Here is a 144,179-nt window from a genome sequence, read left to right as displayed (position 1 = left end):
TTCTTACAAATGGCACCTTTAATTACGTCTGAAATGATTGTTGCCAAGCCAGTACTACGCTGTAAGGCCCCAAACCCCCACCCCCCCCCCCCCCCGTCATGACACGCCTTGTGTCTTTGAGGAGGCAAATTTTGGTGGTATTCCAAGTTGAATGTTTCACCTGTCATCGCGTCACAGGTTAGATCTAGCATTTTATTATTATTGATTATATTAAGTATTTCAACAACATCAATATATCTGTGTCATATCTGTGTCATAGGTTGGTTTCAAGAAGCAACAGCTGGATATGAGTAGATGAGTAAAATGTGGGTTTGTTTGATTTATTGGCCAGAGCAGACCAATCTGTACTTGCATAATGCCTTAGGACAGGGGCGTGCACAGACATTCTGAGGGGCAGTTACTCAACCAAAAAGAAAGAGAACATTATGTTGCATGCTGAAGGTTTTTTTGGGTGTGGTTTGCTGTGCTGTCTGGCACTTTACCTCTTAATTAATCCCTCTCTCTCTGTTTCTTTTTTACTTTCCTTTGCAACACTTATGATTAAAGTACCACTGTGCTTACGGTATAGGGTTAGGTTTAGAGTTAGGGTTATGATTAGTTTAAGGTAACAGTGTCATTATGGCTAGGGTTATGGTTATGATTAGGGTAACAGTGTGATTAGGGTTATGATTAGTTTAAGGTAACTGATTAAGGTTAGGGTTAGGGTTATGCTTATGATCAGTTTAAGGTAAGAGTGTGATTACGGTTCAGGGTAGGGTTAGAGTTAAGGTTATGATTAGTTTAGGTTTAGGGTAACAGTGTGATTAGGGTTAGGGTTATGATTAGTTAAAGGTAACAGTGTGATAACGGTTCGGGTTAGCGTTAGGGTTAAGGTTATGATTAGTTTAAGGTAACAGTGTGATTACGGTTCGGGTTAGGGTTAAGGTTATGAGTAGTTTGAGGTAACAGTGTGATTAGGGTTAGGGTTATGATTAGTTTAAGGTAATAGTGTGATTAAGGTTAGAGTTAGTGTTAGGGTTATGTTTAGGGTTAAGGTCAGTGGCGTAGTTTCAGTAAAAGGCAAGGTATGGCGAGGAGGGAGGGGGGGGGGGGTGAAGGGGGGGTTTTCAATTTTCCTTAGGTACGGTTTTGAGGTGTGTGTTCAACAGAATGTAGTATCAAAAACACATTCACAAAAAGTATGGGTTACTGAATGCTGAACTGCACTGTTATAATCACTAAGCCATTGTAAGACCTTACCTGTGTCCCTGTATCACTTGTCTCTGCTGCCCTTTGATAAAAAAACGTCCCTATGTCAATTTTCCTTTTTTTTGGGGCATATTTCAGTTAGTCACAGTAAAAGTCACCTAGTAAAAGTGAGATAATTGACAATATCAAAACATGCTAGGGCTGTACCGAATAGTTTGAAGCTTCGTTCATAATGTTGACATTCAAATTCTAAATCAACATAAAAAAAAATAATAATAATAAATTTTATTTTTTTTGCCAAGGTATGGCGAGTGCCATACCTTGCCATACCAGAACGACGCCCCTGGTTAAGGTTATGGTTAGTTTAAGGTAACAGTGTGATTAAGGTTAGGGTTAGGGTCAAAAGCATGACATAAGTGGAGACAACAGACCACATACTGAGTTTCTTAAAGCAATCAATAACTTATAGGCTGAGCAATAGAGAAGACGGCATCCCACCAACAGGCGCACTTACAGGGTTTCATTAAACAATTTCATCAATAAATGGTTAAGCAATACAGAAGTCAGCTTGATACATGTTTGAAAATCTGTTACTTTCTTTCCCTCCTTTGTTATTTCCTTTCCTTCCTTTGTTACTAGTTACACTTTCCTTCTCCTTCCTTTTTTTGTTCTTTCTTTTCTTATAATTGTGCTGCAGGCATGATTCAAATGAAACCTTCAGTTTATATCCCCATGCATCAGAATGCTGAATTGACTTACTAAATTATGAATTAATTTAATTGTATAATGTATTATTATTATTATTATTATTATTATTATTATTATTATTATTATTATTATTATTATTATTATTATTATTATTATTATTATTATAATAACAACAATAATAATAATAAAAACTATTATAATTTATTGTTTGGGTAACTATAATAACACTCAGTGTAACACTCAGTGTCAGGAATGGAGGTAGGTGAATTCCAATGGGTGAAGGCAATCACAGAGACGGAGAGTGTTTACTCTTGAACAGGTTCGACTTTAATAGTAAGAACACAGAGTAAATTCTAAGAGAGACAAATGCTAAATAGCACAGGCAGGAATAAGGTAAATAGGAGCTTATTGGAGGTCCAGAGTTGAACCGTCCGCGTTATCCCCGAACGCAATTAGTGAAGACCTGACAATGAACAAGCAGAAGACAGGTAGGTTACATAGACACCAAATACCAACATTCCACACACACCCCCGTGACAGCCAATCAGGAACCACCCCTAAGTGACAGCACTAATTGACAGGGAAAGGACAGGTGACAAGCCCAGTGACATATGCCAGGAATGTGGGTGGTCACCGACCTCAGTCGGTGTCCAGAACGTAACAGTACCCTCCCCCGACGAACGGCACCAGACGTTCACCTAGGGGCCTCGGGATTCAGCCGCCGGAAATCAACGATCAGGCTGGGATCTAAAATATCCCTTTGAGGCACCCAAGAACGCTCTTCTATCCCGTACCCCTCCCAATCCACCAAGAACTGAAACCCTCTACCCCTCCGCCTACAACCCAGTATCCTCCGCACCGTGTAAATAGGTTGACCGCCAATAAACCGGGGCGGAGGAACCACAGGCAGTGGCGGGGCCAAGGGCGATGAGAGGAATGGCTTCAACAGGGACACATGAAACGTCGGATGAACCCTCATAGAGCTCGGAAGTCGTAGCTTGTAAGCCACTGGATTAACCCGATGAATCACTTTAAATGGTCCTATAAAGCGAGGAGCCAGCTTCTTGGATTCCACCCGGAGAGGGAGATCCCGGGTGGAAAGCCAAACCCGCTGCCCTGGGCGGTAAACTGGAGCCGGACGACGCTTACGGTTAGCTTGCCGTTGGGTACTAACCGAAACCTTCTGTAGCGCCTTCCGGACCTGTTTCCACGTCCTGCGACAGCGAGCCACATGTGCCTGGGCCGAGGGCACCTCCACCTCCTGCTCCTGCTCGGGAAACAGAGGAGGTTGAAAACCATACTGGCACTGAAAGGGAGACATACCGGTAGAAGAGGAGAGAAGGGTATTATGCGCGTACTCAGCCCAAGCCAACCTCCTACTCCACGTTGCCGGACTACCGGCAACGTAACATCTCAAGACCCCCTCCAAATCCTGGTTGACCCGCTCCGTCTGCCCGTTCGACTGCGGATGGAACCCAGACGACAGACTGACAGAGGCGCCGAGGCCGGCGGCAAACGCCTTCCAGAACCTGGAGGCGAACTGAGGACCCCACCTTGGGAACATACGACCGTCCCGGAGGACCCCCACCTGGATCGGGCTCCCGCGTTAGCGCCGACCTTACCACCCTCTCTATGCCCCAAGACACGGGTGCCAAAATCAAGGCCGGTGGAATAATGGGATGGGGCTGCTCCTCCCGACCAGGAGGATCAAACTGGCGCGACAAAGCGTCAGGTTTGATATTCTTGGAGCCGGGTCTATAGGAGATGGTAAATCGAAATCGTGTGAAGAACAACGTCCACCTGGCCTGGCGAGCGTTAAGGCGTTTAGCCCCTTGGATGTAAGCCAAGTTCTTATGATCAGTCCAAACAATGAAAGGATGTGTCGCCCCCTCTAACCAATGTCTCCACTCCTCCAGTGCCAATTTGATCGCCAATAACTCCCGATTACCCACGTCGTAATTACGCTCGGCTGGTGACAGACGGCGAGAAAAAAAAGCACACGGGTGCACTTTCCCATCCTTTAAGCATCTCTGAGAGAGCACCCCCCCCCACCGCGATGTCAGAGGCATCCACCTCCACAATGAACGGAACCTCTGCGTCATGGCGGATCAATACAGGAGCGGATGTAAAACGACGTTTAAGATCGCAGAAGGCCGACTCAGCCCTAGGCGACCATTCAAAAGTACCACTGTGCTTACGGTATAGGGTTAGGTTTAGAGTTAGGGTTATGATTAGTTTAAGGTAACAGTGTCATTATGGCTAGGGTTATGGTTATGATTAGGGTAACAGTGTGATTAGGGTTATGATTAGTTTAAGGTAACTGATTAAGGTTAGGGTTAGGGTTATGCTTATGATCAGTTTAAGGTAAGAGTGTGATTACGGTTCAGGGTAGGGTTAGAGTTAAGGTTATGATTAGTTTAGGTTTAGGGTAACAGTGTGATTAGGGTTAGGGTTATGATTAGTTAAAGGTAACAGTGTGATAACGGTTTGGGTTAGCGTTAGGGTTAAGGTTATGATTAGTTTAAGGTAACAGTGTGATTACGGTTCGGGTTAGGGTTAAGGTTATGAGTAGTTTGAGGTAACAGTGTGATTAGGGTTAGGGTTATGATTAGTTTAAGGTAATAGTGTGATTAAGGTTAGAGTTAGTGTTAGGGTTATGTTTAGGGTTAAGGTCAGTGGCGTAGTTTCAGTAAAAGGCAAGGTATGGCGAGGAGGGAGGGGGGGGGGTGAAGGGGGGGTTTTCAATTTTCCTTAGGTACGGTTTTGAGGTGTGTGTTCAACAGAATGTAGTATCAAAAACACATTCACAAAAAGTATGGGTTACTGAATGCTGAACTGCACTGTTATAATCACTAAGCCATTGTAAGACCTTACCTGTGTCCCTGTATCACTTGTCTCTGCTGCCCTTTGATAAAAAAACGTCCCTATGTCAATTTTCCTTTTTTTTGGGCATATTTCAGTTAGTCACAGTAAAAGTCACCTAGTAAAAGTGAGATAATTGACAATATCAAAACATGCTAGGGCTGTACCGAATAGTTCGAAGCTTCGTTCATAATGTTGACATTCGAATTCTAAATCAACAGACGGTTTTAGCACAACATGTAGTGCACGCATTTTGCAATTGCTCCGCTCCCACCAACGCTAATTTCGTTTAAAAACATTATTTGGACAGTAAAGAAAGAGAATAGACCACATCGTATGTATTGTTAAGACCCTCTACTAACCATATCAAAAGACAAAATGGTTAAAGGTAGAAAGGCGGCAGAGAAAATAACTACGGCAACTTCAACGGCGCAGGACGTAACAAAACGAGGAAGACACGTCCTAACCGTCGCTGGTTCTGAGCCGACGGCGACAAGCTCCGAGGAGGAGAAGGAAGAGGACAATTTACCGGGATCATCGATTACGGTCCCCGAAAGAGAGTTAATAGAGACCAACATAACAGAAGGTACAGAATCAAGCTCCGTGAAAGCGAGAGCAGCCAGATTTATGGATTCCAACGTCACTGCATCTATCTACCATATGCCGCCAACTGAAGAAAGCAGAAATCCACCCGATTTCAACACACTGACTAACCTGATGGTAGAACAGTCTAACCTGATGAAAGAACAGATGGTAGAACAGTCTAACCTGCAGATTACACACATCAAGGCGCTCGAGGCAAACGTCGATGCTAAATTCGATCGCATCGAGGCTAAATTCGATCGCATCGATGAGAAATTAGAAGAAGTCAAGAAAGCGATCGATGCACAGTCAAAGCGAATCACGACAGTGGAGATTTCGGTGACAGAAAACACAAAAGCAGTCAAGGCGAACGAAGGTGGCATGACAGAGATGGGAGAAGAGATGGAAAGAGTGAAAGAGGAATATCGGAGGGAAATACAAGGGCTTAAAAACGAAGCGATGGAGAGGCAACTAGAAACCCAACGTTACCACAGGCGGAATAACATCCGCATTGTGGGGCTTGATGAAGCAGTGAACTGCGAAGACACCAACTTTCCAAAAGAGTTATCAACGATTTTGGATAACACCGATCCAAACAAAGTGCCAGAAGTGGAACAAGTTTACAGAATCGGTTCCCAGGGGCAAAGTATCAACGGGCCGAGAGTCATCATTGTCACTCTGCGGAAAACTACAACAAGGGATGACATCATCAAATATGCTCGCAACCAACGTGGGAAGCTGAAGTATGGTGATAAACCAATATTTATCTACGAAGATTTGAGCAAAGAGGCCATCATCCGACGTCTACCATACAAAGATGTGATGCAAAAGCTGTACAAAGCCGGCTACAAGCCAAGGCTAGCATATCCGGCGCTGTTATCATTCTTGGGCAATAACGGCCGCAGGTCAGGTCCATATACACCTTTTGAAGCTGAGGATTTCCTGAATCAAAATGTAGCAAATAACCCAAAGCATGACGAAAATGCCGGAAACAGTTAAGCCTCTCTCTCAATATATACCAGTGTTGGAATGACTTTATTGTGTTCATCAATGAGGTCATTCCACCAGTGTTGGAATGACATTGTTGTGTTCATCAAAGTAGCAAACGATATGCAAGTCGTCTATAACAAAGTGTACTGTGTATAATACGATTCATAATACATTATAATTTCAGTCTCTGGTCTCTGAGGGGACAAATAAATATCATTGCAAAAAGATCTATCTGGAATATTCTGGGTTTATCGCTCAAATGCCCTGGGTCTCTTAGATCATTCTGGAAAGTAAAATAGTCTAGGCACTAGTATATTCTACAACCTTCTAGAATATAAGGCACCATGACAACGAAGCATACAACTCTAACAATAACATTCGGTGTGTATACACATAGCAGATAGTAAATTAAATGAAGTGCAATCAGTCCTTAATAATACTTTAAAAACTAACCACACATAAACGTATGAGCACAGCAAGGTTATTCTAACAATTTAAGTAATCACTCCATTAAAGGCACATTGAAGCGCTAAAAGGCGCTGCTTTTCTATCTTATCTAATCAGTTAAATCGGTTCTAGTGGCTTCTCCACGTTGATAATTATTTATCTCTTATTCCTTATCTATATCTTTCCATTGATTTTTATTTTATTTAATTTTTTCTTCTCATTACTCTATATTTTTTAAATATATTTTAACTTACATTGTTCTTTTCCAATGTTCTTCACATTAAGGTGTCAATATTACTCTATATTTTTTAAATATATTTTAACTTACATTATTCTTTTCCAATGTTCTTCACATTAAGGTGTCAATATTGCTCTACAATCTTTTCCCTTTTTTTCCCCACACGTTAGTGGAGGGTTCAAAGGAATATGTCGATAAAGGTTTATTCTCTTTTTTTATTTTATTTTTTATTTTTATTTTTATGTTATTTATCACAATACTTCATTACAGTAAGGGAAGGTGCAAGACCAAAAGCGACATTCTATTGCAATAGAATGGAAATGTTAGATCCTATGGCAATTAGCATAGGAAAATTAGGATTACAATGCTCAGTTTGGGCAATCCGGTGGACCATGGGAGAAAGTCAATCGCGGAGGATGTGTTCTTGGAACACAGGCATGTTCGACTTTCTGGGTGAGGGGAAAATAGGGGATTTTTATTTGTATATATATATGTTTTTAAGCTCAGCTCTCAACGGGACCTCATTAATTGGATGTGCATCTATTGTAGCTTCATACTCCAGAAACATTACCAAAAACTACACGAAAACATGCATAGACTATGGCTAGTTTGAATATAATGGTATGGAACACCGGTGGGATAAACAAACAACACAAGCGCAAAAGCGTGCTCACACTGATGAAAAAAGAACATGTGGACGTGGCTCTATTAAGCGAAACGCACATTTTAGAGGGAGACATAAATACGTTAGCGGATAACATATACCATAATATTAGTCACTCTTCTTTTGCTACGAGAACTAGAGGGGTAGCCATAGTCGTCAGACGCAAATTAAATATCGAATTGAAAGGGGTATGGTCGGATGCTGAGGGGCGCATAACTATAGCTAGGATTATACACAATAACAGGAAAATTGCATTGGCAGCGGTATATGCCCCGAATTTGTACGAAGTGGGTTTCTTCACTTCACTAACAGGAGAAATGTTAAACCATCCCGAGTACTCATATATAATAGGTGCGGATTTTAATGCCATTTGGAACCCAAGGATGGACAAAACTTACCTTTCCTTCTCCAGCGAACAAAAGAATTCATCTAAAGCATTAAAAGATTGGTCGAAATCAACAGGAGTAACTGATTTATGGCGTTCACTTAACCCCATGACCCGCAAGTACTCCTGTCGTTCGGCGAGACACAACACACTATCCAGAATTGATTACGTCTTTGCATCCCCGAGAATATTTGATAAATATGAAGTGGAAATGACACCCAATGCGCTATCAGATCACTGCTACTTAATCCTGAAAGCAACATTTGGTACACTATCTGCCCGGGCCCCAAGATGGCGTTTTAATTCGATGCTGCTTAACAACAAGGAATTCATTACACAAATTAAAGAAGCTCTCACAGTATTCCTACGGGATAATGCTAACTCGGTGCAAGATCCCAGAATATTATGGATGTCGGTAAAGAATATGATCAAGGATTTCTCGGATAGATTTACCTCCATATTGCGCAAAAATCAAAACACAAAACTGTCTGAAATGGAAACGCTTTACTCAACGCTTTTTAATTCTTTAAAATACAACAACTCTACTAGACTAGATAACCAAGTTAACATTCTAAAGACAGAGATCAAAGCAATGTACAGACAAAAATCGGAATTGCAAATACGCAGCACTAGACAACAGCAGTACTTCCAAGGTTCTAAACCTAGTCACCTATTAGCCATGCGACTAAGAATTAATGCAAAATTTGCAGATATAACTGCCATTAGGAAACAACAAGCTCTAGTAACAGAACCCAAAATAATAAACGATACATTCAAAGAATTCTACTCCGATTTATATAACTCAGAAACGACCTTTGATCAAGACAAATTAGACACATATCTTAATCAAATTACTCTCCCTAAACTTACGGAGGAAGACGCTAAACAGTTAGAAGTACCGATCACATTAGAAGAACTCAAGAAGGCCATATCCGGAATGAAAAACGGCAAAGCTCCGGGAATTGACGGTATCCCATCAGAAATGTACATTTCTTGCTGGGACATATTTGGACCCTTATTACTAAATATGATCTTATACTCAGTCAAAGAGGGAAGCTTCATTGAACACCAAAATACCGCACTCATTTCAGTTCTTCACAAAAAAGACAAAGACCCCACTGAGTGCGGTAGTTACCGTCCTTTAAGCCTCCTCGGAACCGATGTCAAACTGTACTCTAAGATATTAGCCATCAGATTGCAAAAGCATATGACGTCTTTAGTTCATCCGGACCAAACAGGCTTCATAAAAGGTTGCCTGATCAATGATAACATAAGGCGAATACTGCACGTACTAGATACAGACAAAGAGGACATCACACCTAAGGCGATACTATCCCTGGATGCTATGAAAGCATTTGACAGGTTGGAATGGTCGTTTCTATGGGCAGTATTGGAAAGGATGGGGTTAGGAAAAGGTTTCATTGATATGATTAAAGTACTATACAAGGACCCATCGGCCAGGATTACAACAGGCACATTCATCTCCGATATCTTTCCGGTATCACGCTCAGCCAGACAAGGTTGCCCTCTTAGTCCCGGACTATTCGATCTATCATTAGAACCTTTAGCACAATTTATAAGACAATCCCAACACATAGAACCAATAGTAATCAAGGGCACACATCATAAAATTAGTTTATATGCGGACGACGTAATATTGTTCATGCAAAACCCCAACAACACATTGCCGCTTATACTCAAGTTGATAGAGAACTTTGGTGATTTATCGGGATTTAAAATAAATTGGCCTAAGTCGGCTTTTCTTCCTCTTAACACCAGTGCAAAAAAAGAGACAACCCTCCCAGGTGCGATACCCATGGTCAAACATTTCAGATGCTTGGGTGTGGAAATATTTCCCACCATAAGACAAACGGTGAAGCACAATTACACAAAAATACAGAACAAAATCAAAGACGACCTGGACAGGTGGGCAAAACTTAAAAACTCAGTACAGGCAAGGGTATCAATAGTTAAGATGGATGTATTACCAAGAATCAATTTCTTCAGCTCAATGCTTCCGTTACCTCCTCCAGAGGGCTACTGGAAAAGATTACAAACCTCCACATACAAATTTATTTGGAATAACAAACCACCTCGCATAAAAAGATCCACCGCACAGAGAAATAAAGCAGACGGTGGCATGGCAGTCCCAGATTTTTTACAATATTTTAATGCCTTCACATTAAGACCATTGAAGAAGATATGGTTTGACCCCGAGGCTTTGGTATCTTGGAGAAAATTAGAAGAAAACATAGTAGCCCCACAGAGATTGAAAGACATAGCATACACTAAACTTTCAATCAAGCATTGTGAGCGAGAATTTGGCCCAATAATTACCCATGCAATCAGGACATGGCGGGAAACACAAAGGAAATTTCCTAACCCTCAAGTATGGCATAATCACACTCCCATATTCAATAACAATGCTCTCTTAATGGGAAAACGACCTATAAGATTCCCTATATGGGAAGAGAGAGGCATACACTCATTAGGGGATATTTTTAATAACAAGGGCCTCTGTAGTTATGTCGAAATATGCATAAAGTTTAACCTCACCGAGTCCACATGGCTTTTTTACATACAGTTACGACTTTGTATGAGATCTCACGGTGTTCCATTACACATACCAATTGAACACCACAGATACCACAAATTTTTCTATGAAAGAGATACATTGGGAGGTTTTGTATCAGGTTTTTATTATCAATTACTAACGTCCTCGTATGAAACCCTTCAACTAGACAATGTCTGGAGGAGGGATATACCAGACCTGGAAAATGACTTTGATTGGCAAGGAGCCTGGGCAAATGTCCGACTTACATCAAGGAACCCGGATCATCAACAAATCAATCTGAACTATATTCACAGGACATACTTGACTCCTATAAGGCTGTGCAAAATGGGGCTTATACAAGACTCCAAATGCTCCCAATGTACAAATGGGGACGAAGGAACATTTATGCACATGTATTGGGACTGCCCACCAGTTAAGGCATTCTGGAAAGATGTGTCCCAACAATTATCAATACTCGTATTTTGGAATATACCTGTACACCCCGCGGTATTGCTATTGAATGATGTTTTTGAGTTTGCAGTGAATCCACAACTAAAAAGATTGGTTTTATCGGGTATCACAGTAGCTAAAAAACTGATCGCATCACGTTGGTTTCAACCGGAAAAAATGTGCCGGAAAGTGTGGTTTCTTACATATCTCGATGTGATATATCAAGAAATATCTACAGCAAGAATTCTGGGGCTCAATGAATCCAAAATGTCAATGTGGTTAGAAGTGGTGGAGAGAATAAAAGCTAGCCTATAATGGTAGTGTCTGGTTAGGAGTGAGGGATAATGGAGGTACTATCCAAGAGGGGGTCCGGGAGGGGGGGGTTTGAGCTGGAGCATATGTGTGTAGGGTTTTAGAAAATAGGTATTAGGGGTATATTATATACTAACATTTATATAATTGTAACTTCGCTGGATATACACTGTATACGGTTAAAATGTTATTATTGACTATTTTTGTTTTATCCTGTTTCTGTACTTGCATATATTTTAACCACCTTTACTGAAAGTTTCATTATACATTGTGTGTTGAGTACTGACTTTTAATAAGTTTTGTTTTGCAATAAAAAAAAAAAAAAAAAAAAATTATAATAATACAATTAATTTTTTTTGCCAAGGTATGGCGAGTGCCATACCTTGCCATACCAGAACGACGCCCCTGGTTAAGGTTATGGTTAGTTTAAGGTAACAGTGTGATTAAGGTTAGGGTTAGGGTCAAAAGCATGACATAAGTGGAGACAACAGACCACATACTGAGTTTCTTAAAGCAATCAATAACTTATAGGCTGAGCAATAGAGAAGACGGCATCCCACCAACAGGCGCACTTACAGGGTTTCATTAAACAATTTCATCAATAAATGGTTAAGCAATACAGAAGTCAGCTTGATACATGTTTGAAAATCTGTTACTTTCTTTCCCTCCTTTGTTATTTCCTTTCCTTCCTTTGTTACTAGTTACACTTTCCTTCTCCTTCCTTTTTTTGTTCTTTCTTTTCTTATAATTGTGCTGCAGGCATGATTCAAATGAAACCTTCAGTTTATATCCCCATGCATCAGAATGCTGAATTGACTTACTAAATTATGAATTAATTTAATTGTATAATGTATTATTATTATTATTATTATTATTATTATTATTATTATTATTATTATTATTATTATTATTATTATTATAATAACAATAATAATAATAAAAACTATTATAATTTATTGTTTGGGTAACTATAATAACACTCAGTGTCAGGAATGGAGGTAGGTGAATTCCAATGGGTGAAGGCAATCACAGAGACGGAGAGTGTTTACTCTTGAACAGGTTCGACTTTAATAGTAAGAACACAGAGTAAATTCTAAGAGAGACAAATGCTAAATAGCACAGGCAGGAATAAGGTAAATAGGAGCTTATTGGAGGTCCAGAGTTGAACCGTCCGCGTTATCCCCGAACGCAATTAGTGAAGACCTGACAATGAACAAGCAGAAGACAGGTAGGTTACATAGACACCAAATACCAACATTCCACACACACCCCCGTGACAGCCAATCAGGAACCACCCCTAAGTGACAGCACTAATTGACAGGGAAAGGACAGGTGACAAGCCCAGTGACATATGCCAGGAATGTGGGTGGTCACCGACCTCAGTCGGTGTCCAGAACGTAACAGTACCCTCCCCCGACGAACGGCACCAGACGTTCACCTAGGGGCCTCGGGATTCAGCCGCCGGAAATCAACGATCAGGCTGGGATCTAAAATATCCCTTTGAGGCACCCAAGAACGCTCTTCTATCCCGTACCCCTCCCAATCCACCAAGAACTGAAACCCTCTACCCCTCCGCCTACAACCCAGTATCCTCCGCACCGTGTAAATAGGTTGACCGCCAATAAACCGGGGCGGAGGAACCACAGGCAGTGGCGGGGCCAAGGGCGATGAGAGGAATGGCTTCAACAGGGACACATGAAACGTCGGATGAACCCTCATAGAGCTCGGAAGTCGTAGCTTGTAAGCCACTGGATTAACCCGATGAATCACTTTAAATGGTCCTATAAAGCGAGGAGCCAGCTTCTTGGATTCCACCCGGAGAGGGAGATCCCGGGTGGAAAGCCAAACCCGCTGCCCTGGACGGTAAACTGGAGCCGGACGACGCTTACGGTTAGCTTGCCGTTGGGTACTAACCGAAACCTTCTGTAGCGCCTTCCGGACCTGTTTCCACGTCCTGCGACAGCGAGCCACATGTGCCTGGGCCGAGGGCACCTCCGCCTCCTGCTCCTGCTCGGGAAACAGAGGAGGTTGAAAACCATACTGGCACTGAAAGGGAGACATACCGGTAGAAGAGGAGAGAAGGGTATTATGCGCGTACTCAGCCCAAGCCAACCTCCTACTCCACGTTGCCGGACTACCGGCAACGTAACATCTCAAGACCCCCTCCAAATCCTGGTTGACCCGCTCCGTCTGCCCGTTCGACTGCGGATGGAACCCAGACGACAGACTGACAGAGGCGCCGAGGCCGGCGGCAAACGCCTTCCAGAACCTGGAGGCGAACTGAGGACCCCACCTTGGGAACATACGACCGTCCCGGAGGACCCCCACCTGGATCGGGCTCCCGCGTTAGCGCCGACCTTACCACCCTCTCTATGCCCCAAGACACGGGTGCCAAAATCAAGGCCGGTGGAATAATGGGATGGGGCTGCTCCTCCCGACCAGGAGGATCAAACTGGCGCGACAAAGCGTCAGGTTTGATATTCTTGGAGCCGGGTCTATAGGAGATGGTAAATCGAAATCGTGTGAAGAACAACGTCCACCTGGCCTGGCGAGCGTTAAGGCGTTTAGCCCCTTGGATGTAAGCCAAGTTCTTATGATCAGTCCAAACAATGAAAGGATGTGTCGCCCCCTCTAACCAATGTCTCCACTCCTCCAGTGCCAATTTGATCGCCAATAACTCCCGATTACCCACGTCGTAATTACGCTCGGCTGGTGACAGACGGCGAGAAAAAAAAGCACACGGGTGCACTTTCCCATCCTTTAAGCATCTCTGAGAGAGCACCCCCCCCACCGCGATGTCAGAGGCATCCACCTCCACAATGAACGGAACCTCTGCTTCATGGCGGATCAATACAGGAGCGGATGTAAAACGACGTTTAAGATCGCAGAAGGCCGACTCAGCCCTAGGCGACCATTCAAAGCCAGGGAGAGAGGCCTTAGTGAGAGCTGTTAATGGATTGGCTAAGGTGCTAAAGTTGCGAATAAAGCGCCTGTAAAAATTTGCAAAGCCCAAAAACCGTTGTAACCCCTTGAGCGACGAAGGCCGTGGCCAGTCCAAAACTGCACTCACCTTGGCTGGATCCATGCGCAGATCGCCCTTCGTCAACACAAAGCCCAGGAAGGACACGGTGTCCGTGTGAAACACACACTTCTCAGCCTTAACGAATAGTTGATGCTTGAGGAGACGGTCTAGCGACTCTAGCACCTCCCGAACGTGCATTTGGTGTTGCACCATATCGCGAGAAAAAATCAGGATATCATCTAAGTAGACAAACACCGACACCCCAATCAAGTCTCGCAGCACGTCGTTAACCAGGGCTTGGAAGACTGCCGGAGCATTAGCCAAACCAAAGGGCATGACCAAATACTCATATTGCCCATTGGGTGTGTTAAATGCAGTCTTCCACTCGTCTCCCTCTCTAATCCTGACCAGATTGTATGCATTACGTAAGTCAAGTTTAGAAAAGACCTGTGCCCCCTGTAAGCACTCAAAGGCCGTGTCCATGAGAGGTAAAGGATATCGGTTCTTGATGGAAACGTCATTCAATCCCCTATAATCAATGCATGGGCGCTGATCCCCATCTTTCTTATCAACAAAGAAGAAGCCAGCGCCGGCAGGGGAAGTGGACGGGCGTATGTGCCCCGCAAGCAATGCCTCCTCTATGTAGGTGTTCATGGCCAAGGTTTCGGGGCGTGAGAGAGAGAACATTCGCCCGCGAGGCGGGGAGGTACCGGGTAGAAGATTAATGGGACAGTCGTATGATCTATGAGGCGGAAGTGCTTTAGCACGCGTCTTGCTAAAAACGTCCGCCAGGTCCCAATAGATCTCAGGCACCCCTATCAAATCGGGATTAGAGGGTAGATCAGAATCTGCCACGCTCCCCACTATCCTGGAGAAAGAGGGAGAAGACAAAAGGGAAGAGGGGGGGGAAGACAAGGGTTTGGGCAAACTCCCGCTGACGATCGACTTGACGTCGGCCGCCGTTGAGAGTTCGCCCGTGCTCCAATTAATGATATGAACACATGACGACAACCAGGGATGACCCAACACCATGACAGAATAGGGGGAAAAGATGACAAAAAATTTAACCCATTCCCACTCCCCACCCGCCACCCGGATGTGTAATGGAACCGTGCGCTGGGTGACGCTCCCACTGCCCAGGGGCCGACCGTCCAGGGCGTAAACTGGTAAGGGAACCCCTAAATCCTCCACTGGGGTTCCCCACTCCTTCACCAATCCCACGTGAATAAAATTGCCCGCCGCCCCTGAGTCAATGAGAGCCTTAGTTCCCCTAATGTCACCCCCACAGTTGATCGCCACCTCAAAAAATTTACGTGAATCAGTGGGTTTGGCAGGAATGAGCCCACCTGCTGGCGCTTTCTCGAAGCCTGACGGCGCACCTTCTATTCCCGACCGGCGCCGAGCCGATACAGCCTGGACCCCTGAGAGTCCCCTGACGAACAGAACCACGCAGACGTTCTCCGCCCAAGCTGTCTCCCGAGCCAAGATCCGAAAATTGATAGCGTAAGCTGCGACCGTGCGGAGGCCCTGCCGGCAGTCGAGAAGACGACCGCCAGCCTCGAAGATCGAGAGTACCCGTGAAGTATCGAATACTCTTCTCAACTCCCGGGTAAAGGCGTCCAGACTGTCGCAGATTATCGCTCCCGCCTCTAATTCCGCCGTAGCCCAGGAGAAATACCGGCCAGATCCTCTTAGGAGCGATATCGCGCTACTGCAGTGTGCCCTGTGGGCGAACGGTTCAGTCTATTTTTTTTCTTTCAACGGAGATTTCAGTAGCACGATTCTGGATCTGCAACCTGTAGCTTGGATTACGTTTCGAATCGCAGATTTCACCATGCAATAAGGGTATTTATCATCAGCCAATGGACATATTTCACCATGCAATAAGGGGATTTATCATCAGCCAATGGACATATCGATCTACCAGATGGCGATCGATAATGGGGAAATGCTCGGGGGGATCCAACCGGCTCATGGTAAGATCTTTTTCACGTAAATTACATGCTGATCAGAGCTTGCTATGATACTCAACCAGCCGACCAGCGTATGTGGCTACTTAGACGAACACGGTTATTGGTAATCAATAATAATAAGATAAGATAAGATATTACTTTATTAATCCCCTTGGGGAAATTACAATGACACACACATACATAAACGACGTCCCCCGTCCCCCCCCCCCCCCCCTTCATGCATACATGCTTTGGGATCGTCCGGATCATTTGCAGTTTGAGTTATTTCTGTAGCATCTGTAAAACGGAAATGCCATTGGATATAACGTTAGCAGCTATTAGCTCTATAACTAGCCTTCCAGAAAATATACTAGACCAAATCCGCTATAATGCTTATATTCACGGCGCTATAAAAAGATAACCTATTGATGCATTTTTTTTCTTTAAGCCATTTTGAAGGGACGGTTTATGGACTCAATTGACAATGAGAATGAATGAATGACCTTTATTTATAGAGCACCCTTCACAGCACGAATGCACAGGGTGCTTTACACTACATCTTAATATAAAAACAAAATCAGAAATAAATGACAACAGACAAACAGCAGTTAAAAACAGTGAAACCAGATAGAAAAAGTAGAATAAAAGAATTTGGATAAAATCATGAGTCACTAATTAAAACAACACTATAGAACAGAAAAAGGCGCCTATGTGTGATTAAAAGCCTGCCTGAACAAATGTGTTTTTAGTTGTTTTTTAAACGAGTTCTCAGAGGGGGCAGTTCGCAGGTCCAGGGGGAGAGCGTTCCAGAGCCTTGGTGCTGTCACCTCGAAGGCTCGATCACCCCTTGTTTTTAGCCTGGTCCTGGGGATCACTAGGAGGTGCTGATCGGCAGATCTGAGTGAGCGGGTGTTTGTGTAGGGATGGATGAGTTCCGTGATGTAGATAGGGGCCTGACCGTGAAGTGCTCTGAATGGACAGATAGCAATACTATAAAGTATAGATTTAGCTCTACAAACACCCCCACGTTTGTTTACAAAAGCTGGCCCTCTACCATTATATTAGACGGGCCCCAGTGGCCGCGAAAGTGTTAACAATTGTGTGTATTGAGCCGTACTGTATTGTACCCATTCTGCAATCTGTTAAATAAAGTTTTCATTCATTCATTCATTCATGTTGTGTAGGCTATTATTGTTAGGCCGATTTATTGTGTTCTTATTTTGTTATATAGGATGGCCTAAAGATGTGTTTCCTGTTTATGTTCAAGTTAAGATGCATTAAGTTATGTATTTGTCAACTTGTCAATGCAATTAAACTTTCAAATTGAGTTCTGCCTTCTTGTCTTCTTTTTAAGATTTTCCCATTAAAACACATGGTGACAACCAACCCCATAGTGTGTGACAACCATCCCCATGATGGGGTTGGTTGTCACAATGTGTCAGAGTGTCTTTGATAGGTGATTAACTCTTTGTTACAATACGTTGTAAAATGAGAGGGATACACATTTCAAGCCTGTTCAAAACACTACATTAATGTGATGCCATTCCAAGAGCACTCCTCTTCCTATGACAGTCAGGGACGTGTGTGACGCCATCTGGAGCTGTCTTCTACAGGACTATATGCCTGTGCCCAAGAAAGAAGACTGGCAGAAAATAGCTCAAGATTTCAGTTCCCTCTGGGCTTTTCCAAACTGCCTAGGTGAATGAATGAATGAATGAATGAATGAATGAATGAATGAATGGATGAATGAAAACTTTATTTAACAGATTGCAGAATGGGTACAATACAGTATGGCTCAATACATACAATTGTTAAGGGGATGCAGACCAGAGAAAGACGTTTGTCTTGTTTACTGTACATCAGGGTCCCCATATTTTTTATTCATAGTGACATTTATGACATACACAACATACATGACATCATGACATTTATGGCATAGGGACATACATGGGTAGGGATTCACATCTTTTTTACGGCTGTGGGTAGGGCGTTCCACATTGTTGTGGCATACTTGTGAATGTTCTATTGTGTGTTGTTTTATAGGTGCAGTTGATGGGAAGTGTGACGGATCATATTGGTCTGCGTTGTGTTGATGTTAAATGTTAATGTCCCAAGGGGGAGTCGAACAGGGGGCTCCCGCGCCGCGGGCGACGACACAGGCCGCTGCACTAAGAAGTGAATTCACTCCTAACTACCGTACCTATGCGTCTGTTAACCCTGTTATGGGGAAGTGAGTTTAATTTACCAGCCCGCACTGCCACAGTCACTCGTCAACACACCTGTTTCCGTGACTGTGGACATACCCACGGGCTTCCCCGTTACACTCACCTCCCTAAACTCACGCCCCTCAGGACATCCGGGTCACGGCACCACTGTGACGGATCATATTGGTCTGCGTTGTGTTGATGTTAAATGTTAATGTCCCAAGGGGGAGTCGAACAGGGGGCTCCCGCGCCGCGGGCGACGACACAGGCCGCTGCACTAAGAAGTGAATTCACTCCTAACTACCGTACCTATGCGTCTGTTAACCCTGTTATGGGGAAGTGAGTTTAATTTACCAGCCCGCACTGCCACAGTCACTCGTCAACAGTGATGCCGGTAACGCGTTACTAAGTAACGCGTTATTGTAATCTGATTACTTTCCCCCGAAAATAGTAATCTAACGCGTTAATCTTTAAAAGCCAGTAATCTGATTGCAGTTACTTGTCCAAGTGGCTGTGCATTACTATTTCGTTACTATCTCATCATAAATTCATAATGCATGCGGAATGCAGTATTTTATTTCGTTTTCGACAGTCAAAAATACATTTTTGAGCTGTTTTTCTTATTTGGGAGTGACGTGGTGTGGCAGTGAAAGGGTTACACAAGAATGTGTCCTCGCGGCGTGACTGGACTCTCTGTCTGTGAGTGACTCTGCTTTGGCCCAATCACATTCCCCATCCACAGTCTGCGAATCAGAGGCAGAGTAGGGCGGGTCTTCACAGCACGTCATGTGACATATGCGCCAATCGTCTGACAGCAGTGCTCCGTTGCATTCGTCTGAGAATTCCACCCCAAAACGCTTGTCTAAACGAAGTGAAACCGCAAGAAGACTAGAGAGACATTTATAAAAACAATTTAATAGTTACAGTTGATATAATTGAATAGTTCAGCCTGCATTTGTTAGATGTGAATGGATACACTGGTTTTGTAAAACCACTGGCTGGCTGCTCTAATGCTCTCCCACAGTTCTTCAGGTGGGAGAACACGAGTGACAGAGAGAGGGGAGAGAGACACACACACACACACACACACACACACACACACACACACACACACACACAAGCACAAGCACACGCACACACGCGCACACACATACACACAGAGAGGGAGAGAAGGGATTATATTATAATAATAATAATAATAATAATAATAATAATAATAATTATTATTATTATTATTATTATTATTATTATATTAGAGATGTAGGCTGTCTGGGTGGGGTTGGAGAGAAAGAGGCATGGGGTGAGAGAGAGAGAGAGAGAGAGAGAGAGGGGTGAGAGAGAGAGAGAGAGAGAGAGAGGGGTGAGAGAGAGAGAGAGAGAGAGAGAGAGAGAGAGAGAGAGAGAGAGAGAGAAAAGCTCTTATTTGCCAGATTTACAGTTAATTTACATGTTAAAGAGAGACTGCTTGTATGTTTATAGAGAGACATTTATAAAAACAATTTAATAGTTACAGTTGATATAATTGAATAGTTCAGCCTGCATTTGTTAGATGTGAATGGATACACTGGTTTTGTAAAACCACTGGCTGGCTGCTCTAATGCTGTGAGCATCATAGACTGTTGCTTTACCATACTTGATGGTACAGAAGCTGAAGCACTAGTTTAACAATTTACGTTATGTGCAGAGAAACAAGTTAAAAACAATTTATGCACTTTCAATAAAGCGTTTAAAAAAAACTGTTGGGGGAACGACGACTTCGTAACCTAGTTACTTTCAAAGTAACTAAGTTACTCTGATAATCAAGTAATCAGTAAAGTAACTTGGATTACTTTTTAAAGGAGTAATCAGTAATCAGTAATCGGATTACTTTTACAAGTAATCTGTGGCATCACTGCTCGTCAACACACCTGTTTCCGTGACTGTGGACATACCCACGGGCTTCCCCGTTACAGAAGCACGTCGTAATTCAAGCCCCACCTTGCAGCGGTTCCCTTTATTTCAACTATAAGGGAACCTTCTCCATCGTTCTCCTCGCCATAGTGGATGCCCACTACCGCTTCCGCATGGTCGATGTGGGAGCATATGGGAGAAGCAGTGATGGGGGGACGCTGTCTGCCTCGGCATTCGGCAGGGCCCTACGCCAAGGGACATTGGACCTGCCAGAGGACACCCCTCTCCCAGGCGCAGAGGACCTGTGCCCCGTACCCCATGTCTTTGTGGCAGATGAGGCCTTCCCTCTGCGAAGGCACATGATGAGGCCCTACGCAGGGCGAACAGAGGGAGAGAAGAGGGTCTTTAACTACAGTTTAGTTTAGTTTAGTTTCTTTAATAGTTGTCATACAGAAGTACAGAATACTTTCATACAAAATGCTTCTTACTGTTACGCTCCAGAGACTGTGCTAGACAAGATAGTATCAAATAACATGGTATAGCATGTAGTTTAGAAGAAGAAAATGAGGTCACAGTGTTCGGTATAGACATATGTACAATGTTCTGAGTTACCATATAATATACAATACTATGCAGTGTACTAATGTACAGTACTATATAGTGCAAAGCAGAAATGGGATGAGGTACAATTTAGGTACAATTTACAGTAAGGTGTATGAGTTGTAGTGCAATCCTTCATCAATAAATATAAAGTGTGGGGAGTGGGTGCTACAGTGTGTTTGTTTAAAGTGGGTGTGTGCTATAAAGTGTGTGGAGTGGGTGCTACAGTGTGTTTGTTTAAAGTGAGTGTGTGCGTGTGGATGTGTGTGCTATGTGCGTTTGGTGGTTGTTGTTGTGTAGGGGAGGATCTATGGTGGTTGTTGTTGTGTAGTGTTCATTCATTGTTCGTTTAGCAGCCTGATGGCCTGGGGATAGAAGCTTCTTCTGAGTCTTTCTGTGCTCGCCTTGAGACTCCGGTATCGCTTGCCTGACCGCAGCAGTTCAAAGAGGCAGTTGTTCGGGTGACTGGAGTCTTTAATGATTCTCTTAGCCTTGCCCTTGCAACGCTTGTTGTAAATGTTCTGGAGGGTGGGGAGCCCCCCTCCAATTGTGCGTTCGGCTGAACGTGTCACTCTTTGTAGTCTGCTTCGGTCTTGTGCAGTGCTATTCCCAAACCAGGAGGTGATGTTGCCGGTCAAGATGCTCTCTATTGTACATGAGTAGAAGTTCTTAAGGATCTTCTGACTGACTTGGAACTTCCTTAGGCGCCTGAGGAAGTAGAGGCGTTGTCGTGCCTTCTTCACAACACTGTCAATGTGTGTGGTCCATGTCAAGTCCTCGGATATGTAGGCTCCGAGGTACTTAAAGCTGTTGACTCTCTCAACCGGTGCCCCGTCGATGCTGAGGGGGCTGTAGTCCTTGACCCCCGACCTCCTGAAGTCCACAATCATCTCCTTTGTTTTGCTGACGTTCAGGGAGAGGCTGTTTTCCTGGCACCATCCCGCCAGGACCTTGACCTCTTCCAGGTAGGCCCTCTCGTCGTTGGCAGAGATCAGGCCCACCACCACTGTGTCGTCAGCAAATTTGATGATTGTATTGCTACTCCGCTGAGCCACACAGTCGTGTGTGTACAGGGAGTAGAGGAGGGGACTCAGAACACAGCCCTGGGGGGCCCCTATGTTGAGGGTGATGGATGAGGAGGTGCAGTTGCCTGCTCTCACCACCTGGGGTCTGCCAGTCAGGAAGTCCAAGACCCACTGGCAGAGGTCATAGTTCAAGCCCAGGTCCCTGAGCTTGGCTATGAGTATGGAGGGGACTATGGTATTGAATGCCGAGCTGTAGTCGATGAATAGCATTCTCACATAGTACAGATACTGTAAGCCTAACTGTACAAAGATGGCGCCGCTACGACCGGCTGCCTGTCTGTGCGCTCCGTCGAGACTGTGCATACTTTTGTTAATATTTATAGTTTTAAGAGTTTTGTCTGTACCAACAGTAGGTGCATTTAATGTGTATGACCGTCAGTCACTTATAGACATTGGATTACGGGAAACTTACCGACTGGATTACTCTCTGGATCAGCTCTCTGAACCGCAACAATGGCCTGTTGAGATCTTGAGGACATCAGGACCGGATCTCGCCCCCAGGGACAAAGGACCCAGACGGCGAGGAAAGAGAGCTGGAGTCCGTAACAGGCTGAGAACCAGGCGGCACAGGACACCACTACCCAGTATATTGCTAGCCAATGTACAATCAATAAACTAGACGACATCCGAGCAAGGATTCAATTCCAGAGAGACGTTAGGGACTGTAACGTTCTCTGCTTCATCGAGACGTACTATATACCTGTATGTCATGTATGTCCCTATGCCATAAATGTCATGATGTCATGCATGTTGTGTATGTCATAAATGTCACAATGAATTAAAAATGGGGGACCCTGATGTAAACAAGACAAACGTCTTTCTCTGGTCTGCATCCCCTTAACCCTTTCACTGCCACACTACAGAAGGTTAACCCTTTACTATCACACAACCGAGGGTTAACCTTCTGTAGTGTGGCAGTGAAAAGGGTTAACAATTGTGTGTATTGAGCTGTACTGTATTGTACCCATTCTGCAATCTGTTAAATAAAGTTTTCATTCATTCATTCAGGCTTTCCCACGCCAGAAGAATGGTGGAGTGCCTTTCGGCATCATGGCGGCTCAGTGGAGGGTGCTGGGTGTGTCTCCAGAGGTTGCGGAGAAAGTTGTGAAAGCAATAGGTATGCTCCACAACTTCATGAAGTATATATAAATATCTGTATGTCATAAATGTCCTGATGAATTGAAAATGGGGGACCCTGATGTAAACAAGATGAAAGTCTTTCATCCCCTTAACAGTTGTTTGTATTGAGCCGTACTGTATTGTACCCATTCTGCAATTAATAATGTTTTCAATCAATCAATCAATCAATGAGGTGGGACGATGGATCTGTGCCGGTGCCTGCAGTGCCAGCAGAGCCACTCCTTGGTGCCCAGGCCCTCAGAAGGATGGGAAGCAACAACGCCACCAGAGAGGCCATTACTGTCAGGGAAACCTTTACTGGGTATTTCTCAGCAGCAGGACAGGTGCCATGGCAGAATGGGATCATCTGAGGAGCTCCTACTCCTACCTCCCGTATTCACCTGGGATCATCTGAGGACCTCCTACTCCTACCTCCCGTATTCACCTGGGATCATCTGAGGAGCTCCTACTCCTACCTCCCATATTCACCTGCGATCATCTGAGGAGCTTCAGAGCCACCCACTTTGTTTTGAGAGAGTTGTTCCCATGCTCAACCAAGATTATCCTTGTATCCAAAATGCTTGGATGGTGACTACAATAATATATATATATATATATTACCAACAATTTTGTATAAATGTTATTCATAACTAGCATAATGTTTTGGCTATTACGATGCAAATCTAGATTAAACTTTGACCAATGCATATATTATACAGATTACAATATGGGTACAGGTACATTTAGACATTGAACTGATTATTAAAACAGTGTGTTACATATTTATTTATTTACAGATCAGCAAAGGCACAGGTAAATTAAACTGATTAAATTAAATCATTAAAAACAAGCAAACCTAAAAACAATTGAACTGATTATAAAACAAAGTAAACCTAAAACTAATCTGAAAACTGTACCTCATGCAAAAGCTGCTGGATCTTGATTCTGACAAGCAAATTTTTTTCATCATCAAGTCTACTCAAAGCTGGCAGCAGGCTCAATAAAAACTGTTTGTTAGCGTTGACTGGGACTGGGACTTTCCCAATTACCCCCAGCAGTTCCTGCTGGTAGGTAGTCATGGGGATGGGGGCCGCGGGTGGTGGTGGAGGAGGAGCCCTGCGGTTCTGTCCCCGACGGACGATGGAGGGGCCAGGGACCTCCCTCTGTGCAGCAGGTGGAGCAGCTATCCCCATCTCCGCTGGTGGTGCAGAGCGGGGCAGTGTTGTGGCAGGACCAGGAGCACAGCGGCTCAGCTGTGTTTCCTCCTCCTCCTCACTGCTCCAGCCTTGGGTCGTCTGGGTGACAGACAACAGAATATTTCAGTTTTGGAGATAAATGACTAGAATAATTAAATTAAGTTTCCACTTTTTCCAGTTTTCCACAAAATGCCAAAGCTATTGTTATATATATATTAGATAGTTCAAGTTTCATTATTAGTTGTCATACAGAAATACAGAATACTTTTATACAAAATGCTTCTTTCTGTTACGCTCCAGAGACTGTGCTAGACAAAATAGATAAGTATAAAATAAAATAAGTATAGCAAGTAAAAAATAGAAGTCACGTATGTGGACACAAGTGTTCAGTATGTACATATGTACAATGTTCAATGCAGAGTAGAAGTAACTGAGTTACCATACAATATACTAATATGCAATATTGTAGAAATCGTCGGAAAGGAGAGACGCACAATTTCTATCTTGCAACCACACCAAGTAAGTAGTGTGTCATTTATTATCTTCTTAGCACAAGTGACAGCTGTCAGATCTATGCCGTGCTAAACTCTGACAGCTCTTCGTCACCAAAAACATTTTATGAATGACATTCCACCAGCGCGTCTTCTCTAAGCCCAACCCCCCAACCAACCTCATTAAAGTGACAGTGCCCCATCAATACATCAAAACAATCTAATGGTGAATTATGTCCATAGCACCCACTACATACGTCCCCCCAGAATTCATCATAACAAAAGAAGTCAATGAACAGGAGGGCGGAGAACCCTGCCATAACGGCTCCGCCTGACCGCTGTAGCGGCCGGCACCGCTGTAGGGAAAACCTTAAGGGCCCTACGGCCACTCGGGCACAGGATAGGTGGCGAGGGGGTCTCGTGGGCCTTACTCGGAAGACTGGGCAAGGTAGGGGGTCGTCCCCGCCGTGGGGGCTGGGCCAGTCCAACAGGTTTGCCCAAGTCCACATGAGCCGGTTTAAGGCGGTCTATGGAAATGTGTTCCAGCTTCCCGCCCATGTCCACCACAAAGTACTTGTCTCCAGCCTCCTGGACACGGAACGGACCGTCGTATGGAGGTTTCAAGGGGTCCCGGTGGGCATCGTGACGGATGAAAACATATTCCACTGACTGCAGACTTGTAGGGACGTGCGACCGGGGAAGGCCGTGCTGTGAGGTGGGGACCGGCGTGAATACCTTAGCCTTCTCCAGAAGTGCTGTCCGCTGCTGGGCTGCACACCAGGGGGCAGTAATGTTAGGGATGAAATCCCCTGGCACCCGCAGAGGCTGACCGTAAACCAGCTCAGCCGAGGAGGTCTGAAGGTCTTCCTTGGGGGCCGTCCTGAGACCAAGCATGACCCACGGGAGCCGGTCGACCCAGCCGCTGTCAGTAAGGCTGGCCCGAAGTGCTGCTTTCATTGAGTGGTGAAAGCGCTCGCATAACCCATTGGCCTGCGGGTGGTATGACGTAGTCCGGTGTAGCTTCACGCCCAGGCTCTTGGCGACCGTGTTCCAGAGCTCGGACGTGAACTGTGGGCCCCGGTCTGAAGAGAGGTCGGCTGGAGTGCCAAACCGGGCGACCCAGGTTCCAATAAAGGCTCTGGCCACCTCGGCGGACGTCGTGCCTGACAGTGGAACTGCCTCTGGCCAACGGGTAGTCCTGTCTACCATAGTAAAAAGGTAACTGAAGCCGTGTGAGGGGGGCAGGGGGCCCACTAGGTCAACGTTCACGTGGTCGAACCTCCTTTCAGGTACAGGGAAGTGCTGCAGGGGGGCCTTGGTGTGACGGTACACTTTAGCGCGCTGGCACTCCAAACAGGAGTCAGCCCAGTCTCTTACATCTTTTCTAAGCCCAGGCCAGACAAACTTGGCGGACACTAGCCTCTGCGTAGGTTTCTTTCCCGGGTGGGAGAGGCCGTGAACAGCGTCATAAACACGCCGCCTCCATCCTGTGGGAACGATGGGGCGGGCCTGTCCCATAGAGACATCACACAGGAGTGTGGTGCCAGCGCTGTCAAAAACCACATCCTCTAACCGCAGGCTTGAGGTGGCTGACCTGAAATCCTGCACTTCAGGGAAATCCTGCACTTTGAGGCCGAATGGCATGCGCAGAAACTCAAATAGTCCAAATGGAGTTATGACTGCTGTTTTGGGGACATCCAGCGGTTGGACGGGCACCTGATGATACCCACGCACAAGGTCCACCTTGGAAAACATTAATTTCCCTGAAAGGCGGGCAGAAAAGTCCTGAATGTGCGGGACTGGGTACCGGTCCGGCGTCGTAGCATCGTTGAGCCGGCGGTAATCCCCACACGGGTGCCACCCGCCTCCCGGCTTGGGGACAATGTGGAGGGGGGAGGCCCATGGGCTGTCGGAGCGACGGACAATGCCGAGGCGTTCCATGTTCTCGAACTCTGCCTTGGCAATGCTGAGCTTGACCGGGTCGAGGCGCCGAGCCCAGGCATAGACTGGAGGGCCGGTCGTGGCGATTTGATGTTCCACTCCATGCTTGGCTGTAGATGATGAGAACGTGGGCCGCGTGAGGCCCGGGAACTCGGCGAGAAGGTGTTGAAACTCATCTGCGGCGGAGAGCATGCTAGAGAGTCTGATGGAGTCTGCACCCCCAAGCGCACCAGCATAAGAGCAGAATGTAATGGCATCAATTAAGCGGCCATTTTTAACATCCACTAACAGTCCATAATCACACAAAAAATCAGCGCCTAGAAGAGGGACGGCTACATTAGCTGTGATAAAGTCCCAGCCAAACCGTTGGCCACTAAAACACATTTCGACATACCTGGTGCCGTATGTGCGGATGGGGGTGCCGTTGGCGGCCTCCATGGGGGGTCCGTGTCCGCCGGATAGGATGTCCTGGACAAACAGTAGCCTGCCAGCCTGACCGACGCTCATGGCCACTAACGAGCGCCGGCCCGGGCATTTCCCGGCCCACTGAAGCTGCACGGCGGGCGGCACTGCTTGGCTTTAGGTCCAAACCGTGCATGATAATAACACAGCCCCGCGTTCGCGTCACGCTGCTGGCGAGGGGCTGTCGCTGCGGCGGTGAAGTTCCAGTCTCCCGGCGGTGAAACAAAGGCTTGGGTTGGGAAAACTGCCGCTGCACAGTGCTGTTGACCAGCCAAAAAAAACTTATCAGCCTCCTCGGCCAGAGCGCGGCAATCGTCTATAGTGGTGTTGGCCAGATCGGCCCGAACCGGAGAAGGCAGCTGACGCAGGAAAAGTTGCATGAAAAGGAAATCAGGCTTGTGCTCTCCCAATAAATCCAGCATCCTATCCATGAGCTCCGATGGCTTGCTATCACCGAGCCCTTGCAAAGAAAACAATCGGCTGGCCCGCTCGGTATCGGAAAGTTCGAATGTCTTTAACAGATGAGACTTGATCGTGAGATATTTATCTCGAGCCGGAGGGTTCTTTAGGAGGCTCACCACTCTGCTGGCTGTCGAACTTCCCAGGGCTGATACCACATAATAATATCTTGTTGTATCCGAGGTAATCTCACGCAGCTCGAACTGTGCCTCCGTTTGCGCAAACCATGCCGAGGCTGACGACTCCCAGAACTCAGGTAATTTCAGTGAAACTGCGTTCGTAGACATGTTGCCGCGGAAGCGTCTTCAAAACGTATAACAGGGTCACCACTGTAGAAATCGTCGGAAAGGAGAGACGCACAATTTCTATCTTGCAACCACACCAAGTAAGTAGTGTGTCATTTATTATCTTCTTAGCACAAGTGACAGCTGTCAGATCTATGCCGTGCTAAACTCTGACAGCTCCTCGTCACCAAAAACATTTTATGAATGACATTCCACCAGCGCGTCTTCTCTAAGCCCAACCCCCCAACCAACCTCATTAAAGTGACAGTGCCCCATCAATACATCAAAACAATCTAATGGTGAATTATGTCCATAGCACCCACTACAATATACTATATAGTTCAAAGCAGAAATGGGATGAGGTACAATTTAGGTACAGTTTACAGTAAGGTGTAATGAGGTATGGGTTGTAGTGCAAATTCTTTACCAATAAATATAAAGTGTGTTTAGGTGTTCTAAAGTGTGTAAAGTGGGTGCTGCAGTGAGTTGTTTGTTTAAAGTGAGTGGGTGCGTGTGGATGTGTGTGCTGTGAGTGCATTTGATGGTTGTTACATATAGTGTTATTGTTCGTTGAGCATCCTGATGGCCTGGGGATAGAAGCTTCTTCTGAGGCTGCGGTTAGACTGACTGATGTTTTCGTTTTGTTTTGAAGATGAGTTTTGTTTTTCCAGGTCGCAACGTAGCAGTAGGCGAGTCAGACATTCGTTTTGCAACCTGAGCACTTTCGTTTTGTCACCTGAGCACAGTGATGTAGTACAATGCCAAAGCAGTAGGTGGCAGTAGGTGGCGAACATGAAGGCAATTTACAACCAATCAGAACGTGAATGAGGACACTCCACATCCTGTTCAAAATCTCAAAAGCCACCATCTTTAAATGCCTCTGCGAGCCATTTTAGCCAATGAAGCATTATTTTTCAGCAAGAAATAAAGTGCAATAAACAAAAACGGATACATTCACTGTGTGTTCTGCCTTATTTGTTGATGATTTGTTGATGAAACAAAACTAACATCAACACAAGTGACCACCAAGAGCGGATAGTTTAGTCTCAAAAAAGATCGCTGATGTTGTTAGCTACATGCTAACGTGAATGGAATATGCCAGTATAACAGTATAGCATTGTGGCTAGCAGCTAACGTTAGTTAGCCAGCCAGCACCAGGATGATATCGGGAGCTATCAGTAGCTAGATAACATTAGAGACAACGCCTCATGTATTAAACAAAAGTGAATAGATGACTGGGCCATTTTGTTTAATGCTTGTTATGTTGAAAGAGGGGCTCTGAGCTAACAGGGTCTGGTAGCTAACGTTAGCTCACGTTAGCCAGCTGCTCATGCAATCGTTAATGCTAGCAGAATGAATGGATGTAAACTTTATTTAACATATTGCAGAATGGGTACAATACAATACGGCTCAATACAAACAATTGTTAAGGGAATGCAGACTGTTGTAGCTTGGACTGGGGTCCTTATAATAATAACTTGACAACACATGGTAGCTGCAGCTATAGCTCTGTTGTCACCGGACGTTGGTGAGGGCACGCAGATGTGGGTATCTACTGCGCATGGGCGTTGAGCAACAACGGCTCCGCGCAGATTACACGACACGTTGTCGGCGAGTTTTTGGCGTTTTTCCAAAACGGAAACACAATTTAGCGTTTTCAGTAGGGCCAAAACGTTTCCTGCCAAAACGGCATTTCTATCTAACAGGGACAGCAAACGTATTCAAAACGTATTCAAAACAAACACAAAAACAGTCTGTGTAACAAGGGCCTGAGTCTTTCTGTGCTTGCCATGAGACTCCGGTATCGCTTGCCTGACCGCAGCAGTTCAAAGAGGCAGTTGTTTGGGTGGCTGGAGTCTTTGATAATTCTCTTAGCCTTACCCATGCACCGCTTGTTGTAAATGTTCTGGAGAGTGGGAAGCCCCCCTCCAATTGTGCGTTCGGCTGAACGGGCCACTCTCTTGTCTTGTGCAGTGCTATTCCCAAACCAGGAGGTGATATTGCCAGTCAGGATGCTCTCTATTGTGCATGAGTAGAAGTTCTTAAGGATCTTCTGACTGACTTGGAACTTCCTTAGGCGCCTGAGGAAGTAGAGGCGTTGCCGTGCCTTCTTCACAACACTGTCATTGTGTGTGGTCCATGTCAAGTCCTCGGATATGTGGACTCCGAGGTACTTGAAACTGTTCACTCTCTCAACCGGTGCCCCGTCGATGCTGAGGGGGCTGTAGTCCCTGACCCCCGACCTCCTGAAGTCCACAATCATCTCTTTTGTTTTGCTGGCGTTCAGGGAGAGGCAGTTCTCCTGACACCACTGTGACAGATTATCTACCTCTTCCAGGTAGGCCCTCTCGTCGTTGGCAGAGATCAGGCCCACCACTACTGTGTCATCAGCAAATTTGATGATTGTGTTGTTGTTCCGCTGTGCCACACAGTCATGTGTGTACAGGGAGTAGAAGAGGGGACTCAGAACACAGCCCTGGGGGGCCCCTATGTTGAGCGTGATGGATGAGGAGGTGCAGTTGCCTGCTCTTACGACCTGGGGTCTACCCGTCAGGAAGTCCAAGACCCACTGGCAGAGGTCATGGTTCAAGCCCAGGTCCCTGAGTTTGGCTATGAGTTTGGAGGGGACTATGGTATTGAATGCTGAGCTGTAGTCGATGAACAGCATTCTCACATAGTTCCCCTGCCTCTTGTTTGCCATTATGTAAACAAACCTGATTACATCATATCTCACACACATTTTGAGAATGTTTAACAATAAAAACCTTGTGATGTTATCTATGTCCATCTGTGTTAAATCTCTGTACAGCTTTTGACTAGTTAATATATGATCAACTAGTATACTAGGCAAAGACACTAGGTGGCAGTCTGACGGTGTTCTTATAAACAACAGCCAAGGTTGAGGAGATATGACATTTGGCCTCGACTCCAGTTTGTGTGTGAAGACATAAAAGCCATAGACTCATTCTTTGTTATGATTATTCTCATATTTATCATAATCATAATCAATCATATCATTATGTACGTCATATAAAATATGTATTTAATGTATGTCTGACCAAGACCTCTTTGTCACTTTCTGGTCAGACGCTGGTGTGTCTCTGATGATGAACTGATCACTTTTCTGTGGCCATGGAAACAGAAATAAACTATGTTCTATATTTTTATACAAATTGACTCGATCTGAATTCCTACAGCTTCACTGTTTGGCTCATTTGAATATTCCACAACAACCTTCATCTCCTACTCCCTGCTTGCACTGAAGTAATCAGGCCCTAAAGTCAATTATTACCTCTGGCATGTATGCTGGAGACATGGATCCAAGCAAGGAGTCCACAGTCTGCTGGCTCTCCATCTCCTCCCTGAAATTCGTGCTGGTCTCCCTATCCTGGATATGTGGCTCTAAAAAACTAAGGATGCTCAAAAATGTCCATCTCTTTCTTTCTCCACCTTCAGATCCACTCTTCTTCTCTTTCTCAGCCTTTCTATCTTTTCTATATTTATCCCTCAAGTACTTCCACTTTGATAATTGTTAGACTAGAAGTCTTTATTTGTCATGCAGTTTAACACACATACGCGAGATGGGCGACCCACAGGAACACACACACACATGCACTGAGTCGCCGATGAAATGTCTCTCTGCACTTTTCCCATCCCGTTGTCCTTCCCCCCATGGGCAGCCGGGAGCAGATAGGTGAGCCACGCCCCGGGGACCAATCCAAGTGCTCCTGTCCGTCTTCGTCAAGGACGCCACAGCGTTAGCGATCTGTTGTGCATGTTTTTCCATTGGGTTTATCTTATCGGGGGGGCAACCCTTGCGAGCACGGGGAGAACATGCAAACTCCACACAGAAAGGCCTGGGAAATACCCGACCTGAGTACCTGGCATCATGGAAACCTGGTCGCCAAGCGGGAATTGAACCCTGGACCTTCTTGCTGTGAGGCGACAGTGTTAACCACTACACCACCGTGCCACTTAGCAACGATCACCTATAATCAGATAGCAGACAATTATTATTATTAAATAATGACATATTATGTAAAAGGTATCAGATTGACATCGCTAGCTAACGGTAAATATGCTAACAATATAATGACATCAGATATCGTTTTGTACAGTGGATGATATAAACAAAAAACTCACCAGCAACATTCAGGGTCCTGCCAATCTGGTCCCACAAACAGGCTTTCCTGTCCTTGTTATGATAGTTTCTATCCGACATATCATACAGCTCCGGGTGGACGGAGACAGCCAAAATCAACTTTTCTTCCATTATTGAAGTCGGGTTTCATTGAAGGTTCCAGTGTCAGGTTACTAAATTACTTGTGTCATGAGCGCCACGCTAAATATGATTGGCTGTGATTGGTTGTCTGAAAATGCGCTCAGCGCATCGCTTTGAAAAGTTCAGAAGTTTTCAACTTGAAACGCTGGGTGCGGCCGAACAAAAAAACTGAAAGGTGCTGAAAAAAGAATCCGACTGCAGCGCATTTTCTATAGGCGGCAGCATGCGGCCGCATACGCTCCCTGCCCATTGGGAACAATTGAAAAAAGACGCTTGCGCCCATAAAAATTCTGTAAATGGACGCAGGCCCTTTTCAGACAGCCAATCACAGCCGTGGCGCTCGTGACACATTCGTAACCTGACACCAGAGTTGCCTGCCTGCCTACCCACAAGAGACGGAGCAGTATGAGGGCAAGCATCTGCTGGTTGGTGGTCATTGCGATTCGCGACAAAGCACAAATACACTAATAACTACACGAATACACTAATAAAAAGCTAATAAAAAGCAAAGGGCGAACTGTGGTGTCAGGCAATAACTATATATATAATTAATATACAATAAAGTGTATTAAAATATGCTATATGTGCAAAACCGCGGCAGTAAAATACGATAAAAAGATGGCTGTCGATAGATTTATTTCTCTCTGTCATCTTGCTACAAAAGGCACACGCTGCGGGGGGGTTTTCTCGCCGCAAGCGCTTCATCCCAGCACTACCAGCGCTCCGCCAGCGTTTTTCAGCTGAAAATGTGCGGTAGGTGGACGTTAGGAGCCACACATGAAGATTATAAACTCGGTTTGTGCTCAATGTTATTGAGGACATTGAATCCTCAATAGCGGGATTCAATACCTTGTCTGCTACCTTATCATTTCATGGAGCTGTAATTAACAAAATGATCAAAACCGCAAAGAAAATTTTCATCAATGACAAAACTGAGGAAAACAAAAACAAACCACGTGAACTTTGGAAATTACTCAATAATCAACTAGGCTGCAGTAAAAAACGTAAAACCAGATTCTCAAACATAAACATAAAGACGGACAACACGCTCATCACAGACAAGCTGGATGTAGCCATCTTTTTCACAAACATAGCCACAACACTTGTAAACAAACTACCCTCCCACTCAGGGCATTATGGGGTGGAACACATAGTAGAATACTACAAAAACCTAGGGGTCCGCAAAGACGACTTCAAACTAGTAATGGTAACAACCGATGAGGTACTCAAAAAACCGAGCGCCCTCCAACCTAACAAGGCCACTGGCCATGACAACATCCCCTCCAAATTCCTCAAAGACGCAGCAGCCGCCATCACCCCAGTCATCACACACATTATAAACCTCTCCATAAAACAGGGACACGTCCCCAAGGACTTCAAAATTGCAAGAGTGACCCCTCTGCACAAAAAGGGCAGCAAATTAGACCCAGGCAACTACCGCCCTGTTTCTATTCTTACCTCCATCTCGAAAGTCATGGAGAAAATAGTCTACGAACAGGTCGAAAAGTACCTGGCGGAAAAAAATCGAATCTACGAATTCCAATTTGGCTTCAGAACATCCCACTCCACTGACACATGCCTTCTCTATTTGAACGACCACATCAAACAAGAGGTGGACGCGGGCAAATACTGCAGCATGGTCATGCTGGACCTACAAAAGGCCTTCGACACTGTCAATCACTCCATTCTGATTGACAAGCTAAAAGCAATTGGTTTTGATAGTTTATCAGTGAACTGGATGCAATCCTACCTGGAGGGGAGAGAACAGATGGTGGAGGTAAACCGTACTCTATCCCCCCCCCTCACAGTGAGCTGTGGTGTTCCCCAAGGAAGCATACTAGGACCGCTACTGTTCCTAATTTATGCAAATGACATGTCGTCAGCTTGTGACTGCAACTTGTTCCTGTTTGCGGACGACTCAGCCCTGCTGGTCTCTGACAAGAACAAGTTGCAGGTTGAAAAAACCCTCAGCTCGGAACTAGGCAAAATCTGCATATGGCTCGCTGATAACAAACTATCATTACACATGGTCAAAACAGAGTCCATTCTCTTCGGTTCAAATAACAAACTCAGCAAGACCGACGGCTTCTCAGTTACAGTGGGTGACAACAGTGGCGGACTGGCCATCGGGACGTTCGGGACGAATCCCGATGGGCCGGAACCAAAGTGGGCTGGTCCAAAAAAAAAAAATATATATATATATATATATATAATTTTTATTATTATTTTTTTTTTACTTTTTTTTGGGGGGCCAGTGTGTGGGCCAGTGTGTGGGCCACTAATGTGGGCCGGTGTGTGGGCCACTAATGTGGGCCGGTGTGTGGGCCAGTGTGTGGGCCAGTGTGTGGGCCACTAATGTGGGCCTGTGTGTGGGCCGGTGTGTGAGTCGGTGTGTGGGCCGGTGTGTGGGCCAGTGTGTGGGCCAGTATGTGGGCCGGTGTGTGGGCCGGTGTGTGGGCCAGTATGTGGGCCAGTGTGTGGGCCGGTGTGTGGGCCAGTGTGTGAGTCGGTGTGTGGGCCACTAATGTGGGCCAGTGTGTGGGCCGGTGTGTGGGCCAGTATGTGGGCTGGTGTGTGGGCCGGTGTGTGGGCCAGTATGTGGGCCAGTGTGTGGGCCGGCAATAAAACAATAAACAAGTTGCATAAACTAAATCAGATTAAAAATGATCACAGTTCTGGTTTGCCTTAAGATGCAGTTTAAGATGGGTCTTGAACATGGAGTATGTAGGGCACTCTCTAATCACAACTGGTAGGCTATTCCAGTAGTTACCACCTTTAACAGAGAACACAGTTTTTGCAAAGGTAGTATACCGAAAAGGCACCTTACAGTCCCCTCTACTGATGGCCCTGGTGGTAATGCCAGTGTCTGCTTTCTGTTGGATGAACTCATTCAATGGGGTAGGGGCAAGTCCATGCAGAACCTTGTAGGCCTACATGAAGCAAGTATATTTGAAAACTTGGAAATTCTCTAAACTTAGCATGTTATGTTTTTCTCAAACATTACAGTGATGAAATGAAATTGGTTTCCTATCAAATACTTTTATGGCTTTTTTGTAGAGTAATTCTATTGGTGTAAGAGTAGTGAATATATGAAAGAGACCAGTTGATAAAACAGTACTCGATGTGTGATAAAATCATTGAATGCAGAAACATCCTTGCAGCATTAACTGGCAGGCAGGGCCTGATCTGCCTGAAGTTTTCGATGTTAAACTTGACTGTGTTTGTCACTTTCTTCACATGACGTTTTGAAGGTCAATGTAGAGTCCAATGTGACCCCAAGATACTTGAATGAATGGGATCATCCCTATGTTCCCCGGGTCCTATGTTCCCCGGGTCCTATGTTCCCCGCTTGATTGATTAATAGATTGAACATTTTATTAATTTTTATTATTTTATTAATTATGAATGTCCGCCTTGTTTCGAACTGGTTAAGCTTAGGCCCTCTTTCGAACTGGTTACGGTTAGAGTTTGGAATCAGGGCTGGTGGTCTAAAAATTTCAATCAATCAATCAATCAAAGCGGGGAACATAGAACCCGGGGAACATAGGACCCAGGGAACATAGGACCCGGGGAACATAGACATGCTCCCGAATGAATGTACAATGTCCAGCTCCGCCTCTCCCAGAAACACATTAGAGTGAGTGACCTCTACTGGTGACTTTGTGAACATCATACACACTGTTTCCTCGGTGTTAAGTGAAAGACATGCTTTTGTTTTTGTCTTGAATGAGACATGAGACATCAGTGAATGAGATTCACGTTTCCTCCCAACCGCGAGTAGGCCTAGAAGCGCAGAAATGGAGAACGCAAAAAAAAGGGTGGAGCTGAAAAAGCTAGAATAAAAAAACAAAAAATGCTAGTAAAAGACGCAGAACAATGTTCTAAAATTACAGACATGTTTAGTAGAGGAAGGGCTGGCGTTAGAGTAGCTGCTGCTGCTAATGATGATGAAGTTCAAGTGGAAGGAACCAACAGTAACATGACAGCAGTGGCGTCGCGTGGGTAAAATAACAGGGGAAGCCAAAAAAATTATTAAAAGAAAAATTATTAAATATTTTTATTAATATTTTTTTTTATTTTTTTTTAAAGTCAAGCAGTACACTACAGTATGGCTCGGCGGCCAGTCAAACTTTCTTTTTATTTATTTAACAGATTGCAGAATGGGTACAATACAGTACGGCTCAATACACACAATTGTATAAGGGGATGCAGACCAGAGAAAGACGTTTGTCTTGTTTACATCAGGGTCATTAATACTGCTGGAGCATTGGTTCATTTTTGGTCCGATTTTTCCTTGCACGATTTTGCGCGCCGCGTGGGAGCAAATTCGAGACACATATCCGGTTGCAAAAAGGTGTCCCACGGTCTCCTCTATGGCCGTAAATATTTTCCTTTTCTAAGCATTTTCGGGTGAATGAGTAAAAGTTGCGGGACGCCCAGATGTTTCCACGATAGAAAGCTCGCGTGGGGGGAGCTCCAGTAGCTCACCGCGTACCTCGAGCGCTATTTCGGCGCCGGGGACAACCGTGCTCGTCACGGATCTGGGGTTTAGCGAGTTCGATTCCCGGACTGCAGCCGTGCCTTTCTCAGAGTGTCTTCCCCCCATCTGTACCCCCATTCAACCTGTTTCTGTCTGTCGGTCATTCTTGACCAGAGAAAAATGCGATAAACGCAAAAAAGAGCCAGCGGAATGGCCAAAGTTTAAAAAAATAAATAAAGCTCGCGTGGATCCCATAATAGGCTCACTTAATACAGCGTTTTTAAAATCACGCGACATTTTCAGGGTCGCGAGCCGACCTTTTCCCCTCGTTTTCGATGATGGAAGTGATTTAGGAAAAGCTTCGGCACGCCGACAGGTACCCGTGGATTTAATCTCGCGAGGATCGGGGCAATATTCGGCCCGTGGGAGCAGTCACGGGTTAATACAATGTTCAGAGTGCAGAGGGGAGGTGTGCAGAGGGGATTCCACACTCATGATTCTTCTCACAGCCCCGTTTTAAACTTTTAGGGTGTGGCAGTCAGCTCGAATCTGATTGGCTAGGATCGGTTTTGGACTCTAGATACATGAATCACATGGTTGAGGCTGGAGAAAGAGACCTACCCCCTGCCTCCTCTCCTCTATAGCTGCAGTGAGCACAGTGAGTCTGACAGTGTGTTAGAGGGAGTGAGAAGGAGAAGAGGGAGACATTAAAAAAAAAAAAAAAAAAAAGATATAACACAGATGCACAGATGAAAAAGAATGTAAACTATATTAAAAAAGAATTATATATATATATATATATATTTTTTTTTTATTTCATATTTCATATTTGATATTAATTCATATTTTAATAGGGAGGCCTGGCTTCCGTTGGCTTCCATAAGGATTCGCCACTGCATGACAGGTGCGTGCAGTAGCCTAGTGCATATTCTACTGTTGGTGTCTGCCGGTTCATGAGGGCTAGCTAGCCTATACTAGCTCTTGCAGTGATTTCAGTCATTCTATTACAAGACAATGTTTTTTCCGTATTCCTGATTCCTTACAGCACGTGGACGTAAATAGTCGTGACTCGTGAAGTTTTTTCTCTGACTAAAAGTTTAGTTAGCAATGTTAGGACTAGTGCCCACCACAGCATCAGAAGCTAAAGTGCTAACCTAGAGAGCCAATCAGAACCTAGGACGGGCGTGGTAACCAATATCTCATCTGCTGGAATGTACTTTTAGAATTTAAACAAGATGTTTAAATGCACAGTTCTATTTCATGGTGGCAGCTTAACTGTTTTCTAGCCCTTACATTTTATTTAGTCCAGCACAGAAGCCAAAAGTCTTGAGTCTCTTGGCAAAGGTCTTGATTGATGTGTTGTGTTGTAGGGGTGTAACGATATAGTCGGTGGAATGGGTGTGAGCCTAAACAAACCAGGTTATGACGGTTGTTTTCTGGAAAATAGCATGTACACGAGAATGACGCACCATGCTATATCTACTCCTCTTGTCTCTGTCTGTCTCCAACTTAAAGGCAAAACAGTTCAGATTGACCTATGGCTAAACTTTTCTAACCTAATATTATTATGTTATCTGATACTGGAAAAAACACAACATGTAATGTTTGATTGTATAGGATGAGTGTCAGTGTTCTTTAAAGTGCAAAATGTGTGATGTGTGAGTGTTTGTCACTCTCTCGTCGGTTCTGTCTCGTTTCTCTATTATCAAAGCGTATGGCACAAGATATAATATGGAATGTCTTTAGAGACATGGTGGCTGGAAATATTGCCCTTCCAGTGTCAGCATTACAAAGGCTTGCTCTTGTTTCTCCTTTTGATTTGTACACTAAAATTAGCAACCCAATGTAGGCTTGCAAGTGGGTCAGTGATGCTTGTGGCCTGACCTTCACTATGAATTGAAAATGGGGGACCCTGATGTAAACAAGACAAACGTCTTTCTCTGGTCTGCATCCCCTTAACAATTGTGTGTATTGAGCCGTACTGTATTGTACCCATTCTGCAATCTGTTAAATAAAGTTTTCATTAATTCATTAATTCAACACAAAGCAAGGATTCAATGTCCTCGATGACATCACTGGTGGCCATATTCAAACTTATTTACTCTCAATAACTGTCAAACTAAATTTATGTATGCAAATATGTTTAGATGTGTGAGATTATGGACAAAATAAAGCAACATTGTTTTTTTGGTGAAGTGCCCCTTTAAAGGATCATACCAGTGTTACTACATGTCACTGGCCATTGTCATCATTGGCTTGAGGTCAATTCCCTTTTCATCTAATGATTAATTAATAAAAATGTAAACAGACATTTTTATAAATTTGTTAAATAGTACACTTATTTTCTATTATTAGTTAGTATAGGGTTGACATGCCAAAGGTTTTTAAAACCACTTCCTGAATCTATGGATTCGAGAGTGAACCGACAGCCAACCTTGCCATGGAGGATTTGTTATGAAACTGTAACAAATCTCTGTTTTGGTACACAATGTAATAACTTTCCCTCCAATCTGTGACGCTCATGAGTCATGTCAAAATCATCACATGGGAGTTGAGTTGTGTTTTTCTGTCTTGCATAGTCAGCTGGTTCCTGCCAACCTGTTTTTTGAATTGTTCAGTTGAGTGAAATTGAAGCGCTGGGCGTTAAGGCCTGGGGGGATTGCTCCTCCCAATCAGAAACAGACACACCTTTGAAAAACACGCACTACTGCTGGGCAGGCGAAAGGTAAAGAGAGTTGACTCTCGTCTCCATGAGACACATGTGTGAGAGAGTGTGAGAGTGAGGGGGAACTGTGGGAGGGGAAGAGGGTGGGGTGGGGGGGGACCATTAGCAGAGATCATCATTCACTGCCGTTCATGTTGAAACGCTGTGTAAAAAAACACGACACTTGAGAGTCACTATGTCTATGTCATTTGTTTTATCTAAAACCACTGTATTACTCTTAATACAAGCCATTCAAATTTGCGCATTCATATCAAATCACCTCTATTTACCGAATCCCGTGGTCAGAGTTCTGGACAGAGTCTGCATGAACTGGGAAGCTTGTGAAAATGTATTTGCTCTCTTCATATTTGTGTATAAAACGAGCACAGCTTCTTTTCAGCAGAGAGCCCTTCCTGTTTACAAATGTAGTCTGTCTGAGCAGGTGTAACTTTGAACCAATTGTTGACCTTCATTATACTCATTAGTCATTACACTGCCCATCTGAGCTGTCAATCACAACAGAGCCAAGGGAGCCGTTGAGCAAAATGTTACGCTTAGAAAAATAGTTTCTTACAAGAAGTGCTGCATTTCAAACTTTATCTTGAAGAGGCTCTTACTGATACAGTGAGTTTTAACTAATGTTGACACACGTTTTCAGGTACATTCTGTAACGTTTATTGAATATGAAAAAAAAATTAAAACAGAGCATCTCAAAAATAAAACAATTTGGGGAGAAATCTAAGGTTATGTAAACTATTTTGCAGATGACAATGGACAATGACATGTAGTGACACTGGTATGATCCTTTAAAGGGGCGTTTACAATGCTGATTTATATTGCACATAATCTCACACACATCCAAAAACTCTATATTCTGGGACATTGAATCCGTTGTGTTAATTACAGCACCATTAAATTATGTAGAAAAAATAGCAATACCATGTCTTATCATACTGCTACCTTATCATTTCCTTTTGCTGTGACTAACCCCCAATGACATCACTGGTGGCCATATTCAAACAAATTTACTCTCAATAACTGTCATTGATTGATTGATTGATTGATTGATTGATTGAAAACTTTATTAACAGATTGCAGAATGGGTACAATACAGTACAGCTCAATAATGAATGTGTGCAATGAATGTGTGCAAAACTGTTTACAGTTTTTGGACGTGTGTGAGATTATGGGCAAAATAAATCAGCATTGTTTTTTTGTGTGAAGGGTCCGTTTAAGGTGTGGTTCAGGTGAGGGATGGGGCAGGTTTAACTGACAGGTAGGTGTGTCTGGGAGAAATTATTTAAGGCGCCACCCATTCCTCACTTGTCTTGACGCCCCCACTCACAACAGCTCCTCTCGTCTGTTCTAGAGGTAGAGGAGAAGAACAGAAGAGGGCCGTCACCATACAGCATATAACTATATATATACACAGTATATAACTATACAACACAGACAAACAAGCTGTGGATGGTGTTAGGTCTCCTGCGTCCAGCCATGGCTAGGGTGACCCTTGCAGGAGTCCTGCTGCTCCTTCTACTGGTGCGTAAACCTTGTTGATGATAGTTATTATCTCTGCATATTGTGTTGTTGATAGTTATTATCTCTGCATAATTGTTGTTGATAGTTATTATCTCTGCATATTGTGTTGTTCATAGTTATTATCTCTGCATATTGTGTTGTTGATAGTTATTATCTCTGCATATTGTGTTGTTCATAGTTATTAACTCTCACTTTGTGCTGATAGTTATTATCTCTGCATAATTGTGTTGTTCATAGTTATTATCTCTGCACTTTGTGTTGTTGATAGTTATTATCTCTGCACTTTGTGTTGCTGATAGTTATTATCTCTGCACTTTGTGTTGTTGATAGTTATTATCTCTGCACTTTGTGTTGCTGTGCCTGTATTCCGGACCTTGTTGTCTCAAGATCAAGATCTTGTGCTTCGTGTTTGATGCTACATGGAAGTATTCATATTTAAGTATTCATAACACCCTAACAAAGTCATGACCATACCTTTACACCAGACCATTTTACAAGTGATGAGTACTGTAGGTAAAAGATAATTGCTTATTGTAGCTTGCTATGTAGTATACAGTAGTATCCTAAACCACATTGCATGTTGTTTGTACCACATGTTGCAGTAAATATTGCTACCAGATGTGGTGTGACTCACACAAATATGCACAAGCTATTACAACCATCATCATTATCATCATTGTCAAGTTGCCACAATACAAAGCATTAAATTACAGGGTAGATGACCCTAAAGTAAACGTTGAATGTTGCTGACTGCCTCACAGAACTGCACGTTGCTGCATTCTGCACATTCTACATGATTTTCAACTTCAACTCCTAACATGTCTAGACGCAGTTACAGTAGCAACTGGGTGAGTTAGAAACATGCAGTGTAGTAAAAATAAATGTTTTCAAATGTAATGGCGTAAAACTACTATGTACTATACAGTACACTGAAAGATATTCCAGAATTCAGGTCCTTGGCCTGCTGGCTGCTGTCTATGAGCAACGTCTCATCCAGATCGGCTCTGTAGTTTGTGAGATTAGCTGCAGACAGAAAGAAAGACACTCACCCAACCACTTGGCCTAGTGGAGATCATAATTTTGAGGCATTATGAATGTAAGCCTAGAAGGCCTTGCCATTGTAAACAACAACTTTTCAGGTAGATGTTCCATGAATCCCAGGACAGTTTGTTTATTCAGTTGTGAAAATAATACAATAGCATTTCATGCATTTTATACTGTACATCTCTATACACAAAACTACACAGTGTACCTTTAAGGCAGCGGCTTTCAATCTGCTAAAACAGGATACTCCCATGAAAAGACCAGACAATTCATTTAAACCCCAAACATTTAAAACGCATTAAAATTGTACGATCACATCATGCCAGTTCCACGTTGTTCAAAGTGCATGAACAATGATTTATACTTCAGGGAGACAGGTGACAGACAGATGTACTGTAATGTAGTAGGGATGGGTGTGAGTAATCCACCAAAAGTGCTTGTTTGTGTCAATGAAACAGAAAACTCTCTTTGAAATCTCGCTCTGAAATCCTGCAAGGTGTGAGTTGTTGCAGGAAGCTGTAAGCTGTGCAGCATGGATAGTACACTCAACGTTAACATTGGGACATAATTGTATCTTTTCAGCAATTTTATACAACTCTGTGGACCATGTTTGTTAAATAGTCTAAATCTAATTTGAATTAGTTATTTTTGAGCATCTCTCACAGGAGTGTATTGAACACACTGTTTAATAATGTAGCAAACACCAGAGTTTATAATTATTTCCTTCCTTGTCTGGCTACCCCACACCCAAGAGAAAAACTGCACTACATTAGGTAGGCAGTGTTCCTGGCTCCAAAAAGCACAGCTAATTGAGTAATAATTTATCCCATTGTGACATCATCGAGGGATAAGAAATTCTAAACAGTTTATTAATCTGAAGACCCTTCAAACCCTGATCAAATGACAAGTAGGACATATAATGTAATTTTCCTTCCAGTGCCTAAATAACATGTAAGACTGACAAGTCCATACTAGAACTAGGCAACACCCTTTTTCCACAATATGTCTTCTTTTAAATAATTCTACATTTTCTTTGAAAAGAAGCACAGTATAAGATAAGATAATTGATCCCCTTGGGGAATTTCGGGCATCATAGCAGCATGGGGGAGGGGGGAAGGGAGGTACATGTATGGGCACGGTAATAGTAGAAATACATAAATATAGGCAATAAAATGACATCTGAATATAGAAATATTAGAGAATAAACAGTGTAAACAATATAATTAATTCTGAATATAAAAATATGAGAAAAATAAACAAAGGTGTAAACAAGGTGCAGATGCGGGTTTGTATGCCCTATCGGTTATATTATATGTTACAATAAATATAGGCAATACAAATTTTAATCTGAATACTATGAGTAGGAGTAAAAGTAAACAGTATACACATAAGGTGCAGTATACACACAAGGTACCTAACTGGCATGATATACGTCATACGTTGTAGTCTGTGCAGGTTTTGGTGGTTAAGAGTCAGACTCACCCACATGCAGTCAGACACGTTTGGTTTGTATACAAACTATAGGGTAGATGGATCCAGCATAGAGAGTCTAGGACAAAATGTCCCTGTGTGTGTGTGTGTGTGTGTGTGTTTGGTATGGGAGTGCCAGCAGCTATAGGTCTATAGCTATAGGTAGCGTGCAGTGCACTTGTACAAGCTTGCAATATTTCACATACACCGAACAAATATTAATCTAGGGAAGTGACTCTTAAACCTTGACACATGCAGCCTCACACCGCGGGACCTATAATGGAAATGTAATGGAGCTCGAAGCATGTGAGGGCCTGACCAGAAGGCTCGTGTGACCCATGTTAGCTCCCGAGCCATGACTTAAGAAACACCAGAGCACCTGTTGAGAAGTACATGGACAGGTGCTTTACTTCAAAGTACGAAAACCCTGTACGAATAGTACTCTGATTAATAGTACAAGTCTTCCATTCATGAAGTCTACTTAAGTGAAAGTATTAACTGAATGTACTTAAGTTAAAGGGATAGTTCAGATATTTGGAGCCATAGCCCTATTTCTTACTTACCAATGACGATGTTGATTGGTAGAGTCCTTTCTCAGCACAATCCATGCTGTTCCTCATACTAGCTCTAGATAATTTGCCACAAACCAATGCAAAGTGAATGGGGTCAAGCTCCTGTCTGTACAGGCTGACTGAGGCTCACTGAAATCTCCTTTGTGTGCACTGTGGAGTAGATTTCAGTGAGCTTCAGTCAGCTCATAATAATAATAATAATAATAATAATAATAATAATAATAATAATAATAATAATAATAATAATAATAATAATAATAATAATAATAATAATAATAATAATAATAATAATAATAAATAATACATAATACACATAATAAATAATACATAATACATCATAAATTATATATGATGATAATAATTCAACCCTGCAAAGGTTATGTGAAGGGTGGTCCAGTTATGCTGGCTTGCATTACTTCCTCTTAGAAGATGCTTGATTGAAAGTGGATCATTTCCATAAATGTATTACAGTTTTGTTTTCCAAATTATTTTTCTTTAAAGTAACTACTGCGGGTGTCCGATAAATGTAGTGGAGTAAAAGGTAAGGTAGTGTACTTGAAATGTAGTGGAGTAAAAAGTAAGGTAGTGTACTTGAAATGTAGTGGAGTAAAATGTAAGGTAGCGTACTTGAAATGTATTGGAGTAAAAAGTAAGATAGCATACTGTACTTGCTTTGAAATGTAGTGGAGTAAAAAGTAAGGTAGCGTACTTGCTTTTAAATGTAGTGGGGTAAAAAGTAAGGTAGCATACCTGCTTTGAAATGTAGTGGAGTAAAAAGTAAGCGTGCTTGCTTTGAAATGTAGTGGAGTAAAAAGTAAGGTAGCGTACTTGCTTTGCAATGTAGTGGAGTAAAAAGTAGGGTAGTGTACTTGCTTTGAAATTTAGTGGAGTAAAAAGTAAGGTAGCGTACTAAATACTTGTGTATAGTACATATACATTGAAACTGTACTGAGTGCAGTACTTGAGTGTAGTTAGTTATTTGCCACCCCTAATGAAAGGACCGCCCACCATAGTTAAAATATGACTAACTACTAGTAATTATATATTGAGGTGATCAATATATACATTGAAAATTATTATTATTTATATATATATATATATATATATATATATATATATATATATACTGAATCAATATTGAATCTAATCAAATTAAATTGGAAAAGGAATTGGGACCTTGTGAATGAATGAATGAATTACATTTTATTTTCGTGTCATGTCCGACGACACACCAAAAACAACAATTGAATATAACATTCACTTCCCAAGGTTTGTAAGCTACACCATGCACACCATCAGAGGCCAAAATAAATACATCACATGTATGTTCTTTTCATACGTTTATACCAAGCTTAATCTAAATATTCTGCAAGTGCAAATACCCTGTTATAAAAAAATCCATTTTTGTCTTTCTGCATCACTCAACCACATTAACTCAAGATTGTTTACACCTGTCAAATAACTTTTTGTGAATGGGAAAATGGGATTCTAGCATGTCCTAGCAAGAACACAGCTCTCCTCCTCCTTGTTACATCATTACTGGCTCACTTTATATTTCTGAACAGTTTAATTAGTTGTCTGGCACAATTCTTTGGCATATCACATATCACATTATAATTGCCTCAGTGCCTCAAATCACAAAGTCAACACCAAACCATAAATCCATGTTTCATATTTACGGTATGTCAACTTTGAACGATCCTTTCAATACCAAAGAAGTGTTTTAATAAAATGTGATACTGTATATCCTGAGACAGGAGCGTTCTTTCATCTAAACCCATCGGATAAGACCCAATAAGTCAGACTGATCAAATTAGAAATTAAGAGGACAATAAGATAAATATTTACTTTGCTCTTACATTATTCAAAGGTGGATGGCTTTTTACATTACACCATTTTACCATTCTTGAATGTTCTTCAATATCATCTCACTGTGGTGTGAGCTACTGTAGCATGTAGCATGTAGCACGTTTGTGTAATGTGTCACAAAATATTTCACATGAACATGTCAGGTAGGAGTTCATGGGCATATGTTACTAGGTGTGCTAGGATGGCAGTGCAATGTATAATCGTGTCTGTTCCCATTCCAAGGCTTCAGGTTTAATCCAAACATAAACAAAAGTTCTTAAAAAGAGGTCTAGTAAAAAATACATCTGTTTTGAGTCCCAATAAAAAAAAAATTTAATCTGTATTCAAGATTTTATGAGAATATACCAGAACTGCCCAATGTAGGGCCTTTGGGCAGAATGTGGCCCTCCATAATATTGCTTTTTGGCCCTCCAAAGGGTTCTAGAGAGTGTATTGCATTTGGTTAACTTTGAAATTGAGTGAGTTTACCTGCCCAGCAGAAATAGAGCAAGCTCTGCATAACCTTTCAAGCCCATGCACGTGCAACAAAGGTTTTCCAGACTCCCAGAGGCACCAGCAGATGTGTCTTGTCACTCTCTGTGATTGGTTTGGACAAGCCATCTGAAACCAATTAGCTGTGGGATTTGTCTTTGCGGATATACTGTGTGGGTGCTGGCGTGTGAATCCCTAAGCTAAGGTGAGAGAGTGCCAAGGTACTTTACCATTTATCAACTCAGACTTAGCGTATGATGAGGCAGACAGGCTCGTCCGTCCATAAGAACGTGTGGTCGGTGTGTTTCTGTACCTGTAGTGGCGTTAATTAATCTGCTCTTTGTTTCAGTTTATGTCTTGTGGGAAGATGGAGGAACCCTGGCAGAGTCAGAATTAGCAACACCATTTAACAAATCAAATCAAATCAAATCAAATCAAATGTATTTGTAAAGCCCGGAATCACAAGTTAATGTCCCCATGGGTCGGACAAGTCTTCTTTAAACAAGTCAAGAAGAAACATCAAATCAAGAACAAAAAACCCACCATGAAATCCAAAATAAATGTAAAATAAATAAATGCAACACTCCCAGACATACCCCAGCGAAGGTAAGGAAAAACTCACAAAAAAACCTAGCAATAGGAAAAAAGCACCATAGGCGATGTGGAGGAGAGAAACCTTAGTTCAAGGGGGGGTCCCCCTTCTTGGATGTCGGTGATAATAGTGTTGATATGGATAATCAATGGATGGAGAATAAAACAGGCAAATAGTGTGTAACAAATATGTACATAGCAACTGGGGTACATAAGAAAAAGTTTGAAAGATTTCAATAGAATAGAGCTAAGAATAACAACAACAAAAGAAAAAGTCCCGACCAGGTGAGATCAGGGTAGGTTGAAGGAGAGAGAGAAAAGACAGAACAGGTGCCCATGATGACGGCGGGTGATTTATTCCACAGGTAGGGAGCGAGGTAGGCAAAGGCTCTGTGGCCAGCGGATTTCTTTTTAACCCTAGGAATCGGTAGAAGCCCCGCATTTTGTGAACGCAGAGCGCGAGTGTGCAAGTATCGTGAGATGAGATTGGATAGATAGAGCGATGCGAGCCCATTAAACATTTTGTAAGTGAAGAGTAGCACTTTAAAGTCAGATCTGGCCTGAATAGGAAGCCAGTGTAAGGAGGACAAGACTGGTGTGCAATTTTCTAGTTTTAGTTAGTATCCGTGCAGCCGCATTTTGCACGAGTTGAAGATTTTTGATGCTTGAATTAGGTAGGCCTGAAAAAAGCGCATTACAGTAGACGTGATGAGAAATGCATGAATTAGGGTTTCAGCATCAGCCAGAGTTAAAATAGGGTGCATTTTGGCGATATTACGAAGATGGAAGAAGGCAATTTTGGTGAAACCTTTATTTATTCTCGAAATTACAATTGAGGTCACCCTCATTTTCAATGTAGTCGAGACTTTACAGACATGTCAATGCACACATTTCTACAATATAACAATAATAAATATTATTGTTATTATAATATCTATATAGTAGTAAATGAGAGGGAGGAATAAAAAATTACAAATTTTTATGGTGGAGCTCTGAGATACATGACAAGTATCAAATTTGAGGGAGATGTCCTCAAACAGGCCTCTGCAGTTTTATCTGCGTTAAGGAGCAGAACGTTTTGCGACATCCACATTTTAGTGGCAAGCAGGCAAGCCTTGAGATTTTGTAATTGGGAGGAATCGTTTGGTTTAATTGTAATTGGGTGTCATCTGCGTAAACATTTTAGTTAATGCCAAATTTGCGTATGATATTGCAGAGGGGTAGCATATAAATGGAAAATAGCAAAGGGCCCAGAACAGAGCCTTGTGGGACACCGCATTGCACTGTGAAGGTCTCAGATGTTAAATCATTATAGACCATACAGTGTGTTCTATCAGTTAAATAAGATTTAAACCAAGCAAGTGCATGATCCTGAATGCCAACATGATTCTCAAGCCGACTCAGAAGAATGGAATGATCAACAGGCTGCACTGAGGTCAAGCAATAAGAGCACAGAAGTTAGGTTAGAATCAAGAGAAAGCAGTAAGTCGTTTGTGACTTTGGTAAGCGCCCTTTCGGTGGAGTGGAAGGTTCTAAAGCCAGATTGAAAAGATTCATGAAGGTTGTTACTTGATACAGTAGATGGTCAGTAAATTGCGTTGCAACAATCCGTTCTAATATTTTGGATAAGAAAGGAAGATTGGAGATCTGTAAGATTAGAGGGTCGAGGTTCCGTTTTTTAAGTAGTTGTTTAATGACGGCTGATTTAAAGGCCAAGGGCCAAGTGTTGAAGATGTTAAGTAGGTCAAGGCCTAAAGTTGGGAGGAGTTATTTGATGAGAGTTGCTGGAAGAGGGTCAATCGAACAGGTTGAGGGTTTAGCAGCACCAACCAATTTTGAGAGGACACTAAGTGAGACGTTTTCAAGGCAGGATAGCGTATGGCTGGATTCCAAAGCGGAGCGGAGGCCCATCAGAGGTTGGGAGGGATTGTTCTGTTTTTTATTCAATTCTTTTTTATATACAACCACAAACAATGACAAGACAGCTGCAGATGTTCTCTACCTTTTTCACAAAGAAGGTGGCAATGTCCTCTACAATGCTGCCTCCCGCACCAGGTTAATATCCTGGGCATCAGTCTCTGCCATATCCTTGGCCTCAGTTGAGCTGCTCTGGACACACTAGAGATGTGCCAAATTGCTCTTCTTGCTTGCACTGCCCTGTGATTGGCGTCAACTGAGTGACAGCATGGCTCTCTGCTGAGGGAGTACAAACCCCTATAGCCATGAGTGGAGAGTGTTGTATAATGTATTTATACAACGGCATGCAAATTTCTCGATTCTGATTGGCCATTTACACGTCTTTATTGGCAACAATCCACGGTCCTGGGCTCAGGACCCGCCCACAACCGAATCACATATCACTCCCCGGCTCACTCCGGGAGAAAACAAGATCGCGGACAACAAATGGATATGTTGATCGCACCATAACGACTAAATATGAAGCGATTCTGTCAAGGGGAATGTGTTAGTCCTTTAAACAATGTTGGATGATGTAATTGATGGGTCTTGAGTCAATCTAGAACAAAAGAAAAATCGCGGATTGATTGATTGATTAATTGATTGATTTAAATGTCTACTTCCTAGTTCCCACTGACTGCAGCGTTCACTCTCACACTGTCCGACGCTGGCGTACCCACAAACACACACACACACATACACACACACACACACACACACACACACACACATACACACACACACACACACACACACACACACACACACACACACACACACACACACACACTGTGACACACACACACACACACACACACGCACACGCACACACACACACTCCTGTCTGCAACAGCGGGGGAGTCAGACTGAGAGAGAAGCAGCGCTGTTTTAAGTGAGCATGGTCTATTGAATTGATTGATTGGTTGATTGCTAATTTTATTACTGTACCCCTGGTTTCCAACTGGTTAAGTTTAGGCTAAAAGAAATAAATAAAAAAATAGGGCGAAGAAAAAGTTTTTTTCCTATAGGGCAAAGAAAACGTTTTAATTTGTTTTACCTACTTTATATAGAAGCATCTAAGAATGAAGTTCTATGGAAAGTAGGTCTGCATTCCCTTAACAATTGTGTGTATTGAGCCGTACTGTATTGTACCCATTCTGCATCTGGTAATAAAATTTTCAATCAATCATTCCAATAATACACAGTTGGATGTGTTAGTTGGTTGGATGCACTTCAAGCTGCTTCCACATGAGGCAACTTCTCTCAATCATTCCAATAATACACAGTTGGATGTGTTAGTTTGGTTGGATGCACTTCAAGCTGCTTCCACATGGAGGCAACTTGTCTTTTTTGTAGTTGTGGGAACTACTTTTTCTGGCGGATGGTTTTTTCAATAAATCTTCGATTAATGTGTGTTTATTGTATAGAAATAAGGTTGGATGAATCTGGCAGTTGTATAAAAGCTTTACACCACTTGTAGTCGTGATTTGTGACCAATAAACCATGCCTAGGGGGGTCTAACGACCACCCCTAGGCATGGTTTATTGGTCACAAACCACTCCTGCGCGTGATGTAATGCTTAAATCCTAGTGATGAGTGGAGACTGATGAGTGGAGAGTGTTGTATAATATATCCTAGTGATGAGTGGTTTGTGATGAGTGGAGAGTGTTGTATAATGTAAAACCTAGTGATTTGTGGTTAGTGATGAGTGGAGGATTTGTACAATATAAAACCTAGTGATGAGTGGAGGATATTATTAGTCTATGTAAAACCTAGTGATGAGTGGAGGATGTTATTAGTCTATGTAAAACCTAGACCAGGGGTGGCCAACCCGCGGCTTGCGAGCTGCATGCAGCTCTTTGCCCGTCAATGTGCGGCTCTTCCATCCATGTCACTCAATCCATAAGGACGTAGAATAAACATTTAAAAAAATATATATATTTAATGGTCCATTTGCATGTTCCTGGTATCTGAATTTAGGAACATATATGGATCAGTGTCAGAAATAGTGTGTCTGTTACTAGGCTTGAGTAAATTGTAATGACTTGACTGTGAATAACACCATGCAAAAATTGACCAGACCTGCAAAATCTAAGCAAATGAATAAAGGGAAGATGATTAAACAGAAGGTTTTGTAGATACAGTACTGAATTCTGCCATTTTTTTTTATAATGTAAATTACTCCACCATTTTTCATCGTATTGCAACACCGTTTTTTGCAAGACGTTCACAGAAAGGTAGAGAAACTAACTGCGTTCTGTTTTATGGCAATAACGTTCAGGTTTGTGGGAGATCATCCCAAAAAATAAGAGAAATAAAAAAGTGAATCCAGAAGTCAGATGATTGACAGGGGCTAGTGTGAGCTGGGTAGGATAGTTTTTCGAAATTTGAAAGCCCTGAGTATCTTCCTTCAAAAGACTACACTCACTTTTGGCTGTGCCACTTCCTCCTGTCAATATGCGCCGGTTTCCGACTCAATGTCCTGAGATTTCTATAATCTTATATTTCACTAATAACAGTTAAAATAATTGGTAAACAAACGTAATGCTGAAAATATACACTTTTACTGTATATCTCGGGCTTAAGAGGTTAACCCTGTGAGGCCCAAATTAAAAAGACATTAGCAACTTCAGAGGCCAGAGGGTGGGATATATAAACACATTTACTATCAAATAGCATTGTGAGGCTGAACAACAGGACCAATTGACTATACATGTGCTTAACATTTTTTAAATAAACATTCTTTTTTAAATGGCTAAAAGTGATTTTGTAATTTTGCAACCGTGGGTCTCACAGGGTACTTTTAACCCTGTGAGGCCCAAATAAAAAAGACATTAAGGCCAGAGGGTGAGACCTATAAACACATGATATGCCCTACTATGTTACTTGTTTATTGCACAATGTTGTTTTATTGGATTCTATTATATGTTGTACTACTGTATTGCACATCGTTGCGGGCAAGACCACCCGCATTTCATTGTATACTTACTTGTATGCCGTGACAAATAAAACTCTTGACTTGACTTGACTTGACTTGACTTGACTTGACTTGACTTGACTTGACTTGACTTGACTTGACATGAAGGGTGCCGTGACTGAAAAAAAAGTTGAGAAACGCTGGTATATGGTGTGGCTCTTTGTGGTACCACAGTAATTTTTGTGGCTCTTAGTCTCTGACTGGTTGGCCACCCCTGACCTAGACTAATAATAAACAGGGCCAAAACCAACCAAACAAGAACATGGTGGCGGAAGAATGAAGAGAGAGCACGGACTGGTACAGATATTGATAATCCTGGGAGGCTGGCCAGGTGATCCCAGCTCGACTGATTAACTCTGCCTACCAGGGACCTGCAAGTCAACACAGTCAAACAAGGGGAAAGACACTGTTAGATTTAGTCTACTAGATTTAGTAGATTTAGATTCATTCATTTATTTGCATTTATTTTAAATTTGTTGGACCTTATTGTGAGGATTCGCCTGTTTCCCTGGACCTTTTTTCCCTGTCCTCTCCTCACCAGCCCCCACCTTTGGACATTCCCTGTCTACTCTCCTTCACCAGCCCCCACCCTTGCAAGAATTTTCCCTGTCTACTCTCCTTCACCAGCCCCCACCCTTGGACTACCTTCACGCAGCTGTCATAGTTTGTGATTAGCGCCCCAGAGGGCTTTATATACCTGGACCTCCCTTCCAGTCCTGGTCGGGTCGTTCTGTGTTCTGGACTCTGTGTTCATGGAGTTCTGTACGTTACCATCCTGTACGTTACCATCACCTGCCGCGTCTCCGGCGTGAGACGACGTGCCAGCCATCACCACCTGTCGCCGTTTGCCTGGAGTGGGACACCGTCTTCGCTCTCTAATTCTCTATGGGAGGTTTTCCAGTGTTCCCACTCCAGACGTCAAGCCGGCTCGCCATCGCTCCCGATTCCACGGGAGGAAGGCGTCTCTTCGTGATCCTCGTTCCTGGGGTGAGGCTCGTCGTCGCTCCCTAGTATTCCACGGGAGGACGGCGTGTGCCCATCCCGTTCCCCTTGGACCCAGGCTCGTCGTCGCTCCCTAGTATTCCACGGGAGGATGGCTTGTTCCCATCCCGTTCCCCTGGGACCCCCTTTGTTCTGCGCTGCCCGTCTGCAGCATCCGAGTAGGAGGATCTCCGTGCCCGGCCCCCGCTGTCGGGCCCCTGTCCCCGTGCCAGGCCTCCGCCGTCGGGCCCCTGTCCCCGTGCCAGGCCCCGCCGTCGGGCCCCTGTCCCCGTGCCAGGCCTCCGCCGTCGGGCCCCTGTTCCCGTGCCAGGCCTCCGCCGTCGGGCCCCTGTCCCCGTGCCAGGCCTCCGCCGTCGGAACCCTGTCCTCATCCCTGTAAGCAGCTCTGGCACTCGCCCTGTCCAAGGCCTTAACCCTGTTCTCTGTCCCTGTCTCCAGCCCGCCTCTCCGGGCCTCTGTCCCTGTCCCCCTCTCCAGTGCCCCTGGTCCTGGCCCTGACACTTAGCCCTGGTCCTTAGCCCTGGCCCTTAGCCTTAGTCCCTTAGCCTGTTCGCCTCTTAAAGGCACAGTGCCGCATTTTCCATATTTCCTTGACTCTAGTGTTTTTGTGTTTTCCCTTAAAGGGACTGTGCCGCTTTTTGTTCTATAATAAATATTTGCCCTGTTTTGGCTTACTCTCATACCTGTCTTGTGTTGTGCGATTGGGGTCGGTTATAAACCATAACACTTATGGTGTTCTTGTTTTGTTCTTGACTTATTGTTATGTTTCTTCTTGACTTGTTTAAAGAAGACGTGTCCGGCCCATGGGGACATTAACGTGTGTTGTCGGGCCTTACAAATAAATTTGATTTGATTTGATAGAATAGAAATACTTTTATTATCCCGTGGGAAATTTGGGAAATGATTAGTTGACTTTTAATTAATGTTACTTATCCTGTCTTCCTACAGGATAGGATTCTGCATTGTGTTGTTGAAGTAAAGTCACTTGAATGAAATCTCCCCTTGCTATAATATATGACACACACCCACACCGTCACAACATCATATCATGTAAAAAAAAATATATATATATATTACTAAATTATACCTTATAACAGTGTTTCTCAGAGTGTGGGGCGCGCCCTTGCAGAGGTATGACAGAGCGACCTGGGTGGAAGGTCTGTTTATGCTAACGTGCTTGTTATGTATTGGGTTAGGTTTGTCCCAGTGCTATTGCCATATACTCACCTCGAGTATGCACGTTGCAATTGCGCACCTGTTGTATTGATTTGACTACAAACAAGTAAACTCGCGTTACTAAATACCCTCTGTGTGGAATTCAGTTCTTATTGTTATATGGTCTTATTAACCCACTTAAGGATATATATAAGGATTTGTGGCGTCGGTGGCATGGATATCATGGACTTCAATGCCGGGGTGTCATCACCCTCCTGGGTGTGTGGGGCCACTGTAGGCTCTTCCTGGAAAGGTAAGTCTATTGACATCGGCTGCATAGTTGGATTATCATTCAACGACAGCTCTGGAATTCCAGCAGTGGATTGGGGTTCCCTAGGAGTCTCTGCACTCCCCAATAACTGCTTTGTGTGCCACTTCCACACCAGGTCGTTGCCTGTCTGTACTGTATAGGACAGCGGTCCTGTCTGTCGGACTACCATGGCGGGCACCCACTTCGGTCCGTGATGGTAGTTCCGTGCCAGTACGTGGTCACCAGCACTGAAGGCCCTGGTCTTGGCTCTCAATGCTCTTCTTCTTACTTGCTTTTCTTGTTCATGCCTCACAATTTCTTTTTCCTCTGGTGGTCTGAGAAGATCCAGGTTGGTGCGCAGCGGTCTCTTGAGGAGCAGTTCCGCTTGGGAGGCCTTGGTGGTTGCGTGTGCTGTGTTTCTGTAGGTTAAGAGGAAACCATGAAGGCATGGGGGAGACTGCCTTGACCCTGTGATGCCTTTAGGCTGTGTTTCAGAGTCGACAAAAATCTCTAAGCTAACCCATTGGTTGCTGGATGGTAGGGTGCAGATCTAATGTGTTTAACTCCGTTGACCTTTAAGAAAGTGTCCATCTCCTCAGAGACAAATTGGGGCCCATTGTCACTCACCAGTTGTTCTGGACACCCGAAACAGCTAAACATTTCCCCCAGTTTTTCAATGGTCCTCTCAGCCATTGTGGATTTCATTATTGCCACTTCGGGCCATTTGCTGTGGGCGTCCACCGCCACAAGGAACATTTTGTCTTCGTACGGCCCAGCAAAGTCAACATGTAGCCGTTTCCATGGCTCACTTGGCCACTCCCAGTGGTGTAGTGGCACCGGTTGGTGGTGCATTTCGGTCCCGCTGACAGGTGGGGCACTTCTTAGCCTTTTCATCAATGTTGCTGTCCAAACCGGGCCACCAAAAATAGCTACGGACGACCTCTTTCATACGGACCATGCCGCAGTGTTTCGTATGAAGTTGTTGTAGCATGGACTTACGCAGGGAGGGATGACCACTCTTCTTCCTTACAGCAGGCACCCAGCTTGAGTCGACAGTTCGTGTTGTCTAGAGATGAAAGGCTTGAGCTTGGGTGTGTCCTTCATTCTCCCCCCCTTTACGATGGAGTCCATTACTTGTGAACACTGGGTCATTCCTAGTGGCCCTCCTCACCTGTTGTGCGGTGACTGGTACATTTTCCACTTTACATTTGACTGAAATAAAAGATGTCGACTGTCTGCGTTACCATGCAATTCTGACTTCCGATATTTAATGTCATAGTCATGAACAGACAGGAGCAATGCCCATCTCTGCATCCTGCTCGCTGTGAGCCTAGTATGGTCGTGAGTGGCTTGCGGTCGGTCAGGAGCGTGAATCGTCTCCCAAACAGGTACTGGTGAAATTTCCATATGCCGAACACGATGCTTAGAGCTTCACGCTCTATTTGAGCATAATTAAAAATAAAATAAATCAGCCTTGTTCAGCGTTCTGGATGCAAAAGCTATGGGTTTCTCTATCCCATCTTGCTTGATATGGGAGATAACCGCCCCTACCCCATATGGGGACGCGTCACAGGCCAGCTGTATCGGCAACGCTGGGTCAAAGTGTGTTAAGGCCTCTGACGTCAGCAGTGCCTCTTTGATGCTATGAAAGCCTTCTGGCACTCCGCAGTCCATGCCCATGGCTTCTCACGACAGAGTAGTTGGTGCAGCGGCTTCAGCGCTGTTGAGAGACCCTTCATGAACCGTCCATAATAGTTCAGTAGTCCCAAGTATGAACAGAGTTGGCCCACATTTTGGGGGGCGGGAGCCTCCACAATGGCCTTAGTCTTTGAAGGAGCCTTGTGTAGCCCTGCAGCGTCAATCACATGGCTGAGGTATTCAATGGAAGACTGAAAAAACTCACATTTCTCTTTGTGGACTATCAGTCCATAATCCCGCAGCCTCTGCAGGGTCTCATCCAGGTTCCGAAGATGGTCTTTGTCATCCTTCCCAGTCACCAGGATGTCATCCAGGTAGCATTGTACCCCTGGCAACCCGCACAAGATCTGGTCCATCGCCCTTTGGAACAGAGAAGGAGCTGAGGTTATCCCAAACGCCAACCGACAGTACCTGAACAACCCTTTGTGGGTGTTAACTGTCAGAAACTCTCTGGAGTCTTGATCTACGTGCATCTGTAGGTACGCATGCCGGAGGTAAATTTTGCTGAATTTCTGGCCATCAGACAAGCCAGCGAACAAGTCCTCGATAAGCGGCAAGGGGTATTTCTCAACTGCCAGCACCGGGTTCAACATCATCTTGAAATCACCACATATCCTTATTTCCCCATCCTTTTTTACAATTTGCACGATGGGGGTACTCCAATTGCTGACGCTAACTGGCTCCAGCACCCCACTCTTCACCAGAGCATCCACTTCTGCCTCCACATTGGGCGTGATGGCGTAGGGCACTGGCCACGCTTTCAAGAACTTAGGTGTGCTCTCTGGTTTAACACTCAGCCTCACCGTAATGTCCTTCATGCTTCCGAGATCCTTTTTAAAATCATCAGCATGTTTCTTAAGAACTGCGGGTAACCCTGTGTCCCCCTGTGTCAACATTCACACAGGTGGCCAGTCCAGTTTGATTTTCTCCATCCATGAACATCCCAGTAAGGAGGGGTAGTCGCCCTGCACCACATAGAGTGGTAGTTTAGCTTGCTGTCCGTTCAACTCCACTTTGACCTCGGTGACCCCTTTTATGGCCACTGGTTCGCCTGTATATGTCTTCAGCAACACTCTGGCTGGCTAGGTGGTAGGTGTTTCAGTGTTTGTCGATACACTTTGTCTGACACCATTGATTCAGATTCAGATTCAGACAACTTTATTGATCCCCGTGGGGCAATTCATATTTGCAGCTTCACCACAAGCAACAAAGACAAACAAACAACAAAACATCTCAACGACAGCACGGAAAATAAAAAGAGAAACACTCCATGTGATACAATCCAGCAATAAAAGTAAGACACCGCCGCTCCGGTGTCTATCTCCATGCACACTGGTTTCCCCTCTAATGAAGGCAACACCTAGTAGCCACTAGACCCACCCGCAACAGTTAGTATGTGTAGTGAACACATGTGTCACTAACAGTCTTGTGTTCCACCAAGTATATGCCTTTCTTGGTCCTAGGTTTGTATGTCTCTTTTTGGAACCTAGGTTGTCTGTGCTGCGACTGTGCTTTGCTCCTCTTATTACGGCATGCCCGTTCAATGTGGCCCTTTTTGCCACAGCTCCTTGCACCAGCATTCCGTCGCTTGATGCCCTGGCTTGCCACAACGAAAACACGGGCCCTGTCCCGACATTTGTTTTTGGCTTGCATTTGAAACCTGGTGCACTTTGGCATACGCACTCAATTGTTGTGCCTCTCTGGCTGCCAATTCCATTGACACACTGATGTCAATGGCCTTTTGTAGGGTGAGCCCATTTTATGTTAACAGTCTCTTTTGTGCTGCCTCACTTTGCAGCCCACACACTAGTCTATCCCTAACACCTCATTAAATTCACAGTGTTCTGATCATTTTCTCAGTGCTGCTACAATCCTCTTGATTCCTCCTATGGAAACGAAATCATTCAGCTATCAGGAGTGGTTTAGGAGAAATATTTCCCGTTAATGCAGTAACAATCTGTACATACGTCATTTCACCCGGTTTCACCGGTTGTACCAAACTCCGTAGAGTGTTGAAAGTCCTTGCTCAAATCACACTCATGAATGTGGGCACAATCTTATCGTCTATAATGTCATTTGCGAGCACAAAGAAATCAAATCTCTCCGTGTATGAACTCCATTGTTCCACGCTTTCATCAAAGGGGCCGATACTCCCTAATATTCCAGCCATTTTCCTTGTCACCACCTGCACTTCTTGCTCGTCCGTACTGTTCTCACTGTCTGCGTCTTGATCAGACATTCACCCACATCAACTTTACCAGTGCTCCGCCGCCCCGTCACTCAGGCTCAGGTTACACGCACTAGCTCCGTTAGCTAGCCGCCACACACTTCAGCCACGACTGTAGCCGGCAAAAAAAAATTTCCACAAACTCCAAAGTCCGACTTTCTTCCGACCAAGGATGCCGCGCAAGTAGCGTCATCCTCGTCGCCAATTAAGTGTTAGAGGGTGGGAAAGCCGGTGGGTGGGGATTGGACGTTGTGGACAGCAACTCCTACAGGTCGGTTTGGTGACGCCGGTGCGGTGGAAACAGGAAGTAGCGGGGGCAGCGTGAGCCTCCCACCCGTTACTCCTCGCCACTGAGAGTTTGAGCTTCTGCGGTGAAAATATGCGACAGGCTGCCTCCTCGTGTACCGGAGGGGACACGTGATGCAAGGCCTCTGTCCTCACTACAGCCGACCAGTGGGAGGCATAGTCTAGCAACGTTCAAGACAGGGGAGGGAAGAATTGGATAATACGAAATTGGGATGGGAGAAAAAAATTTAAAATGGGGAGAAAAAGTGGATAAAAAAAAACTGAATTCCACACAGAGGGTATTTAGTAACATGAGTTTACTCATTCATAGTCAAATCAATACAACAACAGGTGCGCAATCGCAACGTGCATACTCAAGGTGAGTATGGCAATAGCACTGGGACAAACTTAACCCAATACATAACAGTGCTGAACTTTTGTTTTGATGTCGGCGTGTTTCTCACGCTTTCAGGTCCCCCCGCTCTCAATGAATTGATTGATTGATTGATTGATTGAAAACTTTATTAACAGATTGCAGAATGGGTACAATACAGTACAGCTCAATACACACAATTGTTAAGGGGATGCAGACCAGAGAAAGACTTTCGTCTTGTTTCCACCAGGGTCCCCCATTTTCAATTCATCAGGACATATATGACATACATGACATACAGATAGTCAGTACTGCTACATCTATACATTTATGACATACCAGATTTGCAAATACAGTACTGTTTGTGATACAGAAGGAGTCAAGAAAAGGGAGTATATACATTTGACGTAGAAACTGTACATTGGAGGAGGTTGGGTGGGGGGGGTTGGGTACACTGGGATATTGACAACCATACTGGGTAATTTACATTGGAGGTGGTTGGGGGGGGGGGGGGGCACACTGTATAAACAAGCAAAACTGTACATTGAGGGGGGGGGAGACTCTGTACAAACAAACAAAATTGTACATTGGACTATTGACAAAACCATACTAGTTTAATGACTGTACATTGGAGGGGGTTGGGTTAGGATATTTACAGGGGCCAGTGTTGAATTGCAGTCTCCCGTAGGTGTCTCTTGAGAGAGGTTTTGAAAGTGGGTAGTGATCCACATTCCTTTACAGCTTTGGGTAGGGCGTTCCACATTGATGTGGCATAATTGCGAAACGTGTTTAGTCCCTTATTTGAGCCGAATCTGGGTTTAACATGATTTGTGGAGCTCCCTCTGGTGTTGTGATCGTGGTATTCACTGACCTTTGGGAAGTATTTTGCCATGTACATGGGTACCTTGGTCGTGTAGTGTATCTTGTAGAGAATGGGTTAATTTAGTTCAGCCCACAGTGTTTCAGTAGCCCTTTTCACACAGACTTGGTGGCATTATACCACGATATGGATTATTTTTTCCCCCCAATCTGCCAAATTCGGGTTGTCCACCTAGCAAGACGGTATAAGTGTGTGCGTTCAGACAGAATGCTGTGATGGCTGAGTGTCAATTGAACTGTAGTTATGTATGAACTCATCATGTGCCTCATAGGTTACATGCAAATGTTCAAATTACATGCACAGTTAGATTACATGCAAATGTTGAGAATGCAGAGTGGAAAAACAGTTCCTAAACTGCCATTGGAAAATCTAGATAGTTTCCTTAAAGCAACATGGCAACATTATGGGAAATGTAGCTTTAACAACGTGGAGAAAATGGGAACGGCACTGGGACCAGAATTCTATGGAATTTGAGACTTGTTGTATTAAATAAGCAGTTATGCTGGTGCTATTGTTACCTTCTGGTGAGGTGTAGAGCGGAATGTGTGGGTGGTAGGACCCAAATGCTGGACAATGATGAGTGAGAGACGAGGCAGAGTCGACGAAGTGAAGTACAATGAAGGGCTTTTACTGAGCAGCAGTAACAACTAGGGGTGGGAATCACCAGTTTCATCATGATACGATATCGATTCTTTGGACAACGATACGATATTTGCTGATATCACAAAGTCTGCCACGATACTAGGGATGTCCCGATCACATTTTTTTGCTCCCGATCCGATCCCGATCATGTGATTTTGAGTATCTACCGATACTGATCTTTCCCGATCCGATCCAAAACAAATATATTGATTTTTTTAATATTATTATAATTTTATTTTTTATCCCAATTTCATTCACCCTGAATATATGTATATATATGAATATATATGTATGTATGCATATAGCTTAGCTTGTGGTGCCACCTTGTGGTGGTGAGGTGCAATAAGGAATAAGGAAGAGATGTGCAATTCTCTTACCAATAACATAAATATAAAGTGTAAAGTGTAAAAGTGTAAGTGTGGTAAAGTGGGTGCTACAGTGTGTTGTTTAAAGTGAGTGTGTGTGCTGTGGGTGTGTTGATGGCTTGTTATTGTTCATTGTTCAATCATTGTTCATTGAGCAATCATTGTTCATTGAGCATCCTGATGGCCTGGGGATGGAAGCTCCTTCTGAGTCTCTCTGTGCTTGCCATGAGACTCTGGTATCGCTTGCCTGACCGCAGCAGTTCAAAGAGGCAGTTGTTTGGGTGGCTGGAGTCTTTGATTATTATCTTAGCCTTGCCCATGCACCGCTTGTTATAAATGCCTTGGAGAGTGGGAAGCCCCCCTCCAATTGTGCGTTCGGCTGAACGGGCCACTCTTTGTAGTCTGCTGTGGTCTTGTGCAGTGTTATTCCCAAACCAGGAGGTGATATTGCCAGTCAGGATGCTCTCTATTGTGCATGAGTAGAAGTTCTTGAGGATCTTCTGACTCACGTTGAACTTCCTTAAGCGCCTAAGGAAGTAGAGGCGTTGTTGTGCCTTCTTGATAACACTGTCAATGTGTGTGGTCCATGTCAAGTCCTCGGATATGTGGACTCCGAGGTACTTAAAACTGTTCACTCTCTCAACCAGTGCCCCGTCGATGCTGAGGGGGCTGTAGTCCCTGACCCCCGACCTCCTAAAGTCCACAATCATCTCCTTTGTTTTGCTGATGTTCAGGGAGAGGCTGTTCTCTTGACACCATCCCGCCAGAACCTTAACTCCTCCAGGTAGGCCCTCTTATCGTTTGCAGAGATCAGGCCCACCACTACTGTGTCGTCAGCTAATTTGATGATTGTGTTGTTGTTCCGCTGTGCCACACAGTCATGTGTGTACAGGGAGTAGAGGAGGGGACTCAGGACACAGCCCTGGGGTTCCCCTATGTTGAGAGTGATGGATGAGGAGGTGCAGTTGCCTGCTCTCACCACCTGGGGTCTGCCCGTCAGCAAGTCCAAGACCCACTGGCAGAGGTCATAGTTCAAGCCCAGGTCCCTGAGCTTGGCTATGAGTTTGGAGGGATAACAGATAACAGACATCCTAACTAAACTAGACAGATTAAACTAAGGGTCAGTCCCCGACCAGGTGAGATCAGGGTAGGTTGAAGGAGAGAGAGAAAAGATGGGTCTTAAGCGAGGATTTAAAAGCTTCGACAGAGCAGGCGCCCCTGACGACGAAGGTAATTTATCCACAGGTAGGGAGCGCGGTAGACAAAGGTTCCGTAGCCAGCGGATTTCTTTTTAACCCTAGGAATCGATAGAAGCCCCGCATTTTGTGAGCGCAGAGCACAAGCGGGATAAGATCAGATAGATAGAGCGGTGTAAAGTGTAACAGGTCGGGTGTAAATACAACTTTTTAGGTGAAAATTGTGTTCACAATCATAGTGTTGCAGCTTGGCCCAGTGACACCAACCGGTGTTGCTGCGAGTTCTACTTCAAATTAAGTGGAATTATGTCTTTGCTTCCAGATGCTCAGTGCTGAGGCAAAAATAGAGAGGAAGAAGAAGCTCCGGAGACTGAAGAGAGAATGGATCCTTCCACCTGCCAGCCTGGAAGAAAACAAGGATTACACCCATAAGGAATTCATTGCCAAGGTATTTAAACAAATTTATAACTCTCATTATAACTTCTTCTTTTCTTAATGTCCAATCATTCTCACAGTCACATATTTATGACATCTTGGGACGTCTTGTGGAGTCAGCCATCCATTTTGCCCTCTCAGTAAATTGGCATGAGGAACTCTTGCGGCAATGAAACCAGGAACTGGTTTGCGGTGGTACATTGGCTGGTAGCATGGGTACAACGCATTCATGGTCGAATAAATCTGTCGGCTTTGTGTGGCAGGTTCAAAGACAAAAGACCGATCTGACTGGAGTTGCAAGTCAGGTTCTGATTTAATTTTATGTGGAAGGTGTCAAACAATCATCTGATCATCTGATGAATTAATTAGTGATGACTCACACCGAGGAAAGCACATGTCACCAGAGTTCACACAGAGTTCTAGGATTCTGATCAAAGAAACATCCATTGTCACATGTAATATCCCAGAAATCACTGGCTTGATAATGACAACAGAAAGTGAATGATATCTTGGTATCTTGCCAATGCGCTCCAGCATTCACAATTTGGACTTATAGTATTGTGGCGAACTGAAGACCAGTGATGCCAATAACTAGTTACTAAGTAACTAGTTACTCTAATCTGTTACTTTTTACAAGCCAGTAATCTGATTACAGTTACTTTTCCAAGTGGCTGCGCGTTACTATTTAGTTACTATCTCATAATGCTGATGATAAGAGAGCCAGGGGTACAGTCAGCTAGACCGGAGATGGGACGTGCGCTCGCGCATGCACACAACCACACACACATGAGAATAACAAACTATAATACCATGTTTTATATTACACAACGGTTTTACAATTTTATTTTTAATTAAAATTATATTATATACATTTTCTATTTTATTTCGTTTGGGAACCACTGTCCTAGAGTGCCTGAGCAGTGGACAGATGTGACCTTATATGGCCTGATGGCTGATGACGTCTCATGATGACCTGTCTGAGCAGCCAATCATGATTTATGACATTATGCACTTTCAATAACGCATTATTTAAAAAAAAAAAATGTTGTCATTCTTATGTTGTGACAGCAGCAGGGGGGACGACGACGACTTCATAACCTAGTTACTTTCAAAGTATAATCAAGTAATCAGGAAAGTAACTAGATTACTTTTTAAAGGAGTAATCAGTAATCAGATTATTTTTACAAGTAATCTGTGGCATCACTGCTGAAGACACTTCACGCATTGAGAGCAGCAAAGAAGACTAGACAGCAATGACAACTCTCCTTAGCTCCCTAGGGTCACAGTAAAAACATTGGTGCCAATAGAACACTATGACAACTAGAGGGCGCCATGTGACATCTGTTATTAGACATTTAGATTAGGGGAACAGACTGAAACTTTTAAATTCTAGCCCAAATATAACAGGTGGTTATATTTCGTATAGCTTTGCGCTCTGCTCTATTGGAACTGTCCCTTTAATCATATGCTATCATGAAAACTTTCAACCACATGCACGCACCCCCACACCTGCCTGGCCACGCCCACATCCGCTCACACATAAGCGGGGCCATGGCCATACTACCAGCTCCTTCCCTACTTTCACCACCTGGAAGTACGTGCAGGGCACCCCTTCAGATCAAGTGCTGAAGTAGTTAGTTAGTTATAGGAGCTGTGTTGGCATTGTCTTTTGTTTTTCCCTCTCTCACTAATTTACGGGAGAAAGAAACAATAGTGTCGTCACCACCGGAGAGTCTAGAGGATTATTCTGACCTCCACCGGCGATTCACATTCGGGCTTCCTCGGGGCGTAGTGGGGATTTCCTGCTCCACGTTTGTGGCAGGCAGGTGAGCCTCAGCGGCACCCGGAGGAGAGTGCGCGTCGCTGGGCAGTTCCCCCGCCAGCGTTGCTCTCCGGCTGTGCAGCTGGATACTATTGCCGCGAGAGGCAGTCGGCTGGTCCGACGGTCTCTCTGGTGGGTGGCTCTCCTCCTCTGCTCGCTCACGTCAATTGGCGGTGAGCGGCGGGGGCGGACGGTCTAAACAGATGTGTCAGTTGTACAGGGTCGGCTGCTCAGGCATACGGCCCCGCAGAACAGTCGGCTCCAGGCGAGGATTCCTCTGTTACCTCTCCATCGCGTCCGATACAGATACAGTAACTGGCCGTTATCCTATAGCTAACCATTAGCCGGTAGCTAACCGCTGGCCTATGACTAGCCGTTAGCCTGTAGCTAGCCGTTAGCCTGTAGCTAGCCATTAGCTTGTGGCTAGCCGTTAGCCTGTAAACGTCCGATGGACAATTGGGATTGCATGGAGGGGGCGGGGAGTTATATTTCATTACTGGCATCGCGTCTCGCTCTGCCTTCTGAGATATCATTATCTCCAGCACCTACTGTGCCACGGAAACGAAAACACATGCACCCACTTGTACGTGACCACGCCACTCCCCTGCGTGCCCCTATAACAGGCAGGAAGTGGTCACGCCCTCACCCTTCCTCATTCTTTTCCAAATGCGGAAGCTGCGTATGTGCACTTGCGAACAGGTGAAATTTTGTTATGAAGCGTAGGGAGAAATTACGCAATGTTGGGCTTTCGCCAGAAGTACGCCAGCCCCCGGCACCTTCTCGGCACGTCCAGACAGCACGGCGGTCCTATCCTGGGTTTTTCCTCGTCGTTTGACAGCGGACCGATGGACTTCGCGCGGTGCTTGGCAGTCGAGCCGCGCCGCGCCCAGGTAGGATCTGCACTGGCAGGCATTGGTAGTGGCATGTTTAATACTGCTCGTTGTCTTGTGAGACGACCGAGCAATGTATTGGCGCGAGGGGCGGGATATTTGGATAAGCGTGGTCATCATGACTCACTGTTGGATGTTTATCCAAGTATCCTAGCGCGCAGCTGATGCTAATGCTAAGATGTTTGGGGCGCCGTTCCCATGTGCCCCGCCGGGGTTGTCACCACTCTTCCCTCCTCTTAACCGTTTCATTGCTGAAGGTCAATCTGTGTCTGATGTTGGGGGCTTAGCTGAGGCTTATTTACCCTTTACATGGGTGGATGGGCTGACGACGGGGCCCAGGACAGGTGTGCCGTGCTTAGAGGAGCAGGTAGCATCGGTCCTTTGCCCTGGCATGGTTGAACGGTGTCCCACCCGGAAGCCGACGCCAGAGGGCGAGTCGGCCCGGCAGGTGGCTGAGTGGGCTGATGAAGCCTATACCGCAGCGGGACAGAATTTAGCAGCAACCAATAACATTGCTCAATTGGCTGCTTTTCTGTCCAAAATAGTGTCGGATGGTGGGGCCTTAGGGCCAGCCGACGTCAAAAACATTGCACAGGTTTTTGAGGTTATTTAGCTTTTGACCCAGCCGCAAGCTATAACCGCAGGGAGGGCTAGGATGCTGTCAACGCTTGTTCACAGGCATCTTTGGTTGGAGCAATCTCCCCTTGTGGAGGAGAGGAGACTTCCCCTCCTCAGGGCTCCCCTCTCCGCAGATGGACTCTTTGGTCTGTCCGCAGGGGCGCCCACACCGCCCCACACCGCGCAGCCAGAGGTGAGAGCACCAGCGGCCATGTTTCCCCTGCCTGAGATACCTTGGGCACATGGGGCACATGGGGCGACAGTGGCTCAGGAGGTAGAGCAGTCGTCTGGCAATCCGGAGGTTCCCGGTTCGATTCCCGCTTCCCCTGCGGGCAGCGTGTCGATGTGTCCTTGAGCAAGACACTTAACCCCTAATTGCTCCCGATGAGCAGGTTGGCACCTTGCATGGTCGCCTCCGCCGTCGGTGTGTGAGTGGGTAATATGTAAGTAACTAATTGTAAAGCGCTTTGGATAAAAGCGATATATAAAAAAAAAAGCAGCCATTTACAAAGAAGACAGGTGATCACAAGGCCAACAGCCTTGGCGGCCGAGGGATCGGCTACATTAGATGGGCACGCCCTAAAAAGACTTTGCCATCTAGCTGTGTCTAGCACGCTCTCCGGTTACTCCCCCCCGCTACACTACGGGACACAGGGCTCTGATTTGTCCCCTTTGGCTGCGGGCCGCATTCTTCCAGTGAAGCGCAAGCTGCCCCACATTTCGCTTCTCATGGAGACAGGGGCTGACACCCAGTTGCTAGCTAGGCCTGAGTCTGTCTATGAGAATGCTGTGCTGTCAAGCGGCTCCCACACCACACGTCCTGGTTCTGTGTTTGGTGAGCCTGGTGTTGTGTCTGTCGACGGAGCAGGGTTCCCTGTCTCTAAAAGATTTTGTCAGAGGGGGAACTCTAGGCCCAGGAGGTCGCAGCGTGGGTTCCCCCAGCCCCACCCTCGCCAGGCCGGGTATTACGTTAGTGCCTCCCCCGACCGGAAGACCGGCGGTGGTCAGTCAGGCACGTGTGATTTGGGTGGTAGTAATATCACTACAGGGCTACGGTGTGTAGGGACTCACCCTATCGGGCAGCGTGGGGACCACACACCTTGCATGTCCAGCTGCAGAGCAGGCTGTCCTCAGCAGTTTATGCCGGGAAGATGCTCAGCGGGGGAGCCTATGTCACCAAGGGTGATGGCCACTCTCCCCGTATCAGGCCGGCCCTTTCTGTCGGGGTCCCCCCTTGGGTGCGATTGCCTCGTTGGTAGAGTCAGGGTGCAATATCCCGGCTCCGTGAGACACCCTGCTCACGCGGTTGGCGAGTCCAGGGTTGGCAACGCACAGCGGGAGGGACCGGGCCACCTATCTACGGTTCCTGGCGGACCAGCGGCAGTTAACTGCGGGTGCGCTTTGGGATTATCATCACGTATGGTTACAGGAGTGCCATATGTCGAGGTGGATGGAGAGAACGCTGAGGATGGGGCTTGTGTTACAGTTTGCACAACCCCACCCTCCGTTTTTGGGTTTGGTACAGACCCTTTTGTCAGGGTCCGCAGCAGTGACAGTCCTGGCCGACGAGATCCAATCTCTGTTGGCGAAGCAGGCCATCGTCGTGGTCCCAAGGGAGGACGCGATGTGTGGCGTTTACTCCCGGTATTTTCTGGTGCCCAAGAAATCGAGAGGTGTCAGACCTATACTGGACCTGTCTGCGTTCAATCGGCTAATTGTGGCGAGAAGGTTCAGAATGTTGACCGTCAAACACCTGTTAAGCGCTGTCAGAGTGGGAGACTGGTTCACCTCCATAGACCTGAAGGATGCATATTTTCACATCCCGATCTTCCCTCCTCACAGGAAATTCCTACACTTCCTGTTTCAGGGCATAGCGTACAAGTACCAGAGGCTGCCATTCGGCTACTCTCTGGCTCCTCGCACATTCACCAAGTGCGTGGAGACCGCGCTGGGACCTCTGCGTCGTCAGGGGATACGAATTTTATTCTACCTCGACGACATTCTGGTCCTCAGCCGGTCAGAGGAGATCGCCAGGTCTCATACCAGGCTGGTGGTGGAATTCCTCACCAGTCTGGGTTTTGCTGTGAACTGGGAGAAGAGTACTCCTCTTCCCAGTCAACAGGTGGAGTACTTGGGCTTGGTTACGGCGCTGTCCGTGATGCACCTGTTCGGTATGATCTACCGAGCGCCAGTGCACTAGGTTAGACTCGAGGACTCACATACATCTCCGGGGGGAGACAACGGAGTAGATCGAACATTGGCAGGGGGGTTTCACGCCCGTTAGGTGCGCCACAAGGGAGCGGTGCATCACATACTGACCGTCTTGGTGGCGCCCTCTGTGATGTTTTGGATCGACACGCATATACCTACCCCCCTCTTAGGACTGGGGGCGGCGGCGTGATAAGGGCACGGGACTTGTCCTGGTCACGCCGGACCGGATCAGTTTAACCCGTTGTCTGCCGGGGCGCAGACAAGTTCTGGTTCATATAGATGCCATCCACGAGTTGCCCTTAACAGTGGTGTGCATTGGTCCATACTATGTTGTACCTTTTTGCACAATGTTAGGTGGGTTGGTCCTTCTCCATTCGTTTTCACCCCTCCCTCCCTGCTAAACCGGGGATGGGAGGGGGCTGTAGGGGAGGCTGCTTCTGTCAACTCCTCTATGCATCCCTGTGTAGGTCCCGGTCCTCCAGGCCCAGGTCGGGCCTTGCCCTCGTTGACCTGTTGGCCTGGGTTAACCCTTTTTAAACCTGAAATGCCTTGAACTGCATTGTATAGCCTGTGTATATGCGCAGTTATGTTTCCGGGGTTTCTTAATGGGTTAACACATTCGGGACGGGCCACGGATAAATCCGTGGTTCGAATCCACCGGTTGAGGACCGCAAGGTTGTTTTGGCTTTTATTCCATTTTAATAACCTACTCAAGGTCACCGAGCGGCACTGCAGAAGTACCCTACTCTTTGAATTCGAAAAAGTTGCATTACCGGCCAGATCCTCTTAGGGGCGCTATCTCGATAATGCAGTGTTCCCTGTGGCAGAAGTTGTCTTGTTTTTTCTGGATTTCCAATGTAGTTTTCTACTAACCTGAAGCGATGCCTATAGCCTGTTACATGGATTACGTTTTGGGACGCGGATTTCACTATGCAGTAAAGGAATATATCATCAGCCAATGGACATATCGATCTACCAGATGGCGATTGATAACTGGGAAATGCTCTGGGGGATCCAACCGGCCCACGGTAAGATATTTTTCACGTAAATTACACGCTGATCAGGGCTTGTTTTGATAGCCATCCACCCGGTCAACGAATGTGGCTACTGAGGCTAACACGGTTATTGGTAATCAATAATCAGAAACGACGTCCCCCGCCCCCCCTCCTTCATGCATTCATGGTGGACCATCAATACCGATCATATGCAGTTTGAGTTTTAACTGTAGCTTCTGTATATCCGAAATGCCATTGGATTTAACGTTAGTAGCTTAGCGGCCTGTATCTCGCCTTCCAGGAAATATCCTAGCCGAAATCCCTTATAACGCTTATATTCAAGACGCTATAAAATGAGAACGTATTGATGAAAAAATTATTTCTTTAAGCCATTTTGAAGGGACGGTTTATGGTCTCAATTGACAATGAGAATGGACAGATAGCAATACTATAAAGTATAGATTTAGCTCTACAAACAGCCCCACGGACTGTGCAAGTCTGTTTAGAAATGCTGGCCGTTTAGCATGAGATTAGACGCATCCAAGTGGCCGGGAAAGTGTTAAGGGAGCAACCATTTTCTGTTAATAAACATAGGGGGGTGGTTGTCTCCCCGGTGTGTTGGTAGCAGAGTCGACTCTCCGGTTGAGCCCGGGTCTGAGCCCGGCTTCCCGAGAGTATGCCCCTGCATGTTTCATGTTGTCTGCCAATTGTGTCAAACTCTTTCTCTAAACCTCGACCCCGCGGGATCGTGGTGGAATCTGTTCGCTGGCGGAGTTGGCTGACTCCGACTCCGCGAGGTTCGTAACCCCATGAGATTGTGACATGGTGCACGGCATACCGAACACCCTTTCCGCTGGGATACTGTTCTTACAGTTAGCCCCTTAGGCGCCTGTCTAGTCCGCAGTGCTCCGGGCGCAGGTCGAGTTCTGCTCTTGTTAAGACCTGTCGGCCTGGATTGAGGGATCAACCTCCTTGGAGGGTTGTCTCCCCGGTGCACCAGCTGGCCCCACGACATTGTGGGGGGGAAGCCTCCTTGGAGCGCTTCGGAGCGGCATGCCAGGTGGAGAAGGGCCTTCACCTATTGTAGGCCCTGTCCGATACGCTGGCGATGTGGGGGGTGGTGTCACCAGTGACCGTCTGGTGGGGTCTCGATGCCGCAGCCTTGTTGACCTCGCCAGGCCCCTTTTTCGGGGGGCCCTGGCCCCTGGGATGTGGCCTGGGGCTGGGGCCTCCTCCACGCCCCGCTGCTATGGCCTTGCCACGGGGTCGGGGCTTTTTGACCCCGACCCCGCGATGTTTGGGGTTGTTTCCTCCGTTCGTTCCCGGGTGGCATGCGGGTTGTGCGTGTGTGTAGTCGTGGGGTCAAGCCACGCTCTGCTCACCCTGTGCGTTGAGTTGCTTGAGTGCCTCTTCGCACGGTCGGGTCCGTCGCCCTCCCGTGAAGCCACCAATAGGGGGGGTGCCCTCCATTAGGGTGGGTCGGGGGGGCTCGGCCCTCCCTGATCTGATGGCTGTGGGGGGCCTCAGCGGGGTGTATTTGTCGAGCTTCTAGCTCCCGCTCAGCTCCTATTATGCAATGAGACGCAGAGCGGGAGCTAGTGTGATACAGAACGTTAGGTTATGACTATAACCAAGTTCTGTTAACACTAGTGGACGCTCTGCGTCTAGACGCCGCTGCGGCCCTTGATTTTTCATTGTGGTGAAATTTGTTGGGAAGGAGATGAGTGTGTGGCACCACCCCTGCTTATATAGGTAAGCGGATGGGGGTGTGGCCAGATGAATGCTGGCATTTAAAGGTACATTTTGAAATTTATTCAGTGTATATATGCTGAAGCGAGATATATGCAATGAGACGCAGAGCGTCCACTAGTGTTAACAGAACTTGGTTATAGTCATAACCTAACGTTATATAAGTATAGCGAGCGCTCTGCTCTGACTCACTGAGGACCCCATGTGTCTTCCGTTTCGGCTGTGAAAGATTGGGGAAGGAGCTGGTAGTATGGCCATGGCCCCGCTTATGTGTGAGCGGATGTGGGCATGGCCAGGCAGGTGTGGGGGTGTGTGCATGTGGTTGAAAGTTTTCATGATAGCATATGATTAAAGGGACAGTTCCAATAGAGCAGAGCGCTCGCTATACTCATATAACTAGGGTTATAGGATAACCTTTGTTACGAGCTACCGGAGGACACTTAGCGCTCTGTATCTAGGGTGACCAAATCCGTATGCATGTCGATTTTGCGGAACATTTGTTGAACAAATTGCGGGACAGTACTGCATACGTATGCAAGAATCATGTTTACATAATGTATTAATCATTTTGATCAAAATATAAGCATTTACTGTATTAAAAAACACAATATTGTTGTGTCTTAATTGCTTATTATAATTATATACTATTAGTGAACATAAAGTTGTTGCACTGCACTGCACATTCAATTTTGCAGAGGTGTTCAAAGTGGCGCCGACAAAAGGTGCTATGTATGCGCTTGCACTGGTGAGACTAGGCTATGTAACATACAGTACTTGCGGTGCATTAGTCACAGTGCATGGTTGGGGATTAATGAGAGCACAAAAACAATAATGATTCATATATTTAAATTTAAATAAACCCTTCGCTCACCAGCACCATGTGACCCTGAAAGTTGACTATCACCATATCAAAGGAACACCAACATTATGGGAAATGTGCTTACCGTCTTCTCCAGAATCTGTGAGTTCAGTAGAAAGCTTTCTGGCTGCGAGCTAGCTTAGCTTTGCACAAATGAATGAAAGCGGATATGGACCACTGGCCTACCTTAAAATTCCGGGAGAGGTGTTTTTGGCCAAAAGCTATGCTAGCTGGTCCGTATGCGCTTCCATTCATTTGTGCTAAGCTAGGCTATTTTGCACCCGGATACTGTAGCTTTCTATTGAACACAGAGACTCCGGTAAGAAGTAAGATCAAGTCATGATTGACCAAGCTTCTATTCTGCTCCGTGTTATTCAGACAACAATCAGAAATTATGCTCAATAAATATTTTAGGGTAAAGGGCCAAGATTATGCAAGATGATTGTAGTTATTACCGTAATAATGTGACAGATCAACTCATTGTCAATGACTCAATAAAATAACATGACTCACTGCATATTTTTTAAAGTTGAGCATTTAGATTTGATAAATCATTGAATCTAATTAGGATATTAGTCATCCAGTGTTCACTAGAGCCTCATTAACAGATTACTACATGGCACGTCAGCATCTTATTACGCATGGATGGCAATGTTTCCCTTCCTGCACCCACTGTAGGACTGACTTATAAGATCAACCATCAATTCCTTCACCAAAATAAATATGTTTAATACATACAGGCAAAACACAGCCACATCCTATCTGCCCACTGTATAATCAATGTTTTTTTAAGACACAGACACACATATACATACATTGCAAAAACTGGTGTTGAATGGTCATGTATCAATCATAATCATAATGTTTCAGTATGTAAAGTTTCAAGTTTTCTTTTATTTGTACATTGTGGAAGTTGATAAATGAGACGAGCAGACGGAGTATCGAGTCTCTGAGCTTTACTTCCAAACAAATTCAACAGCACCAAGGTACAGCCACACCCTTAAGTCAATTCCTCCTTACCACCCAATCAGTGTCCATTCTGAGGTGAGACACCTCCATCTAGTGTCCACCACAACATGTACATTACAGTGAAATGCTTGGTTCTGTATGAGCCCCCTGAGAATGTGCTTCATACAGTAAAGAAGTAAAAATAATTAAGTCCAAACACTGTACAAAAATATACAAACTAAAGTACAACCTAAAGTACAAAGTGAAGTACAAATGCAAACAATGAGGTACAAAAATGCAAGCTTAAAAAAGAGAAATGCTAAAATTAGGTATGGATGTTGTGCAAATCTTTTTGTAATAAATATGTACAAATTCGGCTCAAACAAGGGACTAAACACGTTTAGGAATTATGCCACATCAATGTGGAATGCCCTACCCAAAGCTGTAAAGGAATGGGAATCCCTACCCACATTCAAAACCGCTCTTAACACTTTCAGTGCCAGCGACGAGAAATCTCATTAGTTCATGCCAACCGTTGAGTGCCAGCGACGAGAAATCTCGTCGTTTAATCGTTATTTTTTTTATTAGCGATTTCCATTCATATTTCATCAATCTAGCCTCACGTTACCACTGGAACTCTCTCTGAGCTCGAATTGGGAAAATACCGCCCCCTATCGTCTCCCGGATGGTAATGCATCCTTTGGATTGGACTGAATGAAAACGCATGGGGAAAATAAAGTCCGGATTCCACATTTTACTTGTCAGGCATGTAATCCGAGCCTACTGCAGTCATCGCCCACCATCAGAACAGCGGAGAATATGTGTTTCGACCACCCAGCGTTGGATCAATAAACGCGATCGATATTTGGAATGGCGATCAGGAATTGGAATAATCTTTTTGGAAAACATCTGATCTGAGGTAAGGAATCTATTTTACCAGTCTTGGGATAATCAGAGCTATTTTCACAGATATATCAACGTGTCCCGTATGTGTGTGTGTGTGTGTGTGTGTGTGTGTGTGTGTGTGTGTGTGTGTGTGTGTGTGTGTGTGTGTGTGTGTGTGTGTGTGTGTGTGTGTGTGTGTGTGTGTGTGTGTGTGTGTGTGTGTGTGTGTGTGTGTGTGTGTGTGTGTGTGCGATCAGGAAATAAGATAATAGATTTTTCAGCCCGCTTCTATAGCGTGCATAAGTACACATATACTATCGATAATCTAGCGTTTATTTGAAAACGATTCATAAATAGGCCGAAAAATTACAACGTGTTTTGTGTATTCCAGTAAAGGGCGATTCATGTGGAATCTTTATTTTTTTCTGAAACTTTCAAAAAATTTGCGTTTTTCAAAATTGTATAAAAACGGAAATGAACCGATTAAAAAACAATCCGTTTCGACAATGTTGACTGCAAACAAGTCATTGATAAGCGATGGTCGTATTAGACATAGTTTATGCGTTCACAAATGTGAGCGCTCTGTCAATGAATAGAGCGTTGGCACTCAACAGGGTATCTAGGACTGGCACAGCTGGCACGGAAAGTGTTAAACGGGAGGCTGCAATTCGAAACTGGCCACCGTAAATGTCCAAACCCCCCCACCCTCTCCTAATAGACAGTCTCCTCCCCACCTTATGTAGATATTAACTCCCCACCGTATGTATATTTCTCTCCCACCCACCCCCTCCTAATGTACAGTCTCCTCCCCACGTATGTATATATTCTCCCCCCACTGTATGTATATTTCTCTCCCACCCACCCACCCCCTCCTAATGTACAGTCTCCTCATCATCATATGTATATATATACTCTCTGTCAGGATCTATGGGTAACAGTACTGTATATTTGCATATCGTATATGTCACAAATGTAACAGTACTATATACCTGTATGTCACGTATGTCCCTATACCATAAATGTCATGATGTCATATATGTTGTGTATGTCATAAATGTCACTATGAATTGAAAATGGGGGACCCTGATGTAAACAAGACAAACGTCTTTTTCTGGTCTGCATCCCCTTAACAATTGTGTGTATTGAGCCGTACTGTATTGTACCCGTTCTGCAATCTGTTAAATACAGTTTTCATTCATTCATTCATACAATATGGTGTAGTGTTAAAAGTGTTTAAAGTGTCTAAAGTGAATGTTAAAGGTGAGTGTTTGTTCAGAGTTTGTATTCAGACCCCCACTGGTCTGTATAGAACAATTAAAATCCCCACAGGCTCCATTTAACATAGGCGTACCTCAGGGCTCAATACTGGGACTGCTGTTCATTTTCTGTACTGTATGTATGATGAGTCATCACAACAGTAGCCCTGCCTCAAGCCCAATATCACCATTGGTTGACCAGTAGATGTTTGGTTCCCCATGCAGGGAACCCGGGTATGAATCCATGTGGGTCCTTTTAAGTCCTGCCCAAGTACCCTGTTTCATGCAGAAATATACAATCACTGAAGTCAATGTGTTCTAAATGTACCATGTTGCGGCACGGTGGTGTAGTGGTTAACACTGTCGCCTCACAGCAAGAAGGTCCAGGGTTCGATTCCCGCTTGGGGACCAGGTTTCCATGATGCCAGGTACTCAGGTGGGGTATCTCCCAGGCCTTTCTGTGTGGAGTTTGCATGTTCTCCCCGTGCTCGCAAGGGTTTCCCCCCCGATAAGATAAACCCAATGGAAAAACATGCACAACAGATCGCTAACGCTGTGGCGTCCTTGACGAAGACGGACAGGAGCACTTGGATTGGTCCCCGGGGTCATCGGCGACTCAGTGCATGTGTGTGTGTGTTCCTGTGGGTCGCACATCCTGTGTGTGTGTTAAACTGCATGACAAATAAAGACTTCTAGTCTAGTCTAACAATTATTATCTAACAAAATTAAATCACAACAATAAAATTACTCCAATGTAGCCTTTTCTTTCAATCTCTTTGTCCTCTGTTAACAGATTCGTTCAGATAAGGACAAGTATGAAAAGGTGGACTACTCTCTAACTGGCGAAGGGGCCGACAAGGATCCCTTCAACCTCTTTATTGTCGACGAGAAAGGTTACGTACGCATCACTGGAATACTAGACCGCGAGACCAAAGCATCCTACGACGTGAGTCTTCTTTGGAAAGTACATTTTGACATGCGGCAAAATACAGCCACATAAAAAGGCATTGAACGTAGTATCACAGTCAAAATTAAATAATAGGTTACAGGGGAAAATGTGTCCGATTTGCCACAAACAAACCTTTTTCCAGTCCATTACTTTGTATTAGCAATGCTAGTGGAGATAAATGGGAGAGTACTACAGTATGGGTTTTATGTTTCAAGTAATTACATTGAGTTGCACTTGCATTGCTACAAAGCTTTTAGTTGCGGCCAGCAGCTCTATAACTCTCTGTCTCTATACTACAAGCCCTGCATGACAAACTAACACTCTACTACAAGCCCTGCACATCAAACTAACACTCTACTACAAGCCCTGCACATCAAACTAACACTCTGCTACAAGCCCTGCACATCAAACTAACACTCTACTACAAGCCCTGCATGACAAACTAACACTCTACTACAAGCCCTGCATGTCAAACTAACACTCTACTACAAGCCCTGCATGTCAAACTAACACTCTACTACAAGCCCTGCATGTCAAACTAACACCCTACTACAAGCCCTGCATGTCAAACTAACACTCTACTACAAGCCCTGCATGTCAAACTAACACTCTACTACAAGCCCTGCACATCAAACTAACACTCTACTACAAGCCCTGCATGTCAAACTAACACTCTACTACAAGCCCTGCACATCAAACTAACACTTTACTACAAGCCCTGCACATCAAACTAACACTTTACTACAAGCCCTGCATGTCAAACTAACACTTTACTACAAGCCCTGCATGACAAACTAACACTACTACAAGCCCTGCACATCAAACTAACACTCTACTACAAGCCCTGCACATCAAACTAACACTCTACTACAAGCCCTGCACATCAAACTAACACTTTACTACAAGCCCTGCACATCAAACTAACACTCTACTACAAGCCCTGCACATCAAACTAACACTCTACTACAAGCCCTGCATGACAAACTAACACTACTACAAGCCCTGCACATCAAACTAACACTCTACTACAAGCCCTGCACATCAAACTAACACTTTACTACAAGCCCTGCACATCAAACTAACACTCTACTACAAGCCCTGCACATCAAACTAACACTCTACTACAAGCCCTGCACATCAAACTAACACTTTACTACAAGCCCTGCACATCAAACTAACACTCTACTACAAGCCCTGCACATCAAACTAACACTCTACTACAAGCCCTGCATGACAAACTAACACTACTACAAGCCCTGCACATCAAACTAACACTCTACTACAAGCCCTGCACATCAAACTAACACTCTACTACAAGCCCTGCACATCAAACTAACACTTTACTACAAGCCCTGCACATCAAACTAACACTCTACTACAAGCCCTGCACATCAAACTAACACTCTACTACAAGCCCTGCATGACAAACTAACACTACTACAAGCCCTGCACATCAAACTAACACTCTACTACAAGCCCTGCACATCAAACTAACACTTTACTACAAGCCCTGCATGTCAAACTAACACTACTACAAGCCCTGCACATCAAACTAACACTCTACTACAAGCCCTGCACATCAAACTAACACTTTACTACAAGCCCTGCATGTCAAACTAACACTACTACAAGCCCTGCACATCAAACTAACACTCTACTACAAGCCCTGCATGACAAACTAACACTCTACTACAAGCCCTGCATGACAAACTAACACTCTACTACAAGCCCTGCATGACAAACTAACACTCTACTACAAGCCCTGCATGCTAAACTAACACTCTACTACAAGCCCTGCATGTCAAACTAACACTCTACTACAAGCCCTGCATGTCAAACTAACACTCTACTACAAGCCCTGCACATCAAACTAACACTTTACTACAAGCCCTGCACATCAAACTAACACTTTACTACAAGCCCTGCATGTCAAACTAACACTACTACAAGCCCTGCATGACAAACTAACACTCTACTACAAGCCCTGCATGTCAAACTAACACTCTACTACAAGCCCTGTACATCAAACTAACACTCTACTACAAGCCCTGCACATCAAACTAACACTCTACTACAAGCCCTGCATGTCAAACTAACACTCTACTACAAGCCCTGCATGACAAACTAACACTTTACTACAAGCCCTGCACATCAAACTAACACTACTACAGGCCCTGCATGTCAAACTAACACTCTACTACAAGCCCTGCATGTCAAACTAACACTCTACTACAAGCCCTGCATGTCAAACTAACACTCTACTACAAGCCCTGCTCATCAAACTAACACTCTACTACAAGCCCTGCATGTCAAATGTGCAGTTGTTTTCACAAATGACCTATGTCTGGTGACATTCACGTTTCTTGGAGTATATATTCAATGTGTTAAAGGTAAGCTGAGATCTACCAAATCATATATTTTATACATTACAGACAGAGACAATCTCTGGTAATGGCGAGAAGTCATAATTAGACTGGTATGGTCCTATGGACTCTCTCTTTCTCATGTGCCCTGTGTCCCTTCTGCCTTTTAGGCTAAAGGCCTCCATTTATTTGTGCTATGCTATAGGCTAGCTTGCAATTGGAACGCTTTCTACTGAACACAGTCTCTGGAGAGTCTGTGTGTTCCCACAATATTGGCGTGTTCCTTTCAAGGGTTAACATAACATATTGTGTTCCTTCCCTTCATGTAGTTAATAGGAATTGCTAGGTACAGGAATGGGACCACGGCAGAGGACCACATTCCACTCAGGATTATTGTGGTGGATAAAAACGACAACCCTCCCTACTTTGAGTTACACTCTGGAAACATCACAGAGTCCAGCAAACCAGGTACCTAGACAAACCGTAGACACACTTTACACCTAAAGGTCCCATGTTTTGCTATTCCTTTCACTATTTGGGCAATTTTACACAATTCCTGTGAGTCTATGGAACACATCTGTATGTTTTTCTTTTTTTTTTAAATGCATTGTTTTGTATTTCTAATCAAGTACTCTAAAGCAGCATTTTTCCACTTCAAGATTTCAAGCTGTTTTGGGCTGGGCTCCGCCCATAAGCGCTTTGAGTGACAGTCACCCACACAGCGTGATACATACGAGAGAGAGCGAGAGAGAGAACAAGCGAGCGAGAGAGAGAGAGGATAGATCGCTCCGTGCGTGCGTGTGCGCTGTGTGAGCGGCTCCTCGCGATTGTGTGTAAAATGCAGGTGGAGAGAGAGAATGAATGAAAACTTTATTTAACAGATTGCAGAATGGGTACAATACAGTACGGCTCAATACACACAATTTTTAAGGGGATGCAGACCAGAGAAAGACGTTTGTCTTGTTTACATCAGGGTCCCCCATTTTCAATTCATAGTGACATTTATGACATACACAACATACATGACATTTATGGCATAGGGACATACATGACATACAGGTATTTAGTACTGTTACATTTGTGACATAATACGATATGCAAATATACAGTACTGTTATCCATAGATCCTGACAGAGTATATGATGGGGAGGGGACTGTACATTAGGAGGGGGTGGGTGGGTGGGAGAGAAATATACATATGGTGGGGAGAGAATATATACATACGGTGGGGAGGAGACTCGGAGGGGGTGGGTGGGTGGGAGAGAAATATACATACGGTGGGGAGAGAATATATACATGCGGTGGGGAGGAGACTGTCTATTAGGAGGGGTGGGGGGGTTTGGACATTTACGGTGGCCAGTTTCGAATTGCAGCCTCCCGTAGGTGCTCTTTAAGAGCAGTTTTGAATGTGGGTAGGGATTCACATTCCTTTACAGCTTTGGGTAGGGTGTTCCACATTGATGTGGCATAATTGCTAAACGTGTTTAGTCCCTTGTTTGAGCCAAATCTGGGTTTAACATGATTTGTTGAGCTTCCTCTGGTGTTGTGGTCGTGGTATTCACTGACCTTTGGGAAGTATTTTGACATGTACATGGGTACCTTGGTTGTGTAGTGTATCTTGTAGACCAGGCCCATTGCAAGTTGCTGTACTCTGTCGTCTACTCTAAGCCATCCTAGGTTGTCAAAGTGGGCAGGGGTGAGGTGGGTTCTAGGGGTAAGGTCAAGTAGAAGTCTGACCAATTTGTTTTGTGATGTTTGTAATCTTGTTTTTAGCGCCTTTGAGGTGCTTTGGTACCATGAGGTGCAAGCATAGTCGTAGTACCCTTGAATGAGTGCTCCTGCCAGAGTCTTCAGGGTATTCTTGTTTACCAGAGAGGAGATCCGGTACAAGAATCTAGTTCGTTGGTTGACTTTTTTTATTACCTTGGATGCCATTTTGTCACAGGAAAGATTTGCCTCTAGGATGGAACCTAGGTATGTAATTTCAGAGAGAGGATAGATTGCTCCATGCGCGCGTGTGTGCGTGTGCGCTGTGTGAGCGGCTCCTCGCGATTGTGTGTAAAATGCAGGTGGAGAGAGAGAGGGACAACCCCACATTGCTAGAAAACAATGTTAAACACTGGAAAAGGCTATTTATAAGACATTGGACCTTTAAAGCTGCTCTATGCAGGTACACAGACAAACCTTAGACACACTTTACACGTAAAGCTTCTCTATGCAGGTACACAGACAAACCTTAGACACACTTTACACGTAAAGCTTCTCTATGCAGGTACACAGACAAACCTTAGACACACTTTACACGTAAAGCTTCTCTATGCAGGTACACAGACAAACCTTAGACACACTTTTTATGTCATAAATCAAAATTAAATAATTTTGAGGCACTGTGAACCAAACATAAGCCTACAATATGTAGGCAACAACAACAACAATAACAGCTAGAAGGGCACTCAGAGAGATGCCTACACCCATGCTTGTCGTTACTTGTCGTTGACCATTCTGAAAAAAATATTTGAGAATTCTGATCCTTGGGCTATGTGCTAACTGTAGGAGTTTTGGCGAATATGGACAGACTCACAGACAGGAGTGATTGCAATACCCCCTGCCAGTGTTTTGCGTGCAATAACAACACAACAACAATACAACAGCACAATAACAACAACAGCACAATAACAACAACAGCACAAAAACAACACAACAACAGGGCCCTATTCCCCGTACCTGGTTCAACTAAGTCGATCAAAAGTCCCATTATCCAGATTCAATTAACCCGATGTTTGAATCCAGGCTTTCCCTGTTCCTCGAACGCTGATTCAGTCTCGTTAATTCAAACCAGACTTGATACTCAGGATAATTGCGCGAGGCCGCCTCACCTGAAAAGACAGCAGGTGTCGATCGCAGAAATCCTGATTTTCTAACGGCATTGATTGATTGATTGATTGATTTAAAACTTTATTAACAGATTGCAGAATGGGTACAGTACGGCTCAATAGCCTCGCCGACAAGTTAAATGCATATCTATAGGCTAACTTTAAGTCCCTCATTACCCCAATCAATCAGATTATATTTATTTAAATGTGCCTGCTGGCAGTAGGCTTAATGGAATAAATTATCGAATGAGATCTTGCTAGCGAAAATCATTAGTTCAACTCTTTCAGAATAAGTAGATACAAACAAGCCCAAAGAGTATCTAATTGATACGAAATAATAGATACTTATGAGGATATCTGTACTGTATGCGCTCGGCTTAGGTATCATGTACTTTATATATAAATACATGGTTCCCAAACATTTTAAGGCGCGACCCCCGAAATAACGTGTCAGAGAGGCTTGGAGGGAGGCTATACAGTTTCACTATTAATCAGGTTTTAATCTGTTTCGGACATCATCCATACATGCATTGAATTGATTAACCTTTGTGTAGCAGGGTGGATTATCCCTGCTTCGTGGGAACGGTTGCTGGCAGTCACGAGGTAGCTGGACACAGTAGAACTCTGTCTGACTGCACCCTCGTCTTTGGGCCTGGGGCGTCGACTGGAGGCTGGTAGTCTGAGTGGATGGGGCCCGGGATTTACCAACCTGGTCTGGTACTCTGATCTTCCTTCCCTTCAGCAGAGTGGTCAACAGTACTCCCCAACACGCTCCCACTCCCCCCAGTTGCTCCTTAAGCCCTCCCACACCTCGGGACTGAATTGTAATTAAATACTCTGAGTTCCCCCCGCAAGCAGTACCCTCCCTCAATGACCCTAGAAACCTTACAATGGAAAGGGGAGAGTTGGGTAGGAAGGGGTTAATCATATATATGTTACCCACACCAAAAGAGTTAATGCTGGGCACAGGAATGGACACGCACACCGAACCCCATTTAAGTCTTTATATTAATTGTACTGTTCAGTTACAATTATTTAATACTAGTGGCCAATTGGGCTGAAGTCCTACTATAGCTCCTGTGTGTAACTCAATACCTCATAACCACGTATATTATACACCCACCTCTGGGTTAATATCAGGGATAATATACTTCACTGTGTTTGAGTCATTACCCACGTCTGGGCCTTCACCCTGTATAATACCTCAAAAGGCTTTAATTATACGGCAAGAATAATACCTCAAAAGGCTTTAATTATAATGCACCAGGTCTGTAACTTCCCCACAGGGAAAAGGTAAATTGGATGGGAAAATATTATTAAACACACATGTTATCACGCTCAAAGGAAAGGAAAGAAAACAAAAGTGTGGGCCCACAATTACCAAAACAAAAGCCCTATGCTAATGCCGGCATGTAATGTTTGGGGTCTGTAGTTAGCAACGTTAACTTCGCCCGCAGGCCGCACCACACTGTGTAACATGCAATAGATCCTGGGCACCGAAGCCCTAATGTACTCTACCAAGATGGTGGCCGCGCCGCTCCACCACCGTCCGGGTGGCAAGATGGCGTCGAACACTCTCATCGCAGGTGCTAACAAGCGGGGCTGGAGCAGAGAGGCAGTGTTGGCCGAGGACGACCTCTGCTGGCAGCCAGGTGCAGGTCTGGTCATAGGCTGGCGTAGCAGACTGGTTGCAACTTGCAGGCAGCCGGAGCAGACTGGTTGTAGCGCTGGTGCTGGGTCGACACGCGGATCTAGCGTTCCCTCACTCACACTGCAGCTAAACTCTGGGTCCCAAACAGCCCTTCTGCTGGACGAGATATATCCTAACGCAGGGTGCTCCTAAGCACCGTTCCTCTTCGCGCCACACTGGCGGGGCGCCTCACTAGAGGAAATAACTTTAACTTTAAGCCCAACTCGGCTATAACGTTCTTATTCTAGGATAACCCGTGGTATATCACTAGGGAATTCAGGGAGAAACATGCAACACGCTACTACGTTTGCTGATAGAGGATAACCCGTGATATACTCAAGTTCAATACGGGGCTCCCCGAGACACGTCTGTTCACAACAAAGGTCCCGACTCGAAGAGGTCTGTCCTCTCCCTTCCTCCGGCATATATATCCTTCCATCTCTCTCCGACACTCTCTGCCTGCTACTGCCCCCTGCTGGTCCCGCCTACTAGTCACACAGGGGAGAGGATGGTAGAATATAATCCAGTACTGCCGCTTATAATCCATATTCCAGTGCTCTTCAGAAGGGGACGCTTGTGTCATTGTTCGTGCGAATATCAATGAAACTAGTTAGAATGTCTTGGTGTAGAAAGGGGAGACAAAAAGGCAAGTCAGCAGCTCTGAATAATAAGTAATATCTTCAGGCTGCTACATTTGGTTTATACCAGTGACACCTCATGTTCATCATCAGATAACAGTGATTGAACAGATAAATGCATTTTCTCAAATGAATTCATCAAAACGTCAAAGGCTCATTCAATTTCTCAAATCCGTCAAACAGCGCATCTCATCAGACATTTTAATCCCAGTTACAATATCACAATAACGTGTGAGTGACAGTGATACAATTCAACAATCCACAGATTCAGATTCCTCATAATTAATATCCATAGTCCACGCATAATGACGCTTCAATTTATGCTTGAATGAAACACAATCCGGGCGCTCCGTTAAGCAAATACATCCACAGCGGAGAATATGAAACTAATCAGAGCCAAACACCCGATATGTTTCATTCATTAAAAATATCCCAGCGGGATTCACATTTGCAATGTTCCGTTATTAAAATAACCACATAGTGTGTCGCGATGCGCGAGCGCCGTATACGTATAACTATGACGTGCATTATTTAGGACAAAGTAAATCTATAGGCTGAATATGATTTATTATCAGCATTTTAGGTATATTATTTTACATTTCAAAAGCCCCCTCTAGAAAAACGAAGCACAAAAACATAATTCAGAATGGTATAATGGGATCTAGACTGTGAGAAATATTTCAGGAAGGGAGCTGGCATTTCTTTGCGAGGGCGTGGCCATGCAGTTTATCCAGCTAACTGAACTTAACCCTGTGCTGGAGCAGGTTCAAACTTTTTGATATGTTGCCATAGCGATTTAGACAATCCGACGTTGGGGAACGGAAAGGTCTGGCTTAAGTCAAGCTATCCTGAAAATTATCCAGCTAACTCAGTTAGCCAGGTACGAGGAATAGGGCCCAGCACACCAACACAACAACAACAGCGGTGATAAGTTAACTTTTCAAGTAGCTTTCTAGCTTGAAACCGTTTGAAACAGGACCATTTGTTTATTCAGTTGTGAAATTCAAATATTTTCATTTATCTAACTCTCCCAGAACGACATAAAATACCACTTGCACATGCACTTTTAAAATACCACTCAGTTTACAAATGTATATCCAATTCTCCTCACATCATCCTCACATCACAAGTGCAACTGCAACATACAATTTACAGGTGGAACCTGTTAACCTGCAATGAGTCTCCTGGCCATTTTCGTTTTCGTTTTTGAGGACTGCATACTATTTTTGCAAACCAAAACAACATACTTTATCCTTATAGCACATGCATGAGCCTGGTCTCTTTTGAAAGATGACATTCTGAAGTTTCTGATTCCAGAAAAATTCACGTTTTGTGCTAACGTAATAGAGTAACATGGGTCTGAACTTGAGTTGTAAAAAGACTTGTTACTCAAGTTTTTCTGTAGTAGTTAGTAGTCCAGAGGTAGTATTTCCCCAGAAGGTGGTATGGCTTACAAAAGATCCATTCAGAAATGAGTGATTAGGAGTGATTTTGGTAAACTGTGTACAAAGAAAAACTCAGTTTTCTCATAGACTTCAATTCATTCGGCTGTTTTGCTCTTCCTGTTTTCGAGTTTATTCGTGTTTTTAGTTTTTTTTATTTAGATCCCCATGTAGGGTATCATTGGAAAGCCACACTCATTGGCTACAACAATCCACAATCATTTTCGAGATCGGATGTAGATTGACAGAACTTCTGCAGCCTGAGTCGGGAGTGGTATTTTGCGCAATACCGTGTACTTTGCACAAGCCTCAAATACCGGCATGTAACTCGAGAACCGCTGAACGGATTTTGTCGGATTCTGTCGCTATCGACAGGCAACAAATAAGCCTTCAATTCAATATATATACTGTATTACAAAATATTCACACCCGAGCCACTAGGGGACGCCAAAGTGCCGGTTGCAAAAAGTCAGAAAAACATCCTATATGAGGGATGTTGCAGCTTAAGATAAAGAACAAACTCAGCAAGACCGACGGCTTCTCAGTTACAGTGGGTGACAATATTGACTGAATATTAATATCTTTCCTGTGACAAAATGGCATCCAATGTAATAAAAAAAGTCAACCAACGAACTAGTTTCTTGTACCGGATCTCCTCTCTGGTAAACAAGAATACCCTGAAGACTCTGGCAGGAGCACTCATTCAAGGGTACTACGACTATGCTTGCACCTCATGGTACCAAAGCACCTCAAAGGCGCTAAAAACTAAATTACAAACATCACAAAACAAACTGGTCAGACTACTGCTTGACCTTACTCCTAGAACCAACCTCACCCCTGCCCATTTTGACAACCTAGGAGGGCTTAGAGTAGACGACAGAGTACAGCAACTTGCAATCAGTCTGGTCTACAAGATACACTACACCACTAAGGTACCCACCCATGTACATGTCAAAATACTTCCCAAAGGTCAGTGAATACCACAACCACAACGCCAGAGGGAGCTCCACAAATCATGTTAAACCCAGATTCGGCTCAAACAAGGGACTAAACACGTTTAGCAATTATGTCACATCAATGTGGAACGCCCTACCCACAGCTGTAAAGGAATGTGAATCACTACCCACCTTCAAAACCACTCTGAAAGAGCACCTACGGGAGACTGCAATTAGAAACTGGCCGCTGTAAATGTCCAAATCCAACCCCCTCCAATGTACAGTCCCCCCCCCCCCACCCCGCCTACCCAACCACCCCACCCCGCCAACCACCTCCAATGTAGTTCCCCCCCCCCACCCCACCTACCCAACCTCCTCCAATGTACAGTTTCTTCCCCCTCAAATGTATATACTCTCTTTTTAGACTCTTTTTGTACTCATAAACAGTACTGTATTTGTAAATCTGGTATGTCATACATGTCTAGATAGAACAGTACTGTCTATCTGTATGTCATGTATGTCATATAATTATGTTATGATGAATTGAAAATGGGGGACCCTGATGTAAACAAGACGAAAGTCTTTCTCTGGTCTGCATCCCCTTAACAATTGTGTGTGTATTGAGCTGTACTGTATTGTACCCATTCTGCAATCTGTTAATAAAATATGTTCAATCAATCAAGTCCGTTAGAGGGGTTTGGTACACATGCAGGTTCTCATACGATCAGGGGTTATAGCACACAGCAGGGTCCTCCTTCCAAAAGCAGATAAACACATGCATGGGGTCACACAGACAACAATCTGCCTCCTCTTCTTCTCTCTCTCTCTTACTCACTTCCTCTCTCGATCAGTACAGGTTTTCACCTCAGTTACTCCCACGATTCTTCTTCTTCTATTGGGTTTAACGGCAGCTTGCATCCTTAATGTTGCATTACCGCCATCTTCTGGTATCCTTTACCTCCTACAATGTCCATTTTGCGTTCACCATCATGAAGTGCAGCTAATGCTGCTTCTTCCTGACTGAGCCTCCCTCTGTGAGACACGCTTTGCCTCCTGTGGGCTGACTCTGGACTTCTTGATTACTCACAATCCCCTTATTCAACTCGCTTACTACTTCCTCCCATGTCAGACCCTTCGTACCCAGATGTTGTACTGCTACTTTAACAATTCATTTGATCCACTCAGTTTTACTCTTAATCATAGCTGTTGCATTTATCACTCCTGCCACAAAGGCCACCAAATTCATCTTCTCCTCCCACACCCTCTCTTTATCCTCCTGTACTATATTTACTGACAATTGCCCTTTTTTAAACCCCTGTTCCTTATCTTGCTTTTCCTGTCCTGTCATCCTAGCTGCCTCTGCATGGGAAATTTTGCCTTTCACATCCCCAATATGCAACACTATGCTCCTTTCCACAACTACAGCACTTTGGTCCCTGCCTGCTTCAAGGTGTCCACTATAATCCCGGTACCAAAAAAATCCTCCCCAGCAGGTCTTAATGACTACAGACCGGTGGCACTCACCTTTGTGGTCATGAACTGTTTTGAGAGGCTGGTTAAGGATTACATTTGTGCCTCCCTACCCAGTGATATGTGTAACGGATGGTATCGTGAAGCGCAGTCAAGAAGGGCTCGGGTGAGTAGCGGTGCTATGGGTTAATCTCACTCTCACATCCTCAAAAGACGCATAAACCCATTACTTAGAAGTGGATTCACCTCTTGGTATAGCGGTCTGTGTTACTGTCTGCGGTGTGGGAGACCGGGGTTCGACTCCCACTCGGGGCATCGAAGTTTGAGGTGACGTTGTCACAACCGTTACAATGGTGCCGTGACCCGGATGCCTTGGGTGGAGTGGAGTGAGTTTGAGAGGGTGAGTGTAATGGATGGTATTGTGAAGCGCAGTCAAGAAGGGCTGGGGTGAGTAGCTGTGCTATGGGTTAAACTCACTCTCACATCCTCAAAAGACGCATAAACCCATTACTTAGAAGTGGATTCACCTCGGGGCGGTTAGGTGGTCGAGCGGAGATTGCGTTCGTCACCAGCCCCGGAGCTGTGAGCTTGGTTCGCCTGTTCGAATCCAGCTCACAGCTCCGGGGTTGTCACCAGCTTGGCTGGCCGTCTGCACTGATACAATTGGCTGTATCAGAGGGTGGGAGAAGCTGGCGGGGTGGGTCCGGGTCGTTGTAAACAGCGACTCCTACAGTTCGGTCGGGGCGCCTGCTAAGCGCGGATTGGACGTGAGGGGGATAGTGTGGTCCTCCCACACGCTACGCCCTCTCAATGAGAATCCGCGCTGCCAGGTGAAAAGAAGCGGTGATTGGCTGGACGTGTGTCGGAGGAAGCACGTGGTAGCCTCCACTCTCCCAAATGATCTGACTGTGGGGGGTAAAGCGCAGCGACCAGGAAGGGACTGGGAATTGGCATACGACTAACATTGGGATGGGAGAAAATCGGAGGAAAATGGAGGGGGAAAAAGACAAAAAAAAAAAAAAAAAAAGTGGATTCACCTCTTGGTATAGTGGTCTGTGTTGCTGCCTGCGGTGTGGGAGACCAGGGTTCGACTCCCACTCGGGGCATCGAAGTTTGAGGTGACGTTGTCACAACCGTTACATATGGACCCTTTGCAATTTGCATACAGGCCAAACAGGTCCACTGACGATGCAGTCTCTCAGGTACTACATAGCACCCTCTCTCACCTAGACAGCCAGAAGGGGGGCTATGTGAGACTGTTGTTCATTGACTATAGCTCAGCGTTCAACACCATAGTCCCCACCAGACTGGTGGACAAGCTGATCGAGCTGGGTCTGAGCTCCGCTCTGAGTGCCTGGATACTGGACTTTCTGAGTGAGAGGCCTCAGGCGGTCAGGGTGGGGGGTCAGACCTCCAACACCATCACCCTGAGTATCGGGTCCCCCCAGGGCTGTGTTCTGAGCCCCCTGCTGTATTCACTCTACACACATGACTGTGTGGCCAAGTTCAGCTCCAACTCCATAGTGAAGTTTGTGGATGACACAGTGGTGGTGGCGCTGATCTCTGACAATGATGAGAAGGCCTAACGGGAGGAGGTTGATGCACTGGCACTCTGGTGTCAGGACAACAGCCTGCTCCTGAACATTGGTAAAACCAAGGAGCTGATCGTGGATTTTAGGAGAACACAGCAGGGGACACACACACCACTGTGGATAAACGGGGCTACCGTGGACAGGGTGAGCAGCTTTAAGTACCTGGGGGTCCACATCTCAGAGGACCTGACATGGACAACACACATAGACTCAGTCATAAAAAAGGCGAAGCAGCGCCTCTACCACCTGAGACAGTTAAAGAAGTTCAGAGTATCTGGGAAGATACTACAGTCCTTCTACTCCGGAGCTGTAGAGAGCATCTTGACTGGAAACATCACTGCCTGGTATGGAAACAGCAAGGCACAGGACAAGAAGGCCCTACAGAGAGTGGTACTACGGGTATTGCACTACCACCCCTGCAGGAATGATATAACAAGAGGTGCAAATCCAGAGCCTGCAGAATAATGACAGACCCTCACCACCCCAACAACAGCCTCTTCAAGCTGCTTAGGTCAGGCAAACGCCTGCGCACACCAGCAACTAGGACAGAGAGACTTCGGCTCAGCTTCTTCCCCCAGGCCATCAGAGTCTTGAACACTGAACTCTCCACACACAAGCACACATGAGAACACACACAACACACACACTACGCTCACACACTAACAGTCACTTTAGCACGAACACACACACATACACACACATGCTGCACACACTCACACTCAACGGTCACTTTACAAAATGAAAAGGTCACTTTAAAAGGAAAAAATAAAGAACGGGAGTGGTTCTTGTATAGTAAATAGATGGATATAGCAAGATAGCATAAGGATATATAGTATAACTGTAGATTGTATAGTATAGTATTGTATAGTAGTGTACATAAGACTCAGTGCCTCATCCGTAGCTAACATTGTATTGCACTATCGCAGGACCTTAGCATGTCTTTTACCATGCTTTTTGTAAACTTTATGTACATTATACCTGTTATGTCTTATTCTTATTACTTGTATTATTGCACAAATGTCTTATCTTATTACTTGTATTATTGCACAAATGTCTTATCTTATTACTTGTATTATTGCACAATCGCTGCGGGCATGACCTCCCGCATTTCACTGTATGCTTGTATACCGTGACAAATAAAACTCTTGACTTGACTTGACTTGGCTCCACTCCCTCTCCACATTTCCCATACTCATGCTCCCCAGTCCCCACTACATGATCTAGCACATCTCTTCCTCTTTTTACACGTCTTGGCTATATGCCCAAATTCTTGGCAGTTGAAGCATCTCAAAGGTTTCGGTACAAACTCCCTAACCCTATACATCATATATCCTAAAAACACCTCACTTGGAATACCCTCATTTTCAAATTGAAACAAAATGGTTTCCGTCTCTTTCTTCTCTGCTCTCCTTTTCATTCTTTCAGCATTTTTTACACTCCCATTACGTTTGTCTCTCTTTAAATTTTCCACCAACTTCTCCATACTAACTTCGACTGGTATTCCAGAAATTACCCCCTTACACCCACCATCGTTCTTCTCCCCAACTCTTATTACTTTAGAGATATTGACTTTACCAATACTACTCATTTAATTTGCCTTCTCCCCCTGCTCTATACTTACACATCCTACCAGCAAGTTTCCATCTCCCAACACGTTTGCGTACTTCACCTCTCCTAATTGCGCCTTTATGAATTTTGTTAAATTCAACGGCTCGATTTTTTTACTCCTCCATCTCCCTCAAATCTCACCACTATATTCAGCAATTTTGTCAAATCCTTTCCTCTACCCTCATCCTCTGACCCACTTGATCTACCTCCCCTCTCTTTCTTTCTCTTATGCCCCTTCCCCTCACTTTCCCTGCTCTTTTTCTCCACCTTTTTCCACCCTTCTCTCCCGCTCTCCTCTCCCTCACTACACTCCATACTGTCACTATCCGTCTCATTTCCTTTGGCATCACCTTTCCCATCCCCGTCGGTGTCGCTCTCGCTCGTACTGTCCGCCAAGGCTCCCGTCGTCGAACCCCGGGGGGAGGTAGGGCACAGATACGGTGACTGGCGTCCTTCTCTCCTACGCATGTTTCTCCTCTACTCCCGAACTCCAAGATTCCTGCTTCTCCTCCACCTACTCGCTCCCCGAACTGACACCTGAGAACTACCTCCAGCTCCTCCCATGATTCTGTCACTCTGTCTCCATTTTCTATGCTGCTTGATTGTCTCGGGCGCGTCTGGCACAGGTCTGCCTGGAGTCTCTCCGTAACTCCTATATGGGCATATGTCCCAGTACCTTGGCCGACACATAGCGGCCGTCTATTACCACGCCAGCCGGTCTGCCACAATATATATATATATATATTAGGGCTGTCCGTGTATCACGTTAATTAGATTAATTAATTACACAGCAAATTATCGCGTTATGAAAATTAACTCAGAATACATTTAAAAAAAAAATAGATAATTTCTTTTATTTTATTTAAAAAAAATTTATCTCATTAATTCCATAAGTACGTAGAATACACATTTACAGAAATGTTTTTAATATGGTCCATTTGCATGTTCTTGGTATCTGATTCTAGGGACATTTATGGATCTCAGGGAATGTATTCCCAGTGTCAGAAATACTGTGTCTGTTACTAGGCTTGAGTAAATTGTAATGAACCAAATGAGAATATCAATAAAAAAATAAATCTTTTCTTTTTTTTATTATCTTTTCCCCCCCCTTCTTTTTCCGTTTTTCTCCCCTCCCAATGTTAGTCGTTATGGCAATTCCCAATCCCCTTCCTGGTCGTTGTGCACTCTATCCCCTACCGTCGGTCTGGGAGGGCGGAGACTATCACATGCTTCCTCCGACACATGTGTACCCAGCCCACCGCTTTTTTTCACCTGGCAGCGCAGACTCTTACTGGGAGAGTGTAACGTGTGGAAGGTCACACTACCTCTCCTAGATCCTTCCCTTGCTGTGCAGGCGCCCCAACCGAACTGTAGGAGTCGCTGTTTACAACGACCAGGACCCACCCTCGCCGGGTTTCCCACCCGCTAACACTGCCAATTGTGTTAGTATGGACGGTCAGCCAACCCGGAAGGCAGCACCACAGCTGGATTCGATCCCACTGTCTCTGTGGTGGTAGAGAGACGCTTAGTCCGCTGCGCTACCCGGCCGCCCAATCATTTTTTTTTTATCTTTGACTGTGAATAACACCATGCTAAAATTGACCAGACCTGAAAAATCTAAGCAAATGAATAAATGGAAGATGATTAAACAGAAGGTTTTGTAGATACAGTACTGAATTCTGCCATCCGGACACATGCCATTTGAAATATGATTATAGAATATAGAATATCAGGCCTAAAATGGTTATGCGATTAAAATGCAATTAATTAGATAAATTAATTACAAATCCTGTAATTAATTCGATAAATCTTTTTAATCGCCTGACAGCACTAATATATAATATATATATATGTAACGGATGGTACCGCGAAGCACAGTCACGATGGACTTCAGATGTTGTGAAGTGACTGTGGCGAGTAGCGGTGCTATGGGTTAAACTCACTCTCACCCTTAAAAGACACATAGACACGCAAAGCAGTGAATTCACCTCTTGGTATAGTGGTCTGTTCTGTCGACCCGTGGTGCGGCAGACCACATGTTCGAAACTCCCTTGGGGCATCGAAGTTTAAGGTGACGATATCACAACCGTTACCTATATGGTATATACAGTTTTATAGTACATGCATCGTACAGAGCTAAGGGTTATGTGCAGGTGTACAAACTAATTGTATTTTGGCTGCACTATTTTTATTCTGCCTAATTTTATGCACTTCCTGTCAAATTCATGTGTCAGTTCTGCTCATTTGATCTTACTACTCTTATGCACTGTAATTTAGAACTGAACACCAGTTCCGCTGCGTTAATATAGCAATGCACTGCTCTATTGTTAAATTAAGAGCAATGCACTGCTCTGTTGTTCTATAGTTATTTAGAACTGAACTTTGGGTAACACTTTATAATAACACTCAGTTATAAGACCTTTATAAGGTATTTGTAGATAATGGACTAATCATGAACAAACCATTTATATACATTCGTAAATTATTATTATTAAATCATTGCAATTGTTGCATTTATTTTTTGGACTTTATGGTGTTTTTGTTTTGTTCTTGATTTATTGTGATGTTTCTTCTTGACTTGTTTAAAGAAGACGTGTCCGGCCCATGGGGACATTAACATGTGTTGTCGGTCTTACAAATAAATTTGATTTGATTTGATTTATAACAATATTTTTGTATAACATTTACAAATTAGTTCTACATTATTTATAACTCAGTATCAATATTGTTTGTACTCGATTTGTTCATAATTAAATAATGTTGTTTAATGTGTAGTAACACATTTGTAGATGCTTTGAAAAATGGATATGAAAAAACTACTATACTGTACCTGCATTTATTTGTTCATGTTCAATGTTATGTTCATGATGTTATTGTGTGCCCTAATCTAAAGTGAAGAATATTCATCATTAATAAATGTCTAATAGTTTGTTTATTTGGGGACTTTTATGAATACACACAAAGCAATTACCAGACTTGTCTTTTCATGTTTAACTAATTATTTGTTAAGACATTCATAAAACTTCTATAAATCATTTGCAGATGCTATTATGTGCCCTAAGTGAAGACTATTCATAATTATACAACGGCATGCAAATTTCTTGATTCTGATTGGCTGAAACAGTCCATTTACACGTATGTATTGCGATCAGTCCACGCTTGCTGGCCCAGGACCCGCCCACAACCGAATCACATCACATCAATCCGCCGGATCACAAGAAGGTGGACAATAATCTTTACAAATGGATATGTTGATAGCGACTAAACGACTAAATATCAAGCGATTCTGTCACAGCGAATGTCTTAGTCGTTTAAACAATGTTGGATGATGTAATTGATGGGTCTTGAATCATTCTGTAACAAAAGAAAAATCACGGATTGATTGATTGATTAATTTTCAATTTCTTTTTCAATTTCTTTTTCCTTTCGACTGTCAGCGCTCGCTCTAGTCTCCACCCACCGCCACACACACCCCCACACACCCCCCCACACACACACACACACACACACACACGCACACACACACACACACACACACACGCACACACACGCACACACACACACACACACACACACACACACACACACACACACACACTCGGGGGATAGTCAGACTGAGAGAGAGCTGGGTGCTGCGCTGTTCTAAGTGAGCATGGCCTATTGAGTTGATTGATTGATTGATTGATTGATTGCTAATTGTATTACTGTACGCTTGGTTTCCAACTGGTTAAGTTTAGGCCCTCTACAGTAGGTTTAAAAAAATAAATAAAAGAATAGCCCTGGCGAAGAAAAAGTTTTTTTCCTATAGGGCAAAGAAAACTTTTTAATTTGTTTTACCTACTTTCTATAGAAGCATCTAAGAATGAAGTTCTATGGAAAGTAGGTCTGCATTCCCTTAACAATTGTGTGTATTGAGCCGTACTGTATTGTACCCATTCTGCATCTGGTAATAAAATGTTCAATCAATCATTCCAATAATACACAGTTGGATGTGTTAGTTGGTTGGATGCACTTCAAGCTGCTTCCACATGAGGCAACTTCTCTCAATCATTCCAATAATACACAGTTGGATGTGTTAGTTGGTTGGATGCACTTCCGATCTGCTTCCACATGGAGGCAAATTGTCTTTTTTGTAGTTGTGGGAACTACTTTTTCTGGCGGATGGTTTTTTCAATAAATCTTCGATTAATGTGTGTTTATTGTATAGAAATAAGGTTGGATGAATGTGGCAGTTGTATAAAAGCTTTACACCACTTGCAGTCGTGATTTGTGAACAATAAACCATGCCAAGGGGGGGTCTAACGACCACCCCTAGGCATGGTTTATTGTTCACAAACCACTCCTGCGCGTGATGTAATGCTTAATTAACAAATGTCTAATACAGTTAATTTGTTGACTTTTTATAATGTATACAAATGTTGTAGACAGATTTCGGATACACCCTTCAAACAGTGACAGAATTAGGACTATAGATAAATGCAATTTTATTAACATATAAAATACATGTGCACACATAACATATAGTGTAACCTGGGGGACACTAGGACCCAGGAATACCCTGGCCAGGTATTGCCAGAGTATGTAGAGGAAGTCTAATGCGAGTGAGACTTGACTTCACATTTGTTGCTGTCTGTTTGAATGGAAGCACGTTATACATTAGCAGAGCCAAGTTATTCGTGCTGACCCACGCTTTTAAGGTATGAGCAGGCTAAACACCTTTTTTGTTGGTAAATCAATTCCATAATTTCCGACCTACAACTTAATAGTCCTATATTTTGTGTAGACGTATACTTGATGTGGTTGGACCTTTCCTCATTCCTGTGAACGCAGTTGCTGGCTGGCTAATGTGTGCTCAGTATATGTATGCTACATGAGGGTAATAATTATTTGTATTTTCAGGCTGTATAGGCGCCGATACAGCCTGAAAATACAAATAATTATTACCCTCATGTCATCATCACATACCGCAATATATACGGCCGTAACGGTGCGGTACGTGCAGCCATACGAAGAATACGCCTCACAGCGCAAACACACCAGTTGCGCATGCATGCACTCGCGGGTTCCGTGCGAGAACAGCGCGAGTGGCCTTGCACACAGAGTCCGACTTCAGAGCGGGCGAAAGTGCACAGAGGAAGGCACATTTACATTCGAACAGCTGCAGGGTCATTACAATTTTAGTTTTCTTTAGTTTTCTTGTTCGCCCAATAATGTTAACCAAATTAAACCAATGGAAAGACACACGCACACGCGTTGCCAACACACACACCAACATTCTCCCCCGCCGGACTCTCACAAAAACAAAAAGAAAAAAAAGAAACATACTTTTCCGGACTGATCATCTGAGCTCCTCTCCAGTTGAACTGCTACTGTTGTGAAGGGCCAGATTAAACCGAATATATATATTTATTTATATATATATATTTAATTGTATTTGTATATTCTCTAATATTCCCTGATATCCCTTGTATATTCCTTGTACAATATGCATTGAATATCCATTCTAGCCTACTGAACATCCCATAATAGTCTCCATTCTACTATTGGTCGAGACCTTGGTGCCAGGCTGCCATACCCCCCAGACCCAGTTCAAACGTACCGCTCAACATGTACGAACAAGTCCTAGTTCCGCGTAGGAATCTGGCTACCGCACCACTAATGGTACTATTTGTTCATAGTGCGTATATATACTGCGCTACTAAAGTAGGACTTCCTTTTAGTCCAGTTTCTTACCCTCCAATAGAGTGACAGACGTAAAGCCTCCCCGCGACGCCACGTGTGGGAGTAAGGCCAAGTTCGGCCTACCATCGGTATTGAGACATCGTGTATATTAATATTTGAATAGTCATATTTGGCACTATATCGTCGAGTTGGACGTAGTCTATTAAGCTAATAATAGTCTATTCATATGTAGTGCTTCGTGCGGTGAGAATACTATCGTAGTCAGTACCCCCATCGTTTCGGGTAGAACTGGCTGCTTATCCAGGGTGGCCGACCCCATGTGAGGCTGCACCCAAGGAGCCCCAGAGCCGACGAGCGAGTGGACCTGCATACCAGATTATTCTACCGACGACAGCCCGCCTTCCCAGGCACGGATTATGCTTTGTATACAGTGATTATTCTATGGATAAAGACCAACACTGCCGTGTGTTGGAAACCCCCCCCCCGGAGAGGACGACAGGTGAGGAGACGCTCTACACGACGAGGTCGCTTCACGTCTCTCCATCGTGGACCGGAGGAAGCCGGCCCACAGAGAGTCCAACTGCTTTCATCTGTGGATCGAGGATCGCTGAGGCACTGAGCCGCACAACCGTGGGTTCTCCCAGGATACCCTCGGCCAGACGGATACAGCCAGACTCTACCCCCCCCCCCCCCTTCTCCAGTTGTCTTACAAGCGACCGGAATTCCCCCCTAGTGTATCCAGTTCTATAATCATTGAAGTATCATTGCTATTATTCCTTAGATATTCCAGGTTGTATATTTACCGCCTGCGCCACCAGAGATTGGACGTTCTCTATTGTATTACCAACGAATACTCATTTGCCATAAAAGTGCATCCTATTTCAAATCATAAATGTAATTAAGTGATTGCTCTACATACCTTTTGCTATGTATTAATTATTATTAAACGCAGACTTTCGACTTGGTACATTTGTGTTGGATCGTTTCATCTACGTGGGAGTGTTTACCATAATTATTTATGCCTAGTACTGGGTGGCCAGAGTCTAAAGTACAAGAGGTAGTGGTAGTAAGTATCATATCTAACAATACAGTCAGGGAATTGTACCCCTCAGTTACAATTGGTCCTTCGAGCCGGATGGTAATTAGTGTAATATTAATATAGTGTTATTAATATTGAAATGGCCTATGATGAACACTCCACGAAACGATCCTCCTAACCAACGCCCGCAGCGCGAACGACGGCTCCCTCAGTACTTAGAGGCTTACGCTGTCAGTCAACAACCTAGTCTTCTACTAACAGTAAACGCGGTAAAACTAGAAAGTAAAAGTATGTCTAACCCCAACGCCCAGACTACCCCGACCATAGAGGCCCCTACGGGTTCTAATGTAACTGACCAAGCTCACGGTGGGGACCAGTGGGAACCAGACATGACTTCACACCCCGCCAGTACTGAAGAAGTAGTCCCCGATGAGTCCCGGGAGGAATACAACGCTACCGAGAGAGAACTCGGCACGGAAGAAGACGGGGAGAGCACCGTGGAGATAGAGCTCCAAGGCTCCGCAAGGAGTACCCCGAGGGAAGGCTCCCCTATACAACCGCCTTCTCCCAGCGAGGCAGAGAGGACCCTACAGCAGGCCTTCCTCATCAGCCTGAACGCCGCTGCTGAACGCGACCGACTGCAGATCCAGCAGCGGAGCAAAGAAGAGCATATACGTCTAGAAATAAGACGCATTCAGATGGAAGAGAATGTGGCCCGAGACCGAGCAGACAGCCAGCGAGCAGCTGCTGGTGCTCTACGGGACGCAGAGCGCGACAGACAGCAAGCGCAACTAATAGAACAGCTGATCAGACGGACAACACCCTCTCCCTCCGCCAGAGGCTCCAGGAACTCGTCTAGACACACCTCCAGGGCGGCATCCCCTAGCCGAGTAAACAACCCTGAACTTGACCAACAGACGAGGTCTATACCCCCCACAGACCACCTCCCCCCACCGGTCCAAGCGAGACCTAGCAACCGGGAAGGAGCAGCATATCCTGTGGAGAGGCTAAACCAGAGACTACAAGCACTGGATGACCTAACTGAAGACGAAGAGGAAGAGGAGGAGAACCGCGCCCGACGACAGCACAGTACTCTACCGGACCAGGAGGTCCGGTACAGCCCAGGCTATACTCCCGCGGAGCTGCGCTACAGACCCCCGACTCTATACACGGGTGAGCACGACGCACGACCCGCACCGAGGAACAGCACCTGGACAAGCGGGCCATGGTACACTGCCGGTACCAGCCCATACCAAGGAGCGGGAGGAGACTCGCCTGGGAGGCCTCTCCCCCAACGCTCGCCGATGTATCCGCCGTCAGCGTCATACATTGGCACGCCTATGGTATCCGACTTCACCCAAGAGAACCGGGCCCAGTATACAGAACTCCGCATGTGTCTGGAGACCATGTTGGTGGATGTATTGGATGAACGCCATAAATACGCCATCCTACTGAAGCACTTAAAGGTACCCCGCGCACATAATATAGCGCTCGCCTACGCGACTTCCACCACCCCATACACAGCAGCGCTGGTAGCATTGGACCAGAGGTATGGGCGCATATGGGATTACGTGATCCAGGAGATCCGACACATCGACCGCTTACCCCCAGCAATAGACAATCGAGCACTGGACGACCTGTCCATCAGAGTGCAGTCCCTGGTAGGGATGTTGGGAGCGCAGAGAGAGAAGGGGAGGCATGAACTTTACGCCAACTCAAATGTGGAAAGGATCTTGGAGAAGCTGCCGCCCGCTCGACAGGAGCGTTTTAGGCGGCAGAGAGACCACCGAGACCCGAATGGCCCCGAACCGAACCTCCTCGATCTAGCAGACTTCCTGGCGAGAGAAGTCAGCAGCCTACGGCTAGATACATTCGGACGGAGCACCCCTGGCTCCAGAGAAGGAACCAGACGACTAAATGATGGAAGAAGATCGGTGACTGTGATGCACCAATCGGAGTCAGTACCGAGCAGCAGGAGCCACAGTACCCCCTCCAGAACGGAGAAGTGGAAGATAGTGTGCCCCTACTGTGAGAAAGAACACTGGCTAGCGCAATGTGACTCCTTCCCCAAGCTGAACGCGGAGGAAGCAAGTCAATGGATAAAGTCCAACAAGCGCTGTTTTCGCTGTGCGCGCTCACACATGGCAGCCGAATGCCGCTTAAAGAAAAGGTGCACCAAGTGCGATGGAGCCCATCTGGACATACTTCACGACAGTAACAGACGGCGCCCTTCACCCGCACCATCCAGCAGCAAAGCGAGCGTCATGTACATCGATCCCGCCAGCAGCAGTGGAGCCCGAGTACTCCTAAAAGTAGTGCGTGTGACACTAAGCTACCAGAATAAAGTCTTGGACACTTACGCCGTCCTCGATGACGGGTCAGAGAAGACCCTTCTGCTCGCCTCCGCTGCGGCCCAGCTAGGGCTGCGGGGAAGCGAAACCCAAATGACAATTCGGACAATAAGACGAGATTTGAAGACGATAAAGGGCGAGAATGTCTCATTCTCTATCGCAGCAAGCGGCCAGCCTGAGCGACGGTACCAGATTACAGACGCTTTCACCAGCCAAGAAATAGGACTGTCGCGGTACACATACCCCGTCGCCAAGCTGATGGAGAAATATGCACATCTGCGCAAGTTACCGATCCCGCTCATAGACAATGCTATGCCGACCCTGTTGATAGGCTCCGACCATGCAGACCTCATTGTCCCGATAGACCGGGTTCATACCGGACCCCGAGGCTGTCCTGCAGCAGTCGAGACCCGTTTGGGATGGACTCTCCAAGGCCCGCTCGCCAAATCTCTCAACCGAAGTACAGCCACTAGATGTCTCCACTCCCGAGTCACAGAGGGAGAAACCGCACTCCTGCAACACGTAGAGCGGCTATGGACCTTGGAACAAATGCCCTTTAAGAACGGAAAGAAAGACATTCGCTCTAAAGATGACATTTACGCCATTCACCTCCTCGAGACAGGGACCAAGAGAGTCCCGGTCAACGGCGTGTTGAGATACGCCACGCCACTCCTGCGGCGAGAAGGAATGCCTACTTTCCACGCCAAGACAGACGCCACAGAACGGTACCTGCTGAACACGGAGCGGCGCTTAGCCAAGAACCCCGCCCAAGAGAGTGTATACCGCGCCGAGATTGAGAAGCTCATCACAGCGGGACACGTCACAAAGATGGACATTAAAGAGGCTGACCAGACCACTGAATCGTGGTACGTGCCTCACCACAAGGTCCATCACAACGGTAAAGACCGCATAGTATTTAACTGCAGCTACCAGATCGGATCCCAAAATCTGAATAAAGAGTTACTGCCCGGTCCCACACTCGGCCCCTCCCTACTCGGCGTTCTACTCCGCTTCCGCCAGGAAAAGGTGGCCATCAGCGGGGACATTAAAGGAATGTTCCTGCAGGTGAGATTAGTAGAGGAGGACAAGCCCCTGTTACGGTTCCTATGGAGAGAGAAGCCAGGAGATGAGCACCCAGCCATCTACCAATGGGAAGTCCTCCCCTTCGGAACGACGTGCAGCCCCTGCTGTGCTACATTTGCACTACAGAAACATGTAGCAGAGGACCCAGCAGCGGACGAAGAGGTCCGACACAGCGTAAAGAACAGCTTCTACGTAGACAACTGTCTACAAAGCCTTTCAACCCAGGAAGAAGCCGAGGCTCTCCTGATTAAACTCCGCGCCTCATTGATCAAAGGCGGCTTTGATCTCAGGCAGTGGGCCAGCAGCGATCCGCAAGTACTGCGCAGCCTCTCCTCCGAGGACAAGGCAGCCAGTAGCGAGACCTGGATGGCTACAATCCCGGGAGAAGCCCAGGAGATGACCCTGGGATTGGTGTGGCGATTCAAAACAGATTCGCTTCACTACAGACACAAGCCCCTGACTACGGAGCAGGGAAGGCCGGCGGCGGCGCCGACCACCAGACGGAGTGTGTACACAACACTCGCCCGACAATATGACCCGCTAGGATGTATTCTACCGTACACCACCAGGGCAAAAATGATTGTACGAGCATTGTGGGACAAGGACCAGGGCTGGGACGACCCCATTCCCGCACACCTTGCATCCACCTGGAGAGAGTGGGAGATGGAGCTCCACTCACTCCCAGGCGTTAATATGCGCCGAAGCTACTTCCCACCCACGGTGAGGCCAGAGACATGTAAAATGGACTTACACGTCTTCAGTGACGCCTCAGAGGTCGCATACGGATCAGTAGCCTACTTGCGGGCCCAAGAAGAGGGGGGAGAGATCTACACAGCATTTGTCCTTGCCCGCTCGAGAATAGCCCCACGCAAGCAACAATCTATCCCACGTCTAGAGCTCTGCGCAGCCCTAGCCGGAGCGCACCTAGCCACGCTCATCCAACGTGAGCTCACCATACCGGTGTCTAGAACAATCCTGTGGTCAGATTCCACGACAGTACTCGCCTGGATCAAATCGGACTCATGCAAGTACAAAGTCTTCGTGGGAGTCAGAGTCACCGAGATTCAAGACTTAACCGAAGAGTTAACCGGAGAAACAGAGTGGCGCTACGTTGATACAAAACAGAACCCAGCTGACGTCATCACCCGGGGAATGCCCCTAGATGACCTCACCCGTCGCAATGTCTACAGTGACGGCCCAGCATTCCTAAAGCTCCCGGAAGGAGAGTGGCCCACGCCTATCCCGAGGGAAGCCAGTCAAGAGGAGGCTGAGAATAAGAAACCTATGTTCTGTGGATTGAGCACTGTTATCTCCGCAGACCCCAACATAGATGATTGCACTACCATAGAGAGTGCACAACAAAGGACATTCCTGCGGCACCACCCGGAGTGTAAGTCCCCCGCTGAAATGTCAGCAGCTAACTACGAGGAAGCAGAATTGCTTCTACTGCAGCGAGCCCAGAGAGACTCGTTCCCCGATTAATTGGCCTGTCTACAGGGAGGAAAGCCCGTCCCATCCGACAGCAGATTAATTCATCTGGCCCCCGAGAGCGACGCTCATACCCTCATCAGAGTGGGTGGTCGCCTACGCAGAGCCCCCAATCTACCGGATGACATTAAATACCCGATCGTATTGAACAGCCGACACAAGGTCACAGAGCTGATTATAAAGAAATACGATGAGGATGTACATCACGCAGGAGCAGAAAGAGTCTTCGCGGAGATCAGACGTCGTTACTGGATCCTACAAGGAAGAGAGGCGGTACGACGCTTCCAGCGAACATGTCTAGACTGCCGCAAGTGGCGCGCGCAGCCCAGCATACCAAGGATGGCTGACCTTCCTCCATGTCGCCTCCGAATCGGTGACAAGCCATTCCACTCAACGGGTATGGACTGCTTTGGCCCGCTGCACATAAAGAAAGGAAGAGGAACCGAGAAGCGGTGGGGTATTGTATTCAAATGCATGACCACCAGAGCGATACACATCGAGCTTCTCCCGACCATGAGCACAGACTCATTCCTTATGGCCTTCCGTAGATTCACATCACGGAAAGGAAGACCGTCTACACTATTGTCCGATCATGGGACAAACTTCAAAGGCGGCGAAAGAGAGCTGAGAGAGAGCTTCCAAGCTATGGGCCCAGAACTTAAGACCCACCTCGCTCCAGCACAGATTGACTTCCAATTCAACCCCCCAAACGCACCCCACTTCGGTGGTACTTGGGAACGGGAAGTGCGTTCCATAAAGACAGCCCTGTACGCAGTACTTGGGGCCCAGACTGTGGCGGAAGAAGTCCTAATGACAGTCCTCACGGAGATTGAGGGAGTATTGAACTCTAAGCCCCTCGGTTACGTCTCCAGCGATGTGGCGGATATCGACCCAGTTACCCCCAACACACTCCTGATGGGGCGGCTAGATCCCGCGTTACCCCAGACAATGTACCGGCCTGAAGAAGCGAACGGCCGACGAATGTGGAGGTACAGCCAAGTATTAGCCGACAAGTTTTGGAGCAGTTTCCTACTGCACTACCTACCGTCTCTACAGACCCGCCAGAAGTGGGTAAAGGAGAGAGACAATTTGACAGAAGGAACGGTCGTCATGATTATTGATCAATCACTGCCCAGAGCTATGTGGCCGGCCGGCCGCGTAAGCAAAGTGATCACCGGTGCCGACGGCAAGGTCCGAGCAGCTGAAGTGCTTGTCCAGGGTCGCACTTACACCCGTCCCGTGGCGAGGCTCATAGAACTGCTCCGACTCCCAGACACAATCGATGATGACCATGACCCTATAACCCTATGACTTTGTGAAGTTGACTGACCCCTACAGCAAACCCTTATGTGTAAATAGACAACGCGATTAATCTGTCTCTGCTTAACTGATTAGGTCTGGGACCAATCAGGGGGTGGCTGTTGTGAAGGGCCAGATTAAACCGAATATATATATTTATTTATATATATATATTTAATTGTATTTGTATATTCTCTAATATTCCCTGATATCCCTTGTATATTCCTTGTACAATATGCATTGAATATCCATTCTAGCCTACTGAACATCCCATAATAGTCTCCATTCTACTATTGGTCGAGACCTTGGTGCCAGGCTGCCATACCCCCCAGACCCAGTTCAAACGTACCGCTCAACATGTACGAACAAGTCCTAGTTCCGCGTAGGAATCTGGCTACCGCACCACTAATGGTACTATTTGTTCATAGTGCGTATATATACTGCGCTACTAAAGTAGGACTTCCTTTTAGTCCAGTTTCTTACCCTCCAATAGAGTGACAGACGTAAAGCCTCCCCGCGACGCCACGTGTGGGAGTAAGGCCAAGTTCGGCCTACCATCGGTATTGAGACATCGTGTATATTAATATTTGAATAGTCATATTTGGCACTATATCGTCGAGTTGGACGTAGTCTATTAAGCTAATAATAGTCTATTCATATGTAGTGCTTCGTGCGGTGAGAATACTATCGTAGTCAGTACCCCCATCGTTTCGGGTAGAACTGGCTGCTTATCCAGGGTGGCCGACCCCATGTGAGGCTGCACCCGAGGAGCCCCAGAGCCGACGAGCGAGTGGACCTGCATACCGGATTATTCTACCGACGACAGCCCGCCTTCCCAGGCACGGATTATGCTTTGTATACAGTGATTATTCTATGGATAAAGACCAACACTGCCGTGTGTTGGAAACCCCCCCCCCCGGAGAGGACGACAGGTGAGGAGACGCTCTACACGACGAGGTCGCTTCACGTCTCTCCATCGTGGACCGGAGGAAGCCGGCCCACAGAGAGTCCAACTGCTTTCATCTGTGGATCGAGGATCGCTGAGGCACTGAGCCGCACAACCGTGGGTTCTCCCAGGATACCCTCGGCCAGACGGATACAGCCAGACTCTACCCCCCCCCCCCCCTTCTCCAGTTGTCTTACAAGCAACCGGAATTCCCCCCTAGTGTATCCAGTTCTATAATCATTGAAGTATCATTGCTATTATTCCTTAGATATTCCAGGTTGTATATTTACCGCCTGCGCCACCAGAGATTGGACGTTCTCTATTGATATACCAACGAATACTCATTTGCCATAAAAGTGCATCCTATTTCAAATCATAAATGTAATTAAGTGATTGCTCTACATACCTTTTGCTATGTATTAATTATTATTAAACGCAGACTTTCGACTTGGTACATTTGTGTTGGATCGTTTCATCTACGTGGGAGTGTTTACCATAATTATTTATGCCTAGTACTGGGTGGCCAGAGTCTAAAGTACAAGAGGTAGTGGTAGTAAGTATCATATCTAACAATACAGTCAGGGAATTGTACCCCTCAGTTACAGCTACTGTGTTTAAATCCAAATAATCCTCTGCCATTGTTGTAACATGTCATCTGTTCTCTGGTATTCAGTCTCGTGAAGTTAAAGGGGACATGCATTATAAATGGCTTTTTTCTGTGTTTAGCATGGTTTTATAGTAATACGGGTTAGTATCAATGGGTCTGTGTCTCTAATTACCATATTGACTCATCAGTCTAGTCTCGAGTTCACGAGATCCTCCCTCACTAAGCTGTTCTGATTTGACGGTTTTGCTGACGTTAATATAGCACTGATTTGCATAACTAACGCCCCCTCTATGGTTTACAGCGACAGCAGTCTTCACTTCCTCAAACAGAGCGAGGCAGATAGTGTAACCCGACACTTCCTCAAACAGAGCGAGGCAGAGAGAGAGGGAGAGAGAGAGATAGAGAGGGAGAGAGAGAGGGAGAGAGAGAGAGAGGGAGAGAGAGAGAGGAGCTTCTGTCGGGGAAACAAACCGCGCGCGAGGAAGCAACAGTAGCACATACTCATTTACACACAACCTGGGCTGGACCTCACGCAGGGAAGCAGCAGTAGCACATACTCATTTACACACAACCTGGGCTGGACCTCGCGCGGGGAAGCAGCAGTAGCACATACTCATTTACACACAACCTGGACCTCGCGGGGAAGCAGCAGTAGCACATACTCATTTACACAGTGCTTATGGGCGGAGCCAGGCCAACACAGCCTGAAATCCAAAGTGAGAAAAATGTGGCTTTTGAGTACTTGATTAGAAATATAAAACAATTAATTTTTTTGAATAAAAGCTTACAGATGTGTTCAATAGACTCACAGGAATTGTGTAAAGTTGCCCAAATAGTGCTAGGAATAGCAATGCATGTCCCCTTTAAATCCTCTCTACAAGTGAAACTGAAACTTAACAAGGATAAGTTGTTAAAGGGGCAGTAGGCAATTAATTTACTTAGTGGATGCCTGAACACAGAATGCCACCAGTATCACTGACTACCACGGCAAGCATATAGAAAATTATTCTATTTAATAATAATAATTATAATAATTATCATAAATATATAATAATAATTATACCGAACTGTGGCTTCTCTGTACCGTTACACCCCTACTGAGCACACATTAGGAACAAACACATTCAAATACCTCTACACAAAATATAAGAGTTGTAGGTCGGAAATTATGGAATAGATTTACCAACAAAAAAGGTGTTTAGCCTGCTCATACCTTAAAAGCGTGGGGCAGCACAAATAACTTGGCTCTGCTAATGTATAACAAGCTTCCATTCAAACAGACGGCAAAACAAACGTGAAGTCAAGTCTCACTCGCATGAGACTTCCTCTACATACTCTGGCAATACCTGGCCAGGGTACTCCTGGATCCTAGTGTCCCCCAAGTTACACTATATGTTATGTGTGCACATATGTTAATAAAATTGCATTTATAGTCTGTCACTGTTTGATGTCACAAAGAAGGGTGTATCCGTCTACAACATTTGTAACAGGTGATGAAAAAGTCAACAAATTAACTGTATTAGACATTTGTTAATGATGAATAGTCTTCACTTTAGATTAGGGCACATAATAGCATCTGCAAATGATTTATAGATGTTTTATGAATGTCTTAACAAATAATTAGTTAAACATGAAAAGACAAGTCTGGTAATTGCTTTGTGTGTATTCATAAAAGTCCACAAATAAACAAACGATTAGACATTTATTAATGATGAATAGTCTTCACTTTAGATTAGGGCACACAATAATATCTGCAAATGATTTATAGATCTTTTAAGAATGTTTTACAAATCATTTGTTGAACATGAACAAATAAATGGAGGTACAGTATAGTCGTTTTTTCATATCCATTTTTCAAAGCATCTACAAATGTGTTACTACACATTAAACAACATTATTTAATGATGACCAAATCAAGTACAAACAATGTTGATAATGAGTTATAAATAATGTATAACTAATTTGTAAATGTTATACAAATATAGTTATAAATTATTTAATAATAATTTACGAATGTATATAAATGGTTTGTTCATGATTAGTTCATTATCTACAAATACCTTATAAAGGTCTTATAACTGAGTGTTATTATAAAGTGTTACCGAACTTGGTAAAGAAACTCAAAGTGTTAAGAGCGATGCACTGCTCTGTTGTTCTATAAAGTGTTAAGAGCGATGCGCTGCTCTGTTATGCCGCCTAGACTCATTACATCAACATTGATTTTTGTATAGTAAATGAGGGCTATTTTATTTTATTTAACTATTTTATTGCACTGCAGTACTGTCATTTGACTGTCTATTCTATTTGACTAACTATAGGCCTATTGGGATGTTAGATCCTAATGTGAAAAACTGTTATTTGCCTTACCTTGTCCACTTTGCTGCTATCTTTTTTATGCTCGTTTTATGTCTGTTTTATATGTCTGCACTTTAAGCATTTCTAATTTTATATATGAAAGGTGCTATACAAATAAAGTTATTACAAGCAAGTATATGATGGGTTATATGCAGGTATTCAGACAAATATGGGTATATATGTGGTGATATAAATATATAAGTGTAAATATGCGGTTTATTCAGCACTGTTGTGCATGCGCCATGCTATCATACAGAGTATATGGGTAGACAGTGAAAGCAGTTGGTAGGTATAAATAAAGTATATAGGGCGGCTGGGTAGCGCAGTGGACTAAGCACTTGCCTACCACCGCAGAGACTCTGGGATCGAATCCAGCTGTCAGCGGTACCTCCGGCTTGGTCAGTCATCCCTACTAACACAATTGGCAGTGTTAGCGGGTGGGAAGCCAGTGGGGTTTCCTGGTCGTTGTAAACTGCGACTCCTACTGGTTGGTCGGGGCGCCTGTTCAGCAGGGAGGGGATCTGGGGGAAATATGCTGAACCTCTGCACGCGTTACGTCCCCTCAGGTGAAAATAAGCGGCTGGCGACTCCACATGTATCGGAGGAGGCATGTGGTAGTTCTACACTTTCCCCAGGCCGACAGTGTGGCAATGCACGCAACGACCAGGAAGGGAATTGGCATAATGACAAAATTGGGATAGGTGAAAAATACAGAAAGCCCCCCAAAAAAATTATATCTATAAAGTATAGAGTATAGGCAACAGAGTTCAGAGTCGTGCAGTATGGGTAACAGACAGGGCCGCGGGAAGTCAGTCAGAGTTGGGGGTGCGGTCGGAGTCGGAGATAAATAACATAATAACGTCATATTAAATGCATGCGCGAAGCGCATCATTCGTGATTTTCCATTAATTTGAAAGATCAATATTAGTAGTGTCTACCTCTGCCGTCCCCCATTCCGAGGTAGACGGTGGACGGGTCTGTTGAGGAGCTGAGGCACACGCCTCTCTCCCCTTCCCGTCGACCAAGAGTGAATACCTGTAGTCCCCAGGGCTCTGTCCCGACCAGTGTCCGGATCCCCCCTGAAAGGATGGGTGAGCCGGGGCCGGGGAAGACTTAACAAGAACCATAAAACCTGAGCGCGGGGTGGCTCCGGCCCCTCGCGCGCCGCCGCGGTTCCCAACTCCCCTCTCCCTCACGTAGTAGGCGTCGCCGATGTGTGTGTGACTGTCTGTGCGCTGCAATTGTGCATCAGACTCAGATCAGATACACAGAAAATATAATTAAATAGTGGATTTCAACCATTTTAAAAAACAACCATGTTTTAGACTGCTTACACTAAAATGCTAACTAAAAAAATTTAAGTTTTGTATTCATTTTTAGTAAATCTTTTGACGCTGCTTGCAGGCAGTTACAACTCCCCGCCAGCAGGGGGTGCTGGAGCCCCCTCAGCACCTGTACTTCCCGCGTCCCTGGTAACAGAGCCTAGGGTGTAGGCAATGGAGTCAGAGTTCAGAGTTTATATGGTGGGGGGGGCTGTCAACGTGGCACAGAGTTCAGAGAGATAACAGCTGAGGGAAAGAAGCTGTTCCTGAGTCTGCTTGACCTGGAGAGGAGGTTCCTGTAGTGTCTCCCTAGGGGTAGGAGGGCAAACAGTCCATGATTGGGGTGAGAGGTGTCCTTGACTATGGTGGCCTTCCTCAGACACCGTTTGTTGTGGATACTCTCAATAGGGAGTGGTGTAGTACCGGTGATGCGTTGGGCGGTTTTCACCTGTAGACTGTAATGCAGTTGGTGAGTATGCTTTCTATGGCACACTGGTAAAAGTTCACGAGAACCTGAGGGGACAGGTGGGCTTTCCTCAGGCCCAGTCCACACGAGCGCTGGATTTAATATAACCATGATTGTATGTGCGCAGTTGCACTGTTCGGCCACACACAACCGGGGATTTGCTACACTGCAACCCCGGTCTTTGAAAACCGGAGTCCAGGGTGAAGTTTTGCGGTTTTGCGGTTGCGTGTGGGCATAGCAACCGAGGTTATTCCCAGTGTTTACAGCAGAGCTGACGCAATTATTTCCCATGTTCATGGCAGATTGTCAAACAATAGCAAGTTAGCAACCGAGCGCGGGGTAGAGAGATTAGAGCAGAGCCAGCCACACCAGTGTTTACAGCAGAGCTGTCCCAAGTAGCGTTATATGAAAATGATTGTAACAAACTTTTGTTCGAAACGTATCGTCTGTGTTGAAGAGTGTTGTGATCGACTGATGTCTGTTGTCGCATTCCTGACCTGATGCTCAGAGTAAACATGTAGCTGCGGCTAAACTAAACTCATGTGTTGTCAAGTTATTGTTATAAGGAACCCAGTCCAGACTGCATCCCCTTAACAATTGTTTGTATTGAGCCGTATTGTATTGTACCCATTCTGCAATGTGTTAAATAACGTTTGCATCCATTCATAGCGGTAACGTTACCACATTACGTTAGCATTTAAGCTATATACTATACATAGATATAGCCATTCACATTAGCATGTAGCTAACAACACCGGCGGTCTTTTGTGAGACTAAACTATCCGCTCTTGGTGGTAAATTGTGTTGCTGTTGGTTTTGTTTCATCAACAAATGAGAGGCAGAACACACAGTGAATGTATCCGTTTGTTTATTGCACTTTTATTGCAGTTTCTTTCTTTGCTGAAAATATATGTTCCGTTGGCAAAATGATATTTAAAGATGGCGGCTATGGTGTTTCTAAACAGGAAGTTTAGTGAGCGTTCAACCTTTTCTGATTGGTTGAAATGGCCTTCATGTCTGAACAACATCGCCGCCTACTGTTTTGGCATTGTACTACATGTATCGGTTGCTGGTTTTTCCAGCCGCCGTGGGTACGCAATTATATGCGGTTGTTCACCTGTGTGGACAGAGGTTTATTTTTTTCAAACTTCGGTCACATTAAATCCAGCGCTCGTGTGGACAGGGCCTTAGTCTCCTCAGGAAGAAGAGGCGCTGGTGAACCTTCTTGACCAGTGCTGAGGTGTTGAGGTTCCAAGAGAGGTGTGTGTGTGTGTGTGTGTGTGTGTGTGTGTGTGTGTGTGTGTGTGTGTGTGTGTGTGTGTGTGTGTGTGTGTGTGTGTGTGTGTGTGTGTGTGTGTGTGTGTGTGTGTGTGTGTGTGTGTGTGTGTGTGTGTACGTGTGTGTGTGCGTGTGTGTGTGTTTGTTCATGACAATTGGGGAAAAAGGCTGTGGGAGTGGCCTATCGCAAACAGATTTGCTATTGCGAATAAAAGGGATTCTGATTTTGGAGGAGCTTTAATTAATTACTATTACTATTATTAATACCTGTTCTGTTGTGATCCACACTAGGTACCTTTGTCATGCAGATTCAGGGTAAGGACGATGACCAAGACGGAACCAGAAACTCAGAGATTGCGTACAAAATCGTCAGTCAAGAGCCGGCAGATTCTGAGGGGATGTTCACTATAAACAAGAATACGGGCAAACTCTATGTGAAAACGCCCCTACTGGACAGAGAGGTAAGACCTTCACATGATAACTTCGGTCATCAACCATAGATAGAATATCAGTAGGATTCATGTTCTCATACAGCCTAATTATATCCCCGAATGACCTGGCCACCACACACTTTCACCGCGATAACTCCAATAGCGCTTGTGTTTGTGAATGAGATAACTTAAACAGCTTTCATTCAAATCTTTTTAAATTCGCGGTGCAGATTTATGACCCCAATAGGATGAAGCTTATTGATTTTGGTGACCCCATAACCTTTCATCTAGCGCCACCATAAGGCCAAACTTTGCATTTTTAAATAGTTTAACTCCTGATTCATTAGTCATTCAGTCATCAAACTGGTATCCAGAGATGTGTACAACATGTACAACAAACATGCTGTGTGGAACAACCTCAAATGTGTCATTTACATCATTGATAGGCCAACCCATATGACCACCAGATCCACATTTTGGGAAAAACGCATGGTAAAAAGGTAATGATTCGTTACTTGTGAAAACACTGTCCGATTTCCACCAAACTTAACAGATATTTTTGTCTTACAATAGCAAGGAGGCCTGTGAAGTTCTGAGTCAACTTGCCTCATAGTGGCGCTATTCTCATGAAACAAAAAAAACATGAATTACTCCTCAACAGCTCAGATTAGGGCCGTGTTCAAAAGGTGGATGAGAATTCAGGCCGCTCCGATAGCACATGTCTAGTTGTTGTTTGCTCTCTCCTGACAGATAGCACATGTCTAGTTGTTGTTTGCTCTCTCCTGATAGCACATGTCTAGTTGCTGTTTTCTCTCTCCTGATAGCACATGTCTAGTTGTTGTTTGCTCTCTCCTGATAGCACATGTCTAGTTGCTGTTTGCTCTCTCCTGACAGATAGCACATGTCTAGTTGTTGTTTGCTCTCTCCTGACAGATAGCACATGTCTAGTTGTTGTTTGCTCTCTCCTGATAGCACATGTCTAGTTGCTGTTTGCTCTCTCCTGATAGCACATGTCTAGTTGCTGTTTGCTCTCTCCTGACAGAGGCATGACTTCTACAAACTCGTGGTCGGGGGGACGGACATGGGTGGGGCACCAGGAGGGCTTTATGCAACAGGAACGGTGGAGATCAGAGTCTTGGACATCAACGACAATGTTCCCACCCTGGAAAAAAGCGAGGTGAAAATTCTTTATTAACCTGATCTAACCCTAACCCCACCAAACCCACTGACACCCACATCCATTTGTACCATGTAGCGCTGAGGATATCTGCTATTACAAATTACATGCTACATGCTCTTTTCTTTGTCAATATATCTTTCTTTATTAATAAGGTCTTGGAAAAGAAGTCACTTTGAATATGTATATTTTATACTCATGTTTCTTCAGATTAAACATTTGTAGTGCCTATATTTATTGTAACGTATAGTATAACCGATAGGGCATACATACAGATCAATAAAAGAATATCTTACCCCCCCCCCCCCCCCAGTATGATGGCGAGGTCAATGAAAATGAGGTGGACGTTGTTGTGCTGAAGATCAAAGCCTTAGACAGTGACCTGGAGCACTCAGACAACTGGCTGGCCAAGTTCCACATCGTCTCAGGAAACGAAGATGGTATCTTTAGCATAGAGACAATCAAAGAGACCAACACGGGTGTGCTGAAGATCATCAAGGTATAAATACATACTATTATGGAGTTTAACTTGTGGGTGTTTTTAAGATCTTTATCTGTTTGTTTGTTTGTTTTTTTGTTTGTTTGTTGAAAAAGATTCTGATTGTTACCTCTGCTTCTCTGTCCCTTCTAACTTTCCATACCAACCCTAACCTTAACCCTTCCATATCAAACATAACCCTTCATTATCAACCCTAACCCTAACACTTCCATATCAACCCTAACCCTTACATATCAACCCTAACCCTTTATTGTCAACCGTAACCCTTCATTATCAACCCTAACCCTTACATATCAACCCTAACCCTTACATATCAACCCTAACCCTAACACTTCCATATCAACCCAAAAGGCTGTTGATTATGAGTCACAGCAGACTCTTGAGCTTGGGCTGCTTATTGAGAATGTAGCTCCTTTTGTTGTAGGGGAAGCTGTGGCAATGGATGTAGACGTTCAAATAGGTGAAGGAGGCGGGGGTGGAGGTGGAGGTGGGGGTGGAGGAGGGGCTGGGGCTGGGGCTGGGGCTGGGGCTGGGGCTGGGGCTGGTGCTGGGGGTGGGGGTAAGCCAAAGTTAGGTGGGCCAAAGTTAGGTGGGCCAAAGTTAGGTGGGCCAGATTTGGATCTAGATCTGGATCTGGATCTGGATCTGGATCTGGATCTGGACCTGGATCTGGATCTGGATTTGGATTTGGATCTTGATCTGGATCTTGATGCTGGGGCAGGAGCTGGTGTTGGTGTTGGTGTTGGTGCTGGTGGCGGTGGCAATCCTGTTGTGCCTGGCCCTGGTCTTAAGCCTGTGATACCGAGTGGCAAAGGCAAAGGGAAGGCAAAGGCAAAGGGGAAGGCAAAGGGAAAGGCAAAGGGAAAGGGCTATCCAATCAAGATTGCCGTGGTCAACATGCCAGAGGGCCCAGAGTTCAACCCAAAGTCCAAGGACGTGGCAGTCCCAGAGGATCCAAGTGTGTTTCAAGGGGATGAAGTGATCACCAATTTTGCGGCTATAGATCCAGATACAGGAAAAAAGGCAGAAAATGTCAGGTCAGTCAAGTTCCTCTGGCGAGGCAGTGCAAGAACACAACATGTACTAAATTCACATACTGCTTATTTATTTTTATATTAATATAATTGTTATGCTTCAGTTATGCCAAAGCCTATGACCCAGACAATTGGCTGACCATTGATGAGGAAACAGCTGATATTAAACTCAACAAGGTACCAGACAGAGAGTCCAAATTCCTGAAGGATGGTAAATACGTGGCCAAGATACTCTGCATGACAAACGGTAAGATAATTTAACATACAGGTTTCTTACTGTCTAAGATTATCCTAGACCAGTGGTCGGCAACCTATGTTTTTGGAGTAGAATGCGGCAATTTTGGCATAAACTAAATGATCAATCGTGACTTTCTTTCACCAGAAATGAGTGCCGTTGTAATTTCCAGAGCCTAATCAGCTTGCCCTCTGTAAAGTCTGAGTTCACCGTGTCCCCTCAGAACAGGCAGTTACTGGCTGCATGACCACAAACTATCCAAACCAGGACACAATGTGCAAGGGGAGTGTAATCCACCATTATGAATAAAAGGATGACATTTTATCAATCGTGACTTTCTTCCACTATACAGTAAATGCATGCCTTGCTAATTTTTTAAGCATATTCTGTCTGTCCTATAGGAGCTCCCTTCTCTCTTTTCTCTCTCTGTCTCTTCTCTATCTTCTCTCCCTTCTCTCTCTCTTCTCCCTTTCTGTCTCTTCTCTCCCTTATTTCTCTTCTCTCTTTCTCTCTCTTCCTTCCTCTCTCTCCCTTCCTCTGTTTCTCTTCTCTCCCTCTCGCTCGCTCGCTCTCGCTCTCTCTCTCTCTCTCTCTCTCTCTCTCTCTCTCTCTCTCTCTCTCTCTCTCTCTCTCTCTCTGGGTGTGCGAGTAACTTTTTTTTTTTTTTACTTAAATTTTTATTAACATTTATAGACATACAACACTTAGACACTACTTACAATGACATCAATAACATAACAATATACAAACATGGGCCCCTTGAATTTCTATAATACGGCTGCGTTCAGCCGCCCAGACCCCCATAAGAGGGACCCCCCCCTCCCTCCCGCCATCCACCCCTAGAAATAGGGCTCCCCCACATCCCAGGTCCGTCCCACGTGGGGCCGAGCACTCAGCGACACGGGTCCCTTGAATTTAATTGAGCCAAGTCAGTAGAGGAGCGAGGGGAGGTACTCCCCCCCATTGAGCCAAGCCCGCTACCTCCCATGTCAGCAAGCATCCCACCCCACGCACAATGCCCCCACAACATACAAGACCCCACTCTCCCGGGCCAAACCGCGGAAACGATGCCCCCCCCCCCCGACATCCCCCCCCCCCCCTGAGTTAAGCCCGTAGAGCTCCCCCATATCCCAGGCCGATATGCGTGGAGCCGGGCCCCCAGCGACACGGGTCCCTTGAATTAATTGGGCCAGGCCCAGTAGAGGAGAGGGAAGGAGACTCCCCCCCACTAAGCCAAGCCCGCTACCTCCCATGTCACAGAGAGCCCCACTCCACGCACACTGACCTCACAACACACAAGACCCCACTGGGCAAAGCTCAGACGCTCTGACCCCCCTGAGAGAAACCCCTCCCTCCTGCCCTCCTCCCCGAGAAACAGAACACCCCCATATCCTGGTCCACCATGTGCGGAGCCGAGCACCCAGAGCCCCCGACCCGCCCCCGCCCCGACCGCCAGGCCCCCGGCCCACGAGAACCCCAAGCCCAGGCCCGCAGAAGGCCAAAGCACCATGCCTCAATGGCCCCCCGACCCCCGCGACCCCAAGCCCGGTATCCCCCCGGCCCGGTGACCAGACCGCCCAGGCCACGGCGGCCGAGGGCCAGAGGAAACCCCACCCCACCCATACCGATCCCACAACACGCAAGGCCCCCCTCTCCCAGGTCGAACCGCCGGAACGATGCCCCCCCCCCCGACATTCCCCCCCACTGAACTCAGCCTGACCACTTCTGTACCTCCCATGTCACCGATATCACTATGTACATTTATAGCAACCGCTATTCTAACATGAATTAATATTTTTTTACTGAAAACACAATAAGCTATAGGGCTCCCCCACATCCCAGGTCCGCCCCACGCGGGGCCGAGCACTCAGCGACACGGGTCCCTTGAATTAAATTGGGCTAGGCCCAGTAGAGGAGAGGGAAGGAGACTCCCCCCACCGAGCCAACTCGCTACCTCCCATGTCACCAAGCACCCCACCACACGCACAATGACCCCACGACACACAAGACCCCGCTGCAGCTGCTATTCTAACATTACTAAAAAAAAAAGAAAAGAAAACATTTGGTGACAAAATTAAAATGAAATCAAAATAGGCCATATAATTAGCACTTCCCAGTTTTGGCGGGTTGGAGGGGAATCAGCTCTCCTAGGGAGAGCCCCCCCCCCCTAGTGACAGAGTTATCCCCAATGGAGATTCTCCCAAGCCCCTATTATTGTCCAAACATTTTTAAATTGTTGTCCTTCACAGATGATCATGTGCACATTCAAAGCAACTGCTATTCTAACATAACTCAAAGAAAAAAGACAACATTTGGTGCTCCCATGGTGTTAGAGGATCTTAATCGTATCCCTCTGTTCCCCGTTGGAAGGGTGAGGAGTAATGGCTCTCCTAGTGAAAGGGCTCCCCCTAGTGGTGAAGTGCGCACTATATAAGTCCAACATTCGTTCTGTGCACGGCCTCAGAGCTCCCGGTCAATGTTCTGAATTTGTCTTTCTTATGCTCATGTTCATTTGTATTGTGTGTCACGTGTAATCCTGTAGTTTCTTTATACCAGTCCATCGCGTATTATTCCCCAATATATAATCAGCGTGTCCCTTTAAAAAAAATCTAATTGTTTGTCTATAACGTGTGTATTGTAAATCATAGTATTAATTATTCTAAATTCTGGTGTTATAGTTTTCTTATACTTCTTGGGGTAACTGTTCAATTATCTTTCCTCTGTTGCATCTATTCTCATCCCCAGGTCCCCGGTGTGTATGTTTGTATTGGGTACTCTTCCACGTTGATTTTGTCTTGTATCTTTCCTTGGATCACCGTGGCCCTTCATGCCCCTTTCTCGTGTCCCTATGTCGTTCTTCATAGTTGATCTGCTTTGAATCGGTTCAGGTCCCCTCTTATCCTCCTCCCGTCCTCCTCTCCTCGTCCTCGTCTCTCGGTTCTGGTTCACCTGCGCACCCTCTCCATCCTCTGCATCAGCGTGGTTCCTTTCTTTTTCTGAATTTTCTTTATTTCTACATAGCTCCGACGCTTCATTGCCACCTCCGTTGGATTTTTCAGTGTTACATTGTATGCTCCGCATTGCTCCTAATCCAATCTGCGTGGTGGCCTGGTTAGCCTCTATGTTAGCTTGTAAGCTAGTTTGTATGTTAGCCTGTAGCTTCTCTGCACTGACATTCCGCGTCCCGCTATCTTGTTCTACCTGTTGCATCATTGCCTTGTGTTGAGTATTTTCCATCAGTGTATTTACTTCATCTGGGGTTGCTTTTCTTTCATTTGACCTCGTGTTCATTCTTCCTTCTTTCTTTTGTCCTCGAATCTTCACTTTTTATTTCGTTTTGAATTGTTTCACTTCCTTTTTTTGATATTCATTGACCGGGAGCTCTTTCACGTGGCTGCTCACCAGAACGTCGCAAACCGGAAGTCCTCACAAGTAACTTTTTTGGCTGGTCGGTACAGGTCTATTGGCGGAATGGCTGCTGATTTGAACAAACTGAGAAGGAGACACAGTATTTAGGTTGGCACCGCATTTCCCTGCTCAGTTGAGGATGTTAGTTTAGCGGTTCAAAAAAAGTAATGTTTTCCCAAGTTGTGGCTCCCAACATAGGCTTTTTTTATCTGGAAAAATGGCTCCAACTATCAAAAAGGTTGCCGACCCCTGTCCTAGACAATAATGGAAAATATGATGGAAGTTACAGGTGAAAAAAATTATTATAATAAAGTAATTTATTAAAATAAATAATTGTGTTATTACATAATTGTGTTATTACAATGCTTGCTGTCTACATGTGTATCTTATATCTTTCCAGCTCAGGGCTTTGCACTTAAAACAACAGTGATTGGCCTTTTCCCCCCAACTTGATGTATACCCATCTACAGTATAGATAATTTATTCATATGGAAGAACCCAGAGCCAGACAAACTGCCTGAACACTCAGGGTGTGTCAGCTATGAACCCAGCAGAGCCCCAGGGAGGCCCTCGTGCTATTCAGATCAACTGAAATGCATGCAAATTGATGAACGTTGTACAACAACAACAACAACAACAACAACAACAACAACAACAACAACAACAAATGCCAGCATTTAGTCAGCAGTTGGAAAAAAATCCATGCTGGCAACAAAAAGCTACTATTTAAAGGAACACACCAACATTTTGGGAAATTAGCTTACAGTCTTCTCCAGAGAGAGACAAAAAGAAGAAGATATACCAGTTCTGTATCGTTAGTGGCTTAGCTTGGCTTCGCCTTCTGCACTATCTCGCGTACGTGCACGCGTACTGAATAAACCACAAATGTACCTCTAATACCAGTATTAGTCTGACCACACCCCTCATCAGCTTACCTTCATAAGCAGGTGTGTGGTCACCTGCTCTCCTCCTTCTCGCTTTCACCACAAGGAAGAGGTGCCTCGGTAGATCCCCACACTTGACACCATGATGGAAGAAATTGGATTAGGAACAGCTTGGGAAACAAGGATACGTTGACATCATATCTTTATTTTCTCTCTCACTATTTTCGAGAAAATACGGCGATATTGTCTTCGTACTGGAGTGTCTAGAAGATGTTGATCATTCTACAAACCCTCCACCGGTTTTCGTATTGGGAGCACGCCGCTGCATGCTTCTCAACTGCAGTTCCTTGCTGTGTTTGTTGGGGTGAAACCTGTCAGGCCACAGCTGAACTGTCGGACATGCCGCTGTTGTGAGGAGCGGTGCGTTCCAGGTTGGGTGAGTAGTGTTTGCTGGCGGGCTCCACTTGTCTGTTAGTGCTATGGGGGCTACTAGACGAAGTTTATGGAAACCGGCCCCAGGCTAGGGTCCTTTGTTTAGCCGTCTAGGCGACAGAAGGCCTTGGTCTGGCGACCATTATAGTTTTAACTAGTGGGCCGCGACCATTGACACTGGTGATCCCTGTGTGTTCTGGACGAGTGGATTCTCTCTGTCACCGTGTTAAGACCCCATCTTTCATATCCAAATGAGAGTATTCCTTCACGAGGGGATATGTGCATGTAATGTGCGATAGCGGCAGATTCATGTTCAAAGTCAGCTATACAGGCCAGTTGGTACTGTGCTGATTCCGCCGGACGTGTTATTGTCACCGTTGTGAAGCGGTGTTGACGTCTTGTTTTCCCTTTTCTCTTAAAAAGTGAGGAGGGTTCAGAACGGCGGCCTGTCTGGGTGAGTGTTATGTCATTGTTTACATGTTCATAGCTTACGGTTAGCCGGTCGGTGGCCTGGCGCGGGGTAGCTTGGCTTCTCGCGCGCCGCCGGGAGCTCGCTCCTGATCGCGTGCGTCGTAGATCGGCGTCTCGCGAGCGGAAGCGATAGCACCCGAACGGCTGGAGCAGCCGTTAGCTTGATGCTATTCTGTTGAACGTGCTTTGATTTTTAACATGTTTTACACTTTTGACCACGACGTCATCCTTGACAGGGGATGTTCGTCAACCCTGCCCGAGCCTAGACGGGGATTGCGTCAACAAAGAGGACTGTAGCGACTGGTGGAGCGGCGACGCTGCCCGGATCGAACAACACGGGACGCTTGTGACTGCACTTCGCTGATCTGCGTTCCGGGCAGGTACGGGGTTGGCCAGACCCTCATAACACGTCTTCTGGTTTTACCTTGCTAAATGTATTGTGAATGACAGTGTTTTTTCCCAAAACGTGTGTTGTTGCAATGCATTTGAGATACGTTGCGGGTTGTGTGTGAGCTGTTTTTGTCACTGGCAGTAGCTTCTCCGTGCAGGTCGTGATGTATTGATCTGGTTGTTGTGTGAGAAACATCATGGTGTTTATGTGTACCGTGTACTCACTACTAAGGCAACTAACCTATGAAGCTATGCTTGGTGACGAGTGAGTAAAAGAATGTTCTTTCTCAGACTGTAATGACAATGGACAGTGAGTTCACACATTAACAGGTTTTCCTGTTTTAACTGGCCGTATTGAGGGTGAAATAGGAGGATTGTGTTTTTCCCCCCCCGGTTCCCTGGGGACTTTATCACCTCCTATCAGACATGTTGTGCATTAATTGTGTCTTTTGTGTGGTAGGGATACGATGTAACTCTCAGCTTGATTGCTGAGGTTGTGCTAAATCTGCTGGAGAAACTTATTTCCTAAAGGGAAATTGGTTTGGTTGCTGTCGTGTGCTTAGCAAGGCCTGTGGTCGATACTAATCAAGAATGATGTATTCTCTCATTGTGATGATGATGGGTTGTGTGTGTCATGTGACCTACAACTGGGTTGTACTGGCCACAGAAGCACATGTGTATGTTGGACCGGGGTTCTTAGAGCCCTCTCTATTCTGTGTTTTTCCTTAGTAAAAATCAGATAGCAGGTTAGCTCGTGCGCTGTGTGGAGCTGTGAAACGCTTCATAGAGCTGACTATGACTGTGTCATATTCTCTTTTTGTCGTTACGTCGTATCATGGGTGTGGGGTCGTAAAGGGGTGAACTGGTAACCTTTCCTCTCCCCATTGTTCTGTCGGTCAGGGGTACACCCCCTGTCCTTCAAGGTTCCCGTCACGTGGCGGTTCGGCACGTTACGGGGGGGGGGGGGGGGGGGGGGGGGGAGGGAGTTCCTGGTCCCACGGCCTGGTATATTGGGCGTGTGCACCGCAGGAATTCCCCCGCCATAGAGTACGTCACCGTGCGCGTCTCTGTTGGTAGGACTTCCGTGTGCTGTTCAGGTCCATGTGATGGATCTGTTTTCAGGGGGGGTGGTCAGGGCTCCTCCTCACCAAGCGCCTACTCAGGCCTTCTGTGAGTTCGGACTCCTTCTTCCATGTGATCCATGTGAGGAAGCCTCCATCAGAGTACAGAGCCTTCCTCCTCAGATTGTCAAAGTGAGTGGACCCTCTAGAAGGGTCCTTTTCTATTGTATGTATATTCGATTCAATTCGTTTATTGAGTGTGTATGGGTTCGGTGCCTCTTCCCCGGAGGCCCTAAAACCAGTTTTTTACATGGCTCAAGGTGCAATATATTCTTTTCAATCTGTACAGCTCGCGTGGGAAGTCTCTCTGGGGATCCCCGTCTCTTTCCTATGGGAGGGTGGTGGGATGTAAAAATGTGAACGTTTTTTACCCCGGCTGTGTAGACTGGGATACATACTGTTGATGCTTCCTTCTTTCTATTCCAGAAGTGTTGGAGTTAGGGAGTGTCACACCCCTCTTGTCGTTCCCCTGGGCGCCTTGGGGATTCAATGGCAGGTCTAAATAGCCTGTTCATTGATGGGGGTGTGTCCCGACGCACGTATAGTGCTAGCTCGCTGTAAACAGGCGATTGACTGGCACGCCTTAGTTGCTTGTGGTTGAAACAGCGTTTTTATAAAGCAACTGAGATGGGGGTTTTTCCTCTTCCGGCGACCACATCCCATGACCTGGGTGGGTTGTCGACGGATCCTCGTTCATGTCTGGGGGATGATGACGGGATGGATCTGAACATATGTAGTGGGGTCTCACGCCCTTGGGGTGGGCCACCAGGCGCGGTTCGTCCCGACGTCTGGGTGGCGCCTTCTTTTCATGTTAAGATCAACACGCATATCTGCCCTTTTCCTGGGGCATGTCGGCGTGGTTAGGGCACGGGACTGGTTCTGGTCACGCTGGTCCAGATCAGTTGAACCCGTTGTCCGCCGGGGATGCAGATCTGCTGTTCTGGTACCCTGAGGGACTTGGGCTTTTTTCAGGGGGAAAAATGCCAGGTCGGTCTGGGTGTCACAGGGTTAAGCGCTATGGAGACCCTGGTTGGGTATGTTTTTACTCAGCACTGTCGTCATGGCTTACAGCCATGCCATTCTGTACGCGCTCGATCTCGTCGGATCTCGGCCGCTACACAGGTTGGTCCTGGTTAGTACTTGGTTGGGAGACCGCCGGGGAATACCAGGTACGGTGTGCTTAGGGGCTGGTTCTCCATTGTTTTTCGCTCCTCTCTCACGCATGGCGAAGAGGGGCCTGTGGGGGTGGTTTTTTGACCTCCTCTGGTGACCCTGTGCTTCCCGTACCGCCAGGCCCGGTCCGAAGTGATGTTTGCGACCCGTAGGCCTGGGTTAACCCTTTTTGGAAACTGAAACACTTGTACTGCGGTATAGCCGGTGTATACCCGCAGGTGTGTTTTGGAGTTTTTTCTTGAGGGGTTATAGGAACAACCACCGCATTGGGTAACACCGAGGTGGTTGATTCCCTGGTGTGTTGGAGCAGTGTCAACTCCCGGGTTCACCGGTTGAGGGTGCCCCTGCACGTTCATGACGTCTGCCAATCGTGTCAGCCTTCTCTGCCTCGACCCCTCTGGGTGGGGGTTGTTAAATGGAGGCTTGGTCATGCAACACCGCCAGCTTACGCTCCTTCCGCCGGGGCGGCTGTGTTCAGCTGTCCCCTCTGGCGCCTGTCTCGTCCGCAGTCTCCAGGCTAGGGTTAACAGCCTGTTGCCTGGTTTTTCCCCGGTGCGCTGCCTGCTTCCGTTGGTTAACCTTTTTTGTGTGCTTACGGCCATGCTGACTGCCTATTCTGCAGGGTCAGTGTGCCAGGCGGTGTACTGTTGGGGGGACGGGGCCCGCTCGGCTTACTGGCCTGGTTGGTTCCGCCTGGGAATACCAGGTGCAGTAACTGAGGGGCCTTTGTCCGAATACGCTGGCGATGTGGGGGGCGGGGCACTACGTGCCCACCTGGTGGGGTCTTGATGCTGGCATCATGGACTTCTCCGGGCCCCCATTCCAGGGAGTCCAGTCCTTTTGGTGGGTCTGGGTCTTCCTTCGTGCTCCGCTGCTACGGCCTTGCCACGGGGTTGGGTTTGCCCTTGACCCCGTGATTCTGGGGGCAGTAACGAGGTTGTTCCTCCGTTCGTTCCCGGGTGGCATGCGGGTTGTGCGTGTGTGTAGTCGTGGGTCAAGCCACGGTCTGCTCACCCTGTGCGTTGAGTTGCTTGAGTGCCTCTTCGCACGGTCGGGTCCGTCGCCCTCCCGTGACGTCCCTAATAGGGGGGCTACCCTCCATTAGGGGGGGTCGGGGGGGCTCGGCCCTCCCTGTTCTGATGGTTTTGGGGGGCTGTCAGCGGGGTGTATTTGTCAGCCAAGTGGCTCCGCTTGGCCTCCCTTGTGCAGAAGGCGAAGCCAAGCTAAGCCACTAACGATACAGAACGTTAGGTTATGACTATAACCAAGTTCTGTTAGTTAGGGGCGATGCTTGGCTTCGGACGGCCGCTGCAGCCCTTGATCTCACCTTGTGGTGAAAGCTTGGGAAGGAGGAGAGCAGGTGACCACACACCTGCTTATGAAGGTAAGCTGATGAGGGGTGTGGTCAGACTAATACTGGTATTAGAGGTACATTTGTGGTTTATTCAGTACGCGTGCACGTACGCGAGATAGTGCAGAAGGCGAAGCCAAGCATCGCCCCTAACTAACAGAACTTGGTTATAGTCATAACCTAACGTTTCCTATCTGTGTGTTCAGTAGAAAGCTATCTGGCTGCACATTAACCTAGCTTAGCACAATTAATGGAAGCGGACAGTGCCGGTTAGCCTAGGCATTGTCCAACTAACACCTCTACCGAAGGCTAACCGGCACTGTCCGCTTCCATTTATTGTGCTAAGCTAGGCTAACGTGCAGCCAGATAGCTTTTTACTGAACGCACAGAGAGGAAACTGGTATCTATCTTCTTGTCTCTCTCTGGAGAAGACGATAAGCTAATTTCCCAAAATGTTGGCATGTTGTTGGCTAGACTAACTGTTGTATGTGTGTGTTATGTACACATTGTGTATGTGTTGTTTTACCAACTGTAACTAATTTGATCCTCAGATGTACCATCTAAAACGGCCACAGGAACCATAGTAATCAACGTAGTCGACACAAATGATCACTGCCCGACTCTGACCACCACCCACGACAGTGTGTGCTCTGATCAGAAGACAGTCTACGTCACTGCCTTTGATGTAGATGTCTCGCCCAACGGTGCACCGCTAGGCTTCAGAGTGGTCCCTGAAGGGACACGTGGGGAATGGGACTTAGAAATCTTCAATGGTATGCCATTTTATTTTCGTTTTTATTTTCGTTTTGACCGAGTCATTGAAACTATTCACTTTTCTATTATATCGAAGGGATATAGGCCTAACAGCATTCTGGATTTTAGTCTTAAAAAAGACATGCATGGTAGACTACAGATGAAAATTAGCTCATTAGCTAATTTTGGCACATTTACATTGATGTGGAAACTGAAGATGTTGATTAATGTGCACTGTCCCTGGGTAAAAAATTATAATAATATAATTTATAATAACTTAATTTAACTTGTAGTCTTGCGTTAGCATTCTACATTCAGACCACTGAGTAGGCTGCTAAACACAATCTAGCTAATTAGCTTGTAGGTAGATATACCCATTTGTTTCAGTAGGTACTATCGACAAAATAACATGTTTACAGTAGCTGAGGGATAAATGTGGAAACAAGAACACAAAAATCTAAAGATGTGTTACTTTAAAGATGCTGAAACAGCCCTGAGCATGATTCTAATGTCCTGGAGAAAGCTGCCACCCTTCTAGTACCTTGTTATACAGCCACAAACATATATATCAAGATCTTTATTTGATAACAAATGTACTTTCTGCAAGATTGAGTGTAACTAAATGTTTCTATGGTTGCCCATATAGTATTACATGTTAGAAAGAGAATTATATATTGTGCAAAATATCACATACAATTATTATTGAAGCGAAAAATATGATTTCTTATTTTGAATGTAATGATAACAATTTATGCACATTGTTAACTTTTGTATTTTATTTACTACATTTCTGCAAAAAAAATTACTTCAACTCTTTAAAGTTGTTTCTAATTGAAATTGAATTTTTTATTGAATCGAGGCTCTTGCATTTAAAGCAAACAAGAAATGCATGTCAGTAGTTTAAATGTAATCAGAAATGTTTGTCAAGAAGTCTGTCACCAAAATGCCTTTTATTTGTTTCTAATACTAATTACAATTAATATATATATATATATAAACACAGCCACAAACAAGACATACATTAGAAATATCTGACTCTTAATCATTACGTGTGTCTGACTCTTAACCACTAAAACCTGCATGGACTGTAATGCATATTATGACCAATAGGGTATAGAGACCCTCATCTGCACCTTTATGTCTACTGTTTACTTTTATTCATAGTTTGTATCCAGATTAAATTTCTTATTGCCTATATTTATTGTAACATATATTATGACCGATAGGACATACAGACCCTCATCTGCACCTTTGTTTATACTCTTTCATTTTGTCATCTTTTATATTCAGATTACATTTTTTTGCCTATATTTATTGTCTTTATTCTATTACCCTGCTCATACCTGTACCTCGCCTCCCCCATGCTGCTGTGACATCTCCAAGGGGATCAATAAAAGAATATCTTATCTTATTTAATTTGATTCTATCTTATCTTGTGATATTTTCTCTTATCTTATCTTATTTTCTCTTGGCTCACACCTGTCCTCTTCTCCCCAGAAACCACCGCTGCTCTACACTCTCACTTGGCTTTATGGCCGGGGGTGTACGAGCTGGAGTTGGAGGTGTCTGATGAGCAGGGCCTGTCTTGCCCGTCCAACGAGATCTTCACGCTTGAGGTATGCACCTGCGTGGAGGGGGACGACTGCAGGTCCAGATCCATCTACGCCTCACAGGCGGACAGCAAGTCCAAGATCTCTGCCCCCTTTTTCGGCCTGCTCATTACAGTCGCGTTGCTACTGCTGTGTGAGTGCATTTCTACGTTTTCACGCCATGCGTTTAGCTTATCGCCAACGTAGAAAGCAGCCAAATAATGAAGGATAGTGCCAAGACAGTAGAAATACAATAAAATAAATAAATAAAAAGGTTTTATCAAAAATATTCACAATTAATTAAGAAGAAATTGCTATTTGGCCATGGTTTTATCTTATTTACCTGCATATAATCCTTCTACTGTATATACCTACACCTGTATATAACCCATACAACTCTGTATGATAGCATGCACAATAATGCTATATATATACAGTACCGTATTTATTAGATTCTTACCTTTTATTCTTGCCGTATATATCTATCCAGATGTCTGTACATACCTGCATATAATCCTTTTTACATATCTGATATACTATATCTATATCTGTACATATCTCTTACCTACTCTTACTAGTTACGCAGCTTATGCTGCTGGCCAGTATGACTTACTACCATAGTGTCTTTATACCTGTATCACTGTACATACTATGTACATACATACATCTGATTAGCACTATTACTAGTACTAATGTATATATTTTATATACAGTTTAATCACCTGTACAACTATTTTTGTTGTACTGTATTTGTGCTGTATAATGACAATACATTAGAATCAACTCTTATTTCCTTTATGTTTTGTCTGACAGTCGTACCTCTCCTGCTGCTGTTCTGTCAGTGTGGAGGAGAGGATATGATCTTCCCTGACCAGTTCACTGACCTTCCTTTTGATGCTAAAGAATACCTGATATCCTACCACACCGAAGGCAGGGGGGAGGACAAGGTAAGGCATTATTTCATGTCTGAGCAGTTTAAGGGATACCTTATTCTCTATATTTGTCCTTCAGTTACCTTTGAAACGGCATGGTCGTATTGTCTAGCATTGCTAATTGAAAACAATGGATACTGTAGCAGCAAGCTAATGAGCTAGCTTGTGGTTAACTGTGCCCATTGGTTTGATATGAATGAATGAATGAATGAATGAAAACTTTATTTAACAGATTGCAGAATGGGTACAATACAGTACGGCTCAATACATACAATTGTTAAGGGGATGCAGACCAGAGAAAGACGTTTGTCTTGTTTACATCAGGGTCCCCCATTTTCAATTCATAGTGACATTTATGACATACACAACATACATGACATCATGACATTTATGGCATAGGGACATACATGAGATACAGGTATATAGTACTGTTACATTTGTGACATATATGATGTGCAAATATACAGTACTGTTACCCATAGATCCTGACAGAGTATATACATATGATGGGGAGGAGACTGTACATTAGGAGGAGGTGGGTGGGTGGGAGAGAAATATACATACGGTGGGGAGAGAATATATACATACGGTGGGGAGGAGACTGTACATTAGGAGGGGGTGGGAGAGAAATATACATACGGTGGGGAGAGAATATATACATACGGAGGGGAGGAGACTGTCTATTAGGAGGGGGTGGGGGGGTTTGGACATTTATGGTGGCCAGTTTCGAATTGCAGCCTCCCGTAGGTGCTCTTTTAGAGCGGTTTTGAATGTGGGTAGGGATTCACATTCCTTTACAGCTTTGGGTAGGGCGTTCCACATTGATGTGGCATAATTGCGAAACGTGTTTAGTCCCTTGTTTGAGCCGAATCTGGGTTTAACATGATTTGTTGAGCTTCCTCTGGTGTTGTGGTCGTGGTATTCACTGACCTTTGGGAAGTATTTTGACATGTACATGGGTACCTTAGTCGTATAGTGTATCTTGTAGACCAGGCCCATTGCAAGTTGCTGTACTCTGTCGTCTACTCTAAGCCATCCTAGGTAGTCAAAGTGGGCAGGGGTGAGGTGGGTTCTAGGAGTAAGGTCAAGTAGTAGTCTGACCAGTTTGTTTTGAGATGTTTGTAATCTTGTTTTTAGCGCCTTTGAGGTGCTTTGGTACCATGAAGTGCAAGCATAGTCGTAGTACCCTTGAATGAGTGCTCCTGCCAGAGTCTTCAGGGTATTCTTGTTTACCAGAGAGGAGATCCGGTAAAAGAATCTAGTTCGTTGGTTGACTTTTTTTATTACCTTGGATGCCATTTTGTCACAGGAAAGATTTGCCTCTAGGATGGACCCTAGGTATGTAATTTCATCTTTCCTTGTGACAATATTGTCACCCACTGTAACTGAGAAGCCATCGGTCTTGCTGAGTTTGTTATTTGATCCGAAGAGAATGGACTCTGTTTTACCCAGGTGTAATGATAGTTTGTTATCAGCTAGCCAGGTGCAGATTCTGCCGAGTTCTGAGCTGAGGGTTTTTTCAACCTGTAACTTGTTCTTGTCAGAGACCAGCAGGGCTGAGTCGTCCGCGAACAAGAACAAGTTGCAGTCACAAGCTGACGATATGTAATTTGCATAAATTAGGAACAGTAGCGGTCCTAGTATGCTTCCTTGTGGAACACCACAGCTCACTGTGAGGGGGGGGGGGGGGTAGAGTACCGTTTACCTCCACCATCTGTTCTCTCCCCTCAAGGTAGGATTGCATCCAGCTCACTGATAAACTATCAAAACCAATAGCTTTTAGCTTGTCAATCAGAATGGAGTGATTGACAGTGTCGAAGGCCTTTTGTAGGTCCAGCATGACCATGCCGCAGTATTTGCCCGCGTCCACCTCTTGTTTGATGTGGTCGTTCAAATAGAGAAGGCATGTGTCAGTGGAGTGGGATGTTCTGAAGCCAGATTGGAATTCGTAGATTAGATTTGTTTCCGCTAGGTACTTTTCGACCTGTTCGTAGACAATTTTTTCCATGACTTTCGAGATGGAGGTAAGAATAGAAACAGGGCGGTAGTTGCCTGGGTCTAATTTGCTGCCCTTTTTGTGCAGAGGGGTCACTCTCGCTATTTTGAAGTCCTAGGGGACGTGTCCCTGTTTTATGGAGAGGTTTATTATGTGTGTGATGACTGGGGTGATGGCGGCTGCTGAGTCTCTGAGGAATTTGGAGGGGATGTTGTCATGGCCAGTGGCCTTGTTAGGTTGGAGGGCGCTCAGTTTTTTGAGTACCTCGTCTGTTGTTACCATTTCCAGTTTGAAGTCGTCTATGCGGACCCCTAGGTTTTTGTAGTATGCTACTATGTGTACTTCTACCCCTATAGAGAAATACTCATTTGTAATTTTTCAGTTAAAGGGGCAAAAAAAATAAACAATGCTGATTTATTTTGTGTGTGAGAGTAACCTTTGCAACTATGAGGTTAAAGGTCGGACTTTCAGCTTTCATTTCATCTATATCAGAGGAGCCATGTATTGTAGCCCTAGTCATGACAGGCTAAGAAGGTTCCATAGAGCTTCATTTTTTTTTTTTTTTTTTTTATTATCTTTTCCCCCCTTCTTTTTCCGTTTTTCTCCCATCCCAATGTTAGTCGTTATGCCAATTCCCAATCCCCTTCCTGGTCGTTGCACACTCTACCCCCTACCGTCGGTCTGGGAGGGCGGAGACTATCACATGCTTCCTCCGACACATGTGTACCCAGCCCACCACTTCTTTTCACCTGGCAGCGCGGACTCTCACTGAGAGAGTGTAACGTGTGGAAGGTCACACTACCTCTCTTAGATCCTTCCCTATGGATCAGGCGCCCCGACCGAACTGTAGGAGTTGCTGTCCACAACGACCCAGACCCACCCACCGGCTTCCCTCCCGCTGATTCTGCCAATTGAGCCAGTATGACGGCCGGCCAAGCCGGAAGCAACGCTGACAGCTGGATTCGATACCAGTGTCTCTTGCGTTGGTGACGAGTGCATTGTCCGCTGCGCCACCCAGCCGCCCTAGAGCTTCATTTCTATCTACTAGTCAAATTCTCCAATCGAGTATGTGAATACACACACACACACACACACACACACACACACACACACACACACACACACACACACACACACACACACACACACTTACACATTCACATACACATACACAGACACACACACGGCACGGTGGTGTAGTGGTTAACACTGTCGCCTCACAGCAAGAAGGTCCAGGGTTCGATTCCCGCTTGGGGACCAGGTTTCCGCGATGCCAGTTACCCAGGTGGGGTATCTCCCGGGCCTTTCTGTGTGGAGTTTGCATGTTCGCCCCGTGCTCGCAAGGGTTCCCCCCCGCTAAGAGTAACCCAATGGAAAAACATGCAAAAACAACAGATCACTAACGCTGTCGCATCCGTGAAGAAGACGGGCAGGAGCACTTGGATGGTCCCCGGGCGTGGCTCACGCCACAGCCCTCGTCTGCTCCCGGCTTCCCTTGGGGGGGAAGGACGACGGGACGGGTTAAGCGCAGAGGAGTATCGCATCGGCGATCCTACAAAAACAATGCATGCGTGTGTGTTCCGGTGTGTGTGCTAACCGCTAACATTGAGGATAATTGCATGCCAATTAAAGACCTCTGCGACAGGTCCTGCATTACACACACACACACACACACACACACACACACACACACACACACACACACACAATAATAAATAATAAGTAGACTATCCTGTGAAGACTTTATTGGTCCCTTGGGGACATGTGTCTTGGACATACGAGTGCTGCTGCTCGTCTCATACATCAACATCCATCATGGAATCATCACATAAAAACGCAACTGTAACATTGCAAATATAATTACATTTAATCTTTCACATCACCGTTCTGCACAATATCACCATTCACAACACATGTTAAAAGTAGGGATGTTCGATATTGTCTTTTTTACCGATATCCGATATACCGATATTGTCCAACTCTTAATTTCCGATACCGATATCAACCGATACTGATATATGGGGGGTTTCCCCCCCAAAAACACAACATTATGCATACTTTTCACAATAAATAAAATAAGAATTTGTTCTTACTTGCTTGCCTGGTTAAATAAAGGTTAAATAAATGTTGAATATTTTATTTCAAAGTTTAAAGCTTTTGAATATTGAGTCCAGAAATGTAACCAAAGATACCAGGTGAAACCGTGGCATTCTCTCTGTTTGTTTTGTGTTTGTGTACAGGAAGTGCCCCTCCTGAGTGCCCCTTCCCTGAGGGCCTCCCTGAAGGACAGAGTGGCTCATACGAAGGATGTCGATATAAAAAATTCAAGAATGTCCACAACCCAGACGTTCAATCAGACAAGTGATGTTTTCAGCGAGTCCATGAATGTGTTCCGTGGGCCGGGTGGGGGTGTGCTGGATGGGGGTGTGACGGAGGTGGACAACTCCTATGGTTACTATGGAGATCCATACGTCCTGGGTAACAACAACAACACCACGCTCAACAGATACACACAGAACTCTATGAGCAGAGCGGACACATACGAGGAAATAGCCCTACCTGACACGTACCTTGACGCCTACTACTCACAGGTAAACTGACACGCATTTACACTCCACCTACTGTAATAAGAATTATTACATTAGAAGCTTTAAAAAAGAGATAAATAATAATAATAATAATAATAATAATAATAATAATAATAATAATAATAATAATAATAATAATAATAATAATAATAATAATAATAATAATAATAATAATAATATATATATATTTATAATAAATGTATATATTTTAAGGCTGTCAAAGTTAACGCGTTAACGCGTTAATAACGCGTGCGTGTGTGTGTGTGTGTGTGTGTGTGTGTGTGTGTGTGTGCGTGTGTGTGTGTGTGTGTGTGTGTGCGTGTGTGTGTGTGTGTGTGAGAGAGAGAGAGAGGGGGGCGGGGGGTTGAGTCCTCAGCCCTTGTGTGGGTGAATGTAACAAGTTCCTAACGTTTTCTTTCCCCTATTATTTCATGCACACTTCATTAATTTTTTTAAATAATTATTTTCTTTTAAGTTATTTTGTGCATCACTCTGTTTTGAATTTGATGCAAATTTGCAATGCATGAGGGTCATCCTTTTGTGTTAAATGGCTGCATAAAGCAAGCATTTGTTGACTCTCATGTTGATAAGAGTATTAAAACTTGAAAAAGATCCGTTTAAGGTCCGTTTTAGAACAGATAAAAAATATGCAATTAATTTGCAATTAATCATGATTAACACATTAATCATGATAAACTCGTTATTAGCCGGCAAGCGTTGAGCACCAATAACGAGTAAACTAGTTTTTAGATCCTTTGATCTTTTTCCTCTGATCCCCATTCTAAATCATCATCCGGATCATTCTAGCCGTCCCTGGCTCGTTTGCCTACGTTGGAATTGCAATGCCGATTGAATATCACCAGGTGGCAGTAGCACCTACATTTGAACCCCCCCCCCCCCCCCCCCCCCTTGATGATTTTGTGTACATGGCATATACCTTTGATTTGGAAGTATTTGGGGTTTCAGGGGATCAACCAGAACGGTTTGGGCTTATTGCACATAACGCGTTTTATCTTGCGATCTATGGAAAAAGACTGGATTATCTTGGAAATGCGCAATGTTTAGCGTGTAATAAACTACAAACTACAGTGTGTAGAAAGTGAACAAACTATTTTTTACATGTTGGACTACAAGTAGTGTCTGTCAAATGAGCCACACCATTGTCTCCACAGCTATAATACAGAATACACACACACAGCTCTGCAAACATCGTGAAACACCGCAAAAATTACCATTTTAAGCTGGCGTTGAGTTAATGAGTTAACTATGGACAATCATGCGATTAATCAGATTAAATATTTTAATAGATTGACAGCCTTAATATATTTATATCTACTGCATATATATATCCATATCTGTCTGAATATACCTGCATATATCCTTTCTATATTACTTATAAAGTACATGTACATTACAGTGAAATGCTTGGTTCTGTATGAGCCTCTGAGAATGAGCTTCATACAGTAAAAAAAAGTTAAAGAGGAATAAAGTCCCAATACTATATGTTTATAACAGTATAACTATGTTTATACCGTGTATATATATATTATATTTACAAGTACTGTATATATATTTATCCACATCTGTCTGTACATTCATACATATAATCCTTTTTCTGTAGATACTATATCTTTATCTTTATATCCCTTACCTACTCTTACACTGCTGGCCAGTATGACTTACATAATACTACAACTCTGTACATATTTCTGATTAGCCCAAAATAGTACCAATTTATATATTTTATATCCAGTTTAATCACCACATTGTATATTCGTATTGCACTTTACTGTTACATTTAGTTTGGTTGGATGCCAAACTTATTTTCATTGTACTGTACTTGTGCTGTATAATGACAATACATTTGTATCTAATCTAATCAAATCTTTGATACACAAGTGGAGAATTAAGAGACAAATGATTGAAGGATATTTCAGTAATTCCCATTTCTTTGTCTCACACAGAAAGTGGTGTGTGCTACCCAGAACCCTCCAGCCAAGGACACTCTGCTGGTGTATGACTACGAGGGCCAGGGCTCTCCTGTGGGCTCAGTGGGCTGCTGCAGCCTCCTGGAAGCTGACAATGACCTCCAGTTTCTCAACGACCTGGGATCCAAGTTCAAGACGCTATCCGAGATCTGCTCTCCTCAGACATTCCCCCAACCTCCCCCACCCCCTACAATTCGGCGCGTTGCCACAACCAAAGTTGGACGCATTGTTGAGCCGGTTATTCAGCCTAAAACTGAACGTCTGGTTGAGACAAAGCATACAAGTATCAAAAGAGAGAACATTGTCTCCTCTGCTAATGTCAACGTTACCAAATCATCCACCAATACTAACATCAATCAGTCTGCCACTAACATCAATCAGTCTGCCACTAACATCAATCAGTCTGCCACTAACATCAATCAGTCTGCCACTAACATCAGTTCACATGCTACTAATATCAGACAGTCTGCTATTAATATCAGTCCAACTGCTACTAACATCAGACAGTCTGCTATTAATCTCAGTCAGTATGCTACCCTGCCATCTCCTCCTGCCCAGACCTTCATAATGCCACAGCAGCAGCAATTCTACTACCCCTCCACTCCTATGCTCCAGCCCATGCACTACATAGTCCAACCACAGGTTCAGAACACTATGCTGCTGGCACATGGGGCTCATGGAGCCAACTTCCATGGCATGTATGGAGCCCCAGGTTCCCCTCAGGGCCTGGTTATCCAAGGCACCCAGAGCGTTACAAGCTCTGCATCCGCTGCCAGCCCGACGATGTTGCTACCTGGGAGTCCAGGCTGGCCTATGGGTTCCATGTCCACGAGTGGCTGGAAGATAGTGGGGCCTGGCGCTGATGGTAACTATGTGTTAGTACAGGAAAAGGTGAATACAGATGAGGTGCAGGCATCCAGCCCAAGTGTACTTCAGGGTACTTTACCCAGAGGTGCAGTTCTGGTGAACACGGCTGCTCCCCCTCAGGGGGTTGTAGGTCCAGCAGCCCAGGGTAGTGTATATGGCCTTCTGCCAGGACACACCATGACTAGGGAGGGGGGTGTGATTGTAGTAAATAGAAATCAGGGGCAATCTGGAGTAGGGCAGCCAGGGCAGATTGGGGTAGGACCGGTCAGGATGATGAAAGTCTGTGTTGGGCAGCCAGGGGTGGGGCATGTTATGGCAGGACAGCCAGGTATTGGGCAGGGTGGCACAGTGCCAGTGGGATTTAGACAAGTCAGTGTGAGTCAGATAGCACCAGGTCCTCAAGAAGCCCCCATGTGGATGCCAACAGTAGGTTCCCCAACAGCAGACACAACGTTTATTTTACCTGAGATGGTAAAGACCAGTAATGTTGTAGAGCCTCAGGTAACTATTGACACCACTACAACAATTGAGTCTTCAAATGAGAAGCTTATGAAGAAAACAATATTTGAGGGTGTCAGTGAACCAGGTAAGATAGAGGATGCAGCTGAAAAGCTGTCAGGACATGAGACTCCTGCTATACCTGATGTTGGGGATCCTAATCAAGCTGAACAAAAAGCACTGGAAGAAGAAGACAAAGTGGCATCAGAGTCTCTACCACAAACACCTGAGAATGTTGTGACTGAGGAAGACCCCTCGACATCAGCACTGACACCAGATACAACAGGAGAACAGTCTGAGAAATGTGACTCAATAGAGGACAAACCAGAAGATGAGCCCACTGACAGTGGCCTTACACCCCCGGAAGATGCATTGCATCAATTGGACAAAGTCTCTGATACACCAGATGAGAAGTCATTAGAAGTGGAGGGTCAGAAGGTAGAGCTGGGCAATAGCCAAGAGACCACAGAAGAAGTTAGTGGCTCAGAGACACTACAACAGGACAGTGTCCCTGACCAGAAGTTATCTGATGATGATGTGTCCATGGTTGCCCAGGCATCCACCACAGAACCGTCTTTGTCTGGGTCAGATGTCATGGATAATGCGGATGCAGAAGAGCCAAAAGATGAGGACTCAATAGGTCCTCAAGGAGAGGAAGCAATGTCCACATCAAATCAAGATCAACCACCAGAGTCTGAAATAAGTGATGATCAGGGAGAAACTGGTAGCAAAGTGGAAGATGCAGCAGCTTTGAAACAAGATAAAGTGATGGCAGATACCATCTCTGAAAGTCCAGAGGAGAACAATCCTGAAGCAGAGGTTGTCCCTGAGTCAGAAAAGCTCACTGAGGACAAAGCCCTCGATAAGGGGGAAGAAGAGAACAATCCAACAGAGGAAATTATATCAGAATCGGAAACCCAAGAGTGTAGTATCATTAGTGATAGCCAAACAGAGGAGAAAGTGCAGGAAATTATTTCCTCATCACTGCCAGATACAACAAGTAGTATAGCTGATTGTCAGGAGGAGGTTATCATAGAAGAGTTGTCAACATTAGCCCAAAACCCTCCAGACGCCACAACTGTCTCCCATGAGGAGAGCTCTGCTGAGCAGGACACCGTGTCAGATTTGCAACAGGATGTAAGGGAAAACATCAGTGAAAATCAGGTAGAGGAGATAAGTGATGAGACTGAATCTGCAATGCCGTCGGAAGCCCCTCAGTTGGATGGTGAAAAGACTGAGGTGGCTGAAGTGCCAGAAATGCCTACTCAAGTAGCTACAGGTCAGGCAGAACAAGTGATGTCTGCTGAGGTAGGGGATACGTGCACTGATAGTCAAGAAATAGATGGAGGCGCTGACATGGAAAGCAAAGAGGATGAGGTCAGATCTTCAGCAATAGATTCAGTAGCAGAACCTGGGTTAGATCAGGAGACTGAAGGGGAGGTGTCAGTGTCTGAGGTGAAGGAGGTTGAAGACCAGAATGCAGAAGTAAATGACAGCAAAAGTGTAGCAGCAGAAAATGGGTCTGGAGAGTGTGGACATGTGGCCATTGAAACCGAGGAGGGTGAGGTCAGTTGTAACCAAGAGATTAAGGATCTTCCAGAAGTATTACCATCCATCCAGTCGCCTCAGGAAGCATCAGCAGGTGAGGTATCAGAGGATTGTCCTCATGCAACTGTCACAGCTGATTCAGAATCTGAACATACAGCGGTGGCGGAGACAGATGTTGCATCTCTGATACCAGAAACAGAAGCAGGCACAGCAGAGACAGAAGCAGGCTCAGCAGAAACAGAAGCAGGTTCAGCAGAAACAGAAACAGAAGCAGGCTCAGCAGAAACAGAAACAGAAGCAGGCTCAGCAGAGGCAGAAACAGAAGCAGGCTCAGCAGAAACAGAAGCAGGTTCAGCAGAAACAGAAGCAGGTTCAGCAGAAACAGAAACAGAAGCAGGCTCAGCAGAAACAGAAGCAGGCTCAGCAGAAACAGAAACAGCAGAAACAGGCTCAGCAGAAACAGAAGCAGGCTCAGCAGAAACAGAAACAGCAGAAACAGGCTCAGCAGAAACAGAAGCAGGCTCAGCAGAAACAGAAGCAGGCTCAGCAGAAACAGAAGCAGGCTCAGCAGAGGCAGAAGCTGAAGCAGGCTCAGCAGAGGCAGAAGCAGGCGCAGCAGAAACAGAAACAGGCTCAGCAGAAACAGAAGCAGAAACAGGCTCAGCAGAGGCAGAAGCAGAAGCAGGCTCAGCAGAAACAGAAGCAGGCTCAGCAGAAACAGAAGCAGGCTCAGCAGAAACAGAAGCAGAAGCAGGCTCAGCAGAGGCAGAAGCAGAAGCAGGCTCAGCAGAGGCAGAAGCAGAAGCAGGCTCAGCAGAAACAGAAGCAGGCTCAGCAGAAACAGAAGCAGGCTCAGCAGAAACAGAAGCAGAAGCAGGCTCAGCAGAGGCAGAAGCAGAAGCAGGCTCAGCAGAGGCAGAAACAGAAGCAGGCTCAGCAGAAGCAGAAGCAGGCTCAGCAGAGGCAGAAGCAGAAGCAGGCTCAGCAGAAGCAGAAGCAGGCTCAGCAGAGGCAGAAGCAGAAGCAGGCTCAGCAGAGGCAGAAGCAGAAGCAGGCTCAGCAGAAGCAGAAGCAGAAGCAGGCTCAGCAGAGGCAGAAGCAGAAGCAGGCTCAGCAGAGGCAGAAGCAGAAGCAGGCTCAACAGACATGGCAAGTTCCAGTGCAGTCGGCGAGGTGTCTGAGGACGCCGGTGCCTCCAGTGTTGACACAGGTATGGCTGGAGAGGTAGCTGGGGCTGACCTATCCACACCCCAGGCTTTAGAGGAGGTTGGATCAGCCACAGCTGTGTCAACAGAGGTGAAGGAAGTCTCAGAGTTAGCCAGCACCACACAGGAAGCAGAGGCTACCAGCAGTCCGTCTCAAGTTGACGTGAGTGGTGAGGCAAGTGGCGTTTCTGAAGAGCTTAAGACACGCATGAGTCTAACTCCCAGAAACATGTTCAGGAAGAGCAAAAAGGAGCCCCAAAGCCCCCAAAGTCCAAAAAGCCCAACTAGCCCAACTAGCCCATCTAGCAAGTGCAAGCAACAATAACAGCAGTGTTTTTTTATTCATACTATTGTAAATGTTATGTACATGGCAGGGTTAAGGAGCAAATGATGAAAAGATCACACAGTAATCAGATTAATTAAAACAATTAGTAACCTTAGTCTATTAGTTATATAATAAAGACAAACAGTGATCAGGTCACATGCCTCAAGGGGGAATGGCAATCAGCCTGGGGGATCATAGACCATAGATCATTATTTAGAAATGTAATAAACCAAATCTGAATTATAAACTAACAATTAAAATCCTTGTTTGTTTCTTGTCTTCTCTAGACACTTTTGGAGGCAAGATAATCCAAATGAACTCAAAGTAATGTGATTACATGAGTTTAGTATTTCTGGTGGATGAAATGATTGATTCCTGTGACAAGACAATATTTTAAACTTGTTGTGATTGCTGATTACCTAAATGTATATAACTATTTTAGATATGATCAATGTTGAATGAATATACATTAGATAAATGAAATATTAGATAGTTGAAATATGATCTGTTTCATGGTGGTTTTAGAAAAAAAAGAAAAACAGCTAGTAATTATAGATATACATTTGATAGATAGATAGTTTATTGTCCTCTCAGAAGAAATGTGTTTTCACAACCTGTACACACAAAATAATAATTAAGCTCATAGGAGAAAAACATCCCACACATCATATGACCAAATATAAACATTCAAAGAAATTGCCATTGGGAACACAGTACAATCACAAGAACACAAGTCTGTTGTAGTATTATTGTTAGTTTGTTGAGGGCAGTAATGACGGCTCTCTCTGTAGCATGCTTTATAGATCAGGGATCTGTACAGTATAGCGGTTGGCTGGGAGTAGCAATTCAAAGAGCTGACTCTATTATACCTCTCATACAGTTCAAACAGGCCTATTGAGCTCTTCTATAAGGAGGTGTAGTGGTTACGTCATTGGTGTTTCCCGTGCGGTCCACCCTCCTTGAAATGGCAATGTATTTCCAATGGACCCATTTCTAAATCGTCTCGTTTAAAACAAATAAAGCATGCACATTGGCATGGTGTACTTTTCTGTGTGTATTCATCCACAATCTATAGCCCAACATGAAAAAAATTGCAATTAATCATAAAAGTAGCAAAATATCAATGTTTACGTTTTCGTTATTTTGTTGAAAACGAATCCAAGCTGAACCTGAGATGTGCTTGCTTTGCAACTTTGTCTAAACCTGTATGGGGGGGGGGGGGCCTGAATGCATGAACATGACAGTATATTGATTTTAGATTACGTTGTTTTGTCTTGCTACTAGTAAAGGATAGACCTTACCAGTGTTTTCTTAGTCAAACAGAATCCAGCTCTTATCATTTTGTTTACTTAAGTCAGTAAGGCTGTGATCACATTGGGCACCTTTTTCTTACGCTCAACCATGAGGCGCGGCAGTGTCTGTACATAGAGAATCGAAAGTGCACAGGGCGCAATGAATGACAACTGAGAGCGCTTGAAAAAGCATCGCTTCAAAAACGCGAGGTGCGTATAGTTTGGAGGAGACGCGCACCTGTCGTGATAAATTGACCATTTAAAACAATAGAAAAAAGGCGCAGGCGCATTTAAAAAGACGTCCAATAGGATCACAGCCTAAATTAACACATGTTAATGTAAATGGTAAATGGCTGCTTTTTTATATAGCGCTTTTATCCAAAGCACTTTACAATTTGTTACTCACATTTGACCAATTCACTCACACATTCACTCACACTCACACACCGACGGCGGAGGCAACCATGCAAGGTGCCAACCTGCTCATCGGGAGCAATTAGGGGTTAAGTGTCTTGCTCAAGGACACATCGACACGCTGCCCGGGAGGAGCGGGACGACTGCTGTATACCTCCCGAGCCACTGTCGCCCCAATGTCTGCTCTCCATGTTGCTAACAAGTTGGCTACGTGTTGCCTAATTTGTAATTCTTTGAAGTTGCTGTTTGAGGCAGAGTATATTGTGATCATAGAATTAAAATATTGATCAGTTCCATTTCTACGGTTCAACAGTGACCTCGCCTTTCTACACATGGATGTCAATTAAGCTGAGGAATGAACACACACAGTGAAAGATATGGATGTATACTCTGAATACTTGCTTATACCCCTGACTACAGCTACAGTATTACTAGGAGATATGTTTATACTTTTTTTTTTACCAGATACACCAGGTTGATGACTAATGTAATTCATTTAGAAGATTATGTTTAATAAACGCTTTTGTATTGCTTTAAGAATAACACGTCTTAATTGTTGTGTTAGTGAATGGATGGATGGATGGATGGATGGATGGATGGATGGATGGATGGATGGATGGATGGATGGATGGATGGATGGATGGATGGAGGGATGGATGGATGGATGGATGGATGGATGGATGGATGGATGGATGGATGGATGGATGGATGGATGGATGGATAGATGGATGGATGGATGGATGGATGACAGACAGACCAATAATAAATAACAAGCATTAAAGGTGCTAACATTCAGCTGGATGTCGATACCATTCAGATAGATGTTGTACTACATAGCACCAGCATGTCATTTATCCAATCAGGTGCATTCCAGATGGGGAAATGGGAAGTATGGATATGCACACAACGTGTAAACAACAACATTCATTTTGGACCTGTATACTTTTTTTAATGATAAATTCATCAGTATTACTTTTTTGGAAAAGCAATACTTTTATTTCACAGCTCTGTGGATATTTTTTCATTAAATGATTACTCTACATTAAATGTTATCTATACCACTTTTTTATTCATCAATCAATCCATATTGATGACCAATATTCACCAATAATGTGATGAATGAGCATGAACATAATCATCATCAGCATCCATCACCATACATTTTCTACCATGATCATAAAAACCAGCAGTAATAATGTTATCGTTTCATCTCATCCTGCCTTCAGCATCTCACTTCACCTATTCCACTGATTTGGCACCAATAGCATGTCTATTGAAAGAATTGTACTCAATGACCAGGACCATGCTCCTCTGCTTGGCATATAAGCAGGTGTGGTAGCTGTCTAATCTCTCTCGCTTCTTTCACCATTGATGCTGGAGCAGTCCAATAGGTGAAGCAACATGCTTTGCCAGTATCAATATAGGGGGTTACATATCCAACTCTTCTGTTAAAGGGACACTATACAGTACGGAGAGATATATTTGTTTTCTATTTGCAAAGCCTGCAATAAGTTTACAAAACATATTCATGTAATAATTCATAGAATTATTGTATCTTAGGGCGGCTAGGTGGTGTAGTGGGCAAGGCACTCGCCACCAGTGTGGAGACGCTAGGATTCGCGTGTTCGAATCCAGCTCTCCACATTGTTTTTCAGTTTGGCTGGTCGTCCGCAGTAATACACATTGGCCGTATTACGGGGAGGGAAAACTGAAGGGTAGGGATCGAACGTTGTGAACAAGCGACTCCTACAAGTCGGTTGGTGCGCCTGCGCAGTAGAATCAGGAAGTGTCGGGGGCAGCGTGAGCCTCCCACGCGTTACTCCTCGACACTGAGAGATCGAGCTGCGCAGGTGAAAAGATGCAACTGCTGTTACCTCAAGTACCGGAGGGGACTTGTGCTATGTATGACTTAGTCCACATTGCAGCCGGCTTGTGTGAGGCAAGAAACAGCGTTCGTGACAGGGGAGGGTTGAATTGGATGATACGAAATTGGGATGGGAGAAAATATGGAAAAATGGGAGAAAAAGTGGATAAAAAAAAAAAATTATTGTATCTTAAACCACAGAAGGAAAAATTACCTCGACACATATCCAAGAAATTACCTTTAGAAACCATGTTGACCAACATTAACCTTAGAAGATGCTTCTTTATTGTATAAGTGGTGGGAGGGTTAGACAGCATAGCCAAATAGATCATTTCTGGTGATCATGCAGTGTTCCAGGGATGCAGTTTTCCTCTTGGGACACTTAATTAATTCAGTACTAAAGATATATCACACACTATTAATTCAATACTAAATACATATCACACACTATTAATTCAGTACTAAATACATAGCACACACTATTAATTCAGTACTAAAGACATAGCACACACTATTAATTCAGTACTAAAGATATATAACACGCTATTAATTCAGTACTAAAGATTTATCACATACTATTAATTCAGTACTAAAAATATATCACACACTATTAATTCAGTACTAAAGATATATCACACACCAGTTTTCCATAGAATTTTCTTCACTTCTCTGAGATTCAAATCCCCCCCCCCCCCCCAAATTACATAGTGCACCTTTAAATGTCCTTTGGTAACAGGTGTGTGTCATAAAGGAACGTGTCTGTTTCACCCTCGGGCCTTTCGGGTTAGAGCAGAGTCACGCAAGTACTTGTAAAACAACTTTAAACTGTGAGAGACAAGACTCCTGCCAGAGATATGTGGCACAGTCACTCACAACAAAAGCATTTGCATCTGATGCTCTGTGGTGCCTATACATGCAGGGGCTAAAATCTACTATGGGGATGACAATTACATGAAATTGTCTCAAGAGCAATTCCTGGGGGGGGGGGGGGCAAAAGTAGTGCTGTAACATATAGCCTACGTTGTAATATGTTGAATGTATATTGAGGAACCATAATTACTACTACTGGATAATTGATAGATAGTTAACTGAAGGGTTGTCCCAAATTGTTAAAATGTTTACATTTTGTAATTGTAATATATTAGTATATGTTTTCATTTTATATTAGCTGCGGCTTCCCACAATAGCTGAATTCGCTGAGCTAGCGAGCACAAATTCCGTTTCTGTGGTGTTTGCTATAATCTTTGCTATCGTCAGTTTACTCCAAGATCGACACACATGTACTTCAAAGTCCCATAGCGACAATTGTGCTTTTGCAACGAGACCATTAAAGATATTTAAGACAATGGTAGAAGAGAGTGTTCTGTTCAGTTTGGAGTTCAGTTTATAGCTAACCTTATCACAGGGACTTCGAAGCACTATAGCTGCATGCTGATCTTGGAATAAACTGATGATAGCAAAGATTCCACATAAATGAAATAGGTGCTATAGATAGCTAATATTTGCTTTAGTTTGCTCTATCGGTTTGCTCGCTAGCTCTGCAAATTAAGCTATCGTGGGGGGGGGGGGGGGGGGGGTGAAAGCTGACGTTTTAGTGTCAAAAAACACTTTATTTATTGCATTCTGGTGATTTTCTTTTGCACTTTGTGATGAATTAAATAACTGCTATTAGAGCTCAACGCCACTGAAGGCCACACCAAAGCAACTAGCTAAAGGCTTCTTTACCGACTGTCTGTAATCCGATGCCAGCCAATCAACTTTGAAATACGAAATTACATTGTAGGCTACTTGGGACTAGGGGCTCCGAGCCCCACTTGCCTTCAAGATTGTATGTGGTCTACCGTGAATGATACTACACACTGAGCATGCGCTCTTGGATTTTCCCACGATATAGAGAATGGCTAGCCCCGTTCATATGGAAAGTTGATCAAACCATTGTGAAACTTAAGAACTCACTATTAAGTGTCTATAATCAGCACAAGTGCTTTCATTGCGTATTATTAATATTATTGAAATTGCATAGTTATGTTTACAGTGATATATTGGGGGGGATATAGCATATTCTTCTCAGGATGGGGGGGTCGTGTCCCCCCTGGGATTTCCGCCTATGCCGTCATGGTGACATTTTGCTGAGCAGACATGATAACCTAATGTAAACATGTATGATGTGCGTGATTTTTTAACGTAGCCTCTGTGAGCGAAGACGCTCTTTGATTGCAGCGAAGAAGAAAAAGACGCTCTCCGATTGGCTAACCCTAACTCTAAGCATAACCACGTCGAAAGAATGCCTAAGCATAACCACTTCGAAAGAATGCCTAAGCATAACCACTTCGAAAGAATGCCTAAGCATAACCACTTCGAAAGAATGCCTAAGCATAACCACTTCGAAGCAGAGAATATATGTACAAGGCGGAAGAGACCCTTCGGAGCTAAACGAATCAGAGAGGGTCTTTTCTTCTTCGCTGTACGCAGCCTAGCCAATCAGAGAGCGTCGTCGGAAACAGAGGCTACGGAAAAGTATCACGCGTATTAGTGTAAACAGGCCAAACCTCACTCTCACTCTCCCAATCTGACGCCGAAAGACTGGTCCACGCCTTTGTCAGTTCCCGCATCGACTACTGTAACTCTCTGCTGGCAGGCCTTCCCTCCAAAACCATCCAGAGGTTACAATACATCCAGAACAGTGCCGTCCATGTCCTTACCAAAACCCGGAAAACTCAGCACTCAACTCCCTTCACTGGCTGCCAATAAACCAGCGGATAAACTTTAAGATTCTCCTGCTGGTCTACAAGGCCATTAACCACTCCGGCCCGACCTACCTCCAGGACCTCCTCTCCCCTCAATCTGCACCCAGGTCACTTAGGTCTGGCAAACAAAACCTCCTCGCCATCCCACGCACCAGGCTGTCAACCATGGAGCACTATGCTTTTTCCACAATGGGGCCACGCCTGTTGAATCAGCTGCCAGGATCCATCAGGGCCTCAGACTCCCTTGCTACCTTCAAAACCAGCCTTAAGACTAATTTATTTTACTCTGCCTTCCACTAGGGCCTGCTTTGGCTGCTCCTGTGTTTTTATGTTTCTACTTTTAACCTTGTATTTTCTCTTTTGCTATGAAGCACCTTCGTTAACAGAATTCGGCTATAGGGCGACAATAATGTGGTCAAGAGGCATGGTTTCTATCTTGAGCCTTTAATCGGCGTGGTTTATTATTCACATGGCAGAGCAGTTACTATACAGATCTTCTCTCACTGAGAGACTAGGCGGAAGAGAAAGAAGTGGGAGGAGACATAGCTACTTATACTCGCCACTTGGTAGTACTCCTGAGTGTCTTTGCCTAGGGCGCCCTCTAGTGGACACAGTTATATATGCAGGTAGACAGTTACTAGTGTGAACAG

At 45.0% G+C, this 144,179-nt stretch overlaps 1 protein-coding gene across 1 annotated transcript; it reads left to right on the top strand.

Moving 5' to 3' along the window:
- Positions 1-41,029: 41,029 nt before the first annotated feature.
- LOC311223684 (desmoglein-2.1-like) lies at positions 41,030-136,910 on the top strand (the record flags this gene model as incomplete). Its single annotated transcript, XM_084308456.1, has 16 exons — positions 41,030-41,090; positions 62,496-62,621; positions 75,635-75,787; positions 78,483-78,621; positions 110,609-110,778; positions 111,791-111,925; positions 112,239-112,424; positions 112,776-112,911; positions 113,050-113,461; positions 113,563-113,705; positions 123,475-123,696; positions 125,174-125,419; positions 126,079-126,212; positions 130,434-130,784; positions 132,746-133,660; positions 135,876-136,910. The coding sequence occupies exons 1-16, from the start codon at positions 41,046-41,048 to the stop codon at positions 136,908-136,910; spliced, it is 4,548 nt and encodes a 1,515-aa protein (XP_084164582.1). The 5' UTR covers positions 41,030-41,045.
- Between the last annotated feature and the right edge of the window lie 7,269 nt (positions 136,911-144,179).

The sequence above is a fragment of the Notolepis coatsorum genome (genome assembly GCF_963971535.1).
Source record: "Notolepis coatsorum genome assembly, chromosome: 2".
NCBI classification, from domain to species: Eukaryota; Metazoa; Chordata; class Actinopteri; order Aulopiformes; family Paralepididae; genus Notolepis; species Notolepis coatsorum.
The sequence above is the reverse complement of the archived record's forward strand: the minus strand, read 5'-3'. Positions and strand labels throughout refer to the sequence as shown.